Source organism: Carya illinoinensis, chromosome 2, assembly GCF_018687715.1.
Source record: "Carya illinoinensis cultivar Pawnee chromosome 2, C.illinoinensisPawnee_v1, whole genome shotgun sequence".
Lineage (NCBI taxonomy): Eukaryota > Viridiplantae > Streptophyta > Magnoliopsida > Fagales > Juglandaceae > Carya > Carya illinoinensis.
In genome coordinates this window covers 35,006,672-35,149,946 of record NC_056753.1, presented here as the reverse complement: position 1 = coordinate 35,149,946, position 143,275 = coordinate 35,006,672, and the positions used below count along the sequence as shown (strand labels likewise).

At 35.8% G+C, this 143,275-nt stretch overlaps 12 protein-coding genes, 1 non-coding gene and 1 pseudogene across 41 annotated transcripts; 11 read left to right on the top strand and 3 right to left on the bottom strand.

Moving 5' to 3' along the window:
* The first annotated feature begins 23,372 nt into the window (after positions 1-23,372).
* On the top strand, positions 23,373-27,757 carry LOC122301917 (zinc finger BED domain-containing protein RICESLEEPER 2-like). The gene is made up of 2 exons (XM_043113267.1): positions 23,373-25,451; positions 27,422-27,757. Exons 1-2 carry the CDS (start codon positions 23,373-23,375, stop codon positions 27,755-27,757), a joined length of 2,415 nt encoding a protein of 804 aa, XP_042969201.1.
* A 10,240-nt stretch (positions 27,758-37,997) lies between these two features.
* Positions 37,998-46,190, bottom strand: LOC122301321 (ataxin-10). 22 transcript variants are annotated; one of them, XM_043112577.1, is made up of 8 exons: positions 45,939-46,190; positions 44,731-44,767; positions 41,427-42,116; positions 39,832-41,295; positions 39,613-39,738; positions 39,093-39,189; positions 38,787-38,829; positions 37,998-38,671 (listed from the first exon to the last, which is right to left on the bottom strand). In XM_043112577.1, exons 3-4 carry the CDS (start codon positions 42,031-42,033, stop codon positions 40,418-40,420), a joined length of 1,485 nt encoding a protein of 494 aa, XP_042968511.1. In that variant the 5' UTR covers positions 42,034-42,116; positions 44,731-44,767; positions 45,939-46,190; the 3' UTR covers positions 37,998-38,671; positions 38,787-38,829; positions 39,093-39,189; positions 39,613-39,738; positions 39,832-40,417. The 22 variants fall into 22 exon arrangements, with proteins under 22 accessions (XP_042968511.1, XP_042968513.1, XP_042968520.1 ...); XM_043112579.1 differs by lacking the exon at positions 38,787-38,829 and having other exon boundaries at positions 39,832-40,115; positions 40,311-41,295; XM_043112586.1 differs by lacking the exon at positions 38,787-38,829 and having other exon boundaries at positions 39,832-39,944; positions 40,311-41,295.
* A 77-nt stretch (positions 46,191-46,267) lies between these two features.
* On the top strand, positions 46,268-49,078 carry LOC122301320 (elongation factor 1-alpha). Its single transcript, XM_043112572.1, has 3 exons — positions 46,268-46,423; positions 47,267-47,748; positions 47,892-49,078. The coding sequence occupies exons 2-3, from the start codon at positions 47,287-47,289 to the stop codon at positions 48,777-48,779; spliced, it is 1,350 nt and encodes a 449-aa protein (XP_042968506.1). The 5' UTR covers positions 46,268-46,423; positions 47,267-47,286; the 3' UTR covers positions 48,780-49,078.
* Positions 49,079-50,175: 1,097 nt separating this feature from the next.
* Positions 50,176-54,367, bottom strand: LOC122301319. Of its 2 annotated transcripts, none has more exons than XM_043112571.1 (2): positions 54,259-54,367; positions 50,176-51,038 (listed from the first exon to the last, which is right to left on the bottom strand). In XM_043112571.1, the coding sequence occupies exons 1-2, from the start codon at positions 54,335-54,337 to the stop codon at positions 50,392-50,394; spliced, it is 726 nt and encodes a 241-aa protein (XP_042968505.1). In that variant the 5' UTR covers positions 54,338-54,367; the 3' UTR covers positions 50,176-50,391. The 2 variants fall into 2 exon arrangements, with proteins under 2 accessions (XP_042968505.1, XP_042968504.1); XM_043112570.1 differs by lacking the exon at positions 54,259-54,367 and adding an exon at positions 51,981-52,179.
* Positions 54,368-54,438: 71 nt separating this feature from the next.
* On the top strand, positions 54,439-54,510 carry TRNAP-AGG. The gene has a single exon. It is a non-coding gene; the product is annotated as a tRNA-Pro (tRNA).
* Positions 54,511-55,441: 931 nt separating this feature from the next.
* Positions 55,442-61,724, top strand: LOC122301317 (transcription factor GTE1-like). Of its 2 annotated transcripts, none has more exons than XM_043112568.1 (9): positions 55,442-55,600; positions 56,024-56,158; positions 57,699-57,914; positions 58,439-58,516; positions 58,863-59,087; positions 59,183-59,281; positions 59,721-59,779; positions 61,225-61,375; positions 61,485-61,724. In XM_043112568.1, exons 2-9 carry the CDS (start codon positions 56,039-56,041, stop codon positions 61,665-61,667), a joined length of 1,131 nt encoding a protein of 376 aa, XP_042968502.1. In that variant the 5' UTR covers positions 55,442-55,600; positions 56,024-56,038; the 3' UTR covers positions 61,668-61,724. The 2 variants fall into 2 exon arrangements, with proteins under 2 accessions (XP_042968502.1, XP_042968503.1); XM_043112569.1 differs by having other exon boundaries at positions 55,455-55,616.
* Positions 61,725-62,434: 710 nt separating this feature from the next.
* On the top strand, positions 62,435-76,081 carry LOC122301316 (alpha-taxilin). 4 transcript variants are annotated; one of them, XM_043112566.1, is made up of 13 exons: positions 62,435-62,595; positions 62,958-63,184; positions 63,265-63,339; positions 63,979-64,067; positions 65,091-65,199; positions 65,905-65,972; positions 66,204-66,281; positions 72,874-72,938; positions 73,847-73,913; positions 74,002-74,184; positions 74,750-74,806; positions 74,935-75,030; positions 75,766-76,081. In XM_043112566.1, exons 2-13 carry the CDS (start codon positions 62,986-62,988, stop codon positions 75,886-75,888), a joined length of 1,209 nt encoding a protein of 402 aa, XP_042968500.1. In that variant the 5' UTR covers positions 62,435-62,595; positions 62,958-62,985; the 3' UTR covers positions 75,889-76,081. The 4 variants fall into 4 exon arrangements, 3 of the variants coding, with proteins under 3 accessions (XP_042968500.1, XP_042968501.1, XP_042968499.1); XM_043112565.1 differs by having other exon boundaries at positions 62,436-62,595; positions 62,958-63,382; XR_006240167.1 differs by lacking the exons at positions 74,935-75,030; positions 75,766-76,081 and adding an exon at positions 74,306-74,391 and having other exon boundaries at positions 62,958-63,382; positions 74,513-74,805.
* A 1,185-nt stretch (positions 76,082-77,266) lies between these two features.
* Positions 77,267-79,933, top strand: LOC122301315 (general transcription factor IIF subunit 2-like). The gene is made up of 6 exons (XM_043112564.1): positions 77,267-77,577; positions 78,621-78,735; positions 79,045-79,175; positions 79,273-79,323; positions 79,432-79,563; positions 79,751-79,933. Exons 1-6 carry the CDS (start codon positions 77,344-77,346, stop codon positions 79,856-79,858), a joined length of 771 nt encoding a protein of 256 aa, XP_042968498.1. The 5' UTR covers positions 77,267-77,343; the 3' UTR covers positions 79,859-79,933.
* Positions 79,934-80,474: 541 nt separating this feature from the next.
* LOC122301314 lies at positions 80,475-83,348 on the top strand. Its single transcript, XM_043112563.1, has 4 exons — positions 80,475-80,746; positions 81,493-81,649; positions 81,987-82,280; positions 82,535-83,348. The coding sequence occupies exons 2-4, from the start codon at positions 81,515-81,517 to the stop codon at positions 83,153-83,155; spliced, it is 1,050 nt and encodes a 349-aa protein (XP_042968497.1). The 5' UTR covers positions 80,475-80,746; positions 81,493-81,514; the 3' UTR covers positions 83,156-83,348.
* Positions 83,349-88,777: 5,429 nt separating this feature from the next.
* Positions 88,778-100,341, bottom strand: LOC122301313. Of its 2 annotated transcripts, none has more exons than XM_043112562.1 (4): positions 99,676-100,341; positions 98,396-99,250; positions 94,135-95,256; positions 88,778-92,106 (listed from the first exon to the last, which is right to left on the bottom strand). In XM_043112562.1, the coding sequence occupies exons 1-4, from the start codon at positions 99,839-99,841 to the stop codon at positions 89,045-89,047; spliced, it is 5,205 nt and encodes a 1,734-aa protein (XP_042968496.1). In that variant the 5' UTR covers positions 99,842-100,341; the 3' UTR covers positions 88,778-89,044. The 2 variants fall into 2 exon arrangements, with proteins under 2 accessions (XP_042968496.1, XP_042968495.1); XM_043112561.1 differs by having other exon boundaries at positions 88,778-92,109; positions 99,676-100,340.
* A 5,334-nt stretch (positions 100,342-105,675) lies between these two features.
* On the top strand, positions 105,676-111,406 carry LOC122301312 (serine carboxypeptidase-like 27). Its single transcript, XM_043112560.1, has 9 exons — positions 105,676-106,934; positions 107,025-107,120; positions 107,300-107,392; positions 107,488-107,573; positions 107,689-107,949; positions 109,284-109,411; positions 109,501-109,596; positions 110,475-110,580; positions 111,014-111,406. The coding sequence occupies exons 1-9, from the start codon at positions 106,571-106,573 to the stop codon at positions 111,152-111,154; spliced, it is 1,371 nt and encodes a 456-aa protein (XP_042968494.1). The 5' UTR covers positions 105,676-106,570; the 3' UTR covers positions 111,155-111,406.
* On the top strand, positions 111,381-114,950 carry LOC122301916 (annotated as a pseudogene).
* Positions 114,951-123,184: 8,234 nt separating this feature from the next.
* On the top strand, positions 123,185-128,285 carry LOC122301309 (MLO-like protein 6). Its single transcript, XM_043112558.1, has 15 exons — positions 123,185-123,536; positions 123,916-123,973; positions 124,107-124,348; positions 124,592-124,708; positions 124,814-124,874; positions 125,532-125,620; positions 125,809-125,883; positions 126,084-126,178; positions 126,327-126,376; positions 126,501-126,541; positions 126,679-126,852; positions 127,035-127,070; positions 127,206-127,273; positions 127,418-127,478; positions 127,688-128,285. The coding sequence occupies exons 1-15, from the start codon at positions 123,411-123,413 to the stop codon at positions 128,153-128,155; spliced, it is 1,761 nt and encodes a 586-aa protein (XP_042968492.1). The 5' UTR covers positions 123,185-123,410; the 3' UTR covers positions 128,156-128,285.
* Positions 128,286-134,980: 6,695 nt separating this feature from the next.
* LOC122301311 (MLO-like protein 6) lies at positions 134,981-140,468 on the top strand. 2 transcript variants are annotated; one of them, XR_006240166.1, is made up of 16 exons: positions 134,981-135,315; positions 135,695-135,752; positions 135,887-136,128; positions 136,379-136,495; positions 136,604-136,664; positions 137,302-137,390; positions 137,585-137,659; positions 137,864-137,958; positions 138,109-138,158; positions 138,283-138,323; positions 138,462-138,635; positions 138,807-138,842; positions 138,978-139,045; positions 139,194-139,254; positions 139,464-140,037; positions 140,309-140,468. XR_006240166.1 is itself a non-coding variant. In XM_043112559.1 (15 exons), exons 1-15 carry the CDS (start codon positions 135,190-135,192, stop codon positions 139,929-139,931), a joined length of 1,761 nt encoding a protein of 586 aa, XP_042968493.1. In that variant the 5' UTR covers positions 134,981-135,189; the 3' UTR covers positions 139,932-140,105. The 2 variants fall into 2 exon arrangements, 1 of the variants encoding a protein (XP_042968493.1); XM_043112559.1 differs by lacking the exon at positions 140,309-140,468 and having other exon boundaries at positions 139,464-140,105.
* The last annotated feature ends 2,807 nt before the right edge of the window (positions 140,469-143,275 follow it).

Here is a 143,275-nt window from a genome sequence, read left to right as displayed (position 1 = left end):
CCAGCATTGGCAATGGTCAAAGTCTAAAATTTGACTAAAAGTTGAAGTTTTGACTAAAGTTAAAATTAATAGAGATATTAATCTAAAACTATCCATATCAAAGTCAAAATAATAATATAATATTATATATTTTAATAATAATTTTTTTACATATATATATTTTGTAAATGCACTATATATATTAATTAATAATTTAAATTTTACTTAAAATTATTATTTTTTAACTATTTTTTTTCTCAACTTAATTATCCAACAAATACATTAAGAATAATTTTAAAATAAAATATTATTTTAGATATGAATAGCGGCTGGCCAAATTTAAAGAAATAAATAAATTTACGGTAACTCAAAAAGTGAGATTATTAAAATGAAATTATTAGTAAGGGGAAAAATAAACATAAAATTACAATTTTTATTTATTTTTTAATATCTTGGATTGAGGGACGTTGGTCTTTGTTTCGTGGTTCTGACCAAATTTAGCATGTTTCTTGCATGATTATCTGGGAATTATGACTTGCTCGAAATCTGGCAAAATATGAAGGTGTGTGGTCAAGATTGTGTTAAACATTGTTGCCCAGATGACTAACACAAGAAGGGGGGTGAATTGAGTTGTATAAAAAAAATAACAATTATAAATCAAATATATAATATAAAATATAAACAAAATATAAAATAACAATAAATATAAAGAGTAAGGGTAAGAGAGAAGCAAACTCAGTATGTTAACGAGGTTCGGCCCCACTGCCTACGTCCTCGCCTCAAGTTACCCCTTGAGGATTCCTAAATTCACTATTCAACCTCCTTCAGGTGGAGATAGAAACCTATTACACCTTTGAACAATACCGCTACAAAGGATCCGTGTAGAACACCCTCTACACTTGCAATCACCTTACACGTGGTGATTCAACTATTCCCCGTGTAGAATACTTTCTACACACACAAGAGTTATACACACCCTTTTTCTGATACAAGAGCTGATAGTGGGTAGGTTATCAGAAAACACTCCTCAATGAGTGAAATAAGAACAATACAGCGCAAACTATATCTCTCAAAATGAACAAGGATTGAAGCTCAATGCTTAGAGAAGAGAGAATGAAAGCTTTGAATGAATGTTGTATGCTCTTGGTGTTGTGAATGTGAAGCTCTCAATTGATCTATTTATAGGCATATGAGACTTCATATTCAAATTTAAAAAGATTCACATGTCAAAGACAACATCATTCACTTTTTCAAAAAATTCAAATAAAAGGTTCTTCTTTTTCAATTGTCAAAGACAACATCATTCACTTTTTCAAAGAATTCAAATAAAAGGTTCTTCTTTTTCAATTGTCAAAGACAACATCATTCACTTTTTCAAAAAAATCAAACCTAATCTTTTACTTTTGGCATATGACAAAATGAGCACACTTTCATTTTCAAAAAAAATTCAAACCTAATCTTTTACTTTTTGTATAAGTCTAAAAAAAGCATCAATCATTTTTGAAAAAATTCAAATAAAACATGCACATGTGAAAGATGACAATCAATCATCTTTAATATTTTCAAAGTTCAACCCTTTAATCAAGGCATGCACATGCAAAAGATGACAATCAATCATCTTTCAAAATTTTCAAATTTAATTTTCAAAAATATTCATGCACATGTGGAAAATGTATTTTAATGCTTTATGATAAAATATTAATTTTGAGCATTAATCCTAATTTCGAATTTTGAAGAGATTTACAACATTACTCTATAATTTTAATGTGAACTTGTTCCCTTCTTGCTCATGCTTGTTTCCTTGATGTGCTTGACTCCATTGTGTAGACAACTTGAGTTTGAGACTTCTTTATTCTTTGAATTCATTTGTTATCATCAAAATCCATGTGTAGATTTATAATCACATGAAACTTGAAACCTTGAGTTCAATAATCTCCCCCTTTTTGATGATGACGAATATTTGATAGAACTTGAAACCTGTATTAATACTTAAGCTCCCCCTGAAAATATGCGTTAGTTTTTCAAGCAAAAGTATAAATATAATTCCAAGCATATATAACAAGTTTAGCAATTTAAACAATGTTAATATTCTAGTCTAAAACTTCTCCCCCTTTTGGCATCATTAAAAAGGATCGGCAGCAAATAAATGAACTAAAGAAAACGATGCGTTTAATAATCACTGTAGATAGTTGAAAAATGGAGCCGTCCGTAACCCGACAAGTGCTGCAAAGCCTCGAGGCCTAACTCTATGAATTTAATACGGCTGAAGATTTAAACAATCGCCTGATGTTGTTGACAAACGGGATTGAAGGCTCCGAGTTTCTATAAAAAAATGATCATTTTCATCTATCGGATGCCAAAAAAAATAATCGCTTCTTGACCTGAGTTCTGTTTTTCCACAACGATAGAATGACTGAGCAATTCTCTTCCACTAATGTTCCAGACTTGAATCAGGAACCCTTGACGCATCAATCATCAATCTTCTCTCCTGAGGCCGTCAATACCATGATAAGAGGAGTGAACTGTTTTTCTAGTAAGGCTGATTCTGAGATTATTGCAGAATCAAGAATGCTCAGTAGTCAATATGCTGCCTCTGTTACGATCTTGTCTCGAAGGTTAATGGCGAGGGTGAGTGAGATTGATCATCTTAACATGCAAATATCTGAGTTACGATAGAAGTTTGCTAATAAGGATAGTGAGAATAAAAGGCTAAAGCAAGAAAACTAAGAGTTGAAAAAATTTACAGATTGGTATGCTCATGATCTGCAACCACGAATAGAGGAGCTGGAACAAGAAAGGGTTCAGATATAAGGTCAACATCGGCAGATAACAGCAGAGGTTCACCGTTTACTAGAAAAATAGGGACAATCTATTGTTAATCTCGCTGGGTTAGTAAGAAAACTTTTGACAATATGTGTCCAGCATATCTTGTATTTCTTTTGACTAAATAAGATTTGAAGAGAAAATAGTTTGTCTTATTCTTTATGCTATCTCTATAAAATCAGTCCTGAAATTCATCCAATCCGCATCAAGTTTTCATCCCATCTCTATAACTCATTTGCATTCCTTCAGCATTCTCGTTTTAAGCCTTCTATTTTTTTTCTCAATGGCTCATTCTTCTAACATTTCTCTAGATCCATCCATGAGGCATTCTGCATCTCAACCTCCTGTCCTTTCTGCAGCTGCCATTGGTGCCATGTTGCAGCAAGAAAATAATAATCTGACTAAAAAGTCAGATTCTGATGCTATTTATGACTTGGTGAGTCTTGGGACTCGCTACTCTTCCTCTATTGTTGCTTTTTCTCAGCGGCTACAAGCCAAAAATCATGAAGTTGAAAGGCTCAAAGAACAAATTGTTGTACTTCAACGAATTGTTCAAGAGTCTCATACAAGGGAAGGAATCATTCGGCAGAAGAATAAACAGTTAAAATCTTTATTAGATTCTTCATTCCACTTGCCGGTTCCCATGAATAAGAATGACATGATATTGTATGAAGAGAATGAGCATCTCAAACATGAGGCTAAGAATCTCAAGTTTATGTAAAAGTATTTAAAAAATCTATCTCTATTTTTATTGACTCTGGTCTATCTTTTAAGAGATATTCATAACATGCATCATACCTATTTCTCTTCTGATCATACATAATCTATCTTCTGGTAAAGGTTTTGTGAAAATATCTGTTAACTGATCGTGTGTATTTGTGAACTCTAATATTATATCGCCTTTTTGCACATGATCTCGAAGAAAATGATACCTTATTTCAATATGCTTAGTTCTAGAATGTTGTATTGGGTTCTTTGAAAGATTTATAGCACTTGTATTATCACATTTGATTGGAATGTGATTATACTTGAGTTTAAAATCTTCAAGTTGTTGCTTCATGTAAAGAACTTGAGCACAACAACTACCTGCAGCAACATATTCTGCCTCAGCAGTAGATAGTGCAACAGAATTTTGTTTTTTACTAAACCAGGAAACTAATGCATGACCTAAGAAATGGCATGCTCCACTAGTGCTTTTTCGATCTATTTTACAGCCAACATAATCTGCATCTGTGTAGCTGATTAGATCGAAATATGTGTGCTTAGGGTACCATAACCCTAGGTTAATTGTACCACTAAGATATCTAAGAATGCGCTTAACTGCAATTAAATGTGATTCTTTTGGAGATGATTGAAAACGTGCACATAAGCACACACTAAACATAATATCTGGTCTACTGGCTGTTAAATATAATAAGCTACCAATCATACCTCGATATATCTTCGAGTCAACTGGCTTACCGGATTCATCTTTATCAAGTTTAGTTGATGGGCTCATTGGTGTTCCAATTTCCTTAGCATTTTCCATCCCAAACTTCTTCAGTAATTCCTTAATATATTTTGATTGATTGATGAATGTCCCACTTTTTGCTTGCTTAATTTGCAATCCGAGAAAGAATGTAAGTTCACCCATCATGCTCATCTCAAATTCTTCCTGCATAGTCTTAGCAAAAACTTGACACATATTTTCATTAGTAGCACCGAATATTATATCATCAACATAAATCCGAATCAAAAGAATATCATCATTTTCATATTTAATGAAAAGAGTTGTGTCGATTTTTCCTCTTGAAAAACCTTTTTCAATCAAGAAACCACTGAGTCTCTCGTACCAAACTCTAAGAGCTTGTTTAAGTCCATATAGTGCTTTTGTGAGTTTGAAAACATGATTTGGGGAAATATGATTTTCAAAACCTGGAGGTTTTGAAAGATTTATAGCACTTGTATTATCACATTTGATTGGAATGTGATTATACTTGAGTTTAAAATCTTCAAGTTGTTGCTTCATGTAAAGAACTTGAGCACAACAACTACCTGCAGCAACATATTCTGCCTCAGCAGTAGATAGTGCAACAGAATTTTGTTTTTTACTAAACCAGGAAACTAATGCATGACCTAAGAAATGGCATGCTCCACTAGTGCTTTTTCGATCTATTTTACAGCCAACATAATCTGCATCTGTGTAGCTGATTAGATCGAAATATGTGTGCTTAGGGTACCATAACCCTAGGTTAATTGTACCACTAAGATATCTAAGAATGCGCTTAACTGCAATTAAATGTGATTCTTTTGGAGATGATTGAAAACGTGCACATAAGCACACACTAAACATAATATCTGGTCTACTGGCTGTTAAATATAATAAGCTACCAATCATACCTCGATATATCTTCGAGTCAACTGGCTTACCGGATTCATCTTTATCAAGTTTAGTTGATGGGCTCATTGGTGTTCCAATTTCCTTAGCATTTTCCATCCCAAACTTCTTCAGTAATTCCTTAATATATTTTGATTGATTGATGAATGTCCCACTTTTTGCTTGCTTAATTTGCAATCCGAGAAAGAATGTAAGTTCACCCATCATGCTCATCTCAAATTCTTCCTGCATAGTCTTAGCAAAAACTTGACACATATTTTCATTAGTAGCACCGAATATTATATCATCAACATAAATCCGAATCAAAAGAATATCATCATTTTCATATTTAATGAAAAGAGTTGTGTCGATTTTTCCTCTTGAAAAACCTTTTTCAATCAAGAAACCACTGAGTCTCTCGTACCAAACTCTAGGAGCTTGTTTAAGTCCATATAGTGCTTTTGTGAGTTTGAAAACATGATTTGGGGAAATATGATTTTCAAAACCTGGAGGTTGCTCAACATATACCTCTTCATTTATAAAACCATTTAAGAAAGCACTTTTAACATCCATTTGAAAAAGTTTGAAATCTTTATAACAAGCATATGCAAGTAGCATTCGAATAGCTTCTAATCTTGCGACAGGTGCATATGTCTCATCATAATCGATTCCTTCTTCTTGATTAAAACTTTGGGCTACAAGTCGAGCCTTATTTCTAGTAATGACTCCAGACTCATCTTTATTGTTTCTAAAAACCCATTTTGTTCCAATAATAGTATGATTTTTGGGTCTAGGAACAAGTGTTCAAACATTATTTCTTTCAAATTGATTCAACTCTTCTTGCATAGCTAGAATCCAAGATTTATCAAGAAGTGCGTCATCAATATTTTTGGGTTCAATTTGAGATAGAAAAGCAGTATGATTACAAATATTTCTAAGAGATGATTGAGTACTTACACCTTGTGAAGGTTCTCCCAAAATTTGTTCCACTGGATGATCTTTCACAAATTTCCACTGTTTGGTTGCATCTTGTATTAAATTTTGATGATCTTTCCTGATAGCTCCATGTTGAACTTCCTCTATTGCTTTCTCTTTGTTGAGATTGAGACTTTCTGTGTTATTTATACCTTTTGTTTCTTCATCAATAGATTTCTTGGAGAGTGAAGAATTAGATTCATCAAATACTACATGCATAGATTCTTGTACAGTCAAAGTCTTTTTGTTAAATACTCTATAAGCTTTACTATTAGTAGAATACCCGAGAAAGATACATTCATCAGATTTTGCATCAAACTTGCCTAAATTATCTCTGTCATTCAAAATAAAACATTTGCATCCAAATACATGAAAGTAACCAATGTTGGGCTTTTTCTCATTCCAAAGCTCATAAGGGGTTTTATCTAACTTAGACCTTAACATAACTCTATTTATAACATAACATACAGTACTTACCGCTTCGGCCCAAAAATAACTAGGCAAGTTATTCTCATTGAGCATTGTTCTTGCCATTTCTTGAAGAGATCTATTTTTCCTCTCTACTACCCCATTTTGTTGAGGAGTTCGAGGAGCAGAAAAATTATGTACAAAACTGTTTTCATCACAAAATGTTTCAATATTTTTATTAACAAACTCTTTTCCCCTATCACTTCGGATACTTGAAATAGTATAGCCCTTTTCATTTTGAATTCTCTTGCATAACTTGGTAAAGGCATTATGTGCCTCATCTTTATGAGCAAGAAAGATGACCCAAGTATATCTAGAGAAATCATCAACAATAACAAATGCATAATATTTTCCTCCTAGACTTGCAACTCTATTTGGTCCAAAAAGATCCATGTGTATCAGTTGCAATGGTCTAGTAGTGGAAATATGTTTCTTAGTTTTAAAAGAAGTTTTTGTTTGTTTACCAAATTGACATGCATCACAAATTTTGTCTTTAAGAAAATATGTTTTTGGTAAACCTCTCACAAGACCATTTTTTGAAAGTTTGGAAATAAGTTCCATGTTGGCATGACCTAATCTTCTATGCCATAACCAATTAGTTTCATTTTGAGCTGACAGGCAAATAGCATCTTGTGAGGTACTTTCTTCAAAATCAATTGTATAAACATTATTGTTTCTAAAAGCAATAAAACAAATATTACAATCATGATCATTCAAAATAATGCATTTATCCATTTTAAAAGTAACTGTAAATCCTTTATCACATAATTGACTTATGCTCAAAAGATTATGTTTTAAACCTTCAACAAGTAGAACATCTTCAATTATGAGAGAAGATTCATTACCAATTTTACCTATTCCCACGATCTTCCCTTTCGAGTTGTCTCCAAATGTCACGTGTCCTTCTTCTTTAGATCTAAGATCAAAGAACTTAGTCTTGTCTCCCGTCATGTGTCTTGAACATCCACTATCTAAAAACCACTTATTTTTGCTTGTGGATGACTTCATGCATACCTATAAAAACAATTAAAATGATTTTTCTTGGTACTCAAGTTCTTTGGGTCATTTATTTATTAGTATTAAAAGAAACAAGATTTTTAGGTACCCATATGGCCCTAATAGTCATTGTATGATTTCTTCTAATAGGACAAGTATGATAATTATGACCATTTCTATTACAAAAATTACAAATAGCATGTGACATATATGAAAAACTTGAATGATTATAATAATATCCTTTTTTGACAAAATTATTTTTATGAAAAGAATTTTGAATATTAGTCTTTGAGGTAGAATGATTATCAAAGAAATTTTTATAAGGTTTGTATTTTTGTTTTGGCATATATCCCAAACCTGCCTTGTCAAAAACACATCTTTGACTACCAAGAAGTTTTTCAAAATTTCTTTTTCCATTCGTAAAGTTTTCAACAATATTTTCTAAATCGATTTTCTTCTTATTCAATTCAAGATTTTCATCTTTCAAAATGATACTTTCTTTTCTTAAAATTTCAATTTCGTTTGTTAAAGAAGAATTTTTCTTTTTCAAAGCAGTATACTTGATACCCAATTTTTCAAATTCCTCATAAATCTCTTCTAAAACATTTTGCAATTCTTCATATGAAGGATTTTCAATATTATCAAGATTTGTTACCTCAATGTCATCTTTAGCCATAAGACAAAGATTTGCTGATTCTTCATTGCTTGCTTCACTATCTGAGCTACTTGAATCATCATCCCATGTAGCTTTCATTGCTTTCTTGCCCTTGTTTCGATCTTTCTTTAGCAGAGGACAATCTGGCTTGATATGACCAGGTTTATTGCATTTATAACAAATTAAAGTATCGTTTTTACTTGAATCTTTTTTGGAAAACTTTTTGAAAGATTTCCTCGGATGAGTTCTATTTTTCTTCAAGAACCTCTGAATTCTTCTTGTTATCATCGCAACTTCTTCATCTTTATCGTCATTTTCCTCATCTTCATCACTTTCACTTCATGAGGAACAGCTTTAAGTGCTAAGCTCTTCTTTGGCTTTCCTTCTTCTTCTCCTCTTTTCAATGTGTACTCATGGGTGATAAGTGACCCAATGAGTTCATTGACTTCGAGCTTCTTGAGGTCTCTAGCTTCAAGAATCGCTGTAACTTTTGATTCCCAACGTTTTGGTAAAGAGTTGAGAATTTTTCTTAGTATCTCCACCTTGGAATAAACTTTGCCAAGAGCTGTCAAGCTGTTTATGATGTTAGTAAAACGAGTGTGCATACTAGAAATAGATTCATCATCATTCATCTTAAACATTTCATATTCATGAGTAAGAATATAAATTTTTGATTCCTTTACTTGCGAAGTTCTTTCATAAATTACTTCCAAGTTATCCCAAATTTCTTTTGCCATAGCGCAATTCATTATTCTATTAAACTCATTTCCATTAAGAGCATTATATAATAAATTCATAACAGTTAAATTTAAAGTATAAAGTCTATCGTCTTCACGATCAAACTCTTCTTCTTCCTTTTTGACCTTTACTCCATCAACCACTTTTGTTGGAATATAAGGTCCATTTACAATACATTTTCAGATTTCTCTACCTTGAACTTGAAGAAATATTCTCATTCTAACTTTCCAGAATGAGTAATTATCTCTACAAAAGAGTGGAGGCCAACTGCTAGATTGACCTTCATCAAATGAAGCTGCAATGTTAGCCATAAGATCTTAACTCAAAAGATAGTTAATCTTATAATAGAGCTCTTAGCTCTGATACCAATTGTTGCCCAAATGACTAACATAAGAGGGGGGTGAATTGAGTTGTATAAAAAAAATAACAATTATAAATCAAATATATAATATAAAATATAAACAAAATATAAAATAACAATAAATATAAAGAGTAAGGGTAAGAGAGAAGCAAACTCAGTATGTTAACGAGGTTCGGCCCCACTGCCTACGTCCTCGCCTCAAGCTACTCCTTGAGGATTTCCAAATTCACTATTCAACCTCCTTCAGGTGGAGATAGAAACCTATTACACCTTTGAACAATACCGCTACAAAGGATCCGTGTAGAACACCCTCTACACTTGTAATCACCTTACACGTGGTGATTCAACTATTCCCCGTGTAGAATACTTTCTACACACACAAGGGTTATACACACCCTTTTTCTGATACAAGAGCTGATAGTGGGTAGGTTATCAGAAAACACTCCTCAATGAGTGAAATAAAAACAATACAGCGCAAACTATCTCTCAAAATAAACAAGGATTAAGGCTCAATGCTTAGAGAAGAGAGAATGAAAGCTTTGAATGAATGTTGTATGCTCTTGGTGTTGTGAATGTGAAGCTCTCAATTGATCTATTTATAGGCATATGAGACTTCATATTCAAATTTAAAAAGATTCACATGTCAAAGACAACATCATTCACTTTTTCAAAAAATTCAAATAAAAGGTTCTTCTTTTTCAATTGTCAAAGACAACATCATTCACTTTTTCAAAGAATTCAAATAAAAGGTTCTTCTTTTTCAATTGTCAAAGACAACATCATTCACTTTTTCAAAAAAATCAAACCTAATCTTTTACTTTTGGCATATGACAAAATGAGCACACTTTCATTTTCAAAAAAAATTCAAACCTAATCTTTTACTTTTTGTATAAGTCTAAAAAAAGCATCAATCACTTTTGAAAAAATTCAAATAAAACATGCACATGTGAAAGATGACAATCAATCATCTTTAATATTTTCAAAGTTCAACCCTTTAATCAAGGCATGCACATGCAAAAGATGACAATCAATCATCTTTCAAAATTTTCAAATTTAATTTTCAAAAATATTCATGCACATGTGGAAAATGTATTTTAATGCTTTATGATAAAATATTAATTTTGAGCATTAATCCTAATTTCGAATTTTGAAGAGATTTACAACATTACTCTATAATTTTAATGTGAACTTGTTCCCTTCTTGCTCATGCTTGTTTCCTTGATGTGCTTGACTCCATTGTGTAGACAACTTGAGCTTGAGACTTCTTTATTCTTTGAATTCATTTGTTATCATCAAAATTCATGTGTATATTTATAATCACATGAAACTTAAAACCTTGAGTTCAACAAACATTATCTGGAAGATTGTGGTATGATATATAGTTGTTGAATCGGATGCTTTTTGACAATTGCCTCATTTAACAATAAGCAATGCCTTATGTGTCGATGGATCTCTGGGAAAACATTATAGATAAATTTTGAACTTCAGCACATTAATAATAGAGAGAGGATTTTAGTTTCCAAATTGAGCGGTGCTATATACAATCTTCTAAGAAGACTGTATTGCAGTCCTCGTGTCTAAAATGAATAGATTGTCCACATTTTTAGGCTTGAAATTACTATTTTATCCCTCCTTCTTCTACAACCTAAAACTAAATGATAATATTTGAAGTTCTGCAATATGAATACTACTACGCCCAAACCAAATCTCCGTGGACGGGAAAACCATCTCTACCATCGACGGCGTCACATACTCAAGGTTTGTTTTCTTTTCATTTTCCTCCACCATCAACGGAACATGCTGTTTGTTTTCGTTCCATTTTCCTCTTTTATTTTTTGGGTCTCAAGCTCTACCTTACTCATTTATCTTTTCTTCTATTTTGGTAGTTTGCAATTCTTGTTTTCTAAGAAATGAGGAGGGAGATCGATTGCAAGGATAGTAGCCATCCTTTTGCAAATCACTTGTTCGAGTTTCACTCATATGTAGAAATAAATGAATACAATGTACTAATCAGTGGGACATTAAGAACTAGCAAGGAGATTTACCAGAGCCAAACACAAACACATTCTACATTTTTCATCTACATTTGAAGAAGAAAGGAAATTTACTCTTCTATGAGGAAGAGGATGACGACATAGCATACGATGGGGAGAGACGACGACCACAGCCACGACGATGGGGAGAGGGGGGGCGACTTCATCTAGGTATGGGGAGAGATTTCATCTGGGTGAGGGGGGCGATTTCATCTATGTATGGGGCGTTTTGGTTTCTTGTAATGAAACGCAACGTTTTATTTAATAATGAAACATTGCATTTCATTATGTTTGCAACACAGTCCCTGTTCAAGGACTATAATAAGAATTTCTCTTCCAAATTACCTATATTCAGTTTCCAATTTTTGCTCCAAGTGTTGTATGAGTTGGAGGGCCAATTTGGTATTTTAGCCCAATGAAAAAGGCTCTCTATTGACCAACCTAAATTAAAGAGTCCAAGTCCAATAAAGATCAACACACTACATGCCACCTTACATGGGAAGATAAGAATTTCATGCACTATGGGGTTGTTTCGGTTATTTAGTGATGATGTAAACTAATAAACACCACATAAGATAGGCATCACATTGAGGTGATCCTACGTAGTGTTAATCTAGTTTTAATTGTAAATCTATATATAGTAGGTAATCATTGACGGTAATAGATCTATCTATTTCTGAATTCTAAATTATTTGATAATCCATTTGACTAACTTAAGTATTGGAATATTTTCAAGTGAATCACGCCAGAATCTTTTTACATCATACGGGTGAACGGCTACGTTTGCGATGGTGGGACATGTCCTTAATAGAGTCATAACTTTTGCTCCGAGAACTTCAAACATTCTTGCTCTTTTCGTCTTGCAAAACTTGGAGCAAGAGTTATGACTCATGTCATACTATTCAGTTTCCAAATAGAATTGCTACGTACAACCGGCAAATGTAGTCACCGTGCAATCGACATCTAACGTGGTGTCCGTGTCAATTAAAAAGAAGAAAAAAGGGCAGCGTTTTACTACTTTTGTTTTCACTCTAGAAGATTAAAATTCCAGTTCCTAAGCAAATTTCCTCTCTCCCTCCCTCAGTTTTCTCAATTGCAAACCAATCAATAATGACATTTCCTCTCTTCCTCTCTCAGTTCACAAACCACATGTACTTTGGAAGTTATTTTTTCAATATTTATTCTTCACAAAACTATTTGATTCTCATAGAATTTTTTTTTAATTCTTTATTTTAAATTTTGAAATAGTGGCAGTCACATTTGTAAAATTTGTTGAAGATTCGCTTCGCTGGCTTTTCAAGAGGCAAGTCCGCTTCTAGCTTGACTCGAATGCAAAGATGAAAACATTATTGGGACTTCATGGAGAAGATGAAAAGTTAGACTTAGACGTTCGGAGAGAAAGGGAGGGAGGGAGGGGGAGAGGATGGAGAAGACAAAGACCAGGTTATGTGCTCTAAAGGGTTGGTGCGGGTTTTATTAACACACTCATCTGCAATGAAACAAAGAGGGATGAAACACGTGAACGACTTATGTCAGGATTCCGCGCCAGTTACAAAATGTTGATTGCAAGTAGAGTTTTTCATTTCCAAATTACCTATGTTCAAGTAATATTTTGTGTAATCGTTTTGAAAATTGATGAAATTTATTATTAAAAAAATAATTTTTTTATGCAGGTTTTATATTTATTATTTTGTTTAAAATAATTATATGGCACTTATACACTCACAACTATAAGTATTATTTTTTGTTAAAACTTTGAAAATGAAATTGCTCACTGTCTTTTAAAACCACTTTCTTAATGTTTATATTAATACTTAGAGTAACTGATGCGGCTACTATGCCGCCTATAGAGTATACTCAATTGTTTATTTTTCAATTAATTTTATATTTTTTTAATTATTAAGTAAAAAAACTTAGATCAATATATTTAAATTAATTTTTCTTGATTATTAAGTAAAAGATACCCAACAGTACATTGTAGCTATACAAGTGGTGCGGACATCAGCATTTTCACATTTGTATAATATTATTAAGTGGTTGAGGTTGATATATCAACGTCTGTCACGTTAATTATTTTTAAAAAATGTGAAGGCAAAGATGAGGCATTAAAAAAATATTAAATTTTTTTGCTTCCATACAAAAGTTGAACACAAGGGTAGCCTAGTCAAAATTGGACCCTTTGATGCTATGACCTTCACAGAATCACAAAGGCCTGTCCGCCTCAGGGCTCGGGCCATCGACGGTAGACAAGAACAACCAAGTCAATCCTGGCTGGTTCGGACTTGGCCATTCACGATAGGAAAAACATCCTGGCTTGTTCTGGCACACGTACGAGAGCACCAACCCCTTTCACACATGCGGGATGCAACCGAAGGAAGCCTTTACGACAGCGTTTGAATGCTGACTCTTCCTGCCTGACCCCAATCCAAAAACCCTCAGCAGCCTCCACAGCCCCTTCCCTCTGCTCCTATCCTCGTTGCCTTCGATCATTTCATCGCATTGAACCGAACGGAACATCGATGATTGGCATCTCATCCGACTCTGTCTCATCTTCATATCTCTCAGCTCCATCTCCGTTGGAAACCTCGTCATCCCAAACAAAAACAAATACCACCGGGACTTCGACTTAGATGCCAGCATCGACACCTTCCCTACTGAAAAATCGCAGTTACTAGTACCGTAAACATAACCTTTTGATGAAGGTAATGCCAAAGTTTTCAAATCTTTATCTTCTGGCAGCTTCGAGTATTTTGAGGAGCTCCTTATTTTGTTGAAAGAGAGTGATTTCCATTGAAGTAAACCCGTCTTCGCGTGATTTCGCTTCGTGTTGGTGATGCTTTCTTGGTTGTGTGTTTTTTCGGGTTCGGGTAGGTCTTTGCAGGGGATGAGTTTACCGCAGAAGATGATGTCCTTGTTCACTGTTGTAGCACAAGTAGAGGCGGTGAACTCCTCGCTTGAGAACTCGAAGAAGTCATTGTCATCGGACAAGCTTTGATCTTCTTTTGAGTAATCATCCCAGTTGGATGCGTCGCTGTAGATGGGAAGATCACAAAAAGAGAGTGTTTCTTCTGCCTCATATGAATCTTGCAAGTCGGTGTTTTCTTGATTTACTGGGTCTTGGTAAGGTTCCTGAACTGCCATGATGCAGGAACTCAAAGAGTGGCAGGAGAAGGAAATGGGTGATCAAAAGTGAGGAGGCTGAGCAATGGAGGAACAGTTTGTGCTCCAATCGCTTATCGGTCTAGTATCTTCTGGTTGGGTGATTGGGGGACCTGGAGAATTACCCATACATATACTATGAGGAGACCCTCGGGGCGGTTGACGGGGTGGGTGCTTGTGCCTTCTAGATGAAAAGAAAATTGGTGCTAATAAAGTAGTACTATTAAATTATGATTGGGCTTCTAGAAAAGCAGGCGCTGAAAGCAGGAGGAAACAAATTCGCGAGTTCTTTCTTGGCAATAGATCACTGCCCTACATCGCTATTTAAATAACAAGATTTAATTAGTAAAATTTAAATTTAATGTTTTTTATAAATTAAATTATGACATATAAATATTTTATTAAATATATTATCTATATTAATTTTTAAATAAATTTTTTTTGAAAAAATACATACCTAAAATATATCTGTAGAAAAAATATATATTTTTTATAAAATTAAGTATGTAATAAATACCATAGAATTCATACTATATATCTCTCATTTAAAAACTCCAAATTTGAAACAAAAACTCAAAATTTGATCAAGAACTCGGGGGACTTTTTCGTCATGGATGGACAGCCTTCCAGATGATTACTTTTCCGAGATTTGAGCATTTATATTTTGGCATTTATTTTGGGGATGAGGCCTGCACTATTTGTCTCCAAGTAGTTTTAAATTGTGACGGGCCACCGGGATTCCGGTGGGGAAGGAGGCTGCCGGCTGAGTTGATCAGCTAGCTTCTCGTGTCATTATCATGTGGGACTTCGTGGTGGATTCCCCAGTCTGACGGCACTCACTTTTGTTCAATTGGTAGACAGTTGGATGACATGGATGTGAGACGTGCCACTCCGCGTTGGACTTGTTCCTTGGCCCGTCCTTCGGTGCAGAAACGTATTAAAATTTCAATCCTTGTCCAGCTCTTCCTATTCAATCTTCAGAACATGAAATTGAGAAAACTACTCCTCCTGAATTTGTAATTTTTCTATCGAATTTTCTACCCTTTTTACAATTTTAATTTTATTTAATAGTTAAAAAATTGTTTTTAATAATTTTTTTTTAATTTTATTTTTTTAAAAAAATATTTAAAATGATTTAAAAAATATTTGAAGAAGAAAGAAAAAAAAATTGTGCATTCTTGGTACCCATTTTTGGGTGTGAGTACCAGTCTATGCTATTTACAGCAAACCAATATATAAGTGTAGTATATTTTTTTAAAATAATAAATATAAGATTCATATAAAAAAATTAAAATTGTAATGATAGTTATTATTATTATTATTTTTAAGTAGTGTCCAGATTTTATGAACAGAGATGGTAATACTAGAACTTCATCGTAGGGTGAGATTCTAGCCAGTCGTAAAAGTGATATTCAAAGATCAAGCCCCAGCTTTTGCATTGATTTCTCATTCAAAACCATGACTTTCTGCATAGAAAATACCTAACGTTACGCGTTAAACCTTAAAATTTTGATCAAGCTCAAGAACTTAAAACAGCTGAAAATCTTCCCAAACCGTCTAACAAGTCTCGAGGTTTGTTTACTAACTCCTGCCCTGTTTTTTTGTCTCTAGAACTTGGTTACTGTTTTTCAAATCCTGCATGGCACGGTCTTCCCTGGGAGGATATGAATCAAGAGGACAGAAGTAGAAAAGCTGGCTTTTCAAATCGATCAGTGCTCGATTAGCGAATATGTCATTTGGTTTTAGGTAAATGAATTTATTTGATTGGCTACATTTTTTTCTCTGAGAAAATACATTTTATTATTATTTGCAATGTATAAAAGCTAAATGGGGGCAGGCAAGAAGAAAATGATTGAATCTATAAATATTGAGAATTTAATGGCAAAATCAACAATATTTTGGGCTGAATGCCAAATGTTTCAACCTAATTAAAAGAAACATATTTTTTAGTAAAATGTGCGCTTTGTCAATAATCAGTTACCTTAATTTATTATAGGAAAAGTATAGTTACAAGTACAATTATGTATTAATCTGTGCATCAATATCATGTGATTGGTTAAAAAATAGATTTTATTGAAAACAATATTAATTTAAATTTTAAATATGAATAAATCAATATTGATACACAAATTAGTGCGCGACTATACTTATATATAACAAAACTCTTTATTATATCCATTTATGCGACCAGAGCAGCATTTCTTTATTAGCCGATCACCAACCAACAAGTAGTACCTTGCCACGTGGTATCTTCTAGAGTGATAGCGAATCCAATCCATACTCTCCGACCAGATATTCTTTTAGAAATTGTATTGTAATAAACTTCTTGGTTGGGAAATACTATTTCCACACAAACTTTCTATCGAAAGTTTTTATCGAAATGCATATTATTATTTTTTATTTTTTATTTTTTATTTTTGAAGGAATTTTTATTAAATGAATTTATGATTTTTTTTATTTTTTAAAAAATGTTTAAATACTTTAAAAAATATTGAAAAACAAAAGTTAAAAAAATAAAATAAAATTAAGCCTGATCGGTGAGGATGTGAGAATCCTCTGTGGTCCCTTCTTGGTTACAGTGAGTCCACGAGGTCTACTTTTCCGTTTTCCGGGTCATTCCATGCGGTCTACCGGTTGAAAATTAGATATACGTTGAACCTATTCTACAACTCTAGCCTAGAGCGTCCGTGAAAAGTCGAATAAAACGTAAGATCGTACAATCTTCTTCTTCTTCCTTTTTTTTCTTTAAATTTTTATTTTGTAAGAAATGAACACCCATAGTAGGTACCTCTTCATTTTCTCTTGGAGGTTATGAAGTGGTTTAAAAGCTACTTCATGAACCTTGATGGTTGACCCTTAATGGCCAGCCAGGAGTTACACTTAGAAGAGTTATGTATAGCCCCTTCCCCAAATTAGATGAGATATTTTTGAATCAACAAACTATCTCTCTCTCAAATAGCTCTCTCTAGTCCCGACATATAGGCTGTGGAATATATGGGTGTTGCTCTGATATATTATCACGTAGCACATTCCACTATTGATGGGATAATTTCAAACAATTAACGATGCTGGAAAATCCGTAGAACAACTACACTAGATTTAAGATATTTCCGACGAGGTAATATCACTTCCGTTGTATATTCTGATATAATTTTTTCTAACATTGGTATCAGAGCCAGGTTAGTTGTTCCCGATTTCATTTTTGGTCCCATTGTTTGCTTGATCAAATCTGTTTGAAATACACTGTACGTTGAGAATTCTTTTACCAAGTGCATGAAGTGATTCTGACCATTACACTGTGAGAGGTGGTTTGTGTAATGGTCTCCACGTAGATACCACAAATAGGGCTGTAAAATAAACAAGCTACTCGATAGGCAGCTCGAATTCGACTCGAATAAACTCGAAATCGGCTCGAATCGAATATTAAATGGGTCGTTCGTAAACACAGAAATAAACTCGATTATTAAACAATACAAACTCGTATAAAACTCGACCGACTCGATTAATATTCGTGAATATACTCGTATAAAGCTCGACTCGTATATATTTATACATATATAGTAAAATATAAAATATATATATAATAATCAATAATTATATATATTATTAATTATGTATATAGAATTATAGTGACTTATAGTTAAATATTTTCTTCTACATATACTATAGTCATAACTTATTGCCCTATAACATATCACTCATAAATCATAATTATATCATTCTATTTACAATATTTTATTAATCTATCATAACATAATTATTAAATACTTATCACCTATGATTCTTAGATTATATCATTATATATTCTATGAATTTGCAACACTACTTGCTAGTTTTAAAAATTAATTTATATAACAATTAACATGCATTATAATTTATAACTTATAATATTTTCTAAAATAGAATACTCTTTTTGGTTAATATACGGTATTAGCCTATAGTATTATTATATTATACTAATTAATATAACTATAAATTTATATTATGAGTACCAATTAGGAGTAGGGCTGGGCAACCGGGCCGGATTTTTTTCCGACCCAGTCCGGAACCCGGATAATCGGGTTCCGGTTACGGGCACCGGCCCGGAAAACACCCGGGCCGGTACCCAGTTTCTAAAACCCGGGTAAACCCGGATTTTTTAAAAACACAAACCCAGTGCCAAAACGACGCCGTTTTGGCACTGGGTTATATGCATCCCGATTCCCCCCCACCCCCAATCTCTCTCTCTCTCTCTCTCTCTCTCTCTCTCTCTCTCTCTCTCTCTCTCTCTCTCTCTCTCTCTCTCTCTCTCTCTCTCTCTCTCTCTCTCTCTCTCTCTCTCTCTCTCTCTCTCTCTCTCTCAACGAATTTTCCCGAAACCCTAGCCTCATCCCGTCGTCGCCGTCGTTGCCGTCATCCACTCATCCCGTCGTCACCGTCATCCTGTCGTCGGAATCAAAAACACAAATCAGGTTAGTTTTTGATAAACTCTTCTTCCATTTCGGTTCCATTTCGGTTCTTTAGTTTATGGTGTGGTTTGTTTAGTGGGTGTGATTTGTTTGGTGTGGTTTCTGATTTTAGGTGTGATTTGTTTTGGGTTTTTGATTTGGGTGTGATTTGTTCTTTCACAGTCGATTTATCTATTAGAGACAGAGTTGATTCATGCGTGCTTTTTTGGTTTAGGGATTTTTCATAATCCAACAAATTAATTTATCCGAACCCATAATTTCATCAAAATCCCTTACTAGATCTTAGGAGATCATCATATTACTTCGAAAAATACCTAGTATATATATATCTATTTCTGAAAAGAGAAATTTATAAATAGATTCTGCCAGAATAATTAAATAGAATGATATTCTTATAATAATTAATTCCCAGGCCAGGTTAGAAAAAAGCTAGGATACTAATTTTTCCATTTTTCCCTTTTAATGGGAAATGAAGCATGTCATAAATGGATGTTCAGGGTGCTATTAAAGTTGAGCTTGTTGACTGCACCATATTTATTGACTGAGATTTTCCAGACCAAAAAGAGGCAGATCTGCAAGCAAATAAACAATGACTAATAAGCACATACAAGGCTGATGTATGGCATGCTACTTCCTACCCCTGTCTTATCTCCTAGAATATGAGTGAAACACATCCCTACCATTAACATCACCTCTGTTTTTTTTTTTTTTTTGGTGAAACACATTAACATTCTATCGTAAATCATTGTCATCTCTTTAGGTTCTTTGGTTTTTTGTTTTCATATGCATCCAAGAACTTTAAACCACATGGCAATATAATTATGTGTAATATAATTATGTGTATTAACAGTCTTGTTTGTATTTTGCATGCACAGAATATAATTATGTGCTGTTGTTTATATATTTAACCATGTATTTGCAGGTTTTTTGCTTTTGCAAATGCTATTGCATGTGCCTTCTCTGTGCTGTCCTTGCTGTACTTGCATCTACTACTTGTTCTTACATAATTTGGTATGGTTGTCTACGGATCAAGATCTGGAAGTGGGGTTTGCATTGCTGGAAGTGGGGTTTGCATTGCTTTTTTTTATCATCAGGAATTATTGATCATTAGGAATGTTGTATTAATTTGATTTATCTTCTCATTTTCACTTTGTGTATGTTTTTGCACGAATTGGGATGAGTTTGTAATGTGGAATGTTGATCATCAGGATTTTTTTTTTTTTTTTTTGAATTGGATCATCAGGAATTTTTTTTTTTTTGAATTGGATCATCAGGAATTTTTTTTTTTTGAATTGGATCATCAGGAATTATTGATCATTTCCTAATGTTGTACTAATATGTAATGAGGAATGTTGATCTGAAAAAGAAAAAGAAAAAGAAATGTTATTTGCAAGATCTGAAAAGGAAAAATAAACGTTATGTGCCATAAAAAAAAAAAAAAACCGGGTAAAGGCCAGAACCCGGATTTCCGGGTTGTAAAAACCCAGATCAATCCGGGTTCCAACCCGGGTATATCCGGGCCGGACTCCGGCCCGGATTTGGAATCTGGGTTCCGGGCCGGGTATACCCGGATACCCGGTCCGGTACCCGGTTGCCCAGCCCTAATTAGGAGAATGTTTGATAAAATATAATGTTAGACAATTTTATAGTATAATTAATTATTATAAATAAATATAGTTTTTTTTACAACACTACAGTCACTACTTGCTAATTATAAAAATTATAATATAAAAAAATTAACATGTATTATAATTTATAATGCATAGACTATAGTATTTTTTTTAATAGAATAATATTTAAATATGCTTTTTTATGCTAGTATAAATTTAATTAAAGAGCCGAATCCAATTAAACCCTAGATTGATTTGAACCGTTGGATATGTGGTTACTTTTTCTAGGGACTTTGGAGCCGTTGGATTTGAATGGAGGCACATTTACCCTAGGTTACAACTTTCAATGCTTCCCGAGTCTTCATCTAGTTCTACTGCTGTGCCGTTTCACGTTTCACTTTCACCAAGTCACCTTTCACTCTCTTGGCCTTGTCGCTTCACTTTCTCTCCTCTCACAATCTGTTCCCATCGAGAAACCCTAGCTTATTCTCCTGTTATCCATTCTCTGAATCTCTTATGCTTACACGGTTACACCGATTACTATTTACTAGTTACCTCCTATATGCCATCTTAATCTATCATTCGATTTGTGTGGTGCATTTGGGCAGCATTTGTTGTCGAGGGGCTTCAGGCCGTCGAGTGAAAATGGCTGCTTCTGCAGTCTGCTAGAAACCCTAGCAGATGCAGTCGGCGGCCGTTTTAGAGGGGAACCCTAGCTGTAATCTCAGCCTCTGAGAAAGCAGCCTGTCCTCGACAAATGGGTCATTAAATGCATGCATTTATGACTCCCAACCACTACTTCCCTGATTTTGTGGCTTGTGGTTCTCTGGTTTGTCGATTCGTCCATCTACGAGTCGATTACCCAATTTAGTTTCCTTTTTCTACGCATTTGGTTGGGAATGTTGGCAGATTTGATTGATTTATCTAGTTATAGTTTTATGTAGCTATTTTCAATGCCCATTTCTGGTTCTATCTTAACTCTTTTTCATATTGTGATTTGTGGTATTGTGGGCACAATAGATCTACATGAAATCATTGTAGTACACTATCATTCATGAATCGTGATCATGAAGCAGTTGTATATGCTAATTTTGGTAACTGTGAGACACTGAGACTATGACTGTTTTGGTTGTCCATCACTTTGATTGTTAAGTTTATGTTTTAATTTTAATTTTTTCTTTTGATTTGTAATAGTTGAATATGCCCAATATTTGGTTATTTTGCTATTACTTACAATTTTAGAACTTGGCGTCTAACTTGAGCTTTCTGCTTTTATATCTGTCTTTGCTGCTTGGCTAATCATCTTGCCTACTGAGTTGTGCTCAAAGAAAAATTTATATCAGCCTTGTGAGTTCCCTCCGCCTCTCAAGTTAATTGTTATTTAATGATGTTTTATGTTCTTGCTTGAACTATTTAATAATGCTTTATTGTTCATGTTTGGGTTGATTAATCTGATCCTATGGTGATTTTGGCCTTAAGTAGTGGTGCATGTTTTAATGTTGCATGTTTTGGTTGTATTAAATTTACAATCTGTCTTGTAGTTGTGTAACTGTGTTGATGTTCTAATTTCAAGTATTTCAATATACTTTTTTGAATCTGTTTTGGTTGATTATAAAGGATCATATATGGTGATTGCTTCAAGTATTTAATGTTGTTATCTTTACCATGTGTTACTTGATTCATCTTAATTCTTATCCAATCTGTTTTTTGTTTATGTTCTAATTTCAAGTACTTAAATATGCATATGTAGAATCTGTTTTGAACAATGTATAAATGTTTATACATTGTTCTTGAGAAAGTATTTAATTATGCCATAAAATTGTGTTGCTTGATTAATCTGTTCTAATCTATTTTGTGTTTTTGTTCTAATTTCAAGTACTTAAATATGCATATGTAGAATCTGTTTTACTTGATTATAAATGTTTATACATTGTTCTTGCTTCAAGTATTGAATTATGCCATAAAATTGTGTTGCTTGATTAATCTGTTCCAATCTGTTTTGTGTTTCTGTTCTAATTACAAGTATGAAATGGCATTTGTGTTTTTCATGGTGATTGCTTCAAGTTTTATCTAGTTTCTTCTATGTTTAAATTGTTGAGGTGCCTTGCTTCTGGAGGCACATCGAGCCACTAAGGCAAGATTTAATTATGCTTTTTTAATATGATATGATTGATTAATCATATTCAACCTGTCCTCTGTTTATGTTCTTGCTTCAAGACTTAAAGTATGTTTGCTTGAATCTGTCCTCTGTTTATTTTAAATGATCATATATTGGCCTTTCTGCAACTATTTAATTATGTCATCTTTATCATGTCTTGCTTGCTTAATCTTATCCAATCTGTCTTGTGTTTATGTTCTTGCTTCAATTATGAAATGTACTAGTGTTTAATATGTTTTGGTTGATTAATTTTATCCAATTAGTTCTATGTTTATGTTGTTGAGGTGCCTTGCTTCTGGAGGCACATCGAGCCACTAAGGCAAGATTGTATACTAAAACTGTTTGAGTCAAATTAATTTGACTTTAACATCTGTTATAGTTGATATTAATCAACTATATTAACCTTTCCTTTTGGAGGCACATTGAGCCATCAAGGCAAGGCTATATAACAAAACTGTTGGAGTCATATTATTTTGACTTTAACATATTTTAGTATCCTTGCTTCTGGAGGCACCTTGAGCCACCAAGACAAGGAGACATTGATTTTTGGCCAATGTCTTTATGCTTATTGTATGTTTCTGGTTTTGTGTTTACCATGAATAGACCCTAGCAAATGGGTGATCTAGTGAATGAAGTTCATCCGGTAGAAGAGTATGAAAATGAAAACTCGATTGGGATTAGTTTAGTAGAGGTCATATCTGATAATGATGGAGATACTGCCTATACTCAGGCTCCTAATACTGTGTCTACTGAGAATGCTTCCATAGAATTGCAAACAGTAGCCTATAAAAGAAAAAAAAGAAAGAGGACTTCTGATGTATGGAATGATTTTGTCGAGGTTGATAGGGATGGGGTTAAACAGCCTCAATGTAAATGGTGTAAAACTTTGTTTAAAACTTCTCGATCAAGTTCTACGACTACTCTACGTAGGCACTTACTAACCTGTTTGCCATACATGGGGTCTAAGAAAAAACAAAAAGTCTTAACAGTTGAGTCTAAGAAGGCAGATGGAAACTGCACTGTCTCAAACTTTACCTATGATCGTGGTAGGGTCCGAGAGCTTGCTGCTCATATGATACTTTACCATGAATATCCATTCTCTATGATGGAGCATGTGGTATTTAATAAATTCGTGAGTGCAAACACTCCATATTGGAAAAAAATGTCACGGGCTCTTGCAAAGAAAGAATGTATGAGAACTTATGAGAATGAAAAGGCTAAGTTAAGGACTTTGCTTAAACATGTGAATAAAGTTCATATCACAACTGACATGTGGACTTCCTGTCAAAAACTTTCATATATGGTAGTGACAGTTCATTTTATAGATGCTGATTGGCATCTTCAGCGGCGTGTGTTGAACTTTTGTAATGTGCCACCTCCACATACTGGCCTTCTTATTGTTGATGCTTTAGAAAAGTGTTTCCAAACTTGGGGGATTGAGAATAAAATTAGTTCAATTACTGTTGACAATGTTAGTTCTAATGATGTTGCCATTCGGATCTTGAAAGATGATTTTAGGTTGAAGAGAACATTGACTGTAGGTGGGAAACTATTTCATGTACATTGTTGTGCACATATAACAAATTTACTTGTACAATATGGATTGGGGGAGATTATGGATATTGTTGATTGTGTAATAGATGGTATAAAATATTTGGTAGCATTAGAGAATAAGCTAAAACAGTTTAGTGAAATTGCAAAACAGTTGCAATTGCCTTTAAAGAAACACATTTTAGATGTGCCTACAAGATGGAACAGCACTTATTTAATGTTGGATGCTGCAATTCAGTTCAAAGAAGTTTTCCCTAGATATGGTGATAGAGATAGATGTTTTGAATGGGTTCCAACTGTTGAAGAGTGGGGGCAAGTTGAAAATGTTTGTCAACTATTAGCTATTTTCAATGAAGTCACCAATATTGTATCCGGAAGTGATTACCCAACAGCAAACTTATTTCTTTCTGAAGTTTGGAGAATGAAGGACATCTTAGGTAAGAAGAGTAGAGATGAGAATGAATACATGAAATCAATGGTAAGGCAAATGAGTGTTAAGTTTGACAAATATTGGGGGGAGTGTAATCTATTGATGTCAATTGCTGCAGTCTTAGACCCTAGATTCAAAATGGTCCTGATCCAGTTTTGTTTTCCTTTAATTTATCACATGCCGGATGCTGTTAAGAATATTGATCATGTCTCTCAAGTGTTGCATAAGTTATATGATGAGTATGTTCATGAATACAATTCAACTCTTGAGGCACAAAGAGAGCAGGATAATGCTAGAATGAATGTATCTGGTTCTTCCTCAAGTGTCGGGACTGGGAGAAGCATGCAGAGTGGCCAGTCATTATTTAAATCTTTTATTAGGAGTGTTGATACCGTGCAGCCTAGTAAATCAGAACTGGACAATTATTTAGAGGAGAGTATATATATCTGTGAAGAGGGTTCAGATGCAAGTTTCGATGCCTTGGATTGGTGGAAAACAAATAGTCTCAAATTTCGGACTTTGTCCAAATTGGCCCGAGATATATTAGCTACCCCAATTATCACAGTTAGCTCAGAATCAACATTCAGCGCAGGAGGCAGAGTCATTGATCCTCATCGAGCGTCATTGTCAACTGAAACTGTCCAGATGTTGTTATGTGGGTCTGATTGGGTTAGAGCATTATATGGGCTTAAAAGATCATCAAGCAATTCTGTAAGTGTAATTTATTTAATTTACACTGTCTATTGCTATTTTATTATTTTATACTTACTATTATTAATTTATTTACAACAATACTAACTACTTTTTTTTCTTGTCAATAGAAGGATGTTCCATAAGAAACTCAGATTCTCTTGCCATAGCCATAGGCCCATACAGACTCAGATTCTGTTTAAATTAAGCATGTTTAATCTATGGAGCTTTTGGGCAGTTTTCTAGTTTTATCTAGTCTGTTTTGGTTAATCTATATGATTTACTATTTGATATTTGGACAGTTTACTTTGTAATATTTGGACAGTTTGGCTTTTCTATCTAATATGATCACATGACAGTTCAGGTAATTTCTAAGTTCCAACTCTTCACCATCTAGATTTTCTAAATTTCTTTAAATGGCAAATTAAATTTTGCATTGCAAATATCCCTTGACAATATTACTAAGTTAAAAGTACTTGAGTAATTTTGCAAGGGAATAAATATTATATTAATGTTTTTTTTTTGGTTTATTAGTGTGTGCAGGTTGTCCTGTGGTGATTCTGTTCAAGTTTGGGAAATTGTTTACTTCTGTCATGGTGAACTCAAATATTGTATAAGTTTGGGCCCTTCTAGTCATTGTGATTTTGTTGGTAACTAGTTGGCATATTTGCTTTAACTTAAAGTATGAACTTTTGTTTTTGTATGCCTATTGCTACTGCAGCCTGCTGCTTTATATATGTTCTGTCATGTTGACTTTGTTTTGGTAACTGCATGAGGACTTTGATTAATTGATTAGTGTATGCCTTTTGTTTCTTGAGAATTTGTTTCTATGAAGAATTTCACATGCAACTCTAATGTATTTTGTTTCACTGTTAGTTACCTTGCCATGTTGATTGTATTGCTTGTTTGATTTCTGTTTTGTATAATTGCTGTGTAATTTGGACAATCTAGCTTGCCATTTCACTCTATATGTAATTTAAAATGCTGATGTGCTTTGTAAAATCAGTGAGCTTGCCATTTTCTTCTACTGCTCGTGAAATTCATGTTTTGTATACTTTATTGGGTTTGTTAGTTGTTGTGCGAGTTTGCCATTTGATTCCATTTTATTGCAGTTTGCTAATTCTAATTTCTAATGCTACTACCTGCTTCAACCTGTTTGAAATATGCCATTTATTTCGTGCAAATTAAGGTTTGCATTCCTGTTACAAATCCCTTGACAGTATACTAAGTTAACAGTACTTGAGCAAGGGATTAAAAATCTGTTAACAAATTTTTTTGTGTATTAGTTAGTGTATGCAGACAGCAGCGCAATAATGTATATGGTTCTGACTTCTGGGCTGCATTCGTGAAGATTGAGGACTTCACTGATTTCAAATTTAGTTCTCATTCTTTGTTTTGGAGTTTAATCTTCTAAGTTTCATTTCTTACTGTTGTAATTTGTAAATAAACTCTGTTTTCATTCACTAGTTCTATTTAGAAAGTAAATGTCAATAAATAGTCTCTAGAAGGCTTCATGATGTAAATTTAAATTTAAGTTGCTATTGCTATTATTCTCCATTAAAAAAAAATAATTTGTTATTATTTTGATGCAGAATATTTTTTGTATATTATATATTTTGCAAATAACATATATGTACTCGAGTCGATCTCGAGTCGAGCTTGGGCTCGGCTCGTTAACAAACCGAGCTCGAGTTTTGGTTAAATGTAAACGAGCCGAGCTCGAGCGTCAACTTCGGCTCGTCCAATAAACGAGCCAAGCTTGGGCTCGACTCGAGTTGTGAACGAGCCGAGTTCGCACAACCCACGCTCGCTCGAACTCGGCTCGTACACAGCCCTAACCACAAACAGTCACGACGAAAGAATTTTCTGTGCACTAGGTGCCGTGCAAAAATAACCGTTGCCCACCAAAGCAATAAAAGATCTGCCTCGCGCAGAGCGATGCACCATAGTGGTGCCGAAGGCTGATCTGCTGTGGGCAGATCCGTGTGTAGGGACGCACGCAGAGCTATGTGCTCTGCTGCAGGTTGCAGCACCCCACGGCTGAGAGCAGCGCACCACCAGTTAGGGGCAGCTCCGCTCATGGATTTGTGAGGCAACGACAGCGGAGCACGCTGCCACACGGGGCAGCGTTAGGGGGTGGCGTGCTCACAGAGGAGCATTGCTACTTCGCCCAGAGCGGCGCATCGGGCCGTTGCAATGGCTCTGCCACTCGTAGAGCCTTGCACCACGGTGGTGCACTGCTGCGGACAGATCCGCTGTTGGGCGCAACGTGCTCTGCTATAGGTGGTGGCACTGCACGATTGATGGCAACACACCACGCCGAGTAAGGACCCATCCACCTGCACCGTGATGCCAGTGGGAGGCGGAGAGAGGACGCACCGCCATGGTGCTGCGAGCACCCTGTGGTGCAGTCCGCAGCATGGTGCTGGGCTCACCACCTGCGCACCACAGTGGTGCTACGCGCACCATCTGCGCACTACAGTGGTGCTGCCCGCTCCACCTGTGCACCACAAAGGTGATGTGCGCACCACTGCTCCCCACGAAGGAGCCACCGAGGTGCATGCAGCAGTGCACCTGGTGCAGCGGCATGCACAAGGTGATGAGCACCTGTGACCAGCGGAAAAAAAAAAAAAAAAAAGGTGCACCAGTTAGGTGCTGCCCGCAGTGCAGGCGATGGAGGTTCACGCTGAGACCGAGTGAGGTAGCGCTGCTGTGATCTTCCGCAGCCGCTAGGAGCTACTTTGGTGCTGCTTGAAGGGTGGCGGGCAGTGGTGTTGAAAGGGTGGCGTCGGTTACAAATTTTTTTCCGTTACAAGCACTGTAACCGTTTGGTGCTTTGGGGAAGATGAACAGTAACCGTAGTGAGAAAGAGGATGAACAGTCATTTCTTGGGTGATATGTACGGATTATGGGCTTAAAATCTCTTTTGGACTCTTTAAATGTTTTTTGGTCTGGATTCAAAACAGATGGGCCGAAGATAATGTGCTTATTTTTTGGCTTGGGCCGGTTTTTTTCTAATGAAATGGACTTGGCCTTAAAGTTTTTTTAATAAAAAAGAAGGTCCACTTGGCTGTTTGGATCTTGGGCCCAGTAGGCACTGGCCTATTCTATAGCTGGGCGCCCAAGAAGGTGCGGCCCATGGCTGTTTTAAAATAAATAAATAAATAAAAATATTTATTTTGGGTGGTGATTTGAAATCAAGACCTCACACAAGGAGAATGGACTCAACCATTAGGCTAAAGCTTATTGTTGGTAAGTTTGCTGACTTTTTTTATTTATTCAACATGTTATTGTGGCATAGAATATTTATCTGAAATGTTTTTTGCATGTTATTATGGTTATTGAATACATGCATGCCATGATATTATGAAATGTTTTTTGTCACGTTTGTTAGGCGTTTTATTTTATGTTATAAATTGCCTAGATTATTATTTTTTGTGAATAATAATTATTTAGATGAAATGTGATGAATTTTGTACATGTATTGTGTTTACATGTAATTGCATGAGCTTGTTTTATCACATGTAAGAGATAGTCATTTTTTTTTAATGTGATAAAATAGAGGATTAAGTAGCCTGAGTTTTATTAGCACATGCTTATGATTGGCTTAAATTGATTTCTTCAATTTAGAAAGAAATTATTTTTGCATATAACTAACTCAGTAGATTGCTTATCCTAGTAGGAGTATGGTTGAGATTGATTTGGAATTAATCTCCTATATGATATAAATTTGCGCGAAAATTAAGTTAGAAATTAATAATTATACATTGAGGCGCAAGAGATGATTAGGAAGCATAGCGAATTTTGAATCTTGCGACGTGTATTAATTATTTTTGTTCTGATTTAGATTAACGCGGCAAATTTCCTAAATGTGTGTGCAATTAGATGCGCATAGGTTAGTAACTTTGAGATAACCAAAATATATCTAGAGGATCTAAGCTTCATCTTTTTTGGTTGAGTCCAAAAAATTACTTGTTTTTTTGGCGAGGGTGGGGTATTGTGTTTTTTTTTAAAAGAACGTTTCATTATGTTCCATTCCACATTACCTGGTACATTAATTTCTTTTTAGAAAAAGATCGCCGAAGATAGTGGGAGTAATTCAACAACTAGTGGGAGTATACCTTTGAGTTAATGTGTACCATTAGTGATAGTGACTCCTAAAATTTATAGAATATGAAGATCCTCATAAATAGCTTGGAAGCAATATATCAATATTATCTCGTCGTTTAGAGACTAGAAGAGAATATTTGTAATATGGCTCCGTTAAAGTTATAGAATTCACATAGTAGGAACATCAACATAGAATCTGAGATTCACTTTACTTATATGATCCAACCCGGAGTTGTTGATCGGTTTGACATAGAAAAAAAGGAGTTGATAAAGGTATAGATCCATCTCTTGGCACTAATCGAGTTACCTTTAGATAACCATTGATCAAACATTTATTGGAGTTTTTCTTGAAATAGTCAAATAGCTTATTCTCGTAGGAGAATTAGATGGTTAAGTTTTTGTGATGTTTAGGTGCAAGTACTGTGAGCACATGATTGTTGCTTGTATTGTTTTAGTACAAAAAGCAAATGAATGCTGCTAGTACTGTTTACATGCGACCTAAACGAACCATCTACTCAAAGATACCCAATATACTTAGTCGTTTTTTATTAACGACCTATTGAATAAAGTGGGGTTCTTTGAAAGCTGTTGACGGTCTTAGAAAAATGTCTCTACTAAGAGATGATGATCTGGTTGTCTTAGATTATTAATTGTCGTCTAATGAGAGGTTTTCCATACTACAAGGTGATGGATGTGGGTTTGTAAAAAGTAGTTAAGACTTTACGTCTTGTGAGACTTTGAATGAGAAAAATAGTTTCTAAGAGCTCTTGTTCAAAATCCATAGACAATTAATGAGATGGAAAATACTAAAGAATCTAGTTTTGCCTTGTATACAATTTGGTGTTTCCATTGTGGTTTGCTCATGGGAGTTAGAGGTTGAGATCTTGTTAGATGGTAACTATGGCTTACTTGATTAAGTGAGTTTGTGATGCGATTGTCGTTAAAAGTAATGACTAGACTATTGTGATTGTCTTTGTGGGCAAAGGCCCTAATCGCTTTACCCTTAAAAGAAAAATAAATTTTGGTTATCTCACATGTTTTTTTTATTGAGTACAAGAGATTCATATCAAAACCTTGAAATCACAAATTTAGTTTGCTGAATAACATTTGAGGTCACATTGAAGATTCTTAAAAGTCGCAGGTAGGACTTGCTGACTAGAATCAAAGATTTAAAATTGTGAGTTTGACCTCAATGAGATTCGCGATGAGTCTTCGCTGACTTCATAGTTGTGCTAATGACTTTTATACATAAAAGTAGAGTGTTTTGGAAGGTGCATGTTTTGGAAAGTTACTATACATGAGAATGCGCACAGAGAGAAATGGTCCTAAAACTTTACTTGAGAGTTGTGATTTGATTTTTTTTTAGTTGACTATGTGATTTCTCTCCGTCATCGTATTGCTCGTCATGCACGTGACACTGATGTGTTTTAGGATCACGTGGTATGGCTAGAAGCATTTTTGGCAAGCACACACATTCACCATAATTTTGGTAGTTATGGTGAAAAAGATATGTCGACAGTCTTAGATCGGCTCACTCACACCAGCGATCGCCTTTGGCGCTACAAATGGATAGTGAGCAAAGATGAGACAATGTGTCTTTTGGAACTTGTTTAGAGACACATAAAATATGTCTCCTTAGCGGGAGCAAAGATGAGGTCTAAGGACCATACATGGTTACCCACAATCCATGTAGCCTGTGGTTTAGCCATATGTGAGATCCTCTTTGGCTCTCTGGATAGCGAGCAAATGGAGGGATTCAGGTTAGGCGCTAAGATAGCAACTACACTAAGATCTGTACAGTGTATTGAGATAAGATATACGCTCTTTCTTTGGAAAGAGAATTTCACCGTAACATGTATTTCATACTACATGTGCTTTAGCGACCAATAGTAGAGGTGAGTGAATGGATCCATGTTTCCTCATCGTGTGAGTCTTGAAGGTCATAATTAATGACCTTAATTTATTTATGCCCTTAGGAGACTTTTGACTATGTCATAAGGTTGATGTTTTAGTGTCAGCTACTTTGGCATGTTATCTATGGCCATGAATGATGCGATCTAAAGAGACATTGTTGGGAAAGCGACTGAACTGAAACTGAATAACATGAGGGCGACGGGAAGACTATTTGGTAACACATCGATAATTGTGTGTACTTATTGCCGACAAGTTATGTTGCTTCTTAGGAGTTGCGATATAGCTGTAAGTACATTATGTTTTATGGAGATTGAGCATTACTCTGAGTTATTTGTACTCGAGAGGGATTAGGGATGCTTAGTCTGATGTGACCAAATGAGTTGGGACATAACAAGACACTTTAAGGGATGTTGCTATACTGGTCTTCTTTTGGAGAGATTTGGTATAGTGCTCCCAATTTTTCTTTTACAGCTGCGCTCGATGGTCGCACGGCTTATTTGCCAATTTGAACAAAATTGAGAACATATTGAGAGATGCAGACCTGGGGTATTGCCCACTATATGCGAGTGAGAGATGTAAGAAAGGGGCACCCATAGTAGGTACCTTTTCATTTTCTCTTGGGGGTTATGAAGTGGCTTAAAAGCTACTTCATGAGCCTTGATGGCTGGCCCTTAATGGCTAGCCAGGGGTTACACTTAGAATGGCTATGTATAGCCCCTTCCCTAAATTGGATGAGACATTTTTGAATCAACAAGCTATCACTCTCTCAAATGGTTCTCTCTAGTCCCGGCATATAGGCTGTGGAATATGTGGGTGTTGCTCTGGTATATTATCACGTAGCACATTCTACCATCGACTGGATGATTTCAAACGATTAACGATGCCGGAAAATCCGTGGAACAACTACACTAGATCTAAGATATTTCCGATGAGGTAATATCACTTCCGCTGTATATTCTGATATAATTTTTTCTAACATATTTTTTTAAGACTACTAGAAGCTATTTGTTTTAATCAATAATACTAATAATAATATTTGTGTCTATACCCAGTTGAAAATAAGGAGATTCAATAAGAAATTGGTAGTAGAGTTCTTTTACTCTGCCAAATAGAAAATCTTAATCGAGTACGAAGAGCCAGCCACCCCTCATCAATTTGTGTTGATTGTTGAGATGCAGTCACTATCGGTACATTTCAACGCTGCACATCATCGGTATGGTTTGGTAGTAAGATTGGAATTTTGAATTTTAAGATAAAATATTAAATTTTAATAGTATTATTGTTTTAAAATTTAAAAAAATTAAGAAAAAATTAAATTATTTATTATATTTTATACAAGAATTTGGAAAAGTTATAATGATGAGATAAAAATTTTAAATTTGAGATAAAAAATTTAAGGGACCAAACCGAACCTTAGCATTTCCCTTCAAATTTTAAAACCTAACATTGAATTACAATCTCCATTTCGTTAAAGCAGAAAGCTTGCGCCATTGACACCAGTTGATATATCTCAACACACCCACAAACATTAAACTCCAAGAAACAGATCAATAATTCAAAAGCTTGGCCTGCAAATTGCAATTGTAGAAAAAGTTACATTGCGGAAGCATCGGGACTAATATTTGTCTTCTGCCCCTACCGAATCACGAAGGTATGCGATGCAGCATCTGGATGACTGTTGTCCAATCCCTTGGCAGAATACCAAGGTTTTTGAATTCGCAAAGAGTTTTGCTATAGATCAGCCACTGTTTATGACTGATCTGTAGCACACTCTACGTGTCAATTTTTTTTTTTTTTTGGTAAAAAGTAAAAAATGCTCCTTTTACCCAAATAACCAATGCATTTCAAATTGGGAACCGCTTTAGAGTGGTCGGGCTAGTCCTCTAGCTTTAACAGCCTTCAATGATAATTTGCCACGTCAGTAATTCTACCTAAATCACAATGAACCTCATCACACTAGATCTTTCATGAATTGGAACCATTTTAATTTCTCACCCGATCAAAATCAAGCTCCAGCAGCCCTCTATTGTTCAAGCCTTCATCATCGCCGCAGGAGTTCACTTTAGCACCATCGTGCTCACCGTTGTCTATCACCGTCGTCTTTAGCCACTTACATGGTAAGCTTTGAATTTAAGTTTTTCCCAATGGGTCTTTTTTTTTTTTTTTTTTTATATGGGTCTGTTCTTTCCTAGTCTGGATTTATCTTCCACAGATGGTGTATCGGGCTTATTGGGCAACTTTCATGGCCGATCTTAGACACCTTATTCCCCTCAGCCACACCTCATCAATAAGAGATTTTTCTCATAACATTGTCCAAGTGAAGGTTGAGAAATTAAATTTAGAGATAACCTGAATTTTTCCCTTCTATCTAATTCTTTTATAAGTTTTTATCATATTATTCTGCATGCTAATAGTAGCAACTTGCGCCAGTAGTCGTGCATGTTCTTTTTGTGGACTGCTTGGCTTTGTAGTTTGCTTCCAAAAGCTATAACAATCCAGATAATTAGCCACCTTCTTCCGATATTAGAAGAGAAAGGTACCCAATATAGATAATGTTGCAAACAAAAAGGCATAAACCATCAAAGTTGTATGGAACGTACAATTAGGGGTGGCAATATGTCACACGACCCGTTAACCCAACACGAACACGACACGATAATAGCGGGTTAGGGTTTAGCCTTAATGAGTTCGGGTCAAAACGGGTTGACCCGTTAAGACACGATTGCTTAACGGGTTGATAACGGGTTAACCCGTTTTGACCCGTTATAACCCGTTATGACACGTTAAGAAAATTAAAGTTACAATTATACCCTTATATCTAAAAATAAAATTGTTAGAATTTCAATTTCGATATTTTTATTATTTGGATTGTAGTTTTGGACTTATAATTAGTTTTATAATTTTTATAGATATTGTAATTTTAACATTTATATAAAATTATGCTAAATTTAATCAGGTTAAAAAGGTTAATTTCAGGCCTATTCAACCTATTTATATAAATAGTTTAAAATGAGTTGTATTGTGTCGTATTAACCTATTTCGTAATATTTTCTTAATTTATTTGTTTACTTATAAAAAATATATATTTCGTAATATTTATTAATGGGTCAAAACGGGTTGACACGACACGACCCGTTATGTTAATGGGTCGTGTTAGGGTTTGAGATTTTGACACGATAAGCTTAACGGGTCGGGTTAGGGTTGACCTATATGACCCGTTAACACGATTTGACACGACACGAACACGACCCATTAACACGATTTGACAACCCTACGTACAATAGCTTAAATTATTGTTAAAAAGGAAAAGTAGCTAATTAGTTGTCACAAGCATATTTTTTTCTGCAAGTATTCCCACGCAGACCAAAGCCTGAGAGGAAGCTCGCCGATGAAGGTTCTGAGCGATGGTGGAGAGGTGGGCATCGGGCTAGGATGGGCTGCGAGGCTACAAATTTGAGAGGGAGGACCCAAGAGCTGGACAGAAGAAATCTGAGAGGGGGAGATCTGAGTGTGAGAGGTGTTTTTTCTGTACGGTGCAGTTCTATTGTAGTATAAATGGAAAGTGTACGTGTCATCAAATTATTGGAGGGCTATTTTTGGGTGGAGGTCAGCCCGACCGGTTATAAGATTATTCCTTTCGAATTTTAGGTTCATCCTGCGTCTACAGCACCCGTGTCGCTTGCCCAACGCCATCCGCAACAGTACTCCCTCTGCCCAATGCCACCACGCTTCGCCCCTCCCTCTATCCAGCGCTACCTCTCGTTCGCTGGTCGATCTGTCCAACACCGTGCCTTTGCTCGTGAGTTCATGAGCTCTATTTTTTTTAATGTTTTGTTCATTGTCGTCAAGAAAATATAGGCAACATAGTATTTTTTTCCTCTGTTATAGATTTTTCATTTGTGTTTATTTTGTCACTTTCGAGTTGAAGTCACTGGAAGCAGCGGTTCATCGAGCGCTATCTCTCATTGTGTTTATTTCTTCGCATCCAACGCTCACCCTCTCTCTCCTTGTTTACATTTATTTTTTTAATTTCATAGTATTATCTATTTGGTTGCTGAGAAATTGAAGAAAACCAAAATAAAATTAATATCTTGTTTATTCCACATTCTTAGATTGTTTTAGCCATCGTTTCTTATTCCACTTTCTATTTCTTCTTACCGAGTCATCTATTTTACTTCACCTATGATCAAATATTCGAATTGAATTTTTTTTTTTATTGTAATTTTGCAAGAATTAGGATTTGTAGACGGATGTATCCATAGATGCCTCTTTTTTTTAGGTTTTATATATATATACCCTCTTTTGCAATTTAGCACATATTATACTGTGTGGTGATATATTTTTAAATAATCTATAGGTTTTGAGATGAATGATTTATGCGAAATTGGTCAGTTTTGTGGTCTTTCAAGATGAGTGTGTTTGTATGTGGCAACATCCTAAGATATGGTGGAAACAAACTATTTTTGGAAATGAGAATGGTTAATATTAAGATGATGAGGATAAGCATGATCAAACTGCTTTTGACATCACAATTTTATTGTGATGAATACTGTGATATGATATGAACAAATGAAAAAATAATTTTGTTGTTTGACTAATTGTGAGCTAGCATTCAATGATTCACTTATACCAAACAGAACTGCTTGACTTGCAACATTTCGTTACATAAACTTGACAAGTCTTTTAAGACTTTTGATGCTTGTTTGTTTCAATTGTTGCATGATATTTTGTTCCTCAGCAAGTTCAACTTATTTTGGGAGGTTGATTGCAGTTTAATGCTTGTTGTTATTGAAGCTCCACTTACTTTTTTTTTTCTTTTAAACTTTAAATCCTCAAATTAATGTTCTCTGCTATTAATTTGCAATGGATTTAAATTTTCAAGTACCTCCTTACTATTTTAGCAAGAAGTCTTTCTTTTTGTTCTGTTTGTGCTCCATCTTGTGTGGAGTAACTTCTAGATAACTTTTTATTCTAAGCCAGTTGTTCATGAAATTCTTAAGATGGAAAACAATAGCTATTCTTTTTTATTTTTTTCATATTCTTTCTACTGGTGTTTAGTTTATTGTGCATTAGACTTTCTGTGTTGTATAGTTTCTTGTGCTTCAAAGTATCACAAGATATGCATCTTAATTTGCAAAATATTTCTACTTTTAGGAATTAGCTTTGAGGTCTTAAGTGTTCTCTTGACTATATTCTGTGATCAATCATTTCCATGTTTTCGGCTTGTTGAAAATTAATGAAAAGGATTGAAAAGAACAGCAGGAAGATCAAAATCCCCTGAAATTCTTACGGAAGCAAAACATTTATTTTGCTTACCATATTAATTTGTTTTTAATTTCTAGAACTAGTGGTTTTTTCTGTTCTTTTATTTTCTCCCGAAATGAGAATATTTGGAATTGATTCTATGCCAATTACATGCCAAATGAGAATAAGGGTATTATACCTTATTAAAATCGGAACAAGCTCTTTTACCAACACTAGTTTTGCTAGAGCTGCCATGACATGCCTATAAATAGGCTTAAAGACAGCTTCCCAGTTGGCAGCATGCCTGCGTGATGTCACTCTCTCATAACAAATTATTTAAATGTACAGGTCTTATATTTGCAGTGTTTACAGTACTTGTTTTAGGGTATGTGGTTGCCATTACACATAAAACAGATATATTTGCAATGTTCTTTTTTGTTTGTATTTGAGATTTTTTTACTTTCTGATTACGTAATTCTACTAAAAAAATTCAATGCATTAATTTTTATCTGCTCTTTACTTTAGAGCTTGTCGAAGAAAGCATGGCCAAGCATCATCCACATTTGATTATGTGCCCAAAGCAGTCGGGAATTGCTATTGGACACCTTTGTGAGAAATGTGATGGGAAGTGTGTAATCTGTGACACCTACGTGCGCCCTTGCATACTGGTTCAAGTTTGTGATGAATGCAACTATGGGTCGTTTCACTGTTATTTGTGGAGGAGTGGGAATTTCTTGTGGTTGCCATTGTAAGAAAACATAGAGACTATATATTTGGAAAACTCATATATTTAGTTATAATATAACTGGAATTTGGTATGTGGTTGCTAAGCATGCACTCATCTTTGTACATATTGAGATGAATATTGTAAGTTAATTCCACGGAAAATCTAGACATGTTTATGGTGATTCACCTCCATGACCAGATTTTTGTGGTACTAATTAATCTACAACGGGGATGAAAAGGCTCAATTTGCTTTGCATCCTTACTTCATTGTCTAAGATATGTTTTAGCATACAACGGCATGTATCTATATTCGGTGACTGTGTAAGTTTGAACCGATGCCTTTCTCTGGAAGTTCTCACTTTTCAATTACTCTCGTTGAATGTTTTTTTCTATAACATTTAGAAAATGCTTTCTTCACTCTGTAATCAGGATACATCATCCAAGTGCTACAAATCTTATATAATGGAAACTAGTTCTCATAATATGATGACCTGATACGGCTACATTCAATCACAGGACCATTTGCTTGAATGGAACTAAGAAAAGTTCAACTTTGTAATTGGTCATAGTGTCTTCTCAGCAAAATTATTTTATATCATCACCAATGTTCTCTACCTTGTCGAAGTTTCTACACCATGTTATAGTCAGAAGATACGTAAGAAAAAAGTACAATTTATCACAAGGAGCAAGGTAGGTGTTGCATAATTATATAGCAATTATAGAAAAAGCAGTCCCCTAGGCAATCACTTAGTGGGAAATACGTCTCTCTCTCCCCCCCCCCCCCCCCCCCCCCCCACCCCCCACCCAAAGGGCCCCTTCTGTTTCTTTTGTTCATTTCAGCTAAAAAGAGCAACAAGAGCGGCAACCTTATTATTCAATCCTTGGTGAATCATGCTTCATATGCTGATGCATCCTCCATTAAAAATTGAAAGACGTAGACATAAAGTTCTTTTGAGGAATATTTGACGGCTTCCCAGCATGAACTTGGTCCAGTTCAGTAACCTTCAGGAACCGTTCTGTGGCTGCCTCCCATGATAGTTCATGCCTCTGTGCATGCTCTTCGGCTAATGCCTTGTGTGTGGCTTCAATAAACCCGTTGCTGTCATCATAGGTCCAACAATTTGGGAACTGCTTTGAAGAATTCATTTGGGGGATGATTAGTATAAAACAATTTTGCCCATAGCCAGTGCTTTAGCTGTAGTGGTACAACCACATCCGTGGTGCTAGGATTCAGAAACACTTTAAAACTGAAATAGACATGAGTAGAAAAGAATTAATATGACGCAACACCAAATGGCTGACAATCTCTACAAAGAAATCTCATGAGGCTCTAGGCGTGGGGTGTGGTGGTGCAAACCATACCTGTGGTGCTTGGATTTAGAACCACCTTATTACTGAAAGAAAACTGGGGAAATAGGAATTTGATTCAACCACATTGAACATCTCAAAAGGAGATATCTCATTAGACTAGGAATGTACCAGATCAAGCGTAGCATGTGCTACAAAAATAAAACCATATGCTAAGTTTTTACTAAACTAAGTCCTAACTATAGAATGAGATGACAGAGCATAACTCAGAACATATAGAAAAATACCACTTTCTCAAAAATTGTCTTCCGCATTACATATCTGTCAAAATAATATAAAAGATGGCAACATAAAGCTCACCTGCCATATCAAGACCCACAACACTAATAGGCTTTGTTCCGAGCTTGGACATGCATTCAGCAACATTCCTTGCTACACCTCCAAGTACATAACGAACCTAAATAGCAGACTCGCTAAAGTCAAGTTTCTGGATAACACATACATTTGTGGATGTGTAAAAATATAGAAAAAAACTACTTTTCCTATCATTTTAACAGTTTGATGCACATGTTAAAGTTAGCTATAAATGAATCCACACCTATATTTGTATTTAGAGTGAAACCAACTCTTCGTCAATTAATAATATCTAATGGAAAGCTATAAAGAATAATAATGATGATAACAATAATAATAATAACTTGTATATGCGTTTATAATAAATGGTAAGTACCAACAGACATTTTGAACATTATTAAATTACTAAAAAAATATAATAAATAACTATACTCAAATGGGCTCTTTTCCATAAGAAATTGACATAATTGAAATACTTTTGAGCCAAGAATAAGGGGAAAACAGAAATTAAAATTAAAAATAATACCTTTGCAGAAGTGGTTGTTTTGGGATTTGCTGACATCGAAGGTGCGGCATGAATGTCGAACACCATACATCCTATGATCACAGGTTCAGCCTCACCATTTATTGGCTGACCACCCTTTAGTAAAATCTTAAAATCCAACATAAAGTCTAAATATCGTGCAACATATAGTAGATTACTAGGAAAAGAGGAGAAGGAAAAGAGTGAACGAAGTCATCTTACCGGAGAAAGAATGGGATTAGGTCGTGTCAGTAGGTGGTGACGAGAAATAGCCTCCACTCGCCTCTGAACACTGCTCTGAGACCAGGGGGAGGGGTTACAGCAGAGATGACATGCTGAAGAGAAGAGGGGGAGGATCAGGGAGTGAGTGGGGTTTAGGGCAAAATCAGTTCACTTCTTAGTGAACCCGGTCTAACACGTCATGTGTGCAACGGCTGCTCCCAAATAGTGGCTGATGCGAAGATTAATTCATTCGCAAAACACTTGGGGGTAGCGAGCAATAGTAACTGCAGTAAAATGCAAGCATAAATTTTGCGGCAACACCGCCAGAAACAAAGAATGATGAGATAATGGCAGTATCATTATATGTTATCAAAAGAATCTTGAGATAGCAAGCCATAACCACCAAAAAAGTTGATTTTATAGCTACTTAAAACAGAAAAATATATAGACTAGATCTTCTAATACCCTTTGAGACTAACATTTAAAGGAAATCTGCATACATACAAGCTCGAACCTGGTCCTATCGCATACCCTTTCACTTGAAAAAACAAGGCATCTAAAAACTCTTTTGCAGCTTGAAGCTTCATCACGGGACATTTACAAGCTTTGCACGTCGAGTTTTTGGATCCACCTCCACTCGGAGACCAAGTCCAGTTAATTCGGGCACATCAACAGAACCTTGAAGCTCCAATTCAGCTACCACTCGCTGATTTTCTGCATTCTGTTCCAATATATTCCTCACACACCAAATGCCCCATTCCCTCAAGAACGGATTATCTTCATCTGTAACGCACTGTTGTAAGAGCAGAGGAATCCCATTCTTATGCCTAATTCCATCTTGTACATGTTTCCTCCCATATGCACAATTGCCAATGACTGCAACAATGTCTCTCCTGAATCCCTGGTAAAGACAAGGCTTTGATGGATAAGAACTTGCTCTGTCTTGCTCCTTACCCAGTTTGAGGGATTTCCTTATCATCCCTGGGGGCTCAAGCTCACCAAGTAAGCATAAAAGCAATTCTACGAGTCCAGCGGATAGCAGCATATCAACAGCATCTACTGAATCCTCCTCCTTTAAGCCTCCCATACTTTTGGAGGCACAAATATCTCTCAAAATGGTTAGTGCGTATCCAAGAACATCTGTTGAAGCAGAGCCTGTTGGAAGACCAGACTTGCATCTTGAAATAGAATTAGTAAATCCAACAGATCTCTTGAATATCTCAAAAACGAACAAAACAAAATCATTAGGGATAAAAATCTCATCAAGCCGTTCATTCAATATCTCTGATACAATTCTAGAAAGAAATGCTTGTTCTGGCAAGAAAATATCATCTTTAAATTCAGTATCTTCACCAACATTAGCATCACCAACAAGGCTTAATTTGGAGAACAATCGAGGGTAGTGGGGTTCTTCTAAGCAGATCCTTGAAAGGATCAACTTCAACCAATCCTCTCCAAAACCAACTGTTAAGAAAACCAATGAAAAAGAACACAGAAATTTAGTTTAAAAAGATAACAAATAAACACAAACAAATGTAGATGAAAATAACAACTTATCAAAAAAAAATGTAGATGAAAATCCAACCCCAAATTACCTGCAGAAGTCGTCCGTACAATTTCTTCCACAATAGGCAATCCAAAGTCACTACAAAGCTCCTCGAACAGTCTCGTGCTTCCATCGCAACAAGTATAAAGAACCATACACAACGGATCACAAGTCTTTTGGCTTCGGACTCTCGTGAGGAGAACAAAGTCGTCCGGAAAGAAACAATTCCAAACAGCACACTGATGTTCTTCTCCAGCCAAACATACATTCGCCAATACCTGCAACCCCATTCGCACAGTCCCGTAATCTGGATTGGACAGAGTCACAGCAGACCTCAAAACTGTGGAAACAACATCAACTCCATTTTGTTCAATAAATGCGTCCTGATTAGCAATTTCACCAGCACACAGGTTTCTGAGGAGCTTTAAAGATGAAGTAAGAAGGTGACAACCAGAAGGGTAAGGGAGAGACTGACTGAGCTGAAGAACTGTCGACAGGATCTTCTTGGAAGCAAGGTCCTTGCGGCCAACATCGGTTCTAGAAGCTTTTATAAGATTTTCTAATGCTTCTTCCAAGGAATATGAGTTGGAAGCACTAAGTAATGGGGCGAGTATATATTGTGGGAGAGAGAACTCCAATGTCGCATCCTCACCCATTACTTCACAAAAGGCTATCTATTTTGATTTTCAAAGATACTAAAACAATGCCTTTTGGTGACTAAAGAACTCTATATTTTATCCTGAAAAGATAGGTTACATACAATCAAAGCACTTTCAAGAAAAATTTAAACATCCATGTGCAAGATTTCAATTAAAAAAAAAAAAAAACCCCAATTTATGTGTCTGGCAATCTGAATAGAGCAAAACCTAAGTTCAGTCATAATTAAACTTCAATTAGAATATATATTAACAGATGAGACAGCTCAGTCAGATTATGAACCAGTTCCAATCCAGTTATAAAATCACATGCACAACCATATGAGATAAGACATGGGCTTAATATTTCCTTCTCGAGATTCTACCCCAAGGCGATGTGTTGGAGGAATAGATGAGGATTTATTGGTGGTAAGTTGTAATATTATATTATCTTTCCAAACCAATCAAATATGACGGCATCGCCATTGGTTAATTATATATTAACCGATGAGCCAGGGTGCACACAGACTGTTGAGCACGGGCTGACTTGTCACTTCTATGTAAGTCCCGTGCAAGGAAAAATGTTACCCCTTTTTTTTCGGGCCGTCCTCCAACCCACTCAAAAACCTCCTACTCGTTTTGAGAAAAAGGATTTCAAATGGGGATTGTAATGCAAAATCCCATATTATACCAAGGCACGCAAAATATGTAGGACAAAAAACCGACTATTAAACAATTATATGGGGCATTCTATCAAACAGTTATTGGGCATTCTGTCAAAACCAGATGAACTTTATTCAAGGAAACTATATAAGATACAACCCAAACCCAAATACAAGCAGCCAAAATTCCCGTAATTTGCTACAAAAAAATGTCGCTTCATGATCTGAATAGCATATTAACATTCCACCAACTATCTAGAAAACTTAGGAACCCTAGAAATTTTTTTTTTGAGAGAAGTAATAATTGTATTAATCAAAGAATAGGCAAAAAGCCACGTTCAGTACAAAGAATGTCCTAAACTATGTAGGAACAGTAGAGATAAGGAAGTCATGTAAATTTTGGCCATTAAAGCTAACAGCAACAGCCCAAGTACAAAGATTTCTAAAAAAGAAAACTTTCAGCTCCTCCATTGATCTCTCTTTATCCTCAAAAGTCCGTTCATTGCGCTCCTGCCACACGCACCACATAATGCATATCGGAATCATCTTCCAAATTGCCTTGATCTGGTTGTTGCCTCTCAGACCTGTCCAGCTAGCAAGTACCGCCACTACTGTTTCCAGCATAACCCAACCCAAGTCTAATCGACAGAAAACCTCAATCCACAACCCTCGAGCAACCTCACAATGTAATAACAGGTGGTCTACGGATTCACCCCCCTTCCTACACATACAACACCAATCCATGATGATCACCCTTCGTTTTCTCAAATTATCCGTCGTGAGGATCTTACCCATAGAAGCGGTCCACACAAAAAAAGCCGCTTTGAGAGGCGCCTTGTGTTTCCACAACCTTTTCCAAGGAAAATGAGATGGTTGCTCTTGTCCTAGAGCCTTGTAAAAGTGTGGACCAAGAATAGAGCTTGGAGTGAGTTGTTGCTTGGACATCTGACAGTGACGGATTTAAAGGAAAGAGAGAGGTCCCAAGTGGACCGAAAAGGGGAGCCCAAAATGTAGAGACCGAAAATGGGGGAGAGAGATTTTGGGGGAAAGCTTTGGGGAGCAAGAGCGGGGGATAGAAAATGGGGGGTGAGATGTACTCTGCCACTGCAATGCAAACTAGTCCGTGCAGACCCCGTGCACGTATCATTTTTTCCAATTCTTTACTATGGGCACCTACTCCATTCTAATTAGGCCTGAACAACAGCCCGCCCAATCAAAGATTTGGCCCGACCCGTTGTGGCCCGCAACCCAGTACCATATGACCCGACCCGAATCATATGGTCCCTATATATTATGATCCATAGAAAATATTCCAGCCCTTTTAAATAAATTCATGAACTAGAAATAAACATGAATATAACATCCAGCCTTTCTCACAAATCCATTCATCTATCCACTACATTACATCTCATAGGCCATCCATAACATAAACAATAAACAAAATAGAATGTGTAGACCTGATTAATGATACAGGTCCCTAAAGCTGATGCTATTGGAAAATAGAACAGATTTGATCATTCATATTTTCTCTCACGTGTAGGTTTGGACACAGAGTAATGGCAGTGTGATTCTATGAAAGTTCTGACTTGAAATCACCATATAAGAGGTTCCTGCAGGAAATTTTTTATATAACTTGCCAAATCGGACTACACTCAAACAGAAACCACTATGTAATACCATAAACCAGCTATAATTAGAATCATATGGTACAAAGATTGCGAACATGGAATTCATTAGCCTATCACCTAAAGAACCTTCAAATCCACCAACAAATTACGAGTCAAAAAGAAAATGAAACGGTGATTTTAAATTTTGATCGTAACTGTTTGATGGATGATATAACCCAATAACAGCTTATAGCTGGCAAAGTAGTTTTTTCTCCTTTTTAATGTAAGTTATAGCTCGCAAGTAGTTTAAGATTTGTTCCGTATCCTCCCCTTCCCCCCCCCCCCCCCCCCCCCAAAAAAAAAAACCACCTTCCCAACAACAAAAAATAAAAGAACCTACAGCATTCTAACATAGATGCCACAGATATCATGTTGAATTTGAGGAATACCTTAATCTCAGCTTCAGTATATGGTGTTGTTCTGCACCTGTTGCAAAGAAAGCCAAGCACTGGGTTTATTTTATCTAATTAAAAGAATGGCTGTCCAATGCATTAGCTTTTCACACTATGGATTGATATGATTTCATAAGTGCATTAGCATGTCTAGAGTGAATTCTGATACATCAGCAACATTCTTGCAAACTCCCTAAAATTGAGAATACGATTCTAATCTACTCATGCATATGCCATTTTTACTGGAGGTTTCTTGTTAAAGTATTTGGGTCAACCACATGAAGAAAGATTGTATTATGGTCTTAGAAGTACTATGCGTCAAAAATTTTAGGCTTATGAACTTTGATGTACTCTCTTGTTGATGCAAGGTCACTGTACTTCTCACATACTAAGACAAAACGGGGGTAATGTGAACCTGTCAAGAGTGTCAATTGATCAGATTTAGTATGTTTTATCTCCAGCCACTACTAAAGATTACGCAACCCAATTGAACCCATACCTATCTAGATGGCCAAATAATAGAAGATAAACTAACTGCTACAGAACATTACTCCTTCCAAAGCAGCATATTTGACAAGATCTGTCTATAGCATGAAAAGAATTCCCAATGAGCCATAAGATGGATTGAAAAAACCCAACAATCCCCAAGTCTTCGATATAAACTCTACTTCTCAGTATCACTTATGGGCTAGCATTTTTCATTAAAGAGTTTTTTTTATAAAAAAAGTAAAAACAAGTTTTTAAGTTTTTCATTAAAGATGTTTCCATGAATCATGATGGTGTGATAAAATTTCAATAATTTTTGTTTTGGACAGCTTGATAGGCAGGGTATACTACCTTGATAAGAATAAAACAAAGAGAAGACAGTTTCTAGTACTCATCTTTTCCGCACAAACAAACACATTTGATTCGTGATATGCAAGAGATTGATCCGATTGTGTTAAATACATGCATGCAGGAGTTGATGGGCATATCATATTTTTTTTTTCGTTATAAAACTCTAGATCACTCCTCCATACTAAATAAGATTCCATTTAACATCCTTATAAGACAAAAGAGCTAGCATAAACCCACCCCATTTCAGTACCACCATAATATCATCAGCCACATGCCTCAAATCCGTAAGCAAAAAAATATTGCAGACTTGTAGTCAATCGATCTATTAACAGAAACAACATAGTGATCCAGGCAGAGAAGGAACATACCTCCTTCTTGGAGACCCACGCCGAAGCTGATCTTGGAGCTACGGCCGAAGAGAGAGAGAGAGACCCACGCAACCGTCTGTGTGAGTGAGAGAGAGAGAGAGAGCAAGAGAAAGAGAGATCACGTTGGTGAGAGAGAAGTCGAGAGAGAGAGGGAGGGGGGCTAGGGTTGAAGACGAAGGAGATGGGAATCTGACTGAGGGATACGGATTGCTTTCTTCAGCTGCGGTTTCGCCCGCATAACATTTCATATGACCCGCTTCAATTTTAACCCGAATTTTATCGGGTGGATCTGATCGGGTCAATCGGTTTATAAAGATTTATGCACACCCCATTCCTAATTCTCACCAAGGGTATTTACGTAAACTCCACACAAGCAGCTGTCGTATATCAGTTGCAGCGAACCCTACTCCCCCATTCTACTCTCGGTCTCGCGGAAGTTTTAAGCGCAACGCTCTCTCTCTCTCTCACTCTCACTCTCTCCTTAGGTTCGATCTCTTATCGATTATTACCTCTTCATCTTTGCCCCTATTAGATTATGTACGTCTGTTTAGATATATCTGTGTCATCCAGATTGCTCTTATTCGATGACTGTGAATGACGTGTGTTTAAAATCTTAATTTCGGCACTTTTTTTTTTAATAATATTGGGTTTGAGATTGAAAGTTTTTTATGCTGAATTCTGTCATTCGGATATATAAAATTTCTACGTCGTATAGTTGATTATCTAGATCTGGTATCATACTGACGAAGATATATTGATTAGCTTCATGATTACGGCGTCTTCTTCTGTGTTTGGTTAGGTTGTCCCCTTGTGGTGCCGTGGCGATTATCCGGATTTCTTAGCTCTTTGTTATTTGATCTTTATTATTGTTCTATATATTTTTGGTTCTCACTTTGACGCATTGCAAAATATATAAATTAAATCGGTTCTTAATATAGCGAACAATTGTTTTTGTTTATAGTTCTGGACTTTTCCCTGACTAGATTTATGATTTTTTACATGTTTAAATCGGTTCTAATCTGTAGCATGCTGTGTGTATTAAACTACGGGAAAAGTTGGCTTGAGGATCTGGATAACTCATATATTTTTTGTTTTTCATTTTTTCAAGTTTTATACATACCGTATATCTGAACCAATGCATTAAGGGTTTACTCTTCTAAAATTAATTTCTAGTGAATCCTTTGTCAGTGTGCAACAATTAATTGCATTTGGACATTTGATTTTATACTTGTCAAAATTTTTTATGTATTTATTAACGCCTTTATTGTTTTAGCAATTCCCTTAATGAAGAGGTAGCTTCCTCACATTATTTTGCACATTATTAACAGTCTCAAGCCAAGATTTAATAATGGGTAAGGAGAAGGTTCACATCAACATTGTGGTCATTGGTCACGTCGACTCAGGTAAGTCGACCACCACCGGCCACTTGATCTACAAGCTTGGAGGTATTGACAAGCGTGTTATTGAGAGGTTTGAGAAAGAAGCTGCTGAGATGAACAAGAGATCATTCAAGTATGCTTGGGTGCTTGACAAGCTCAAGGCAGAGCGTGAGCGTGGTATCACCATTGATATTGCCTTGTGGAAGTTTGAGACCACCAAATACTACTGCACAGTCATCGATGCCCCAGGACACCGCGACTTTATTAAGAACATGATTACTGGAACCTCCCAGGCTGATTGTGCCGTTCTTATTATTGACTCCACCACCGGTGGTTTTGAAGCTGGTATTTCCAAGGATGGGCAAACGCGTGAGCATGCTCTACTTGCCTTCACCCTTGGTGTCAAGCAAATGATTTGCTGTTGCAACAAGGTGTGATGATGCCAGCATATTCCAGATCCTACTTATTTTTTGTTGTGCACGATATGGTTGTTCTTAGATTGTGTTGTGCTATCTTAAACACCTGGATGTTTTTATGGTTGGGAGTGACGTATATCATACTTTTGTTTGAACAGATGGATGCCACAACTCCAAAATACTCAAAGGCAAGGTATGATGAAATTGTGAAGGAAGTCTCCTCCTACCTGAAGAAGGTTGGGTACAACCCTGATAAGATTCCTTTTGTCCCCATCTCTGGATTTGAGGGTGACAATATGATTGAGAGGTCCACGAACCTTGACTGGTATAAGGGCCCAACCCTGCTTGATGCCCTTGACTTGATCCTGGAGCCCAAGAGACCCTCGGACAAGCCCCTGCGTCTTCCACTTCAGGATGTCTACAAGATTGGAGGCATTGGAACTGTGCCTGTGGGTCGTGTTGAGACAGGTATTATCAAGCCTGGTATGGTGGTGACTTTTGGCCCCACTGGATTGACCACTGAAGTTAAGTCTGTTGAAATGCACCATGAGGCTCTCCAAGAGGCCCTTCCTGGTGACAATGTTGGCTTCAATGTGAAGAATGTTGCAGTCAAGGATCTCAAGCGTGGGTTTGTTGCCTCAAACTCCAAGGATGACCCGGCCAAGGAGGCAGCCAATTTCACCTCCCAAGTTATCATCATGAACCACCCTGGCCAGATTGGAAATGGCTATGCCCCAGTCCTTGATTGCCACACCTGCCACATTGCTGTCAAATTTGCCGAGCTCGTCACCAAGATTGACAGGCGTTCTGGTAAGGAGCTTGAGAAAGAGCCCAAGTTCTTGAAGAATGGTGATGCTGGATTTGTTAAGATGATTCCCACAAAGCCCATGGTGGTGGAAACATTCTCCGAGTATCCTCCACTTGGTCGTTTTGCTGTTAGGGACATGCGTCAAACCGTGGCTGTCGGTGTCATCAAGAGCGTAGAGAAGAAGGATCCTTCTGGAGCCAAGGTGACCAAGTCTGCAGCTAAGAAAGGTGGCAAGTGAGTTGTATGCTTCAGGGTTTCCGTAGATGAGGGCCATTATCATAGTTCCAATAAGGATTGAGTTCTTGCTAGTAATCCATCCATCAGAAACTTAAGATTTTGTGCTGTTGATTATAGCTTCAAGTCTCCACCATCATCCCGTACTTGCTGTTCACAGAACTGGGTGCTTGATCACCGGTGGCTGGGCTGCTCTCCTTGATCTGCTTTGTCTTTTGCTTATGGTATTGTCTTGCGAGACTTGTACTGCCGGGGATGCTTTCTATTTACATTCATAATGCATCTAGTTTTTGTGTGTGTGCATGTGGTGATTGCAGCTAGCTCGATCGACATTGTTATTTGCTGCGTCAAGTTTAGATTCCACGAATGCTTTAGTTTGCCGGCGTGGTTAGTCTCCAATGGCTGGAACTGTGCTATAGCAATGTTGGGGGTTAGATATATACTTTTTATGAGAAATACTTTAGCACAAAGGAGTTTTATAAAAATAATCTTACAAACTGACTTATCCTGACGTGGTTCATTAAATTGAAAAGTTATTTTTATTATTAAATATATCTAAAGAATTATACGAAGTCATTACAATTTGTGACATACTTTTAGACTCCTTTTATAGTTGTGGCACATCTTTACTTTTATTACTTTAATGTTGGATCATGCTATCTGGCCGCCTGGCGTGCATATCGCTAGTTATAATTTTTTTTTTCATTTATTTTGAAGTATTTTTTTAACATTCTTAATCATTAAGAAAAAAATTAAAAAAATATATAATTTTATTAATAATTATTTATTTAATCATTAAGTAAAAAAAAAATTTTATAATGCATAAATATTAAGATTGAACGGTAAGTTTGAAGGACATCACTAACATTTTCTTGAATGTTTACCATCTGAGCGAGTTGTACAAGAAGCAGATATTATCCTTTCCTCGGGAAGAAACAAGCAAATATCAATCTTTTCAAGTTTTGCCTCAAATATATAGTCTTTCATCCCAAAGCAATAAAAGATAGCTGATAGCATTAGATGAAGTAATACTTCTAACACCATGTGAAGTGGTGGGGAGGGACCGTTTCTGCTCAGCTCTACTTCCATCTCGAATTAACGGAGGAAAGAGACGGGCAACATATTACAGATGATGTAATGAACATACACAGGACCATTAATAAGACCATTTAAGCTAGGATATTTTACTGCTATGCAAGACGGATGTTTGGCACCGGAGTAGCCCTACGTGCCAAGAGGAAGAAGAAGCGAATGTAACGAGACTTCAATAAACTGAACAATGAACATTTAAAAGGAGGCTAAGGAGGGATTAGATGAGAAAAATTGTATTTAAACACATTATGATACAGTTGACATGATTTGCAAGAAAAAGTTTAAAATTAGCATCGACGCCAACTTGATTGTCTGTGGAAACTGGTAATCTCATTTAAGAAAACATCATGGACAAGGTAAATTTCCACGTCAAGACAACCGAAATTTCGCCTTCCCTTGGGAATAATGATCGATAACGCCCAGAGGTACAGAACCGCGGCTCATCAAAACATGTAAAATAACACAGTTCAGCCGTTCCAAAAGAAAAGCTTGTAAAAGACCTATAGTCAGTGTGTTGTTCAAAGTCACAAATTCTTAAAAGCTGACTCATGTTTCTGTGGAGTCAGCCTTGCCAGCAAAGCCTTGTTATGGCAGTGGTCCGAGTCAACAAAATAAAAACTCCCATTGGCTTTGAATGTCACAAAAGGCCTATTGGTCTCAGGAGGCCGAATATCAGAAAACTTAATCGTCCTGGGGATATATGTGGCAAGCCATGACATCATCTCCACCTCGAAGCTGTCTGAACCAGGCTGCCACCTGAGCTTGTGAACGTATGGGCTTACAAACCAATGGAGGGCAGCAGTGGTAGTAGCACTTAAAAATATCACAGATGATGCAACTGCACCCTTGAGGATCACATTCATGTCGGGAGATGTCATAAAGGTTATGACCGGACCCAGCGATACAGACAGGCAGCAGGTTGAAAGAGAAAGGAGCTTGACTTTCTTGACGGTGGTTGAGATCGGACCATAATAAACAACTCCAGTATCTTTGTCATCTTTCCCAGCTTCTTCCCCTCTCCGTGGTCCAATACTGATCTTGCTGTCATCTTCTTTAGTGGTAGCTGGAGATGCCCATCGTCTCTGGGCAGCAGCAGGCAGGATAGCAGGGTTGAAGATGGGTTTGGCATTCAGGCCATGTGCCCATGCCCCAGACCCAGAAGGATGATAACCTGAAGAACAGAGTATTAATATTCTGGTAATAATAATAACAACAAATGTCAAAATTGTGTATTAATAATAATAACAACAAATGTCAAAATTGTGTATTTCTCAATGGCCAGAAAATGGAACAGAAACCATAAAATAAAAGATCATGAACTTCGTTAAATTCATAAGAAGTATGTTGGTGGGGGTGAGGCTTCGCAATGGACAGGTACGTATAAACAGCAAACGAGTTTTAGAACAACCAGATATGGATCATCAAGATCCTTCTCCACTCCCCCTTCTCTTTCTCCAGTATATACACATACATAGACATATAATAAATATGCATTAAGTGGAAGAGTTGGATCGCTTTCCACCCTCAAATTGCTCAAATACTGCCTGGGTAAGAGTCAAGTCCCAATGTATAGAAGCTTGCTTCATGATCCATGACGATTAAAAAATTAACTTGCGTGAATGCAGCCGTACAAGAGGTTGGATGCAATTTAATAATTTCACAAAATAATTAACTCGCAGTGATCTTATAATTTGATATCCAACTGAGTGCAACGGGAGAGATTGTACAGGACGTAGAGTGATACAACAAGATGATCCATTTGTATCAAATGATGCACTAGCGTTAGAATATTCTTGTATCACAAAGAGGTCACTTTTTTTTTTGGGCGATGTCATTCGAGACGACTAAGAAAATTGGATGAAACCAGCGCAGGCAACACAGAATATAATATTGGTGAAGTGTTCCTTTTGAGATTTTAAGCAGAAATCCGTTTTTTTCTCAGGACCCTAAAGGTATTTAGGGAAAAGAAGTCTTCTGTGTTGAATAAAAGCAAGAAACGTACCTGCAAAGCTATAGATAAACAAACGCACGCAATCGGAACGACATGTTTATATGTTTGTACAGTTGAAATGAAAATGAAGAATTCGAGGAGGGGAGAGGCAGAAAGAAGAACCTGATGAAGGGAAGTAGCTTCTGTAGGAGAGCTGCTTAGACTGCGAGCGGAGCAAGCGAAGGAGAGCAGTGCTGGCCATTTCTCGAATTCTAATTCCAGGGCCAAGTGACTGTCACGCGCCGATTCGTGCTAAGGGGTTTGGGGGAGGTCTCAGGAAGGCGGAAGACAGAAGTGAGGTAGGGTTAGATAGTTTGCAGCTCAGTCTGAGTTAAGTCCCCCGTGGGCTTGGGCTTGAGTCTGGTTTGTAATAAGGGTTGGGTTTGTCTTAACCTTTAGTCTATCGGACCTTTACGTTAGTTGTATGTTGTGTCGGGCCTCAGTCCTCTTAGCCCATTCGATTATGTTTTCTTTAGGATCTAATTCATCATTCATGTAATGGCCTCTGGTCCACCAGTTTCGTAGGGGATGTCAATCCTAATATTTCTATTCTATCAAAATAAGTAACTATTTAACTACTACAATAATTTTTTTATTAAATTTTATTATTTTTTCATTAAGTCTATTACTTTTTTGGTTTTAGAGATACAATTATTTTTTATCCATCTCTCTCTCTCATTCCTGATTCTCTTTCTATTCTTATCTCGAAACCTCTCTCATATTTTTCAATGTTTGTCTCTCTACCTACCTCTCAAAATTTATCAAAATCTATTAGTTTCAATTATTATTATTATTATTATATAGTTTGTGATGGTGTGATGGGCCCGAAGTGTGAAAACAAAACAAACATAAGGTCATTTTAATATGTGTATAAATGTTCAGATCGGTAAGGAAAAAAAAAATAAAGACCAATAAGTACAAAAAATAAAAAATAAAACTCCATAAAGAAAAACGCTCAGATTTGAACAAGATCTGTTTAAATATATCGAGATTAAAAAAAATTATATCAAAACACATGATTTGAATTTATTGTCTAATATCCTAAAACAATTTTAAATCTTATACGTTCTTTGAATATGGTGGTAATATTTATTGTGGTCGTGACGATACTATTTTTATTTATCTATGTTATTATAATATATTTTGACTTTAATTTTAAAATAATCTTTTTATTTTCTAATATATTTAAATACATAATTATTATATTTATGACTTATCATTATTCAAAATATTTGCTAAAATTTATCTTTTTTGTCTCTATACATTTAATTATTCCCTAATCAAGTTTTTTTTTCCTTTCTAAAAACTATATTATTTTTATAAAAAACCTGTTAAACCTAATTAAGTAAACGTACTTTGCACGTGCTCTAGCTTAAGTGCATGTTTAGAATTGCGGTAGGAAATATAACTTATAACTTTAAGACTTATAACTTATAACTTAAATAATAAACTTTACTATTAAAAAATCATTTACTGTTTAGTAACCATGTCACTAAAGTACTTTTAAAGTTAATTATATTAATTTTTTTAAAATATACAATTATCTGTATGAGTTTTTCAATAAAAATTTCAATTTAATATTTTTTTAAAAGTAGAATTTTAGTTTTTTTAGGTAATTAAAACACTTTTTTATAAATTTATCAAATATATCATTTTCTCTATAAAATTTTTTTTAAATAATTAAAAGTACCTTTAAGCTTTTAAAGTCAGTCCCAAACATGCTCTAATATGATTAAATGGGACTTGGTCGCCGTTCGTTGCACGTCCCACGAGTCGCCGGAATAAACCGGCATGAACTTAACCTTGTTCACGACAGTCGCATTTACTTTGCATCTACGGAGTAAGGGCCAAGGGGTTGAAGAACAACTTCATGGTAATCCTATCAAGACCACGCCGCTGGGTTCAAGTACTCCATTCTCGACAGCCGAAAGATCTTTTATAGTCACTTCACCAAAACCCAAATACGCTGCAACGGGAGAGATTGTACAGGCCGTAGAGTTATACAGCAAGATGAGCCATTTGAATTGAGTTTTAAAACAATCAAACGATACACTAGCGGGAGAATCTTCTTGTATCCCAAAGAGATCACTTTTCTTTTTATTTGGCAATTTCATTCGAGACGACTGACAAAATTAGATGAAACCAGGGCAGGCAACAGCGAATATAACATTGATGAAGCGTTCCTTTTTAATATTTTTGGCGGAAATCCGTATTTCTCTCAGGACCCGAAAGGTATTTGAGAAAAACAAGTATTATTTGTGTTGAAGAAAAGCAAGAAAGGTACTCAGCAAAGCTATAGGTAAACAAACAAGCGCAATAGGGAACGACATGTTTAAATGTTTATACAGTTGAAATGAAAATGAAGAATCAGAGAAGGGGAGGGAGAGGCAGAAGGAAAAACCTGATGAAGGGAAGCAGTTTCTGGAGGAGAGCTGCTTCGACTGCGAACGGAGCAAGCGAAGGAGAGCAGTGCTGGCCATTGCCCAAGTTTTTCGAATTCTGATTCCAGGGCAAAAGAGTGAACGAAACACAGAAATAGAGGACAAAAGAATTTTTAATACTTCTCTTATTGCCAAAAACAGGGCATTTGGTCTAGTGGTATGATTCTCGCTTAGGGTGCGAGAGGTCCCGAGTTCAATTCTCGGAATGCCCCCAAACCTCTACACATTTTCCATCGACCGGGACACACGGCTTAGGCCCACATACTATTTTTATTTGTTGGGGCGTATTACGGCCCATTGGATATTGGCTTATTGCTGTTTCCCAAAGACGGTCATCCAATGGTTAAATTTTTAATTTTATCATCAAGAATACACAAATTAGGTCCGATCTGAATAAGTGTTTTATTTGATTATTATTATAATTTTTTTTATAAAATATAATAAATAATTTAAATTTTTTAAATCTTAAAATAATAATAATAATATTCTAAAAATATTTTATTCAATCTTTATTTTAACTCACTGTCCAAACAATACCTTAATAACATCTTAAATTATTTTTTATTTTTTTGAAAGCACATTGATTTTTATTTTAAATTTATAAATGTTGTCGTTGTCTCGCTCTTATACCATTATGCTTGATGTGATGTTATTCATAATAGCTAATATTATTATTTTTAAATAATTAATAGACAACATGGTGTAGCATAGCTCTATAAATACTAAAGTTAACATTAATGCACGTATGAGAAATTTTCATGGCTAGATCTACCCACGGATTGTTGATTATTTATTCAATTATTGTATTGATCTTAGGCTATAGACATTTGCTAATTTTTTTAGTTTACTATTTTGTGTTGGTGTTTCTTAAATTGAAAGTTAAATTCGTGAAGGTCTAAGATTAATTATCATAATATATATTTATTGAAATTGCTTGAATTGATTCTTTTGTAACGCACCGTCAATTTGATTAGTTCGCGAGGAAAGGACGTGTTAAATGGGACTTGGTCGCTGTTGTAAGTCCCACCAGTCGCCGGAATAAACCGGCATGAACTTAACCTTGTTCACGACAGTCGCATTTACCATAGGCTTACGGAATGCGAACGACTGTCGTTGAAATCGCACAGAAATTGGAAAGAAAAGGAAGCAAGGGCCAAGGGGTTGGAAAAGGAACCACGCCGCTGGCGCTGGGTTCAAGCACTCCATTCTCAAAGGCCGAAAGATCTTTTAGAGTCACTTCCCTGAAACCCAAATAAGCCGCAGAATTCGTCTCCGAAACACGATCTTGGGTCTTTGTAGCCGGTACCAATCTCTCCTTGTATGCATACATTTATTGATTACTCATGTATATGTTTACGGATATATGTTTTATATTTACGTTTGCATATTTATAGTTATATACTTATATTAAATGTGCGTGCGGTATACACGTATACGTATGAACGCATGCCCGGGATTCAATTGTTGTATTTTCTAGCAAGGTTGATTCGATTTCTCAACGTTTTCTGGTACATAGTAATTAATACATGGTAAATTTAAGAGCTTTTAGAGCTCAATTGAACCAAATAATTGTGCTAAAGCTTAGTTAAGTGCAGGTTTTTGTTTCCTCTTGTCTGTAACAAGGGACGTTCGAGCTCTATTTTGTTTCCATGCTTTGTTAACAGTAAAAGATTCAGACGCCCTCGCTCGGCCCTCCCACTGATCGATCATGTTATTGTATTGCAGTGTCAGATATATCCAATGGAAGCACTGACTTTGGATTCAGGGAATATAGGAATTGGAAGTATTGCTAACGATACTGCTGCAGATATCGAGGGTTTCGGACATCACGTCGACGAGATTTTCGGGAAGGTTGATAAGGTAGGAATATACTTAATAACTACTAACCAGGTGCCTTTCTATGTGTTTATTTCTTGCATTCTAGTGATTACTTTCTTGCTAGTTTTAAACTTTAAACGACAGCGTCGTTACAGTGGGTTTTTGTTTTGGTTTATTATCATGTTCAATCAATCAATCTTACTTTAAAAAAAAAAAAAAAAAAAAAAAAGATGTTCAATCAATCAGCATGTTTCAGCATCATGCTTGTATAATTATTATTTTGCGAACTCAAACTTGAAATTACTAGAAATTCCTTAAAAGAAAGGTAAACGGATTTTTCCCCGTTATAATAACCTGACCGACATGTTGAACAGAAAATGGACAATCGATATCGACTTATCGTTGACTGCCATCAAACACTGCTGGAGTTGTCTATATAGATATATTTTTACTTTCAAGAGATCTAAAATGGTTCTGAATTCTTCAGATTATAGCTAATTGCAAGGATTTTCTGATGCTGCCATGTCCTGAATATTTTGTTTTTAAGTATATGCTGTAAAATAAGTACAGCATATTTTGTGATCTGAAACAGTTTGTCTCAGCTTGGGCTTTTTCCCCTATGTTTATTGGCTTTTAACAATTGTCTCTTGATTGACTGCTGATTTTAATCACCAAATAGCTGTGCAAACCTATATGTGCTTGAGATTTTGAAACCGCATTTTGGCCCCTTTATATGGGATTAGAGTTTGTGGGAAGGCGATGATGAGCAGGTTGTACCTTTTCATTGTTTTCTTCAAGGTCTGCTCCCTTGTATAATATGTAGTATTTTTTTACCTATACAGTGCAAAGAAAAAGAAAATTCATGCTATGTTTGATTATTTATTTATTTGTAATATCTATTCAGGGGCTCACTTGTTCACGTTTATATCCTTTACTCAAACATTTTATGTTATTTGATTTGTTATGATCAAGTTTTTCCTGATAAGTTAAAGAACATTTTCTACAGTTGCCGATATGCTCATCCAAAAATAAATACAAAAAGTATTAACCTTTTCATATTGAGCGAATGCTGATATAATTTTGTGAATTATGTTTTCCTTAGAATGATATCCTTTATGGTTGATGATAATGCAGTTTTTTCTTCTTATTATCATGTTGGGTCATTTTTAAAGGCATGTTTGGGTAATGAGATGAGATGGAAAATCTGTGAATAGTAGTGAAATGATTTGAGAAAAGATGTTTTATTGAGTTTTGGAAAAGGAGAGAAAAAATTGAATAAAAATATCATAAAGTTAATAAATTGTTTTCAGTATTATTTTTTAATATTATTTTTATTTTGAAATCTGAAAATCTTGTCTTGTTTTTTGTGTTTTGTTTGGAATTTTGGAAAAATTGTAATGTTTATGTAATGATTAGATAAAAGAGTTGAAGATTTGAAATTGAAAAGTGTTTTGTATTTCAATGATGTTTGAGAGGGAAATTATGAGAAGTTTTGAGATGAGATTTATGTTCCCAAACAACCCTACATATCAATGCCTGTACATTTATAAATTGATTGTCATTATTTCATTGTACCTTACAGCTTGAGCAGAGAACAAATGAGATAGAACAGTTCTACTTAAGCACAAGTAAAAAGCAACCCGGCACATCCAAAGGTAGCTTGATGGTGAAGGACAAAGATAAGGATAAACATATTCCAAGTATTAAGAAGCAGCAGCAAGATGCATCATGTCGAGAAGCAGCTGCTGCAAAGAGAATGCAAGAGCTCATCCGCCAATTTGGCACAATATTGTGCCAGGTTAAAACAGCTTAATAGCCATCCTGTCACATATCACTGCTTAGACATTTTTATGTGTTTTTAACTTATATGCCTAGATGTTTGATGCATCTTGTGTTTGTACGCTTGAATGTGCGTCTGCATGTGTGCAAAGTTTATTTACTGTTCCGTTGTGGGAACTTGAGTGGATTTGTTTTTCTTGTTTAATTTAGTTGGATAATTGATCTCATATGTGCTCTGTAACCTTGTTCCACATCAGAAAAGTGAATAACTCATTTAGAGTGGGTAGGTTATAAATGCAATCACTGATGTTAATTTTCATATTGGCCACTTATTGGGTGAAACTAAGCTTTATGAAGTGATTCTAGGGAAGCTTCAAAATGATTTTTTTTTTTTTTTTGGGGGGGGGGGGGGGGGGGGGGGGGTTATAGTGCAAATTGACTAACGATTTCCCTGGGTTGTTACATATAGTATTTGCTGTAAGATTGAAAATGATAGTGCATGTTATTTCATATTTCTTGATGTGTATTTGTGTTGGTTGTCAGATCATGCAACACAAGTGGGCACGGCCTTTTTTGGAACCTGTCGATGTAGAAGGTCTTAACCTACATGACTACTATGAGGTAAAGTTCCTTGTTTTTAATTTTCCAAATATGTCACTGCATATGATAATAATCATGTGACATTGCATTCCTATTCACGAGTTGTTATCTGGGTAGAGGTGAATTTGCTTCTATAACTGAATTTTTGTATATCTGCTTGTCATCTCTGGGCATGCCATGTAGTGCCATCTTGATATTAGTGCTGGGTAATTATAATTGTTGGAAGATTGTCCCAAATACTTTGGCTTTGCCATTGGATATGCCGTTGGTTCATGTTTGGCAGTCTGTCCTCAGTTGCCTTGCCATCAGGTCCTGGATTTCTTCTGCATGTGCATTTGACTAATTCATTCTAGATGATGTATAATAGGTAATTGACAAGCCCATGGATTTCAGTACGATAAAAAATCAAATGGAGGCCAAGGATGGTACGGGATATAAGAATGTTCGGGAAATATGTGCTGACGTGAGGTTGGTTTTCAAGAATGCAATGAAATATAATGATGATAGAAGTGATGTTCATGTTATGGCCAAAACTTTACTGAAAAAATTTGAGGAGAAGTGGCTGCAACTTCTACCTAAAGTTACTGAAGAGGTAACTTCTTTCCCAACATCAACAGCCCATTCTTGTATTAATCCCGGTAAATGTTCTTTTGATGATTTATAATGTTAGAAGCAATTTACTTGCAGGAAAAAAGACAAGAAGAGGAGGAAGCAGAGGCACAGTTGGATATGCAGCTTGCTCAGGAGGCTGCTCAGGCCAAAATGGCAAGAGATATAAGTAATGAGGTATGTTACAATTTTTCAACATTTTCTTTGATTGGCACCGGGTGTCTAGGAATAACGTTCCGACTAATCCCGGGAGTGCACAGGCCCTCGGTAAGGAGTTTTCCGCAAGTGCACCTCGGGTAATTCAAGAAGAAAATCTCCCAATCCGACGGCCCTTAAAAATTGTTTGCACCCAAGGGGATTTGAACGTTAGACCTGGGGGGAACATACCCCCAAGCCCAAGGCCTTACTTGAGCCAACCCCTAGGGGTTAAATTTTTCAACATTCTTATGAGGATATGTTTGATACAAAATAAGCTATATGAGATAACTCATAGATTTCTTTAAGCATCTTCAAGCATGTTGAAGGTGTTTTCTAGTTTCCTTATTCTAGTCTGATTTCATATACTGGGAATCTGATGAGGACCTTGTTCAAATGTGCGATGATGAATTCTTTTAAGCTGTATGAGCTTGACGTGCATCTGGAAGATCTCCGAGAGATGGTTGTTCAAAAGTGCAGGTTTGTTCCATGACATCATTATCTAACACTGGAAAATACAGCTTTATTTAGCTTGTATGATGTAATCCCCCATCCTCCCCCCCCCCCGCGCCCCCGCGGGCGCGCGTGGCAAACAAAACCTTGGCTAAATTTGGATTTGATTGTTGATATCGATTGGGCAGGTGCACATGGATTAGATTTATCTTTCTGGTTTTAATTTAAATTCCGCGAGTTCTTTTGCCTTAATTGAATTTTTCCCACAACTGGAGGTTATGTCATCAAATTAAGGAAATGGAAATGACTGTTCAGGCTTGATGGGTTCTAGATCAGATTGAGTGAAGAATTATTTTGATTAAATGAAGAATCAATTTGTATGTTGGTCTCTTTCTTGGTGCGAGTTACGTAAATTATGTAACATCCCTAGCCTTAAGAGGAAGAGGGGGAGGGGGAAACCCGGGGGGGGGGTGGGGTGCAGATTGTTTGGTATTTCCTGTCTAATATGCTTGTTATGTTCTTGTATAATTCCAATGCAACTGTTCTACTTGGACTGTCTATGATTACGAAGAGCGATTGCTGTTCGTTAAACTGTTCCTCTTGCTTGGAGCAGGAACAGTGGTAGCTAAACACACTTTAAAGGCATCTACTTAAATCTGTACCAAAGGGTTTTGGTCACAGACACATTGCCAAACATACTGGTTCAAGGATCCATAGCAAGTAGATGTGTGCATGTTTATAACCAACTTAAAATTTCCAAACTACAAGGCAATCTTTATGGAAGTGACTTGTTGTAGTGACTTGTTGTGGTATTCTGTCATTACCTAGCGAATAGTATACAGAACTCTATTTTCTACGCAGTTTAATGCATACAATAAGTTGCATGGTGGGGGAAAGATGTGAAGCTTTGCAAGTAAATTCAAATTATCTTAAAAAAACCTTAATAGTGTATAGATGCTTATAATGTTTTCAAAGTTAATTAGAAAGCTTATGTTATGGAGTCACACTATAAGTCAATTTAAGTTTGGTAGCATCTTAAGGATGGTTGTCTTTGGAATTGGAGGAATGCATTAGAAACAATCTTTTCATATTGTGCAGACTGAAGCCTCACGTCACATGCTAATGTGTATCAAGCAGGCCCACCTCTTGTGTTTTTTTTTTTTTTGTTGGCTTGCAGAAGGTGTATCTAATACGACACACAAATTTATGAAATGGTTTTGTATTAACATTTTGACCAGTGGTACACTTGGATAACTGAAAGAGAGAGTACTTAAATATTGTAGAATCCAGTTTTCCGACATTATTTGTTATGCTGCCTTCAATAACATGATTGATTTGCGGTTTTCAAATCAAATATTTGATTACTTAAAAAGAAATGACATTATTGTTGTAGTGGTAGTGGTATGTACACATAAGTAATTTTGCATCACTGTGAAGGCGATTAAAGTTAACGTTGAGAACATGATTTTCAGAAAAACTTCTACTGAAGAGAAGAGAAAGCTTGGGGCAGCATTTACCAAATTATCTGCTGAAGATCTAACCAAGGCATTGGAGATTGTTGCCCAAAATAATCCATGCTTCCAAGCAGCTGGTGAAGAGGTGGACCTGGACATTGACGCTCAGGTCATCATTAAGATTTCCTGACTAGTGCTGGCCAGTATTTTCATCTTCTACATTCCTGCACACGATTGCTCGGTTACAAAATGAATAATGTATTGTGCTTCTTATGCAGAGTGAATCCACGTTATGGAGGTTGAAGTTTTTTGTGAAGGATGCTTTGGAAGTTCCAGGCAAGAGTTCTGCAATTGCAGGTGGCGTTAACAACACCACCAATGACAACAACAACATCAGTAACAATAAACGGAAAAGAGAGATTTGTGATGCTATTGCGAAAACTGCCAAGAAAAAGAAGTAAAATACCATCAATCATAACAATGTCTTGCAGTTGGAGGGTGCAGTTGGATTGTATATTTGGCAGTAATTAAAGCATTATTAATTATAGTTCCAAGAATTATTCTAAAAAAAAAAAAAATATTCTATGAAAATCTCGTGATTATAGGGAACAGGTTCCACTAATTTAGACCTTTAAAAGAACAGGTTCCATTAAACGGCTTCCGAAGGACAAAAAAGTAGTGTTCTTGCCAAACAACTTGCAAAGATCTTGAAATCAAAGATGATTATATATTCCAACATGTATACGAGGAGAAAGTTTATCCGATTCATCATCATATCATAAAACATCGACATCCTTAGCATAGATAAATGGTATTTGTAATCTTAGGACATGCAAGTAATACATTTTTTTTTTTTAAAGTTCACATATTCTAAAATTATATTTAGTAAAATATAGGCGATAAAAATTTTCTTTTCTAATAACAAACCTCATTTTTCTTAAAAAGAAGTACCCAATCCTTGTATGCCTTAATATTGGAAGTAGAATTACTCTTTGCCCAAGATTACTAAAAGAGTGGGACTTGACATGCGCATACGATCACTAAGTAACGAAAGCTATTTGAATAATGTTATTTAGCACCATTTTTTTCTCCCTCAAATTATTATTAATGTATTTAATTTTTTTTAAATGATTAAAAATATTATTATTAGTGTATTTATATATATTTTTCTTTAATATTTAGAAAAATAGAAATAAAAAATACACAAAAACATCAATTTGAACTAATAACTCTAAAGAAGTAAAATGGTGGTATTTTCCTTTTCTTCCATAAGATTAATAAGAATAAATACCTGCCCATTTCCCTTAAAACGTACGACGACGACGACCACTGCTACACCTGGGATTACTCTCTTGCTCTGCCGAACAATTTCATCGATACATCTGCCCGGTAATTTCTCTACTTTTTTTTTTAAAAATTTTTTATAGTATTTTTCTTTTGGCCGACGCACTCTATCTCGGTTCGTAGTTCCTGATCAATCCCTGTCTACAACTCAGATCGCTTAATTTCCCTCCATATAGACATACATGTATCTATTAATTATATAGAAATTTATTTGTTCATGCACACACAAGTGAGGTAGTGCCTATCTTGTTACAATTATAAAAGTTTAGATTGGAAGTGTAAGGGAATTGTAGAACCGATCTGAAACTAGGGTTTTGATTTGTGCTCTCTTCCATCTCTGGCATTTCGGCTTCTCATGGTCGGATGTTATGTTTTGTACGCACCTTTACCTTGAATTGTTTCCCCAGGAATATTTTGGCAAGCAACTGGGGTAAGATGGTGAATTCAGATGCAAACCAGCTTCCTGAAGTGGATTCATTGCCAGATGGATTTGTTGAGGGCTCCACAGAACCACTGGCTCCTCCAACTCCAACAGTTGAACAAGAGAAACCACGTGGAGATTACAAGGAGGGTAGTTTCTCAGAAATTGATCATTCGGATGAGTTGGCTGCAAATGAGTTTCAAACAAGCCCAGGTAGTGAAGAGAAGACCCAGAAACTTCGGACTTTTCCAGTTCCGTTGTCTGAAACAGATAGTTTTGATGTTTCCGAGCAGACACAAGGTTCACAGGGCTCTCAAGACGCATCTACTGTTCCCGAGGCATCAGATGGGGTAGTCAGATGCAGCAAGGTAAAAGAACAAGTTCAAGCAGATTGTCAAAGTTCGGAGAGATGTAATTATCTTTACTTTGTCATTTTCCTTTTTCTTTTTTCCCTTCTTAGCAATGAATTGATTTTTTCGTGTGGTGAATTGCATAGAACACTTCTCTTATGATAGGTGTACAGTAATAACATTCTTTGCTGAAAGAACTCGATCGATTATAAAGAAATATTGGTGTGAAGCCTGTTGGAAGGATGGAATTCTGTTTTTTTTTTTTGGGGGGGGGGGGGGGGGGGGGGGGGGGGGGTTAGATATTTTGCATGTGAACGAAGTGAATGAAGGTGAAGAATGAACCATTACGCGCTCTTTCTCTCTCATACACACACATACAAATATTTAACTTGAAAATATGCCATCTACACATTTATCTCAGAAAAAGAACTGCTAGTATAATTGGAGAGACGTTCTCCCAGAAATTAAATAACAGAATAAATAATTGTAGAGTTGCGATTGTACTGGTGTTTTTTGCGAGTTCTTTCCATAAAGACAATGGAATAGAAGTCAACTGAAGATGTGTGTCTCTGTGTGTGATGTTGTTGAAACGTGTGTGGAATCATTTGCTGGTTCTTTTGGTTTTGGCCTTTTGATATTACTCTTTCTTTGTTACAGCTACTGAGGGGAGCTCAGAAGCATCAGCAACCCATTTGAAGGATATATCTTCACGAGAGAGTGCTGATACTGCGAAAAATAGAAAACCAGTTAGTAATATCATATTGCTCAATTAATATTTTTAATACATTCAGTGGTAAAAGCAATTAGCTTTTTTATTTACTTATTTTACCTTTTTTGTTCTCTCTCTCTCTCTCTCTCATATATATATATATATATATATATATTCTGATTAGTTCTTTGAACTTTTTTTTTACAAGCTGAAGTAACTTAAATTTAGCTTCCATGGACTAAGCTGATTGTTGTAGGTGGCATACCCATTCTCTGGTATACAAGAATTTTCTGCAAATTAGTGCTATTTGCATAATATGTTTTTCTTTTAGCAGATTACAATGTCTATGGTAAATTCGTGTTAAGTCATCTGAGGAAGAATATAGTATCAAAGTTTATTATAAAACTAGCCAGTTCACCTGTGCATTCTTCGTGTTGAACTTTGATGGTTTATTCAATTTTTTTTACTTGTTTGTTGCGATCTCTTTTTAGGTGACTTCTAACTTAAAATTTTCTTCTTCAATACTCTACTCCTAGCGGCTGCCTCTATAAATTTTAATGTGTTGAGTTTCATGATTTCCTTATTTTTTATTTTTTCTAATTTGGTATCTCTCTTGTAAGCATCCTATGTACTTGAATTATATCTTTTGCATTTTTTAATGAAGTTTTCAATTACATGTAAAAAAGTGAGTTTGACAATTTCTACCCAAGTGGGGATCATACCCGTATGTCATTATGCTAAGGTCTAAGAGTCATTATAAAATGCCACAACAATTGTGTGAGGAAGATGCTAGAAATAAGAGCCATTACGCAAAAAACTCTCTATTGCTGGATTCAGCTAATAATAGTCCTAAATTTTCCAGGCCCTCAATTATACCTTCTTTGTTTATTTATCAAAAAAAAAAAATAGTCCTAAATTTTCCAATTATCTAGAATTGATTTCTTGTTGCATTACTTTTTCTCCATTAGTGGGTGCTTTCTCTTGTATACCTTGTGTACATCCGGTTGCATCCCTTTGCGTCTTAGTGTAATTGCTTTACTTATAAAAAAATTTGCCCCAGGAAACCACTGGAGCGAAATGTAGGAGTGCAAAGCGGACGTTCAAATCAGAAAAGGAGTTTTTAGAGTTCACTCTGAAGTATCAGCAAGTTCTAGCGGAAAAAGATGCTGGTAAGTTGAATTGATTCCACTAATGTTTAGGCCAGCTTATAAAAAGGCTTAAATGTCTTAAGATTCTTCTGCGCGGCAGCACAGGTAGGCTGCACTTACTTGGTATAAAACTAAGAAGTAAAAGAATTATAATTCCATAAATTTAATCAAAATTAGTTAAAGTGACCCTTGGAAAGATGTAACATATCATGTAAGAGAAGTTGACTATGTCTCCCCTTTCTAGTGGAGTTTACCACAATACAGCTATAGTAAACAATATGATTTCATATTAGGTCCATCTGTAATTTGTTAAAAGAAATCCTCAGTTTTCTTTAGGCTGTGGAACCAGCAGTCTTTGCTTTGGAAAGGGTGCTGAATTTTACTTTTCTGAAGACATTTTGAATCAGAGGGTATGTAGGCATTGCTAACAGATATCATAAGTGGAAGCTTTTTCAATAACTTCAAAATCTACCTTCAAACTTTATGAGCGGCTCAAAACAAATAGATATTGATACCCACTGTGTACATTAGAGTAACAGTCTTGTGCATTATTTCTTTTTTCATTTTAAAAATGATATTTTTGTTGGCATATGCATTACTATGACATCCTTAATTATATCTGTACATGCCTATCAAGAATATATATATATATATATATGTACATGTCATCTAATAACGATCCGTGTACACTGATATTCTTCCATTTACTTCCCCTTGTTCATGTAGCCATTACTGTGCGAGATAAGCTTGAATCACTATGTAGGGAATTACAGCGCCAGAACAAAATGCTAATGGTATACTTTCGTTCAGACACTGTATCTAATATATTCATGTTATCTATTTTATACACAATTAGATAGCCAATGTTTTTATGTGTAAGTTCTTATATTGTGGTGTGTACTTCAATACTTATGTTGATCCTCTTACAAATTGCTTTGGAAAGTTTTGTAGTTGATTCCTTTTGTACTTCAAGTTATAGCATTTGTCTTCCTGGAAAGAGTGACGGCTTCCTGATTTTATTGCAGGATGAATGCAAACGGGCATCCATGGAAGGGCAAAACCTGAGATTAGATTTATCAGCCAAGTTCCAAGATGCGATAAAGGTTCAATTAATTTTTTCTTTATTTGATTGAGAATCTGTGACTTATCTTGACATAAAGTTAGCTCAGTAGGTTATGTGGGATATGCTTGCTTTTTCCCTAATTTTTTGTAGAAAGACCATAAAATGTAGCTGTGGTAATTGTTTTTTTTTTTTGAGAGAAGTTAAAGAGTATATTAATAAAAGAATAGGCAAAATACCACGTTCAGTACAAAGAATGTCCTAGATTATGTAGGATCCACAGACGTAAGAAAATCATGTAGGCTTTGGCCATTAAAACTAATAGCAATAGCCCAAGTACAAAGAGTTCTAAAAAAGAAAACTTTCAGCTCCTCCATTGATCTCTCTTTGTCCTCGAAAGTCCGTTCGTTGCGTTCCTTCCATATGCACCACATAATGCATATCGGGATCATCTTCCAAATCGCCTTTATCTGGTTATTGCCTCTCAAACCTGTCCAGCTAGCAATAGCCGCCACCACTGAATCTAGCATAACCTAGCCCAAGTCGAGTTTACGAAAAACCTCATCCCATAACCCTCTAGCTACCTTATAATGTAATAATAGATGGTCTACGGATTCACCCCCCTTCCTGCACATACAACACCAATCTATAATGATAACCCTCCGTTTTCTCAAATCATCCGTTGTGAGGATCTTACCCAGAGAAGCGGTCCACATGAAAAACGCAGCTTTGAGAGGCGCCTTGTGTTTCCAAAATTTTTTCCACGGGAACTGAGAGGGTTGCCCTTGTATTAGGGCCTTATAGAAAGCACGGACTGAAAACAGTCCTTTTCCCGATGGTATCCACCACAATGAATCTATAAGCTGATTACTTGGTTTGGTTGAATACAAAAGACTGAAAAAGGCTTCAAAAGTGTCCATTTCCCAATCTTGTGCCGCCCTGCTGAAACTGACGTTCCACTGGATATGCTCCCCCACTACCACCATGACTTCCGCCACTGATTTATCTTTGTCACTTGCCACTGCAAATAGTGTTGGAAATAAATCTTTAAGTGCACGATTACCACACCAAGTGTCATACCAAAAATTAATCCTGTTTCCTTCTCCTAGACTAAACCTAGTGTATTGAGAGAAAACCCCCCATCCTTGTCTGGTATATTTCCACACTCCCACGCCATACGCCCCTCGCACTTCCTTAGTGCACCACCCACCCCATAAACCCCCGTACTTACTTTCAATCACCACCTTCCAAAGAGCATCTGGTTCTCTATGATATCTCCACAGCCACTTGCCAAGTAGCGCCTGATTAAAGGTTTTTAGCTTTCTAATGCCCAACCCGCCACTCGAGATGGGTCTACAAACCTACTCCCACCTGACAAGATGATATTTGAACTCCTCCCCTATTCCGCCCCACAGGAAGTCACGTTGTAATTTCTCAATGTGGAGTGCTACCCTTGCTGGAATGGGAAACAAAGATAGGAAATAGGTTGGGAGGTTAGAAAGAGTACTCTTTATTAGCGTGATCCGGCCCCCTTTAGAAAGGTACATTCTCTTCCACCCTGCTAAGCGTTGCTCGACTTTCTCAATCACTGTGTCCCAGAGCGTAATAGCTCTCGATGGAGCCCCCAACGGGAGACTAAGATATGTCATGGGAAGAGTAGCAATCTTACACCCTAGAGTATTAGCCAACTGTCTTAAGTGCTGAACCCCACCCACCAGCACCATCTCTGATTTGTCCAGATTCACTTTTAAACCTGAAACTACCTCAAAGCATAGAAGAAGTGCCTTCAGTACTCGAACCTGTGATTGATTCGCCTCACAAAAAATTAGGGTGTCATCTACAAACAACAGATGAGAAATGTTAATACTACCCCCTCCTGGGGTTCCAATCGAATAACCAGTCATCTTTCCATTTGCCATCAGTGCTACTATCATTCTGCTCAAAGCCTCCATCACAATAACAAAAAGTAATGGAGACAGCGGATCTCCTTGTCTTAGGCCTCGAGTACTGTTGAAAAAACCAGTAGGGCTTCCATTTATAAGAACTGAAAATTTTACCGTAGATATGCACCAACGGATCCATGCTCGCTATCTCTCCCCGAAGCCACACTTCCCCAAAATGTCAATAAGAAAATCCCAATTAACATGATCATATACTTTCTCCATGTCTAACTTGCATATAATCCCTGGTATGCCAGCCTTCAATCTAGTGTCCAGGCATTCATTAGCGATGAGCACAGCGTCTAGAATTGTCTATCCTTTACAAAAGCATTTTGGGGCTTAGAAATTATCTTCCCTACAGCCTCGCTAAGTCGGTTTGCCAGTACCTTGGATAGAATCTTATAGACCCCATTGACTAGGCTAATGGGCCTATACTCCTTAATATCCTTTGCCCCCACCCTTTTTGGAATCAAGGCTAGAAAAGTTGCATTTAAGCTTTTCTCGAACTTTCCATACGAATGAAACTCCTAGAACACCTTCATAAGATCATCCTTTAGAATCTCCCAACAAGTTTGAAAAAATCCCATGGAGAAACCATCAAGACCCGGGGCCTTGTCTTTAGTCATTTTCCTTACCACTTCTAATATCTCTGGTTCTTCAAACGGCCTCTCCATACGACTAACATCAATTGGCCCAATGGATTCGAACGCCATACCCTCTAGCTTTGGTCTCCACCCCTCCTGTTCAGTGAGAAGTTGTTCAAAAAAATGAACCACGTGATTGTTGATCACCTGCTCATCCCTACACTCTGCCCCATCAATCTTCAGCATCTCAATGTTGTTGGATCTCCTGTGAGAATTAGCTACTCTGTGGAAAAACTTAGTGCTACGATCACCTTCTTTCAACCATAGCGCTCTAGACTTTTGCCTCCACGAGATCTCTTCTAATAGGATAAGCCTCTCAAGCTCTACAACCAAAGCTAGCTTTTGGGCTACTTCCTCCGGATTCAAAGGCCTTGACTCTTGAACCCTTTCTAGATCTTGTATCTCCCTTAGCTTTATCTTCTTGAGTTCCCCGACATTACCAAAAGACTGCAAATTCCATAGCTTTAAATCTTGCTTTAAAGCCTTTAGTTTTCCAGCAAAAATGAAACTAAGGGTACCCTGGATCTGGTATGAAGACCACCACTGTCCGACCCTATCCACAAAACCTTCTGATTTCAGCCACACGTTTTCAAACTTGAAGTGCTGCCTCCTTCTTTGAATCCCCCCACAATCTAACATGATAGGCCAATGATCCGAGCACAAACGAGGCAGTCTCTTTTGCCACACCTCAGGAAAGTGGATTTCCCACTCTGGGGAAATTAAAAATCTATCTAATCTAGACCAAGTCTGATTATTAGCCCACGTATATAAACCACCTGCCAGTGGTATATCCACGAGGTTCAGCTCAAAAATGCATTCCGAAAATTCAGACATTGCAGGGCGCATTCTTCTATTTCCAAAACACTCACTTGTGAATCTTATAGCATTAAAGTCACCACCAATACACCGCGGAAGGTCCCACCAACTATGTAGACCAGCTAGTTCATCCCACAATAGTCTACGGTCCCTGTCTATGTTAGGACCATAGACACCTGCAAAAGCCCACTTGAACCCGTCACTCACACTTCTAAAGGAGCATGCTACTATGAACAAACCCACGGCCACCTCCATTTTCTCCACCACCCGTTGGTCCCACATCAATAACACACCTCCCGAGGCCCCATTAGCTGCCAAAAATGCCCAATCAATATAAACACAGCTCCATATACTCCGTATAATGTTCGTAGTAACCGTTTTCAACTTCGTCTCCTGTAAACACACAATGTCCGCATTCCATCCCCGCAATAAGTTTCTTACTTGAAGGCGCTTACCGGCATCATTTAGACCACGGACATTCCAAGAAATGATTTTTGGTTTCATTTATTGGAAGAAGCTAGCCCTTTCCCTTTTGATCTCTCCCTGCTTGAGCTACCTTCAAAATTCATCGACCAAGTTAGCCTATTGAGTTCTCGCTGTTTCTTGGACCCCGTTTTCCGTTGTTGTTGATGACTCACTTCAATGGCGGTAAGTAACGCTATGAATTGCTCTTCATAACCTTCACACTTTAATCCCACCATGTCCTTAATGTCATTTGCTGTCTGGAACACCCAATCTGTTACGCTTGCTGAATCTAGGTACGTACACTTTAGGGGAATTGGATTCTGCACCCTAAAGTCCCTCTGTCCCTCTATGTTCAGGTCACCCGTCACTAAGCCAAGCTCCTCTCCATGATCATTTGATCCCTGTAATAACCTCTGTGAACTCTCTTCATCTGATAAGAACAATTCACTAGCCGAATCTTCTGCTTCACCATTCTCACTATTTTCCACCTCCACGATGGCACTGTTCATCCCTGAAATTCTCGGCTGGCCTCCACCCTTTTCCCCTTGTCCTGTCGGCATGAGCTGTACCATCTCCACAGTATGACAGCCTCCCGATATTAGCACCAAAGGATCTGAATCCCCTTGTCCCGTCGGCAAGCTCTGACTCCCCAAGTGCACTGCGTCGTTTTCCCCTCCCGTCGGCAGTTTCACCGGTGTTTGTTGAAAGGCCGACAGGTTCTGATCAGTCGCCATAGGTGGACCACCACTTGGAGGTGGAGGGAGCACCACCACAGGTTCTGGAGCAGGGTCTGCCGATAACAACTGGGTGAGTGGATCGACTTCGACGTCATCGCCGACCTCGGATCTGTTGCCTTCCGCTTCCGGTGACTTCGTCGGCGCCGTCTGTTGGTCGGACGGCCCTTGCTGCCGTTGCTAAGAAGTTTCTGGGTCGGGTACGTGCCCTTCGTACCCGGGTACCGGGTCTTTACCCCTAACCCATGCCTTCCATGCCTGGTGGGCCGGGCTCTTCTTATGATAAGGCCCAGGCCCAGGCCCAGCCCTAAAGGCTGGCCTTCCCACTCTATCCCTGCCCGAATGATAGCTATGGGCCATGGGCTTTGGCCTACAGCCAGCCCAACCCACTGCCCCTCCGTCCCACCTTAAGTGCTTTTGGTCATTATAAAAACTATGCCTTAAACGCATCGTTTCATCCCCTTCCTTATATGCCTCGACCACCTTTCTAACCCAGGACACTTCCTCCTGTAATTTCCTCACTTGGACCTGCAAATCACGTACAGCAACCAGCGTCTCCCTCACGTCTCTTCCATCCTCTCTCTCTCTAGACACGGCATCCTCTCTGAGACCAGCATACGTCTCATACGTTCCTTCCATTGTAACTGCTTCCTTGTAAGACTTCACCATCTTACCCCCTGGTTTCTTCTGGGCATCTACAGACTTGCCATGGCTGTTGCTTGCCACCTGAAGACTTTCCCGCAACACCTCATGCAGTTTTCTCCACCCCCAACCACCCTCTTCCTCAGGAATAAAGATGGCAATGTTTCGTCCCCCTTCCCCATAAACTGCCACCTTCACGTAACGGCCCCGACTGTTTGAGGACCTTTGTACAATGAAACTCCAGTAGCCTTCCCTCTTTGCCAAATAAAAATCTTCCCTTTTATCTGACGCACATCCCTCCAAAGCTCCCCCTAGCCATTGCACAGTTCCCAGTCCGAGAAGTAGCTCTTGTTTGAACCTCCTTCCTCTCTCTGAGATACAGATCAAGCCGCCCTCTCTTTTTACAGAAAATAACTTAGTTTCAATCACAAACTCTTTAATAAAACTCATCACGTAATACCGTCGACGTATAGATCACTAAGAAACCATCTTCGATGATGAAACTAACGTAGAAAGTTTTTTCACACTCGTACGGAGAGAAAATATTTCACGCTCAACTCACGTTTAATTCTAAACTATTTCATATGATGTCTTGTCTACACATCAATACTCAGCGCTGTGGTAATTGTTATGTAATATTTTTTAAGCCTTGCCAAGTCAGTTCCAACGTGAGATTTGCAAAATATATTTATGTGGTTGGAAGTTAAATCACTTTGCACATCTTTAGTGTCTCTTGTTAAGACATGCACACTTAGGCCCCGTTTGGCAACGCAACATATGTCAAGTATTCTCAGATTTTTCCTTCCCAAACATCACTCAATCACAAAGTACTTTTCAATTTCAAATATTCAACTTTTTCATCTAATCATTACAACTTTCCCAAACTCCTAAAGAAAACACAAAAAACAATGCTATTTTTTCAAATTTCAAAACGAAAATAATATTAAAAATTATATTCAAACAATTTTGCAACTTTATAATATTTTTATTCAACCTTTTCGATCTCCTTTCTTAAGGCCCAATAAAATATTTTAACTCAAACCATTTAACTACTTTCACAAATATACTGGGATATTCTAAATATCCAAACGGGCTTTTATTGCACGGGACTTGGTTTAGCAGGGAACAAATTGAGCTGTAACACAGTATTCATCAGTTTCAAACTGTGTGTTTGACATCACAGAATAATGCTCAAATAGGAGATTCCTTGAATAGATTTTTTTCCCCTTTCTCAATTTCTCAACTTAAAAGTTCCATTTCTTCTCATGTGATGTGATAGTGTTTTTTTCTTAGAGATTCATGTCAATTTATTGGGCCTTGTTATTATGTATTTAATTGTATGTATTCATCAAAAAAAAAATGTATTTAATTGTATGTATTCATTTCGGTTATAGGATGTGAGCAATAAGCTAGAAGAGCAAAAGGATGAAAGTCTCTCTCAGCTAAAGGAGAATGAGATGTAAGATGAAAGTCTCTCTCAGTAAATTTACAAGAAACTGTTGCATTGTTAATATATAATATACATTCACAAGAGACTGTTGCATGTTTTTGAGTTTCATTTACTTATTTAAAAAACAAGAGACTGTTGCATTATTAGTGAATGTCACATTATCAACTTGTGATGGTCCTTACAAAGATCTTTGTTAGGAATGATGAGAATGTACTGAATCTATTTCTGTTTTAGTTTTCCTGTTTTCTAGGGTGTAGTAGGTATTTCCTTTGTATACTTCTTGTGTACTTGGGCTATGCCTATTCGTGATGATAAAATTCTTATTAATTATCAAAAAAAATTATTAAGTTGTGATGGTCATTCATGCAGCATCACTAACATGTTCGTTTTTAAGGTACTTATAGAACTGAATCTTGAAAATGTAACCAAAAACTGAATGTTGCCCACGGAGTAATTCGTGTTCAGATGTTCCCAAAGATCTGATTATTTGCTGCGTTGGTTTTTTTATTTTGGTGGAATTTGTGCTTTTTTTGGGTAGCGGAAAACTTGAGTGGTATTGCTGGTGGCTATTTTTTGATGGCTTTGGCTGAGAGCAAAATGTAATGTAGTAAACCCCATTAGTGGGCTGCCAGAGATAAACTCGAGTATAAGAACAAGTTTTTCGGTGGGTTAAGGTTTGGTGGTGACATTTCCTGACAACTCAGAGACAGCATAAGTGTCTTGTTTCATTGTGGAAAATCTTTTATCCCGAGAACTCACCTTGTTGTACTACTGATGTTTTATCCGCATGTTGTACTAATTGATTGCTTGCCAACAAATAGAATATGATTTTCATCCATCGATGCCATATTTAATAGGTTGTTATAATTGTTTCTTTCATTTAATTCAAAATTATTGAGTACATTCTTCATATTCAGGCTAAGAAATAAGCTAAAAGAGCTAGTTGATCAGTACACTATTTCAGAGCAGCACTTTTCACAGAAGGTAAAACGTATCCTTTTCTTGTAGAAATGGGGTTCTTATTTACTTTACCATTTAACTTGATTTAGTTCTTGGAAATTTGAATCCACAGATAAAGCAGAAAACACTGGAACTTCAGATTGCTGATCTGAAAATTAAGCAACATGAGGAGAAATTGGTCCAGGAACAGTCCCGGATGAAGTTATATGCAGAACAGGTGTCACAATTATTGGCTACTGAAAAGAATTTGCGCTCACAGTTGACAGCTGATGGAGAAAAATTCCAACAATTTCAGGTATATTTCATTCCATGTTGTTTATTGCCTTGTGGTCAGCTGTCAATCTTAATATTACGAATTAATATTAAATTGGTTCCCAGTCTAAGAATCATTAATATATTCATTCTCATGGTTTTAGCCAGGACTATTCTCAACCTAGTGTGCCAGTGTCGTTTTCTTTTCTAACCCCAAAGCTATTGGCAACTTGTGGTTCTTTTCCCGACGGTATCCTTTATTTCATAATATATATATATGTATATATTTGACTGAAGAACTGTTGGGTGTACCATCCCAGCATTACTAAAGAAGAGCCAAGCTCATTCATGTTAACTTTCAAATTGATCAGTTGTTGTGAATAGCGAACCAGCCACTTGTCTTTGCATTGCAGCCTTCTTGTAGATGTGCTTAGACCATTCTCTTCCTCTTATGTTGGCCTCACTTAACATTCCCCCTTTTGTCATATAGACCTGTGAGGTACATGTTTGATCATCACACCGATAGTTCCTCCTGAGATTTTTGCCATGTATGTATGAAAATGCCCTGTCAATTTTGCCAGATCTAAATTGCTAAATTGATTTGGCAGGACGCTTTGTTAAAGAGCAATGAGGTTTTTGAAACATTTAAACAGGAGATTGAGAAGGTAATGATCACACTTTTCTTCAGTATTACATTTCACTAAGATGCATCTTTCCTGGCTGTTTTTTGTTTACAATGTCACCTGAATGATGTGTTCTGTTAAATCCATCTTTCAATGTCTGTAACAACTAGATGGAAAAATCAATCAAGGAACTCAGTAAGGAAAATTCATTCCTGAAGAGCAAAAGTGAGAAATCTGACGTTATTCTTACAGAACTTGTTGATGAGGTATGGTTTTCCTGCATCTTTGGCTTGCCTTCTGCACCCACACCTGGATGGCTTTGGCTTGAACTTACTTTCAAGTTTCATACCATGTACAGGATCTTTTGGCAGTTTGACCTTGTTAGCTTTCTAAGTTCACAATTCCTCATGCGTCTCCCATACTGTGCACTCAACTTTCTTCTGTTCAAAAATATGTTTTAAACCTTTTGTCTGCCATTGTCATTATCGGATGTAGGTACTATGCATTGGCTATAATATCATAGGTTTGACAGTAGCATTGCCTTGGTTCTATCCTTCCATTCTATTTTTTTCGCATGCTTGAATAATAAGGCTTCAAATTGTATGTTGCAGTCATACTGTAGCCTATGTCGGTGCCAAATCCCCTGGGAATGATTCTATGTGGGATGGGCATCTGTACCGGCTTGATGCAGTGTTGGCTTAGCTATTACCCGGCTTTAAATTGGTGATGCCTAAGAATTGCTAAAACTTGGATCAGTGATGTGAACAAATGATAGCTGCAAGCAGAAGGGCTTGTGTGGCGGGCCTGAAGTCTGTCGATAGATTTAATATTTCTTGTCCCTAGGAACTAGTGAGATCGCTTGCATTAGATGAATGCCATAGTGATGATAAATTGGTAGTTCCCAGAGGGGAATTTCTCCAATTTTTTAATGTTTTTTCATGTAAGTTGTATCGTTTCCTCTTCATAACCAAAAAGCTAAAAAATTTCTATTGTGTGATCAGCGGGAGCGCATGAAACAACAGTTGGAGAAAACGAAGAATCAGAAAGAAAAGCTGGAATCACTGTGCCGATCACTTCAAGCAGAAAGGAAACAGAGTTCCATTGAGGTCAAAAGTTCAGAATGAATTCGAGTATGAATGCCAAAAAGTTGAACTAAGAGGTTCAGAAATTATTTGGGAACGACTATTTATAATTTCACACCCATGTTTTGTTTAAGCTGTGGCTCCTTGTCAAAGAACAGCATAAAAAGATGAGAGTTATCTTCTGAGTGTAACTGTACGGAATTCTTTTATTAAAAAAAAAAAAACTGTTACATTACTCTTGAGTTCTAATTGTATTGGCCTTGCTATGTAGCCTTACATATATGAACTTCAAAGTTGAGTTAGAAAATCAATATTGGTTACAAAAATGTTATGTGCAATTACTTTTATCTACTCTTTTATACACTTTATTAATGTGATTGACTGCGTTACTCTTTTTAATATAAAAAAATTATTTTGATCAATCACATCAGTTGAGTGCGTAAAGATTATACAAAAGTAACTGCATGTAGCAAAATTATTATCTTTTTCTTACTTATCCAGTGGAACAACCAATTGATACGTCCATCCAATAGACAGCATACATGTTTTTGAGCCACCGAGGAAGATGCAAAAATATCTCATCTATCCCAATAAATATGGATCTAGCAATAGCTTTTCCGGCCAATTAATATTTGAATAATGTTAGGTATAAGGTTCAAATAAATTAATTATATGCAGTTAGTTTTTTAAAAATTAGATTTCACTAAAAAAAATGATAATTTTTTTACACTTTTTCAAAATGAAGTATACTTTAAAAGTTAAAACTCCTCTGGGTCTGGGTCTTTATCCAGCCAAACTCGTCTTGCAGTTCGAATAGAAATAAACAAAATGCTTAAATCTGACATTATTTAATATTAAAGTCTAATTTTTAAAAAATAACATCTAGTATTATAGAATTCGGGAATCTTTTTCTATCTGGGTTCGAAAGGTAAAAGATATTTATGATAAAATATTATTAAAAAAATATATATTGGTCTAAACTCTAAAGAGTGGTGATCATGATAATTGGATTATGTCTGTCTTAAGTTTAGGTGATAATTTTGTTGGAAAATTAAAAGTAAAATAGACAGATAGAATCCAGGTAGGTATACTTGTCATAAAAAAGAAAAAAAGAAGATAATAATCCAGGTACGTAGGCAGAATAAGAATTTCGTGGGAGTTTCACTAGATACAAGTATAGTTACGCATTAATCTGTGTGCTAATACTAATTTATTCATATTTAAAATTTAAATTAATATTATTTTTAATAAAATTTATTTTTTAACCAATTATATCATATTAATGTATAGATTAGTAGGTGATTATATTTGTAACTATATTTCTCCGTCTTGTGGCCCGCTCGGGCCGTTGTGTGTGTATATGTGAATATTGAATATACACACACAACGGATATGTGAATATTGATCGTTTGTTCTGTTTCTCCACAATTGCAGAATCTTGAAAATCCATTGCATATTTCGTTCTCTCTCTCTCCCTCTCTCTCTCACAGTGGCGCCATGGACGAGAAAGAAGACAGCTCCGCAACTGGCCAGAAAGAAGGCGACAATGGCATCGATGACTTGTTGGACACAAGCAAAGCGGAGAGAGCAACGTGGCTCTTGAAATGCCCTCACCTCATCTATACCTCTCTTCAGTCTCCACCCGATGACTCCGACCCTTCTCGCCCCGTTGCCAAAGTTCTCCTCTCCGTCGACCCCCTCCACTCCAACGACGACAACTCCGCCACTGAGGTACTCCACAAAGTACACTTACGTTGTCTACATACTAAATGTAAGTATGTATGCATGCATGTATGTGCTGGATTTCTAGTGTTCCATGGTTTATCTCTATGCATGCATGTCGGTTTTGTATTTGGATTTTTATTTTCTCTTGCATTAATAGGTGAGTTTTAAAGTTGTGTTTCAGTGTTTGTCTCCGGCCATTCATTTGATACAATTTGAAATTGGTTATTCTTTATTTTTTGGTTTTGAGAATATTGATACGGATCTTTAGGATTAGGAACAATGTTTTAAATTTGCATGGATTTTTGTTGCTATAATTTAAATTTTACACTTTCTCAGCATTCAACGTGGTTGTGTTTCTACATTTCGCCCTTCTTCTTTCTCTTTCTTTGGATGGATTCTCGCTGATGCTCGAGAATCTTGATCCTTGCCACTCTCTTTCTTCCAAAATGGGAATTTTATTTGGTTTTCTCAGTATCTGTTTGAACAGATTTGCTTCTGAATCAGAATTTTCAGTTGTCTGGTTCGGATTATACTGAAGTTCTCTATAACAGTTTCTGCTCAGTTTGGATTATTGGTTTGAATTTTCTTAAAAAAAAAAAAAACAAAGGTTTTCAAATCTTTAAAGAAAGATTACTTCTTGAGTTGAGCAAAATTTTGTAGATATTACATATAACAGGGCCGATCATCCACAATAAAAGTCCGCTTCAGGCTTTCCATGCATCCCTCTTGAGTACTCCTTTGGATATGCTCTCCTTCCAAGTGCCTTAATTTTTTTCCACTAACTAGAAAAAATAAATAGGTTTTTTTTTTTTTTTTTTTTGGGGGGGGGGGGGGGGGGGGGGGGGGGGGTGTAAATATATAGAAATCCTTGATGTTTCTTTTTGATTGTCTATATATCTTTGGGGATATTATTTCCTTTTGTTGATCACTATTTACCATGAAATAAATATTCACGTTCAAGGAGAAGCTAGCATTGGGTCCTGTTCATTGTATATCGATCCTGATCTTCTTCCCTTTGTCTTTACCCGCGTTGCTTAAATGATGCTCAGTTCACAATGGAATTAATGGCTGGCACTGAACCTGGAAATTTACCCAAGTCTTACTCTATGGATATGTCGTCTGAAGACTTGGTTCCAATGTTGGTGTTTTCTGAGTCATCACAAGGTAGTTCTGAAACTCAATTTGCAAGAATGGATTGCTTTGTGATATTTAATTTTCAGTTTGATATGTAACTAGATCACATTTATTGACACTGCCCTATTCAGCTAAAATTTGACCTACCACGTGTAGTTCATGCAAATAATTCATGCTTTCAGAGCCCCATAAGCTACTTTTTCCATTATTATGATCAATTTTAGATGTATTTTGGCTTGTTTTTTTAACATCTCTAATTGTTCTTTGAGAACTGTACGATCGTGAGTTTGGCAGACCCAGTACTCATGAACTGAGCAAATTCCTGGCTTGGTATTGTAGGGAAGTGTTGTGTGGAAGGAAAAATACTGAACAAACTTGGCGTGAAGCCCCATGACAAGGATATTGACAACTATGGGAAACTCTTCCGCGAAAGGTTGAATAAATATAAGGCCAAGAGTAGACAGATACAGGTCTCCTTTTTATACTTCACACGATACATATGATATTCTTAACACAGATCATATATAGTTTAATCACGTTTTGTATTATTTCATCAACTTCCTCCAGGTGATCAGCAACGAGGATGCACGTATGACTCCAATGCCAGGGATGTTTGGTGTAAATACTGCTCCTTTCTTTTTGCGTATAATATAGTACTTATCTTAAATTATTTTGGGCACTTACTTTGTTCAGCCACTGCATATATATATATATATATATATATAGGATAACAAGATAATGGCAGCTAAAAGATGTAGAAGGGATCGCAGTGAAATGGAAGAAATTATGTTTAAGCTGTTTGAAAGGCAACCAAATTGGACTTTAAGACAGCTTATCCAGGAGACAGACCAACCTAAAGTAGGTTTCTTCTATCCAACAGAACCCACTTTTTTATTTGCTTGCTTCCTTAATTATATATATATATATATATATATATATATATATTGTTCTAATTATTTATTATAATCTGTGTTGGTTGGGTTGAGGGATCGAGTTTCTCATTTGATCATTTATTACTGAATATTTGTCATGTTTCTGCATGCAGCCATTCCTGAGAGACCTGCTTAAAGACCTATGTGTCTTCAATTACAAGGGATCTAATAAAGGATCTTATGAGCTGAAACCACAATACAAAGTAAACAAATTGGAGTAATGTTACGTGCAAGTTCCAATCTACAAGGCTTTCGTAAAAATGTGTATCCCATAAAATAAAAAGAGAGTTTTTTCACATTTTTCCATGATGAGATCCACTTTTTTTATATAAATCTTGTACGAGGCATGTGAATTTGAGGTTTGTGTATATCATTTCTCCGCAGTCACAGAATATTTTGGTCTGATTACAAGTTTATAATCATCCAGAATTAAAATGCTTTCATCATCAATGCAAGGATGATATGATGATGGGCTAATTCACTTTCTCGACTTCATACTTATATGTTCGGATAATAAAATTTAAATGATTTAATTAAAAATAAAAAATTGAGATTGGATTAGTTAAATAGCTTGGCCCGTACTCAAAAGCCCAGCCCATGATACAATGCCACGGCCCATTATATTGATTTGAACGGGACAATGCAACTTAAGATTAGCCCATGAATTACCGCTTAATGTACAAATTCTGAGTTTCCAACACAAATTCCATTCCTCATGATTTTCGGTGCATGATCTATGTTGGCAACGTGTCAGAGTTTCATTTGTTTAGCAGATTACAAATATGTACGCACGACTTTTAGATTCGGCAAGCCTCCTCAACAACTGGGGCGTGTGTTGACCTTCTCCACCATCCCAAAAAATAAGTAAGATATAACTTTTCCAACTTGGTGTCCTCTGCTCTCTCTCTCTCTCTCTCTCTCTCTCTCTGTGTCTGGCCTCAACCTCAACAAAGTGCGTGTGTCTACCACAACACCATTTACTCTCTCTCTTTCTCAACCTCTTTCATCCTTTACTCCTACTGCTCTCCGATTCCTTTCTTCTCTCGTCTCTCTTCTTTCTTGCTTTCGGTCTAGGATTTGTGCCCCTTTCCCTTTCCAAGCCTCTCCAGGTAAATTATATATGCATATGTGTGTGTGTGTGTGTATGCGCGCGCGCATAAATGTGTGCTTCTATACTTGTATTGATTCCTGATATATATATATATATATATATTATGTAATTTTAGCTCAGTCGCCTGTCGATTCAGTTTGCATGATGTCTTATATTGAAATTTAATCTGATCTAAATTAAATGACTCTGAAAATAGATTGATAATTAGGAGATTTGGGTCTGTTACATAAATCAATAGTCTTTGAAAGTAAGAACGCCCGATGGCTTTAGGAATGCTAGACGGGTTTTGAATTGGTTTTCAAAAAAATGCGTTACATGACTAATTTTGGTGATACAGAAGGGATTTGGGGATCTTTAGTTGAAATTTAGCCTTTTGCGGCACAAATAATTTGAGATTTCATTTGGATTGGGTTAGCTACTGCAACTAATCCTTCCTTCTCTGTTTCTCAACTTGATTTTTTCCCCTTTCTAATGATCATTCAAGCTTTTAACACCAGTTCTTTAGTTAATATCATGTGGCTGGATGGCGATCTTAGATGGAATACTCGCAACAGACATTACTTTCTTTAGTTAATATAAAAGTCACTCCCGGTTACAATTTCACTTCTTTATCACATGCCTCATCTTTTAGCTTTCCTGAATAGACTCTTTACGCTGGTTGATCTTGGTTTTGGAATTTCCAGTCTATTGTAGCACTGTGGGTCTGTGATTATGACATTGTTTATGCACTTTCCTGATGTGCAGGATACTTTGCTCTTCAATAGATATGGAATTTTTCTTCAGAGATCTAAATGAAGAATCTAAGCCTTCTCAGCTGGACATGCCTAGATGTCCATTCTTAAGGAACATTAACGAACCAACTAACTTCTCCTTTTCATCATCCCTGGCTTTCCCTATGCCTGTGAGTTACCTCTTTTGAATGGCTTGTTCTTGGTTATGAAATGATTTCTATTTGTTGCTATAGAATACATCTTATATATGGGCCCTGGCCTCACTTAGTGTATTAGATTGAAAGGAATTCCCATCTTATCTTTCTTTGTATAATTTTATTATCTGAACATTGAGCCCAGAAAATCATGTCTTCTTGAATAGCTAAAGCTACAAACTATCCTCCTGCTTAATATTTCAAACCCATGGCATGCATGTCTTGGGCTGGCATCGTGCTTCTATTGAGATTTTCCATGCCCACCTGGTGCTTAACTTAAATTTTTATGTGTTTTGTAAATTGTCCTGCTCAGGTACGTGCAGCCAAAGGTCCCATTTTTGAAGATGGTCCCAATTTTGATATGGCATTCAGACTTTTCCATGGGCATGATGGAGTAGTCCCCCTCTCTGCTAGATCATTTGTGAGTTTTGAGAAAGTAGAGCCTGAACCAGCCCCAGCCCACTTCAATCCTTTAGCTGCTAAGGCAGCCACTATTAGCCTGTCGTCCTTTGGACCTGGAGGGCCCTTCAGTTTCGATTCATTTTCTGAGAAATGGAAGAATCAGAAAAGGAAATCAAACTCATCCAAGAAAGAGTCTTCTTCACAGGTAATGTATCATCATTTGTTCAAACTATGATTTTCATATTTTGATTCTTCTATATGTATTCAACGTGAAGTCTAAATTATTAATTGGGAACTATTTTATGAACAACTAAGAATCTCATCAGTATACCGAATATTGTGGATTGAATTATCGAAGCTGACCAAGTGACTGGATTAGTTGCTATTCATTGAACTTCTATCATTATTCATCTTTCTCCTTTACTTATCTCTTGATAGTTTGTATGGTTACTCTTTTAGGGAGGAAGTTCAAAGCATGAGGCATTGAGCAACGAGTGGCTGCAAACGGGAAACTGCCCCATTGCAAAGTCCTACCAAGCAGTTAGCAAAGTTGTTCCCCTAGTTGCTAAGGCACTTCAGCCCCCTCCAGGCATGATATTTAAGTGCCCACCTGCGATAATTGCAGCCCGGGCAGCTCTAGCCAAAACTGCATTTGCAAAGAACCTCCGTCCACAACCCTTGCCTGCAAAAGTATTTGTGATTGGGTTACTGGGCATGGCAGCAAACGTTCCTTTAGGGATATGGAGAGAACACACTGAGAAATTCTCACCATCCTGGTTCGCTGCAGTTCATGCTGCCGTTCCATTCATAGCCATGCTGAGGAAGTCTGTGTTGATGCCCAAGACAGCTATGGCTTTTACCATCGCAGCATCAATTTTAGGACAGGTCATTGGATCGAGAGCAGAACGTCACCGAATGAAGGCAATAGCTGCAGATAAATTGGCTCTCAGAGCACCTGTTTCATCTAATCAGCTACATTTAGTGAAATCAAAAGGGGGACATTGTGGTGATATTGTGAGTTGGGATTCAGTTTCCCTTGAGGTGTCTGGGCCTTCTTCTCCAGCAGATGTTTATTGCTAAGGTTTTTGTTTTCAAGTTATGTTATCGTATATTATGTATATCCTTGTGTTGTACAAGGTGTTGTTATTCTTTGTATTCAACAAATCATGTGTGCTTTTTTCAAAGTCTTGGCTCTTTGTACCCTTCTCATTGAGGAAACTTTTCTGCTAATGAAGGAATAAAAGAAATAATATGGAAATGATTTCCTTGTCCATGTACTGTACTTTTCATGAGTGGAATTATTCAAGTTCGTTGCAAATGGTATTATGTGTGGTCAAGAAAGAAAGGAGGGTGGGGGAGAAGTAGGTACTACGTCAACCTCCACGGAATTTTCAAAAGAGACAGCTCCACAACTGCCGGATAAATTATGATACTTGGACAGCCCATTTAAGTTGGCTAGAAAAAAAAAAAAAGTTGGCTAGCTGTTCAGCTAATGCATTTTTTTCTACCAAATGTATTCAATTTGACTTGGTCCTTGTGTCGAACCGTCCACGTGGTCTCCGTTTTTCAATGCAAAGACAGACGAAGTAAGAGACGGGTGAAGGCCGCCTACCATGCTTTTGGAAAATGGTATTATTATTATTATTATTTATAAAAATAAATAAATAAAAATTCAGAAATTGGAGATCTTTCACGCTGTCCATCAGTACAGACGATTTAGTCTGACATTCCATTCCACCTTATGGGATTAGTATTAGATAAGCTTAATGAAGAGGACTGAATCTCTCCTTCATAAATGATATTGGTGAGTTATTGTACCGTCCAGAATATAAGGTTTCTCCCTGATTGCTCTCCTCTAGGTTGCTGCAACAGTGGCTTGTTCATCTTGAATTCAATCTCGAAATTATGTCAGTTTTCTGGGGATCGGATTCGGTAAGTACCACCAAAGTCCCTGATCTTATTGTTCTAAAACACTGTTTACTACTTTAGGGATCATGATATAAAGAACAGACTCAGACTCAGACTCAGACTCAGACTCGTATTGTAAAATTTGCCTCCTCCCCCTTTGTTGAAGAAACGGTTGGGTGCTACATAGAATTCAGTCGGTTGCTCTGGAAGTATAATAAGCTTTATGTCTTCAGGGACAAAGGTTTTGTCTTTTACTAGCAGTACACCTTTGTCCCCTAGACATGGATGGAACTTTTGACATCCGAAAATCCTAGAGATTGATTTAGGGAGATACTTTCGAGTATAGTGGGACAAAAGACAGCGTAAATGTCAACTCGCTTTCATCTGAAATATATGATTTCCGACCAAGCGATCTTCTTTATTATTTAATTTTCACGTTCCTCGCCCCTCAGCATCAAAAATTTGTTTGACCAAATCGCATCATCATGAGTAGTATATTTGGGCTGATTGGTTATCAGTATCAGAATCAAGAATTTAAAGGAGTCTAATCCAATTGCTACTCGAGCTTCTGCTATCGAAGATCAGTCACAAGTTCTGCTATATCACTGAGAAAGAACTTCTGCCATCGAACAGAGGAAGCCCAAGTGAACAGCATCAATTTGCCGTAGCAGTATTCGACATGCTGCCATCAGACGACTGGCACGTCATCACAGGATACTTTACAGCCAATGCTAACATTCCACAGTTTGGACTCCTTGCACCATTCAAACGACCAATGCATCATATGATCCCCGATTTATTTATATGTTTGCCATATCTATATACCATACTACCATCTCCACTTTCATCCCATATACCACATCTTATATAATGAGATAAAAGTAAGATGTCATGTAGTATATAGCATTACTATTTTTATCTTTATCTGTGTAATCTAATGGAGAAACGTTGGGGATGATAGCATTTTAAACTAAATTAATTAATATACCCGCACTTCTTCTACACAGATTTACCAACCAGCATTAAATGCAAACTTCAATATCACCAACCACACTGGGACCTGATTTTAGGTCAAAAAAATGAACTCTAGATTATATTGGCCCCCGCGCAGCCTCCGGTAAAACTCAGAGTCAGGCGTACGAAGTTTACCTTCAATCAGACCACCTACGCAAAATGAACAAAAGCGACAATTAAGGAAATGGAAAAAAATTAAATAAAATCTTGAAACACATATGTGACACCTCCAAATTCTGTTTGGGATCGGACGGACATTTGAAACGTCGACACATGCAACACAAGGTTACCTGCCCCCATTCATGACATATAAGATGTAATGTTCCTAATATGCATCTAACATTATGCAATATTCGCAGCGGATAGTTTTTTTTATTTAGCAATACTATGCACCAAATTGAAAAGATTCTAAATGCTTAAAACATACTTCATACATAAAGACTCATTGAGTAGATCACAACACTAGTCCAAAATGGTTATGATCCAAAAAGTACTAAAGATGCAACTCCATTGTACAAGTAGTAATTTATGTTAACTACTATATTAACATTGACGTTGCACCGTCGCTTAGTCAACTGTGTCTAGTTGATCAGCTCCTGATTCTCCTTCAGGTCCTGTAACAAGATCTACCATTCGGGGGGAATGGTAGTTGGGACTACCAAAGTGAGATTTGATTACAAATCTCAGTAAGTTAACAAAAAACTTCCACACAAGCTAATGATGCATGCATGATAGTAAAAACATAAATGCATAATCAAATTCATAAGTAATTAAAGCATAACTTGACGTACAACATAGCATAATTGACATAACTTAAAGTGAAATATGAACTGAACTTAACTTGACATGAACTTGATCTGAAACTTGACTTAACATGAAAAATACATACTCCACAGTTGTTGTGGCCCCATGTATTCTACGTGTAAATACATACTCCACAGTTGTTGTGGCCCCATGTATTCTACACAAACTTGACTTAACATGAAAAATACATACTCCATAGTTGTTGTGGCCCCATGTATTCTACGTGTAAATACATACTCCACAGTTGTTGTGGCCCCATGTATTCTACACAAACTTGACTTAACATGAAAAATACATACTCCACAGTTGTTGTGGCCCCATGTATTTTACGTGTCACAATTGCTGTGTCTCACGTAGTGTATGCGTCACAATTGCTGTGACCCCATACATAAGTAATCAAGATGAAACGTGACTGGAATACGAAATGATTGAAACCCTGATGTAACATAACGTGACTTGAATATAACTTGAAATACATGACCAACTTGAGATAGAAATATTTCGTAACATTGCATAACATATAATAGACAACATATTTAACATGACATACTTGCAACAGTGAATATTACATGACTTGACATACATGTAATAGATGGCATACTTAGCATTACGTACTTGTAAGGTACAGTAATACATGACAGAATATATTATGTAACAGATAAAAATTGACGACAGAATAAATTCTGTATAATAGACAATTACGTGATAACTTGGCATGGCATGACATATATGATAACACACATATATATACTGTAGTTCCTTTACTTAGCACACATACACAGTAGACTGCTAGTAAGTTAAAAACTAACTTACCTCAATCTCCGCGTTTCTTATAAAACTTCAAGTGCAACCACGAGGAACTGCAATTAGTGATTCTAAAAGTTAGAACTAAATCACTAATAATTTGAAATATGAAAAATACTAACTTAAAGAGTAAAATTTTCATTTTACTCTCTACATGTGGGAAAATGACCGTTTTACCCATAACTTAAGGATTTTGCATACTAACTCCAAAAGTTTCCAAAATTTACATTTCTCATGTAAATTTTGTCCTAAACTTAAATATCAACTCAGAAAAATTTAAAACAAAACACAACGATGAAGAACACACTATGGCCGAAATATCCATAGGTCATTTCCCTTGATTTTTGTTGCAATTCCTTCCAACTTCAAAACTCATGCTTAAACCAAAATTTTGCAACAAATATCTTCCAATCCTAAGTTCAAAACCATACTTAAAACATCCATTTAGAAAAAGCTAATAATTAACACCAAACTTTTTGTAAAAAAATCTAAGCACTTGAATCACAAGTTTTGACCTTAAATCAAAACATCTCCAAGAATTTCAAAAATCAAATCTTACTTCTAACATATTCATAATATCATCCTAACATCAACCATGCTTTAAATCATCAAACTAAAGTCACCAAAATCACAAAATAACATTTGGAGTTTTTGGTTTTATACTTAGTCTAAAAACAGAAACTTTTTCCTCAACTAGTTTTGATAAATCTCTTGATCTATGACTTATAAATATATGATCTTCAAACCAAACCATCACATGGTTTAAAAAGATGTCTTAAAACATATATAAGCTTCTAATTCAAGATCACATGGTTAAAAATTAACCAACACATAAATTTAGCCAAGAATATCCACACTTTGGCTTATTTGAATATCTCTTTGCATAAAATTTCATATCTTTGAAACTAACATCAAATATCTTCAAAATAATAATATAATATATATATAAGATACTTAGGATCCTCCAATAAAATTATTAAAGTCATTAGAATAGGTTTAGACCACCAGAGAGTTAAACTTTCTCAAAACAGAAACTGTTTTTCTTCTTTCAGTTTCTAAGTTTCTAAATTTAAGAAAATCTTTCATCAAAACCTTTAATCATGCAAAAATCCTCAACCAATAGTCACATATACATGTTAACAATACTCCATAAAAATTTCGGATCAATATCTATCCATTAGCTTGGTCAAAAACTCCAAACTATAACATATTCTCCAGTTTATTTTCCAGAATGACCTTTTTATAGTTTACATAATATTTGACTGACCAAATGATCTTCAAATGAGGCAAATAAGATATCCATATAAACTAGACTAAAAAAGGAACAACTTATATGAAGGAGATTTTATGATAAAACACTTACAAAAGCTTCGAAATACGTGTGCAAAAAACCTCCTAAAAGCTGACCGAGAGAGAATGTTTGATATTCTTTCAATAGAAAGTGTAAATGAAGATAATTTCGTGGGGAGAGGTGGCTGGAGATACTTATGGATGAGATATGAAAGAGATGAGGCTGGAGTTAAGAGTTGAATGTAGTTTTCTCTTATCCAAAATATCTATAAAAGATTATCTCATAATATTCTATCCAATAGTATCTACAAAAAATCAACTTAAGATATTTTTATCTAATAATATATATAAAAATCAACTCAAAATATTTTTACCCAATAATATTTATGAAAATTACCTCAAGATATTTCTTTTTATCCAATAATATCTACAGTTTTGAATAGACGTTTTGTCCGAAAATATAAAAAAATGTTATTACGCCATAAGACTTTAAATAACCCTCCGAGTCTAATGGCACAAATCATAATACATTTTGACACTTCTAACTATCTCCAATAATCAAAAACACACTTCTGATACTATAGTAAATAATAACACTAACTATGTAGTTAGATAAAAACTTATATGATTAATGGATTCGTGAAAACTTATGGAGTTTTCACAAGGTTCCTAAAGTTAATAAAAATTTCACAATTAAATTTTTAACGAGCTGTTACAACATCTCTGCAGTTCTGACTAAAAGACGAGCAATTGAGCGTTAGGTATTTATCCACGGGTGAGAACTTCGAAAGGAATCACAAAAGCACCGGAAGAAAACAAATGTCGAGCACCCAATAAAGCATAAAGGGTCAAATGCAAGATTGAGGCTGGCACCAGAAAGGATTGCATAAGGAATTGGAACAGGAACTGCCCCTCCCAACTTTCACAGATTATTTCTGTATTTCCATGAAGTACAACAAATTAAAGCTGCTACACCATTACAGGCACCTAAAATACTTTACCAAAAAGACGGACTTGGCGAACCTATCATTTAATTGAATAATACAAAAACTATTTTACAGCGTGCGGCAAAGAACCGCCGAGGGCCTCTTCAAGGATCGTCTGCCTGCCTATTTTACAGGAGGTGAAGAGGCCCCCGGAGCACATCTGCTACCTGCCTATGCCCCCCTTACCTCTCCAAGGTTCTTCCTCCCTAACGATGCTTCCAGTCTTCCCCCCATACTGGTCACTTTTGGCGTAGTGCATTTTAATGGCTGCGACCGGATCAGAAACACCAGTGCAGGGTCCCCCAACAAGTAATCCTCCCCTTCCTACTACATCCATTCCAACCACCCCCATTGCCTGTGGCTGTAAACTTGAGACTGCTTCAAGCCCATTTCTTCTTTGCATTTCAGAAAGAATGTCTTGCCGCTGTTTCATATCTACAGCGAAAGGCTGCATTTTAGAGCTCTCTCGATTCCCATATACCTGATAATCAACCACTCCATCGTTGCTACTTATTTCCCTCATTGGAAAAACTGATACACCGTTTGAGTTTCGTTCATTATTATTCACAACTGCCTGCAATGGTGGCGGCTCAATCTTGGAAGACAGTGTAGGACAATTACCAAAAGCACCAGGATATTTGGCCAGCAAGACAGCAGAATCAGGAAAAGACGAAAACCCATTCTGTATCCTATTCCCATCCCAGTAGCCATAACTCATTGCAACATTCTCAAGGCCCAAGTAATTGCGATCAAACTTCAGGAGATTCCCATCCACATGGTGGTGGCCAGGAAATTTTAGATTAGACAATTTGCCGCTTAACTTAGAATCTTGGATCCCCCTTTCCCCATTCTCATGAGTACCAGAATTTGATTTCTGCATAGAGGATGGGTGAGTGAGTATCTGGCCAAACAGTTTCACATCACCATTCCTGCATGGTTTATCTGTATCTGACAAACTTCGTGAACGAGATCTAGAATGAAAACTATCTTGTTCAATCTTTTGGGACAGAAGTGGAAGTTCAGCCACTGAGCTGTGAGGCTTTGAACTACTGCATTTCTGAAGAGGGCAATCCTTTGCTACAAATCGAGAGGAGATAGTCTTGCCTGACTGTGAAAGGGTTTGAGCTTCAGAAAGCTTTCTGCAACTAATATCCCCATTCATTTCTTTCTTGTTTGAGACGTGTAAAGGATAGCCCCTGAGAATCTGGGAGGATTCAACGTGATTCAAAATACGATGGCCAGACAAATGCTGGTGAAAGTCCTCTCTACTAATAGATCTAGGAGACTGCTTGTCCCTGTTCCCATGAAAATCAAGTGTCGATGACGATCTGTCTTGATTAAGTGTTTTATCACACAGAATGGATGCAAAATCTTGAGACAACAAAGTTGCAGTAGCAAGAGAATTCTGCTGCGGCAAGGGGATAACGGGAGGCTTTTCCAGAGAATCCAATTCCAAGGAAAATTTATGCTGGTACTCGGGGTTGAGACAGAAACCAGAAGAACTATCGGCAGCCAGATGAGAAACATTTCCTGCTGTGCTTGAATCTTGTATCGAGCTCGCAAAGCCAGTTGCATCTCCATCACTTTCTTCATGTTGTTTATCATTCAAACTACTTTCTGGCAACAGCAATCGTTGTCCCTCTAATTCATTTTCATATCCCACAGAAGTAACAGCTTTATTCTCCACCAAAACTCCTGAACTCAACGGAACAGGGTTGATTCCTTCTCGATTGGATACTGATTCTGCAATCGAAATACCCTGTTCAATCACTTCATCACCCCTGGATTCTGAATTGGCCAAGAAAACTGCACTTCTCAGAGCATTCACTGAATCAGACTGGTTTTTAGCGGTATCCACAACATTGTTATCACCCTGAACAACCAGCTCAGCACTATTATCTGCCTGACATGCATCAGAAACCAAAGTTTCTACAGCCTCAAAATCTTCTTCTTCCATATGTCCCATCCCATTGTTTTGCTCTGATCTGTTCAAGTCAGATTGCAAGTTCACGATCTTAGCAGGATCGGATTCATCATGGTTTGTGTTCATGGTGGTCAAAGGCAAATCATCATCCAGTTTACAGCCCAACTTTTTGCCACAGATAACCGAGCCACTCGCCGTCTCTACAACACAAGCATCTTCTGTGTCACTTCCACCTCCATTAGGATCATCACTCACTGGGGCTCCTACATTTCTAGGCCCAGGATGCATCAAATCCAGTCCAAGGCACTTCCGAGCCTTACTAAAGAAAGCCTTGCACTGGTCCCGTGATCTTGTTCTCACACACCGTGAGATCATCACAAAATCCTTGCCATAAGTTGACACCGCCTGTATAAAAATAGATTTCTCCTCGTCTGTCCAATCAGAAGGATCCATTTCCCCACAGCTCTCATCGGAACAAGTCTCATCATCAACATTCTGCGTAACATCAGGTGTCAAAGGCCGTTTTATTCGAGAGTCCACTTTTTGGCACTTCCATTCCCTGTTGCTCTCTCCAGGATCAACAGAGCTTGTGATGCAAGAACTCATAGCCTCTGATGAAAGGGAACCACACATACCAGTTAAGGCATCAGCAATAACTGTATCACTTTCATTCCCAATAATACCGAGACTACTAGACCTATCTAAAATGCCATCATCATTCCATGATGGTTTAGAATCACCATAGCCACCCAAAAAGAGTCGTCCGGCACTCGAATGTTGGCTCCTCACATGGTCATCAGCACAGGCTACCATCATTGAAGGTTTACCAAGCTTATCAAGTGAAGCAGCATTAATCTCACGAATCCTCTTTTTCTCTGACGTCACCAGATAGGTATCAGTAGAGAAGGCCTTCATTTGCTTACTGCAATCTTGCTTCTTTGATTTCTCAAAACAATCGGATTTGTGATTTTTGTAGTAGAACTCCACACAATCTGCTGTTGTCTTGTGGTCGAGAAAAGAAGCAATCTTTCTGAAGTCTTTCCCACAGATGGAAAGCTTCTGCATGAAAATTTCTCTCTCAATAGGCATCCAGGGATTGATCATAGCCCTTTCTTTCTCAACAGCACAAGGATCTTCAACTAATCCATTACTGGAGATAAACCTTGACATCATTTTTTCATTTTTGTCCAAAATTAAGGATGGCATCTTCAAAGTGTTCCTGAAAATCTTGACTTGGGAATCTGAAAGCAGCTTCCTGGTAAAATTGATCATCTCTGTCGTAGGGACAAGGTTAAGATTTCCTGCTGTAAGAACAGATAAAAAATTTATCATATAAAAAAACGATAATAAAGTAATTCAAAAAAGAACTAAGATAATATTTTTGATAGGCAGTACAAATTGTATTACGATATAAGAAATATAAATTTCTTATAATGAAAAAAGAGTGTACCACAGTACACAGGACTAACATGACAATTAAATGTTTCATCACTTTCGACCTAGCATCATTAAAATATAGTATGCCTACAAAAGAAAAACTGCATCTGGCATAAATATGCTTAGGTGTTTACAACTACGCAATCCACCCTTTTTTTAAATTAGTAAGAATTTACACACAAGGACGAACGGGGTTCCAAAGCATGGGGAATAACATGTTCTTTTTTATCGGCAAATAAGATTTTATTGATCATAAGAATAGGCAAAAGCCCATTACACAGGTCATATTCAAATCCCATGTTTTTTACCTGTTCTCGGATACCTGGTGCTAATTAAAAAAAATAAAAATTACTTCTCAAAAAAAGTCATCCATATGCTTTACTGAAAGGTTTTTTACAACTTCAGAGGCGACCGTCCAGAACCAAGTGGCATCAAATCATATCAACTCATAGAATTAGGAAATTGCTCTAACCAGGCCTAAGTGACATCAGATGAAGTAACCACTGTCATACTTGAAATCCTACCATTCTCGCATCAGATCCAACTAACACAGATCACACCCATTCTCTTGCATCATAAATCACTTAACTCAGGAAAAGAGGGATGTAGAGTTTCAATCATTGTTTTGAATTCTGTTCCGTTCTGGCCAGAATGATCTGAATTTACTGTACAGGTGTAGTAACCAGCACATTTTACACCCCATTATTCCATTTCGCTTCAAATACCAGTCCATTCTGGACAGAATTTACATTCAGGTATGATATGTATTTAGTGGCATTTTTCGTTAATTTCTTGAATTGTAATGGCAATTTCATAATTATGCACCAGTGGCAATTCCATAATTTTATGGCATGATGGCATTTTTGTAATTTCAATTCAAACCCTTTTCAGATGTCATCTCACTTTCCTAATTATTTCCTCCTCTTAAATCTCGCATATACTAGTTTACCCCCTTAGTTTCTTACTCTCAAGTTTCAAATCTAAGATATAATTTTTTTCTTAATTTTTATCATATCTTTTATTTTCAATCTATGTTATCTATGATTAATCTCTCATATATTTTAACTCTAATCATTCTAATTTTTTCTCAAATATTGGGTCATTCTATTACTTATTTTTTGTTAATTGATGTGGTAATATGCTCGAGCCCAAAATAGTGAGGGTCATTTTTTACCAATCCCTCTATTGTTGTTTAAGAATTTAATCATGAGTGTATCTTGCTTTAGGAAAGCAATTCACAATGGATAATCACCATACTTAAGATGAAATTAATCATAGAAATAATATAATTAACATCAATAGAAAATGATTGCCAAAATATTTTTAAAGATATTACCTAGATTTTTTTTCATCGGTAAAGATATTATTAGTTATAAATAATGACAAAAAGTTTCAATGTTAAAAATATAAAGATCATATCTACTTGTGTGTATACACGTTTAAACAAACAAACATAAATACATACATACATACATAAAAAAATTTTATTCCAATACCTAAACCCGTATGGTTATTAGAACAGAATTCAAAACTTTGGTTTCAATCACCTCTATATAACGCCTACCTATGTCGATGCATTTGCCAAAAAAAAAAAAGCCCCAAATAACTATTGAATAAAACTAATGGTCTGTCTCAATTACTATGGCAGTCCCTGAAGTACCATAAAAAATTAGAAAAATCACAAGGAACTAAATTTGTGAGGGAATGAAGCCAAATTCTAAGGAAAGGATATCAAATTCACTATCCCAGCAAAATCAAATAGAATTTAGAATTAAAAACTACACTGAATTACAGATAAAAGAGAACCAAGTAGTTCAAATTTAGCCAGATGAAAAAAAATTCAGAGAACAATAAAATATTATAATGAGCAGCATATGATAAAAGTTTCTTACCAGGTGAAGAACAACGAGAACGAATGGAGGATCGATGCTTCTGATTCCCATTAAGAGCTGTCCGGAAGCTCAAATCAAATTTTTTCTGAGATCTTGAGCGCTGTTTCCTCACAGAAAGCAATCGTGCATCTTCCTTCCAAAGGTGTTGAGAGACTTTAAACTTAATTGTTAAAACTCTCTCCTTAAATCTTAAAAACTGCTTCCTCATTGCAAATTTTTCTTTCATCAAAGCACTAATCTGGCAAGACGAGAAATGAACAGTGCGAGAAACATCGGTCACATGTTGATCTCTTGGTAATAGATTACCAAAAACCCCACAGGCTCTATTTGCACACTCTCTGTTGGAAGCCAATATTGAATCACACAATCTATCTTCTTGATCAGTATGTGTCACCTCACTGGAAACAGGTGTACCAGTTTTTTCCCCAACAGAACCAGGCACCACAACCATATTTTCAGACTCAATTTGAATTTCATCCAAGTTACCAGAACAATCACCATGCTCCAACTTATCAGATAAAGAGTCTGCTTTCACCAAAGAAAGTGGTTCAACAAACTTAGATGTTGCAGTTCCAGGACTATCCACATCCTCATCCTTAATAGCTCCATGAATGTCTTCCAAGGCACCATTACAGAGAGGCATCTTCTGCATAACAGTGTTCACAGAAGAAATTTGCAATTGCTCGGGTCTGGGGAAAAGATTGGAAACGCCATCTTGTCCTTTACAGGGCGTTGCATTCTTCTCCATTGGCAAGGAGCTGGATCCAGCCGGACAAGGCTCGCCATTTTCAGCTTCAGATTTCAATAATTTAAGTTCATTTTCAAGCAAATCAATTTCAGACTCAGTCACCTCCAGTGCCTTCGAAAGTTCACCTTTACATAATAGCAACTTATTCATAGCAGTTGATCTCACAAAACTAGAATCCACTGAGCTTGAGTCATCAGATTGCAACAACTCATTGAGTGAAGAGCCCAAATTCGCAATCAAATTCATATCTAACTTCTCTAAACTAAAGGGAAACCCCTCGGGAAGATATATAGAACCCGCACTAGGTGAAACACATAAATTACTAATATCATTGTCAATATTCATTGCCTTGCCAAATGACTTCTCTTCCACACCTGTTACATCGATTGCCATAATATACATTAGAAAAGGTGAAAAAATATTACATGAAATTCTAACTCACTAGGGAAAATCTAAGAAAGTGCAGATATTTATTGGCAAACCATTGTTCCATTTTCGTCATTTATTTTTTTTATAATTACCATTTTCGTCGCATCATAAGAAAAAGCTTGTAAAAATTAGCTTTTTCACACCTATTACCGATCAAAAAAAATATCCACAAAAATCTCTGGCATATAGTAATTACATTAGAAGGAAAAATATATTTTTATCCGCATTTAAGGAAAAATATCTTAAAATAGCTTTTAAGGTACATAGACTATACTATTCTATTTAAAGTTAATATTTTATTTAATGGCTTTCAAAGCACATATTCTAGACTATACACATGCAGTAGACATACACACATGCAGCATGTAGCTCTAACAGTGTGTTAACAATAGTTGAGAACTTCAATACTTAACTCCATTGGTTGATTGTAATAGATTTTCATGGCATGACCTTCCATGAATTCCTTGTATCACTAAACTAGCACGCTTAGGAGTTGCTCTTGTATATGTCCCGTATACTTGGGATTTTGCCTACTCTTTTGATCAACAAAAATTTGTTTACTGATCAAAAAAAAAAAAAAAAAAAGAAACAGTCTCACCATGAGTCATATTTGCTATTTCTTTTCCTCAACAATGAGAAAAAAGTCAAGATGCATGATGTTACTTTATAAGTGGAAGACTGAGCATAGAAAATTTAAGTCAGTCAAATTACTAGGATACTACAAGAGTGCGCAAAGGGAGAAAGAAACAGGCACGTGCATGGTCAAATTACCAGATCTCTCTGGGAAAAATGGGAAAAGCATCATATCAATTTCTATCGATATAGGCAGCCCCTGGTACAGATCAGAGTCATCAGACAGTAACCAACCTTACAAGACAGAATAACCTTGATCATCCATCCCTCTGCATAGCAGAGGATGAATGTAATGACAGCCTTTATGAACCATCATCAAATCATACTTTGGGCTATGCCTATTGTTCTATTCAAAAACTTATGATTATTTATTAAAAAAAAATAATAATCAAATCATACTTTGTGTGACACAATAGATATTTCACTTCCGATTTTCTTTTTGACTTCTGTAATTCTTAATTGAGAAGAAAGAATCTTGGGATCTTAGAGAGAAACTTCATGAAGCAACAAAAATAAAAATATATATAAAAAAAATTTACAATTTGTTTTACAGGTAATCGAGAGGTTTTACTTATAATAGAAGGCAAAGCCCAAGTACACAGGATGTATACATGAGAAGTACCTAACTAAGGTTTAATCAAAAGTAGAAAATCATGGACATTTAGTCCATTAAAGTCAATGAACCCTGCCTATAAGAACAATGTTTTAAAAAAGAAAACTTTAAGCTCATCTATTGTTCTCTTGTGATCCTCAAAGCTTCTATCATTTCTCTCCCGCCAAATGCACCAGCACATACATATGGATTCCATTCTCCAGATTGCTGCCACTTGTGGGCTACCTTAGAGGCCTCCCTCGCTTGCTAGGAAATCTACCAATCCAAAAAAGCTTGCTAGGAAATCCATCAGCCGAAGAGGCATGACCCATGATACTCCGATTCCCGCAAAAAAGCCATTCCACATGGTTCTAGGCACCTGGCAATGTAAAAGCAGATGATCTCTACTGATTCACCATTCTTCTTACACATGCAACACCAGCCCATCTTTTTTACGTCTTCCCGTTTTCCCTCTCTTTCCTAGTCAAGTGCTTTCTCCAATATACACTATGTGTACTTGGATTGTGCTTTTTACGTTTTCAATCCAAAAAATAAAAAGAAATAGTTCCATAATTTTATGGTGAAAAATTCTATTCTCAATCCGGTATGTAGAACATACCTATTAAAATTCTTATATGACATGATTTGATTTGGAATATAAATTTTAAATTTTGAATCTTACAAATCAAAACTTATCATCTAAGTGATGCAGATCGTGTGCTCTACACACCGGCTTAAGAATGGAATAACTATTTTATAGTACTTAAAATTCTATCAAATATCCGAAAAATAAATCATTTTAATTAATCACTCAAATAAAAAAATATTTTTTAAATGTTAAATAAGCAAAAACTTCAACTTAAGCACCATCCTTGTCTACCACCATCTCCCAAGGTCTTCTCTCACCGAGAGATTACCAACTACATAGGCCATCTTGTGATACCTAGCCATTGATGATCTTATTTGGGTGAAATAACAACAAAATTTTGATTTGATTATAGAGCAAAGTGGACAACACTGACAATGGGAAGGTGATAGTGTTGGCATATGCCAGTGATGAATGATGATTATGGTGTTGGTTTGAATACAAGGAACCCTCATAAAGGAGCTTAGATTACTTTTTGACAGGACTTTATATCTATGGGCCAAAGCTGTAGATTTCAATGGTATTGATTTTCATTATTTTCTTGTTTCCATTTCTTCTTCCTAGATAGGTGTTACCTCTTGTATACCATCTTGTGTACTTAGACTATGCTTATTCTTATTAATATAATCATTTACTTATCAAAAAAATGAATCATGATTATAGTAGCTGGCAGTTGTGTTTTTGAATCACAACTCTATTCTAATATCCGATTAGTCATTGCTAGCATACTTAGGATAAAAAGCTAGAAATACAAAAGGAAAATTGACGAAACAAGTCATGTTTGTAGCATATACCAAAAGAAATGAATAAAATTTGCCCCTCAAAGCAAAGGGCATGTCTCCCAAGTCTAGTGACATTCTTTCGTACTTATTGACAAGTAATTTAACAAGTAACGCCAACAGAATACTAAAGATAAGCTGAGGTTCAGATATCTTGTTATTTCATTCCCTTTCACTTGATACTCTCACTCAAAGGCACCACAAGCCATGTTGTGCCCCCTAAAATAAACAACTCCATTTCATTTCAGCTAATTCAAACACCATTCTTGGTAGAGAAAATCAAATGCTACCATTTTAAACTTATAGATGGCAAGTATATCATTGATTCAAAGAGGCATCTGAAAGTATAATTTCCTTACATAAAGAGTGAAATAGACAAAGTAGATGCTTGGAAATAACTTGCAGAGAAATGAAAAAAAATATATATATCTGACCTGGTGAGGAACTGCAAGCAACTGAGGATGGAGTTGCCGGTGATGCACAATCTGAAAAACCCGCAACCCTGGGACTTTTGTCAGCCATGTTTGAAATGAAAGAATGGGTGGGTTCTGCATTACAAGCAGAAACAACAGCCCCATCTTTGTTCACGGTAACATCAGGACCCTCAACTTTCTTTTTCTCATATTTTGCCAGTCCCTCACCCCATCCAAGTCGTGGCTTCTTCTTGGAGGTAGTTTCCTCAGAAAGTGCAGCAGATGTCACACAAGCAGCTGCGTCTCCCGAAAGGGACTGGACAGGAGTTGAATTCTTCAGCTGTACATCAGCCTTCATGTCATTGGAATCCGTACCCCCCATGCTCTTCGAGCTACTTGAATGGCTGAAACCAGAACCCCGTGAAGACAGGCTTCCAGAACGGCTCCACTTAAGAGGTTTCCAGTCAGTCGAGCTTACAGAGTTCTCTGCATCGCACCTCTGGCCTGGACCCAACCCACTGACAACACCCATCTTATCATGTTGGTCTTTCAACTGAAGCTGATCCCATGTTTTCACAAAGTCAGGAGGAGATAGGCAAGTTATGGTATCATCCACAGACCTCGGATCATTATTACTCACATCAAGCAGCTTCCCAGACGTAATTGGAGACCCATTGCTTGTTTCCCAGGAATGACCTTTCCAATCTCTCTGACTAAATCTATTTTCCCTAATGCTCCTGCCGTATTTCCCATCTCCACGCAAAATAGATGGCCGGCAGCTGTCATCTTCCAGCATCTTGTCACCAGACCGAGAAGGCGCATAACCATGACCAGAATCTTCCGAAAACAGGTGCCAACCACCCTGCTTACCATGACCTTCAGAGAATATTTAACAAAAAAAGCTCAATATATCAACACAAGCAACGTATATATTCTTGCAAAAAACATAATATGTGCCCCAAACAAATGACGCACGTTATTTTCCAGATAAGATTCGTAAACCCGGATCCTCAATAACCCATGAGGCAAGTTAATCATAGATCTAAACAATAAGCATGAAACAAAATCCGAACCCCTACAGGATTATCATATACAGGAAATCCGATACCAATCCGCTTATAAAAAGTCCTTAAGATGGAATTTGTTTTATCGATAAAAACCTAAACGCTGTAAAAGACTATAAAATTATTTAAACCAAAAAAAATCATAATCATGGAAGCCCTAGATTTGGGTATTCTTAATCAGACAAACTGAAAGAGACAAGGGGCTCTGGAGGGAAGGCATGAATCGAAAGAAATCACCTGGTGGTCTGCGAAAATCGGTGGATCCCCAGCGATTGAACTCGCGGGTTCCTTGATGGAATGAATCCTTCCATCTGGCTACGGACCCTAGCGACTCCGACGACCTTTCGTGCTTCCTCTCCTTGAAGAAGTCCTTCCGGTCCCAAGGCAATGGTTCTGGCGGCATGAAAACCGACCCAATCGCATGGGCTGCCAAAACACCTAACCGCAGTCACCGCGAGGAAGAGAAAATCAAACAAAACAAGTCACCCGGAGAAGCAACTCCCAGGGGTAAAGCCAGATCGTACGGGCAGCCACGCACGAACCGTGTTCACCCCCCACAATCACCAAATCAAAAGATTGCAACCGAAAGAATCAAAATAACGACACAGAGCTGAACCCGTCGATTGCAGATCGAACGCCAACCCTAGGCGGCACCCCTTACAAGTAGTACAAACCGCGCCGTCCTAATTTGGAAGAGAGCAGATTAGATAGAAGAAGAAACTATGCCCAGAATCCAAAGTAATGGATTCGGATTATCTTCTTCGTTCTAGGGCTTGATATTGTGATATCTTCCCCTTTCTCTCTCTTTCTTGGCTGGCTGGTTGGTGGTAAACGAAAATCTGCCTTGTGGAGCGAGAGGAGTGAGAAAACGTGAGCCGATATGGGACAAAGTCACAAAGGAGAGAGCCTTCATGGAGAGAGACAGAAAAGGAAACAGAGAATCTGGCATCCGGATCTCAACCGCACTATTAAACCACTATTCAATCTAACTTCGCGTCCGCAATTAAAATTAACATTTTTTAATTTTTGTAATTTGATTTTTTAATTTTTAATATATAATTTTTCTTTCCTTTTATTTTTAATATATATTTTTTCTCTCCATCTTTTTGACCTTTTTCAATCCACTTTTCCTTTTTCCTTTGTCCCTCCTGTGTTCCCCGTCGAATTCCGGAAAATGCCCCTGGATTTAGGAATAGCGACTATTTGCTGGAGGTTCCGGTGTTGTGCACGCGCCAGATAAGTCCTCTTTTCGGCAATACCGGGTTTAGCCTTGGCCAATACTCAAAATGACAGAGCCTTCGTGTCAGCTCCTAGCCATGGTTTTTAAATTTGAATAATAAAAATTAGAAAAATCATATTTATATACTCTACAAAGTTTGAAGTTTTTTTTTTTTTAAGATCTCGAGACATATTCTTATTCAATTTCTTGAAAACACATAGAAAAATACAAGATTTTTGGATAAAAATTGATTAAAATATATTTTATTTAATGTTTGTGAGAATTGATAAGTAGATTTGAAAATTTTTGTGGATAAAATTTTTGTGAATTTCTTTTCAGAGTTTTTATAAAACTTTTTTTGTTTTGGTAAAATATTTTTTTCCCCACAAATCCTAAGCTCGCAATTAGAAGACCTTTTAAAAAGATACAGATAAAAAAATATATTTAGATGTCATTTTGATAATGAAGTGAGATGAGATGGTTTTAGATTAAAGTTAAAAGTTAAAAAAAAATATTATTAAAATATTATTTTTTGATATTATAATTATTTTAATACTTGAAAATGTTGAATTATTTATTATATTTTATATACAAATTTAAAAAATTATAATAATGAGATAATATGAGTTAATAGTATTTCTCAATCTAAATAATCTCTTTAAATTCAATTTTTTAGTACTAAACTTGATGTCTATTTGATTGAAATTATGATCTAATAATTTGGAATAAAAATATATATATTATGTTATCATTTTATTTTTATCTTATTATAATGAGATAATATTAACTTATCAATTTTTATTTTTCTATAAAAAAATTAAAAAATAAAATATTAATATAATATATAACATTATTCAAAATTATAGAAAAATATAAAATAAAATAGCCACGCATAGACAGATAAGTTGAGGTAAGAAAATAGACCTCTGTTTTTTTTCTTTTTTTCTTTTTTCTTTTTTATTTTGTGTCCCGTTTGCTCTCAATTTTGTTACTGAAATGCCATTGTAATTTGTAGAATGCCAAGCATGCCCCGGTAGACGCAATCATTGTTACAGGCCAAAAAGTGTACATGAACGAAGGCACACTGGCTATTAATATTATATTGTCTAGACATTTTGCAACTCGTTAAATATTCCACCGGCTAAATTCCAAATACCTTTTTCTTTTTCCTAAGCAAATTCCAAATACTTTTAGATTGCAGAATGAGTATTTCATAAAAATAATAATAATAATTTTTTCAAATTGGAATTTAAAATAAATTATTTATATTATTAAATAATAAAATTTAATTTATAAAATTTATATTATAAATTAAATTATGACATATAAATACTACATGGTGTATAAATCTTAAAATAACAGTACTCTTCCATAAAAAATAAGAGTGCATATTTTTATTTTATTTTTTTGTGTTGAAGAATGTAAGAAGATTTTGAGAAATATTTAAATCTTACATTTACTTTTAATTTTCTGAAATGAGATAACTATCCTTGTTCCCATGTAATGGCCGCCAATAGTGATAGTCAGCCACTTAAGTCTATGTTTGGGTATTGAGGTATTCTCAACACTTTTTACTATTATTCATTATTTTATTATTACTATTCACTTACTTATATTACTATTCTTTATTTTTTACCTACTATTTAGTACTATTCATTACTTTATTATTACTTTTCACTTATTTTTTATTACTATTCATAATTCTTCTCGACATTTCTCAACACCCAAACCCAGTAAACAGGTTGAGGTGCTAAAAAATCTTTTTAATTTTTAATTAATTGAATTATTCTACTTATTATTTAAGTATTACATATTTATTTAAATAAATAAAAAAAGATGTAGCGTGTGGGATACTAAATAAAATTATTTTGAATTTTTTAAAGCTTTGTCATTCCAATATCTATAAGAATAAAATCTTGTTGGAATAGCACTTATTCATATCGTAGACTAGTTATTTATAAATATAATCACTCCCCCATTGAAATGAGTTAATAAATAATTTATAAATAAAATTTACAAACTCATATGATTTAACGTATATAGCAATGAGATGAGAATTATGTAAATATTAATTAAATTGCTTGTAGATAATAGTAAAATTATTTGAGTTAAAAAATTTATTGAGTTTTAAAAGCAGATAGGTAAAAAGTTTAATAAAATATTATAAAGTAAAAAAAATTATTTGAATATTATTTTTTATTTTGAAATTTTAAAAAAATTTGTATTATTTGTTATATTTTGTTTTGAAATTTAAAAAAATTGTAATGGTTAGACAAAAAAGTTAAAAATTTAAAATTAATAAGTGTCTTGTGTTTGAACGATGTCTATGAATGAAATTTTGAGATAAGACATGAATCACATCTAAGTTTCCAAACAACTCCTTAATGCGGTTCATTAATACATTAACTATAAAGCTCTTATTTTAAGAAAGACTTAAAATATCACATCAAATGACGTTAATTTATTTGATTCTCTAAATGAATATTTGGAAATTATTTTTATCTTATCTCATATATTCTATTTTATTCACAAGTATCACTTAAACAAAAACACTTTTAAAATAATCATTACAACTTTCTCAAATTTTCAAATGAAAAATTAAAAAACAATTCAACTTTTTCAAATTATAAAATTATATTATAACAATATTTTTTATTCAATTTGTTTTTTTCAGAACCTAATAAATATTTAACTCAAATTACCTCACTAATATTTACAAATTATCTCATTACTATTCGTAAAATTCTCACATCATCTCATTATTGAGTGTCCCAATTCAATTGTCTGTTTGAATTCTATATTACATCAAGTCACATAGTTTATGGGTCTATTTTTATATGATATTTTTATTTATAAGTAATTTCTAATTTTTTTTTCAAAATCTTGAATTTAATGTCATAATTAATTCAAAATATAAGGGATGATTGGGGATGGGATGAAATGAGAAATCTATTAATAATAGTGAAATGATTTGTAAATGGTAGTAAAATGTTTTAAGTTAAGATGTTTTATTAGATTTTGAGAAATTAAAGAAAAAAAAGTTGAATAAACATATTATGAAGTTAAAATATTATTATAATATAATTTTTATTTTGGAGATTTGAAAATTTTACATTTTGTGTTTTGTTTGAAAGTTAGGCAAAATTATAATAATTAGATAATGATTGAATAACAAATTAAAAAATATTAATAATTAAGTGATGCTTGTGAAAAAAGATGAGATCATCAATTTTGAAAAAATTATACACATCATCTCTACATTATAAATCACACGTATTTATTTATTTTTGTTAAATTTATAGTATATGGATGATAAGTAGAATAATTTATTTAGTTTTAAAAAATACATACAATGTATGATATATAAATGATAAACAGAATGAATTGGAATTTTAAGATGAAATGAAATAAAACAATTCACAAACAATCCATAAATCTAAATTCAGAATTTTCTTTCCAAACATAGATTAAAGTGTATTTATGGCCAAAGGAAAGGGGACATTTATGTCATAACGGCCGAAACGCGATAACATTTTCGTAATCTCAGCTTTCCCGCCCTAGAATTTTCTCCTATTATTATTTAATTCTGTTTTCCGCTCAGCTCGCACTGAGACGAGGTCAAACAACGAAAGAACTAATTGCATACGTCAGCCACGACACGTGTGGACCGGCATATACGACTCACTTGGCGTTTTCCTCGGGACGCAACCAAAACGGGCCCTAGTGCTCACTTTCGAAGCTTCATACACGGCACGCTCCCTTTAATTTTAGCAGTCTTGACTCTTGATGTACTGGCTGTACACGAGTGCTCTCTTCTTCAAAGACCAAAATTACATTTGACTCCCTTTAGAATTTAAATGGCATGAAACAAAAGTCCTATAACAATTGTCGGCCGATTTGCCAGCTGATGTCCTGAGCAGGTCAACTAGATATTAGAAATGTAACATGAATATGTAGTAGTTTCTCACTTTTTTATACTATTTATTATTTTATTATTATTTTTTACTTATTTTATATTATTTTATATGACTATTTATTATTATTTAATATTATTTAATTACTTTTTTATCACTATTCACAAAATATTTAAGGTCATCTCACTACCTAAACACAATCTTAAAACATTCTCATTGGCTTGACTAAAGCTTAAAGATGCCTAAAATGTAATTAATATGTGTCAAAAAAACCCCACATTAAATTAGTTATTGATAAAAGAATTTGAATGTTAGCTATAGTCATACCAAACAAAAAAGATTGTAATAATTTTGACAAATATTAAAATAATATTTGCTCACTTCAAGCAAATAAATTAAATTATACTTTTTTAATATTAAATTAATTAAAATATAATTATTATTAAAATTTAATTAAATTAGTATATTTATAAAATTTAATTAAAAATTAAATTTAAATAGAATAGAAAAATACAAATTTATGTCACATACGTGTGATCGAAGCAGTCGACCAGGCTACGGTGTGAATCGAGCTGGGTAGGGAGGGAGGGAGGCCCAAAGGAAAAAAAGCCTGCTCCCTGAGGAGTAGGTCATAATCCTTCAATCACGGACCCAAACTAAAGTTCCGACTGTTCTTTATCTCGTCGTTAAGCTTGAGTTCATCCTTCTAAAAAAAATATGGAATTATGTTTTTCTTAAGTAAGTAAGATGAAATCATGTTTTGGACAGACTCCGCGTATTTCAAAGTTCAGATTCGGGACTTTAGAAAAAAAAAAAAAGGTAGTTCTTCCAAATTCTAGCACCATCCAACTAAACTTTATGGTCCACTTGGAATGGAACAGTTATTCTTATAAAATGGTTATTTTATAGTTTGGTGTGAACGTATCAGCGACAGAATCATCTATTTTGTTGGCCTTCCAACATCAATCATCCTTACAAACGGTTAAAAAAAAAAAAAAAATTCACTGCAAAATTTGTACATTCATTTTAAAAAGATCCAGCTATTGGTAAACCTGTTTACAATTGAAGGGGCCACCAGGCAGCAGCACCGTCAGTCGGTCACAGTACAAAGATAGAGACTAGAGTAGTCAATAACGAATGGCACTCGCTATGAGTGAGCCGTGAGCGAGAGGGAGCGTGCCTTTTTGCCTTTTGCTTCTATTTTAGAGATTTTTTCATTGCTGCTGTGACCGATTAGATTAGACAGACTACTTATTGTGAGAGTCAGCTACCGCCTTTTTCTGTTACGTTCTTAAGATTCATTCCATAAAACAGATCTTAACCTTTTTGTGCGTTTCTTCAAATGTTAGCCAGTAGCCTTTGCGGAGAAGTTTTGATTCTTGAATATTCAGAATCAGAACGGGGCAAGCAACCAGCCCCCACGTGCGCCTGTTACCTATTCGGCCAATTGTCTGTTAGAAACAAACGCAATAAGAGAGAAGACAATTCAAGGTTCTGAATAAAAAGGCAGAAAAAACACAAACAAATGCCTTGTTTCAAATTGTTCATACGTCATTACAGCTCATCGCAATTATATTCATATGATTCGAATCCTCGCCGTCTATCTCTCTGTGCTTTTTAGATAAAAATTGGTTGGAAACCCGGAAATACTTTTTGGGATCTAGTTTTTTTGGCTTTGTCTGCTTCAGTCATTCAATGCTCTCAGGCTCAGGTTTTAATGCTCTGTAACCTGTAGGCGATTATCCGGAAGGAAACCCCGGATTGTTTAGTGATCTGTGCCCCTATCATTATTCATTTACGTATGCTATGCTTCCAGTGAGTGCTTGTGCTTCATTGGTCGGACCGTGTCTTTCTTTCCGTCTATCTCTCTGCTGTCTGGTTCTGTCCACTTCCTTTGATTTAGAAATCAAAAGCCAACTTCCTTGAAAACCCGGAAACGATTTCGGGATTTGCGCGTCTGGATTTGGTTCAGTTTCGTTAGCTTTTGACTTTTTTATTCATGGGTCATTGTTTATTCTCTGTTATTTGCATCTTGTTCCTTCTTGTGGGAACTTGTTTTTCTTCTCCTATTAGAGATCAGCTGAGAGATAGGATCACCGAGTTGCCAGGACAGCCAGGGAATGTGGAGTTTGCTCAGTTTTCAGGTTACGTGACTGTGAATGATCAAGCTGGAAGAGCATTGTTTTACTGGTTGGTTGAGTCATTGGCAAGTCGTGGAGCTAAGTCAAGACCACTTGTGCTGTGGCTCAACGGTGGTCCTGGTTGCTCATCAGTTGCTTATGGAGCAGCTGAGGAGATCGGACCTTTTCGTATTAGGCCCGATGGGAAGACTCTTTACTCGAATCCTTATGCTTGGAACAATTGTATGTATAAACCTGTCAAATCAATATTCATGTACTGTGTTAATGATGAAGCCTAACCTAATTTCGAAACATTTGCCGACTTTCGGACAGTGGCGAATTTGTTGTTCCTCGAATCTCCTGCTGGTGTTGGTTTTTCGTATTCGAACACAACTTCAGACTTGTACACAGCGGGTGATCAGAGAACAGGTAGCGTATTAGTTTAATTGTAATTTTTAAACAATTTTGTCATGGATGATAACGTTATACTTTATTTCGCATGCTGAGGTGTGTGGATGATTGTCAAATAACAAGTAATGCAAATTGTCAAAGTGCGTTGAATTTGACATCCTAATATTTTTTGGTGCATGGGTGCTATGCATTTGTAGCCGAAGATGCATATACATTTCTTATCCATTGGTTCGAAAGGTTTCCACAGTACAAGCACAGGGATTTCTACATTGCTGGAGAAAGTTACGCAGGTCCTGAATTACTTTATTTTTTATTTTGAATTTCAGTTTTACAAATTTTCATGGTGACTTGATCGAATCAGCTAACTTGTACCATTCTGTTTCAGGCCATTACGTTCCTCAGCTGTCTCAAATTGTTTACCAAAGAAACAAAGGAATCCAGAACCCAGTTATTAATTTCAAGGGGTTTTTGGTGAGTATAATTTTATTAGATTTAAGCCGATGTACTTTCAGTACCCAACTGGCTCATTGTAAATAACGGTCATCGTATGCATGATTTTTGTTTCTTCTTTTCTAATTTCTATCAGGTGGGAAATGCCGTTACCGACGATTACCATGATTACATTGGCACGTTTGAATACTGGTGGACCCATGGTTTGATCTCTGATTCCACCTATCGGATGTTAAGAGTTACCTGCGACTTTGGATCATCTCAGCACCCCTCACTGGAATGCATGAAGGCTCTTAAAGTTGCAGAGGTGGAGCAGGGAAACATTGATCCATATAGCATTTTCACACGGCCTTGTAATAATACTGAATCATTGAGGCGCAACTTAAGGGGTCATTATGTAAGTTCTCGTCAATTGTTTCTTTTAAATATCAACACAGATAGTAGCTCCTTTTGACTGTCAAAAGGGTAGAGAACACAAATTTTTTTTTTTTACTTAAAACATGGCTGTTACTGCCTAATGTTGTTTCTCCAAGATGTGAGGTGATGGTGCTATTTATGCTTAACATAGATATTTGAAATTTTTGTATTGCTACCTGGAACTTTGACGGTAATGGTGGAAAAGTGTTCATAGAGGTTACCCAAATGCTGCATTAGCTTCTTCCAGCACAGGTTAACAAAATGCGTAGTGATTGGCGAATTGTCAAAGGAAACTTAAAGGACGCATTTTATCTTTTTCAAATCTGAGAAATGTGTTCTCACAGTTACTGCCTTCTGAGTATTTGAGAGAGCTGTTGTATGTTGAGCTTAAACTTTAAAGCTTCTAGGGTCCCGCAGTGCTATTATGTTCTCCATAATTTTGCAAGCTGGGGGGTTGGTCTTGGGTCTCCTGGCCTCAGCACATGCTCATTCCAGCTCGTATAATTCCTTTTCCCCCTTCTCTAAGCCCATGACCTGCCCAATCATTCTAAAATTTTGTAGGAGCTTTAGCTGACATCTGATGATTAATTAGAAGCTCCAGTCAACAGCTGCTGACTAACTCTCCTTTTAAAGTTATTGCAGTTGATCATAATTATGAAACAGCACAAACACTATGTGAGCACGGTCTCTTATAGAGGTTATATAAGATTGGGTTAATGGGATCAACATTTTCTTCTATGGTTGAGTTTGGGACTTGGAAAAAAATATAACGAATAATTAATTTCAAGTTTGTGCTAATTCGACCATCATTGATGTTGGGCATTTGTTACTTTTTTGTTTTGGGCCTTGGCTTAGGAATCGTGCCTTATATTTATGGAGCTTTCAGCAGCAAAACTATGCTAAAGCTGTATTACATACATATAAAAACATACATGTATTTTTCATATGTTTTAAGTATGTGCAAATATTAAGACCTTAATAATTTTAAGATGGCAATATATGTTTTGAAACTTGCATTGCATTTCCATCCACTAAAATTTGCCTCTCTTTCTGGTATCTGTCATCACTTATGTTTCCCTATCAATTTTTTCTATCCGACTCTTGATTCAATATTGCACAAAGTAAATTCTTGTTCTGAGTTTCGTCACTACTTGTATGGGCGGGTTAAAAATGCCACCCCTTATTGTTCTGCATACTTGTCCACATCAATATCTTCTTCTTGGTGGTCGACAAATGGCTTAATACTAATTTCACCCATTAAAAGTAATCTCAAGGTTTGTTTTAGCTCATCTGTCTCTTTACTTTCGAAATCAGCCATGGATGTCCCGAGCATATGATCCCTGCTCTGAGAGGTACTCTCAAATGTACTTCAATCTCCCAGAAGTTCAGAAGGCACTCCATGCCAATACAACTATGATTTCTTATCAATGGAAAACATGCAGGTAACTGGGTAAAATTTTAGTTTCGGATACATGATAGGATTTCATTGCACATGTTGTGATGGCATCGTTGGCATATTCTTTTCTTTCAGTGACATTGTTGGTAACTACTGGGCAGATTCCCCACTCTCTATGCTTCCTCTTTATTCTGAACTCATTGCTGCTGGCCTCAGGATATGGGTGTTCAGGTCTGCCTCTCTCTCCCTATGTGTGGGTGTATGTGTGTTCCCCACTTCTCCGATTTTTCTGTGAAATTATTGAAGGTTTCAAAGCAATTTGGGGATTTAACATTACAATACTAGTAGTGGAAATAGTGCATGTCACCATATGACTTGTGAAAGTGAACTACTTGGAAATCTTTATAAAGTCCAGTTATGCTTTCTACGCAACCAATGTCAAACCTAGCACATGCATGCCCTCACAGTCCACCCATTCAACATAAGACATAACGCAACACCTTTACAATCTGGGTATCACTGAGGGCTTGCTTCACACTACAGTGCCTCAGCCACATGGTGTTATTAAGGTGGCTCTGATATCATTTATCATGACCAAAGGAAACGTTAGTCATATTTGCGCTAGAAGACTAGTCAAAGTTAAACTTATAGTTGGAGCTCATTGGAATTACAAATAAAGACCAGTTTCATTTCGTACTAAAACAAAAATGGGACTTAACACATGCACTTCGTCGCAACCCATACACTCATTATGAGACTTAACGCAACATTTTCACTCTCCTGCTTATCTTAATATTTGAAGGTCTAGAGACTGAAGTTGGAGAGAAGTCCTTTTCAATTGTGAACATGGGATCCGGAAATAAAACAACTTTATCATGTTTCTGAACTCAGCTAGGTTATAGGTGTTGACCATAGTTGTTGTTGATGTTTACCTGAGCATTTTCCTGCTGTTGGTGTTGACTGGATTGTGATTTGGCATCCTTAATTTTGTATTGGGTCTTTTATGTGTCCTGTTACCCTGTATCCAAATATTTTGATGAACTTGTGCTGACAAACTATATCTGTCGTTGTTATGTCCTGTATCCTCATTTTATGAACTCATATTTCAGTGGAGACACTGATGCAGTGGTTCCTGTGACTGCAACTCGATATTCCATTGATGCCCTGAAGCTGCCAACTATTACCAACTGGTACCCATGGTATGACAATGGAAAGGTTAGTGCTCAGAAACATAATTCTTTCCTGCCAGAAACTTGGGTACCGATTTTTAGGGAGCCATTTATTTTTCTTTGGTAGAAGTAATGTTACGATTATTCATTATGAGATGAGGTGGCCTTTATTGCTGTTATGACAATTACATGTACCGGTAACTCGAATAAACACTTGGTACTTTTTAAGTTTTGGTTGGCATGTGCTACTAAAACATCATTTGTGAGATTGGATACTAATTTATAATCAACACATGCAAAAGCAATGATTGAAATGTTATTGCTGTTAATAGAGCCATCACTTTCCCCCCCTTTGATATCTGTATGTTTTGGTTCCATAACATACATAACAATCTGAAGGTGTCTAGACGTTTGATAAACATTTTGCTATAAAATTGATGATTTATGTCCTCACAAGCTCTCTTACGTTTGTGACATAGGTTGGCGGGTGGAGCCAGGTATACAAAGGACTGACATTTGTGACAGTGACCGGAGCAGGACATGAGGTTCCACTGCATCGACCTCGTCAAGCTTTCATTCTTTTCAGATCATTTTTGGAGAACAAGCCCATGCCACGCTAAAGCCATTTCAATCCTATTCTTGACAAATAAGCACAAAGTATTATTACCGTTTATATGCAGCAGGGGGCTAGGTAAAGATAAAATAAAAGCAGCATTCCACTCGAGTGCCCCTCCATTCTTGCCCCAAGTGATGCCATTTCATAATTTTAAGTTTGCAACCATTGTTTAACTGGATTTTTTTCTACGAAAGACAATAATCATTGAAGAAAATGCCCTATTATAGTAAATGGAAATGGAATTTGTAAAGGAAAATGCTGCTGAGCCACCCGGGCGGTACTGTTCAAGTGTACTGCTTGGGAAAAAATTTTATTTTTTTATTTTTTATTTTTACTTAATGAATAAAGAAATGATTTTAAGTATATTAATATATTTTTTTATTTTTAAAAAATATTTAAATCTATTAAAAATATGAAAAGAAAAGAAAATTACAATTGGTGACACCAGTGGTAAATGCTGGCGGCATATTGGCGTTGCCCATTTGTAAATATTTAGGGTTTGTATATGAATTTTACTTAATTTTTACTGGATTCCATATTATTCTTCCGTTGTTTTGAGCTCTGGACAGTTTCGAAGAGTCAAGATCACATGGGCCACTTGGGGTTTCGACTCTGGGATAACGCACTCCTCCATTAATTCCATCGAACAAAGTCAAAAGAAGACGGTCTGACCCATCCTGTGGCTCATTATGATCCACCTCATTGTGATCCACATCGATAACTGCAAGTCAACACTTACTGCACGTTTTTGAAAAGCGGACCGCCACTGAGACTGATGTATAACCGAAGAAATTGACTGTATTTAAAAAAAAATATATTTCTTTATATATTTTTTTAAAATTAAAAAAATACCAATTTACTAATAATTATTTTTTTAATTATTAAATAAAAATATAAAAAGTAGAAAATAAAAAATGAAAAATTCAATTGGTCATTTTTATTGATTTAACTAGTTTTTTTTTTTTTTTGAAAGGAAAATGATATGCATTGATCAATTATCTAAATTTAAATAAATTTTATAAGACTTATTTCAGGCTTTATCTAAATTCAATAAAAAATTAGCACAGGATTCTACTTATTTGATCTGCACCCAATTTTTTTTAAGACGTCTTGATCGAACAAATTTGTCCATTGAAATAGCAAACGGTTTGAATTTATGGCTAATTTTAAGTTGAGTTTTGCTATATACAAGTACAATCGAGTATTAATCTGTGTATCAATACTAATTTATTCATATTTAAAATTTAAATTAATATTATTTTTAATAAAATTTACTTTTTGGTCAATCACATCATATTAGTACATAATGTTAATTTAAATTTTAAGTATGAATAAATTAGTATTGATACACAGATTAGTGCGTGACTGTACTTGTATGTAACAAAACTCTTCTAAGTTATATTCCAACCAAGTGTTCTAATTTTTAAAAATTTTTGCGATTGATCTAATCAAAATGAGTGATTATATCATATAAAAAAGAAATGATATACCGAGGCTTTACACCACACAAATCCATTTAACAAATATGTAATTTTTTTTATTTTTTATTTAAATATACATATATTTAAGCATTAATATATAATAATAAAAATGATAAATTACATGTTAATTTGATTGACTTTACTTGGTGCAGAGGTAAATTTGCTTTTGCTTGATTCCCCAGCAGGAGTAAGATTTTTCTATTCAGATAATTTGTCCGACGTATACACTGCTGGTGGCCGAAGAACAGGTCACTCTTCCACAATTTTGTTCCCTATTTTTTTGCCCAATTTTAATTGTTGAAGTTCATCACTTCCCCTTATCTAGCTTTTCATTGCTTTTGCAAGTACTGCAGCAAAAGATTCCTATACATTTATCATTAAATGATTTGAGAGGTTTGTTCACTACAAGTATAGGCCATTCTACATTGCGGGAGAAAGCTATGCAGGTTAATTTTTTTGCTCACCAAACACATTTTCCTGACTAATAATCATTTTAAACTTTTTAAAGTGGAGAACTTGCCTTAAGTACTTTGCATAAATGTGCGTTCATCAGGTCATTACATTCCTGAACTTTCTCATATTATAGTGCGGGCCAACAAGTGAATTAAGAATCCAGTCATTAATTTCAAGAGAAATGATATTTTCAGCCGTGGTTATGCAAGTGCCGCGCAGTCTTTTGAAAAAGTGAATTAATCTGGGACCTATATAAAAAAAAAAAACTAACTTTTTAATCGTAAACTCCACTCTTTTTCAAAGCGATTGCGTGACATTTACACATTCTACGACTGTAGGTAACATTACTCTAATTTCAAAGGGTTGGTAAGTCATTCGTGAAGAATCAATAAATCCCCTGCCAAAAGTTCAAATTTGGCTATTTTAAAAAAAGCAAATTCAACTCAATTCATCCTTTTATTTTTGTCATAAATTTGGAGCAGTTGGAAAATCCACTCATTGATGATTATAATGATAATATTGGTACGTTCGAGTATTGGTGGAACCATGGTTTGATATCTGATTCCTCATATGATCTACTCAACAAGTTTTGCCGAAATGTCATGATTCTATTCACTCGGAAAATATGCCACGCTGCTCGTTCTCGAGCTTCCATGGAGTTTGTAGGCATCAATCCCTATAGCATGTACAGCAGGCCTTGCTATGACGATAGGGGCGCTGCAAGGCAGAATTTAAAGCGTCCACACGAGTTGGTCAGCTCTCGTCAGCATTAATCTGGTCTCCAAGTCCTAAGTCTAGGCCGTGCACGTGCTATATATATATATATATATGGGAAAATCTTATTATGTGTGTATATATATGTGCATGTTGTCTCCGTAGGCGTAGGGTGTATTAGTTTCATGAAAAATCTTAATTACTTTAAGAAAAAAGGAATGATATTTGAGAGTTAATTTCAGGCATGGAGATTTGGAGGCAGAAATGATTGTGCCGTGATGCACACAAGAAAATACATGAACGATACAAGGGTGCAGATGGCTTTTCATGTTTACATTGCTCGGGTTCCTCGTCTTTGGAGAACTTGCAAGTACGGATATTTACATATTTATATAGAATACTCCTTTAATATTTAAGTTTGTTTCAGTATATACTGCATGCAGTGTACACACATATAGCAGCAGCAGCAGTACTAAATGGTTCATTAATGCTCCCTCCCCATTGATCTATTTGCAGTGATATTGTTAGAACTTGGTGGAGTGATTCTCCAAAATCCATGCTTCCTATCTGTAAAGAATTTAAAGAGGCTGGTATCAGGATTTGGGTCTTCAGGTAATCTTTTTAATTTATACACAAGGCCAGCTGCGTGTGTAGATAAAACATCTACAACTTTTCAAATAAGTAATGATTCATGAGTACTTCAGAATTAACTGAGTACAGCAACTCTAAAAACAGTGGTGACACGGATGCCGTTGTGCCACTGACTGCAACTCGATATTCCATTAAAGCTCTAGGGCTCAAGACCATCACCGACTGGTATCCTTGGTGAGACGACAAGCAACAGGTTTGCCATTACTCTAACCAAAATGGGAATTATTCGTTTAGTTTATACATGTTGTTCTTGTGGCTAAATCGAGAATATATATATATAAATAGTACTAAGTACTAAAAAAGCTGAATGAATAATAATATTTTGGGGTTTCCTATTTTATATTTTATGTGATTTAGGTTGGTTGGTGGAGCCAAGTATACAAGGGTCTGACCTATGTGAAGGGAGCAGGGCATGAAGTTCCTTTCAGTCAACCCCGACTCGATTTGATACTGTTTAGTCATTTTTTGAAAAACAAGCCCCCGTGGGAATATCAACATTAATATTGCTGGCCTGGTACGTGAGGGAATGCTCAATTGGGATTATTTAATTAATAGTAGACTCGACTGTTTTTAAAAAGAAATATTCGAGACTTTTTCTTTCCTTTATTATATATATTTTTGTTGGTATATGCAACTAAATGGTTGTTTAATTAGCTGTTGTCGGACCTTCGAGCCCGCAGAATATTGATCATCGTGAGAGGACGGTCATGCACTGACTGTGTCCAAATTATTCAGTAGTATTGATCAATTACTATTAATTGGCCAGGGACGTGTCTGGTTTATTTCTTTCACGACGAGGCCATGGTACATGTTAGACAGATCAACCAAAGCTCAACCACTTCCGAAGATCACTCACTGCAAGCTCAGGAATTCTCTCATACACCAGCAGCAACCCAACGATTGTCTACCACAACAACTCCATCTGTTATCCGTTATCCTTCCTAATATACAGGAATGTTTGTATTGTATATATCCGCTACTTGTAATTCAAAATACAAAACCCATTCATTGTAAATCTATATAAACAGAGCAATACACACGGCTGTGGCACTTAAGCTAGCTTATTCATTTAAACATTTTCATGGTATCATAGCCTTCTGCTCACGCAAATATTGATCCAATATCATTCGGTTCAATGACTTCCTCTAATTCCACTGTTGCCTTTATTGCTCCAAATCTCAACCAACTAGTCTCAGCCAAACTAGATGGGTCAAACTATCTCATTTGGTTGTCTCAAATGGTTCTCATACTAAAGAGTAATGATTTGATGGGTTTTATGGATGGTTCCGAACTTCCGAGCCGTGCCCATTGCAATTTCTCCTTGATGATCAAGAGAAATTCACTATTGAACTCAATCCCCAGTACATTCTTTGGCACAAAAAGGATTAGTTTGTGCTAGGACGGATTAATGCCACTTTGTCTAAAAATGCGGCTCCCTTAGTTTTTGGCATCACCTTTGCCAGGCATGCTTGGAATGCATTGGAAAAGAAATTTGTCTCCAATTCCAAATCTCGTGTTAGCCATCTCAAGCGCAAACTCCAAGCTCTAACTCAAGGTTCCTGCAAATGTTCTGCTTACCTTGATGAGGCCAAGGATATCAGTTGAGCTAAGTGCTGCTGGTAAGATTGTTGATGACGATGACTTGATCACATATTTTACTCATGTCCTAAATCCTACCTACCTGCCCTTCATGACTTCGCTGTCTCTGGCCACCAGAGATCACCCTTTGTCCTTTGATGATTTTCAAACCAAACTCCTGTCTAATGAACTTCTTTTGGAATCACAGTACAAATCTATTCCCCCGGACACAAACAATTTTGCCTTGTTTGCACCCAAGCATAATCAACAATAATTTAACTGTAAACCAAAATATTCCCCCAGGCCTAATCCAACCTTTCGTTTTTCGACATCAACCCTCCCACTCCTCTTCCTACTGCAGCAAACCATCAGCAAATACAACTCCACCCCAACAAAGATACAACTCTCCCAAACCTTTTCTCCTTGCCAGATCTATGGCTGATCTAATCATCGTGCACTTGACTGCTTTCATCGCATGGATTATGCCAATCAGGGGAGACATCCTCCTGCCCAACTAGTAGCAATGGTGGCTCACACCAATTCTGAGCATGAGAATGAAACATGGTTTGTAGATAGTGGGGCAAATCAGCATATCATAGGCAACCTTGAGCAACTCACTCTTTCACAACCATACACAGGTCAAAAGCATGTAGTAGTTGGTAATGGTCAGGGTTTAAATATTGCACGTATTGGTAATGTAAATATTCATACGCATACTCATCAATTCCAACTCAACCATGTCTTAGATTGCTGCTAATCTCCTTTCCATTAATCAATTCTGCATAGATAACAATTACTTTTTTATTCTAACCGACTCTCATTTTTTTGTGAAGGACCCATTGATGGGGAAGATACTACTAGAAGGCAGAAGTGAAGGTGGTCTCTATCCAGTTCCTATGCAGTCAATTTCTCTCAATAAATCACGTGCCTTAGCTTTTGTAGCTGGAGTGAAAGCATCTCTTGCCATTTGGCACTCTAGATTAGGCTATGCATCTATTTCTATTGTATCCCAATTATTGAATAAATACAAGTCACTTGTTCGAGGTTTAGCTAGCAAATGAAATTTTGTGATTCATGTCAACTCGGCAAAGGGAAACAACTTCCTTTCTCTACGTTGAGTCGTGTCTCTCATTTTCCCTTAAAATTAATTCACTCCAACAACTGGTCTTGCTCTACTAAACCCATTAGTGGTTGCAAATACTATGTATGCTTCATTGACGATTACTCGAGATTTACTTGGCTTTATCCTCTACAAAATAAATATGATGTTTATACATGTTTTGTCAAATTCAAAGTGTTAGTTGAAAATCAATTCTTTCACAAAAATAAAACAATTTCAATCCAATGGTGGAGGGGAATATAACTCACACCACTTTCAATCCTATCTCACAAACAATTGTATCCTTCATCGTATAAATTGTCGCTATACACCTCGACAAAATGGGGTGTCCAAACATAAACAGCATCATGTTGTAGAAATGGGATTATCCCTCTTAGCCAAGTCTCACTTGTCATCAACCTTTTGGGTCGATGTGTTTCTCACTTCAATCATCAATCGTCTCCCTACTCCAATTCTAGAAAATCAAAGTTCATACCTTAAACTCTATGGCAAACTCCCAGATTACAATTATCTTTGCACTTTTGGATGTACATACTTCCCTCTTCTTCGACCTTATAACTCTCACAAATTAATGTTCCGTTTTAAACAATGCATCTTTTTGGGCTATAGTGCGAATCACCTAGGTTACAGATGCATGGATCCTGTCACTCAAAATGTCTTTATCTTTAGGCATGTTGTATTTGATGAGAGCTCATTCCCTACTAAGAATGGATTGCAACCACCCGAGCCTCTGCTAGTGGTCTCTTCTCTAGGTATGATCCTTTCTCCTCCCTCATTTGCCATTCCTACTTCCTTTCCTCAAGGCCAACAATCCAATACATCATCCTCGTATCCAGATCTACCCTCCCTTGACAAATCACCACCTCCATCCAACCAAGTCAACTCTCCCATGACTCCAGTTCTTCTATCCATCTTACCCCTTACAGAAGATCACTCCAATACTGCCCCAAATATTCCTATCTCCAATACACCTCTACCCTCCCATCATATGGTAACCCGCTCTCAAACAAATTCTCTAAAGCCCCAAAATTTTTTTGATTATCATCTTTATTCTACCAAATATCCACTACATGTGTTATCTAGTATTGCAATTCCACTTGAACCTTGCTCTTATCGACAGGCTACTCTCTTACCTAAATGGTGTGGTACCATGAAAGAGGAATACGATGCTCTTATGGCCAACAATACATGGACATTCTATCTTAGGCCTAAAAACCATAATGTAGTTGGAAATAAATGGGTTTATAAGACCATACAAACCTCCTCAAGTGAGATAGAATGCCTTAAGGCTTGATTAGTCACATTGGGATATAATCAAGAGGAAGGGGTTGATTTTATAGAAACCTTTAGCCCGGTGATCAAATCTGCCACAGTTCGAGTCATTCTTTCTCTTGCTATACAGTTTGATTGGAACATTACACAACTAGATGTATCTAATGCCTTTTTTCATGGCATTCTTGAGGAAGAGGTGTTCATGGAACAACCCAAAGGCTTTATTGATTCTAAATATCCAAACTACGTGTACAAACTCAATAAATCACTCTATGGCCTTAAACAGGCACCAAGAGCGTGGTTTATGCATTTGTCAACTGCTCTTCTTGAGTTTGGATTTACTTCATCTCCCATAGACACTTATTTTGTGGTCTATCATGATGGAAACTCTCATATTTTTCTTTTCATATATGTTGATGACATCCTTGTAACAAGCACAGATTCTTCATTGATTTAATCACTTATTAGCAAACTTCAAGCTGAGTTCAAGTTAAAGAATCTTGCTCCCATTGGCTACTTTCTTGGTATTCAAGCTACAAGAGACACCACTGGACTCCATCTTCGACAGTCCAAGTATGTCTTAGACTTGCTCCATCGGACCAAGATGGTAGGTACCAAACCTGTCCCATCTCCTTGCACCATGGGTCAGAAACTATCTTCACATAAAGGCGAGCCACTCACCTCTTCTCAAATAACAGAGTATCGACAAATAGTAGGGGCCCTTCAGTACTGTACATTGATCAGGCCTGACATTACATTTTCCATGAACCAACTCTGCCAACACATGCACAATCCTAACTCCTCACATTGGACTGCAGCAAAACGAATCCTTCGATATTTAAAGGGCACCATTGATATCGGGTTATGGTACTCCAAAGGTGACTGTTATCTTCAAGCATTTTGTGACTCAGACTGGGTTGGCGATCCTAATGACCACCGCTCTACTACAGGCTATGCTATCTTTCTTGGCTCATTGCTCATTTCCTGGTCTGTGAAGAAGCAATCAATGGTTGCCAAGTCTAGTACCGAAGCTGAGTATTGGGCTTTGGCAATGGTTACAGCAGAACTTGATTAGGTCTGCATGTTAATTAAGCATCTACATATTACAATTCCCACTGCTCCTACTATTTGGTGTGATAACAGTGGAGCAATTGCACTTGCTTTCAACCCTATCTTCGATGCTCAAACTAAACACATTGAGGTCGACTTTCACTTCATCCGAGAGAAAATAGCAAACAAAGATGTCTCACTATAGTTTCTTGGTTCCTCTTACCAGCTGGCAGACGTGTTCACTAAAGGTTTGAGTTCAATGCACTTTTATATGCTGAGATCCAAGCTTATGGTGACAACTATCCCCATTAGCTTGCGAGGGGATGTTAGATAGATAAGCCAAAGCTCAACCACTTCTAAAGATCACTCACTGCAAGCTCAAGAATTATCTCATATACCAGCAGCAACCCCACGATTATCTACTACAACAACTCCATCTATTATCTGTTATCCTTCCTAATATATAGGAATGTTTGTATTGTATATATCCACTACTTGTAATTCAAAATACAAAACTCATCCATTGTAAATCTATATAAACAGAGCAATACAAACGGCTGTGGCACTTAGGCCAGTCTATTCATTTAAACATTTCAGTACTTGCGTGCAGGGTTTGAAATTGGGACAGCTAGCGGCAAAAAGAGGTTTAGGGCAGGACATGACATGCCTAGCTAGCTAGAAAATCGAAACAAAGATATATACTGAGAGTACCTATATATAATACTCAACTGAGCATGTGAGTTTCTGATCCAGATCGAGGAAAGTCGACATTGGTGTTTCCTGATGATCAATAAGCTGATCGAGTCATCCAAACACGTCTATTCGTCGTCAAACGAATTCATTATGGGTAGCTAGCTAGTTGCATAAAAGGCCTAGTTGCAGAACGTTGCTGACCCTAAATTCGTACTCTGTGGGTGGTCTAAACATAGACCCGAACAAGGTAGGGATTAAAAAAAGTAAATTATTTTTCATTTGAAGTATTTTCATTGATTTGACAGTGAAAAAAGAAGATATTTAAATATTTTAAAGAAATATTATGTCTACATATTATAAACTATATTTTTTTTATTTTTTATTTTTATCAAATAATGAATAGAAAAATTTAATTAATTTAAAAAAATAAATTTAAAAAAAAATAATTTTCATAATTGAAAATCAGGGTGCATGGAAAGCTAGCTAGCGTTCGTTCTTTTCCAGGAAAATGATAACGAATTAGATATAAGCAGCCACCAACAAGGTGGCTAGCAACACCGAAGTTTCTGATAAACTCCCAAATTTTCTCATCTAAAACCAAACGATAATAAATAGCTGATAGCCTTATGAACATGTACATCAAGCACTAGCAGACTTTTAAGCCCAATTAATGGACGATTTTGGCTACTGATAGAGAACGTTAATGCAATTTGCGAATTACTTTTTATTCTAGTCTTGCTGCAGTCAAATTGATATGCCTTTATGCCCTTACAAATAAATGTCCAAGTCGACGAAAAACGCCATTACGGACACGACTTTTCTATATAATACGTGAATATATAATATATCATGTGCCCGCGCGCCGTGCAATATGCCACTTGAACGTACGTTGTCGGTTGTCCAGTTTGGAACGGTCACGAAATTTCTTATACATGACTTATGATCTGATTAGTTCAGTTATCGATCGATGACCTTTTCAATTGAACATTACTTATTAGAAAATTATCAATCATTTGATTTGTTGGCAAAAAAATAATTAAAAAAATATCTTAATATATATTATCATCGTCAAACACATGAACGTTAACTGCATATAATAATATACCTTTGAGGATTTTCCGCAGCTGAAACTTATATAATTGAAAAATAATAGTTATAGTCGTGAATGTATAAGTATTGTACAATTAATTTGAAAAAAAATAAATAAATATGAGATTTATATAAAAAATATTTAATTTTTTAATAGTAAACCTCCATCTTTTTCAAATGGATCGTATGGTTCTTACGCATTTTACGATTGTATGTACATAGTATTACTTTTTTAAAATTTGAATCGAATTTTAGTATTTAGTTAATATGGATGGGCAAACTAGAATTTAAGAATCAAGTAAACTACACGATTACTTTTACTTATTTTTTATGCATTTCATTTATGTAATTGATTAAAATAATTATTTTATATTAAAAAAATAATACAGTCAATCATATTAATAGAATATATAAAAAATATATAAAAATAATTATACATAAAATTTGTATTTAATTATATACGTGTTATCTGTTTATGGGGGGCGAAAAATGGATATATATTATACATGTTAATGACAATTTGGAGAGGTTGGTGGTGATGATAAACATCATCCGATATTCTCCTTTCCAAAAAGTACAAAACAGAAGGTACTCAGGGTATTTTTTTGGGAGTTTATGGAGTGTCAATCACTCATGTTGCGTGCCATTGCTAGCCGATGTCATTAATCATTACGTAAAATCATCAAGCTCAGTTTTTTAAAAAACTAAAAAAACTACACAAAAATAAAAAAAATCTCAAACAAGCTAGGCGTTCATATATATATATATATATAGTTGTATTTATTTGACCAACAATGTCCAACATCTTCGTTCTTCCCTTTTTAGTAAGGAGTATAATTCACGTACGGCACTGCTCACTCGATCGGCTGCCCAAATCATGATCGAGTAGTGACCGATTTTCAAATTTTGGATTTTTTAAGATAAAAAATCAGGTAATAACAATATTTTTTAATCAAAGAAAAATCTAAAATTGGAGAAAAATAAATAATAAAAAAATATTTATTATCTTGATGTAATAAATTTGAAGCTTGAGACTCCGTCATAATTAAAAATCATGAATTTGAGAAAATAAAGTTGGCCTTTTATTTTTTAAAGGTATTTACCAATTAAGCTGGAGAAGGGTCTTTAATTAATGAAAATTTTTTCTCATTATCTACATAATATACATAATTTTTTAATTTTTAATTTTTTTCTTATAAAATTTGTGATATATGGATAATAAATAGAAGAATTCAATCAATTTAAGCTGATTAAAAATATAAAAAAATTAATAAAATGAATAAAAATAAAAATAAAAATGATACATACATACATATATATATATATATATAATGTGTAGAAATGATGAATAATAAAACTATCAATTAATTTCCCCACACGAATGACATATATTCCTTGAAAATGCTGAATAATTAATAAGTTTTGCTACATATAAATACAGTCGCGCACTAATCTGTATATTAATACTGATTTATTCATATTTAAAATTTAAATTAATATTATTTTTAATAAAATTTATTTTTTAACTAATTATATTATATTAATATATAAATTAATACATAATTATGTTTACAATTATATTTTTACGTAATTAATTGCCTGCTTTTTTTTAAAAAGTTTTCGTCCAAACCACGCTTATAGCAACTATTCACACGCGTACGTGGAATTTTTTTTTTTTGGTTACCGTTTAGGGAATGGACGTCAATTATCCGTTTAGCTAGCCAATGGAATTGCGTGTGAAGAATAATTTCTTGATATATAATAATAATTTTGAGTGCAACTCTGTCTCGTTCTCGCTTACACGGTTACCACCAGGCACCACATAAGACTGACATGATCTAGCTTTGAATATGTCAAAGTATTCTATCAAGGAACTCATCTTCTCGGTGGACCTCCACTCAGACTTTCATATATATATATATATATATCGATCCTGTATACAAATAACAACAACTCGATCTCCTCCCTCACACGTCTTATTTCTAGAGAAAAACTTACAGACCCGAGCCGCAATCCTTTTTGGTGGGGAACTTGTAAAGGTTGCCCACATCATCATCTCTGTACGTAATCTCTTTCATTATTGTTTCTTCGACGTTTGTTGTCAAACTTTCTCAGAGTTCTACATCGTCCAAAGGATCAGTACTAGTACTGATCTGATCATGGCCTCCAAACAAGAGTATGAGCGGACGATGGAGGAAACGCCTACATGGGCTGTGGCTGCGGTGTGCTTCGTGTTGATTGTTATTTCAATCTTTATCGAGTATATTCTTCATGTTATTGGACATGTAAGCTTTATCTCTTTTTGTAATTAATTAGAATCCCACTAAACTGGAAAAAAAGAAAAAGAAAAAGAATACTTGTTTCAGTAGAGTTTCAAGGCGATGCTTAAAATTTCTCAACATAATCATCTAATTTTCGTCTGCATCCATTGTTCATGTAACAGACTTCTAGAATATCGAAGTTTTGTTGGTTTGAGCTAACTATGTTCGTACTTTTAGCTTTTAACCATAACTCGAAAAAAGAAAAAAGAAAATTCCTATCCGAAGTTTCATTAAATCTGCTTCTTTCTTGAAGACGTTTCTGATGGCCGACTAATTTTGTTAATTCCCTCTTTTTGTCTGTATTATTTGTCTTGATTGCTGAAATTCTTGCATCCTTTTACAGTGGCTGAAAAAGAAACACAAGCGAGCTCTTTACGAATCACTTGAAAAGATCAAAGCAGGTAATTCACATTCAGATGATGATCATTGCCTTTCCTTGAAACAGGTCATGCAAGTCTGTTTATGATAAATATAGCAGCCTAGCTAATTAACCATTTTTCATTTCTTGTGTTTTTTTTTTTTTCTTTCTGTCAGAGCTTATGCTGCTGGGATTCATATCCTTGCTTCTAACAGTGTTTCAAGACTATATTTCTGATATATGTATATCAAAGAGTGTCGGAGCCACCTGGCATCCCTGTAAAAATGGGTCGAAGAGTGAGTCGAAGGAGGAAGTTTCTGATGAGATAAGTGGCCGTAAACTACTTCAATTTCTGGAATCTGGCTTCGGTGCACGGCGACGATTAGCTACAAAAGGATATGACAAATGCGCAGAAAATGTAAGCTCCACAATTCTCAGTTTAGTCGACGTTTACTCTTTTGTTGCAAACGGTACTGCCAGTTTAGCTAGCTTTCATTGCAAATGGCCGTATTCTTTTTGTCTGATCCCTTGGCTGGAATACAAACAAATTAATCTATCACATATTTAAAGATAAGAAATTACCACTTGTCTTAGAGGTTTAAACAGAAAAGAGACGATTAAAAGTTGTAGATCATGGTGATGAACTATTTGAATTTGGCAGGGTAAAGTCGCTTTGATGTCGGCGTATGCGATTCACCAGCTCCACATATTCATCTTTGTGTTGGCTGTTTTCCATGTGCTTTACTGTATCATCACCTTGGCTTTGGGCAGAACCAAGGTACGTAATTTAGTTAATACACGATCATCATCATCATCATCAGCACCTAATTATTGACACTGGATCGATCTCCAAATTACAAATTCTTGTTCGATCGGATTGCAGATGAGAAAATGGAAGGTTTGGGAGGATGAAACAAGAACACTTGAATACCAGTACTCTAATGGTAATTAAAGTCTTTCAAACTTTCAAATTTAATTGTCTCCCGTGATTTTTGGAGTACTCTGTAGTATATTTTGTTTGAAAGCTACTGTATGCAGCATGCGCCAAACTAGGCCGCTTGCTAAAGTCTAAACCGGCCAACCAATGATCTCTCTCTCTCTCTCTCTCTCTCTCTCTCTCTCTCTCTCTCTCTCTCTCTCACATATTTTATTTTTTTTAATTTTGTCACGAATAAAATAATAAAGTATTATTTGCTGTCATGGAAGTCAATATCATTGATTTTCCTTTTTTTTACTTAAATTATAATAAACAAAGTGTAAAATTAATTAGATGTCGCTCATGTATAATGGACTTGGTCATATGAGTACTTGCTCCGATCCACATGAAGTCATGCATGATTGTACTTCTCTTTCTTTGATAATGCTATTAAAACAACGAATGCATGCAAGCAGTCAAATGTCATGAATTATTCATTGGATCCGTTTAAATACATATGAATTATATTAGATCATGACTGCTTTATTTTTTTACTGATCGATCGGAGGATAATTAGGATTCTTTTAATTATAAGAAAATCTTCCATCAGAGAATTTTATATTTATTTTTATGTTGATGATGATGATCTGCTTATCAAATCATATATGACTTCTTTATAACGCAGATCCAGATAGGTTTAGGTTTGCGAGGGATACATCATTTGGACGAAGACATTTGAGCTTCTGGAGCAAGTCAACGGTTTCCCTTTGGATAGTAAGTAGTAGTGCTGCATGCATGGATTAATATTATATACATATATACGTTTCTATATGCTTAAAATTACTTGATTGAATACTAGAAAAGGGTCACCAGTACTAATCATCTTCTGACTGACTCCTCTATAAATATATATATTATATACAGCTCATGTTTAATTAAAGGCTATTTTCCTTCTATTTTAGGTGTGTTTTTTCAGACAATTCTTCAGGTCAGTTACCAAGGTTGATTACCTCACACTGAGACATGGGTTTGTCATGGTAAGTTTAACATGATATAATTAATTAAACAGATTTATTTACACCAAATATATATATATATATATATATGCATGCTGGCTAGCTTTTCTGTACATCCATTTGTTAATATTCCCGATGATCGTAAGGGATTCCATGTTCACATTAATGATAAATATTAATGTTATGTATAGCTTATATATATCATGTCATGACTTCATCAGGCACATTTGGCACCCGAAAGTGAAACGAGATTTGATTTTCAGAAATACATCAAGAGATCACTTGAAGAGGATTTTAAAGTAGTGGTGGAGATCAGGTTGGTAGTATATATATAATATAAATAGTACTGTTCCTGAAAATAAATTAATCGTTTGCATCTTTGTCTGATTTTCAATTATCTTGCGCGCATGCATATATGCATGAATTAATCATGCTAACCTTAATTACTTTTCATGCGCATGCAGTCCTATCATATGGTTCTTTGCGGTGTTATTCCTCCTCTCCAACACTTACGGTAAGCTATATATATACATTGTAGTTAATCTTTTTAAGCGATTATGATCATGATTTTGACAATTAACAACTATATACTCATCATGACTAAGAAACTAATGTTTCTAATTTGTATATATGGACAGGATGGTTTTCTTATCTATGGCTACCTTTTGTCCCATTGATTGTAAGCCACAAAATCAGATGCACATTCTTAATTCTTAGTTTCGAGCCCTTTTGCTTGCACATTTTTTGGGTCCTCGACATACATACGTTGATGAAAAATCATGAATTAAGTGCTTAATTTGTTTGTGAATTTTACAGATAATCCTGTTAGTGGGGACAAAGTTACTTGTGGTCATTACAAAAATGGGGCTAAGAATACAAGACAGAGGGGATGTGGTTAGGGGTGCACTTGTGGTGCAACTAGGCGATGACCTCTTCTGGTTTGGACGGCCTCGCTTAATGCTCTTCCTCATTCACTTTGTTCTCTTTCAGGTATTAATATATTAATATATATATATATATATATTAATTTGATCTCATATATCCCAAACTAATATATAATTACTTACATATCATGTACTTATAAATTAGTCTATATGTATTAAACTAGCATGATCGTGATCATTTTGCTTTTGGTACATATACAATTAATTTGTGATTTCTTTTAATTGCAGAATGCATTTCAACTGGCCTTCTTTGCATGGAGTGTGGTAAGCTAGCTGCCTTGATTTGATTTCCATATATTCCAAAGTGCTCTGTAAAATTGCCTCAAATATTCAAAGTCCCAGGCCGTATCTATGATTTAATTTCATGTCGTATGCATTTTTCTTAATCTCTTTGATCAGTATGCATTCGGCGTGAACAATTGCTTCCATAAGCGCACTGAAGACATTGTCATCAGAATCTCAATGGGGTGAGTACGTTTCATGTCGCCCGCACAAATACAGACTATTGAAATCCCCTTAACTTGTCTATCATTAATTACCGGTCGAGTTGATTAGGGATATAATATTGCTAATTTAACTCTGAACGATCATGTCATTTTCTTGATCTTCAGGGTCATCATACAAGTTGTATGCAGCTATGTGACTTTGCCTCTCTATGCTCTAGTTACTCAGGTGAGAAAATGAAATCAAGCAACAATCTCCATCCATCCTTTTGCTCTCATCAACTTCTTGATATATATTTATATATACACAACTATTCAATTCAGAAGAAAACTTCAGTTTGCCATTAATATAATTATTAGTACCATGCATGCAGCGAATTACGACCATAAATATATATATATATATTATAGTTTTTATGACTGATATTATTAATGCAGATGGGTTCCACCATGAAATCCACCATTTTCGATGATCGAGTGGCAACAGCATTGAAAAGCTGGCACCACAAGGCCAAAATGAACACGAAGCAAAGCCATCATTCTGAGATGAATTCACCAGTTTCAAGTAGGCCTGCAACTCCCACACACGGGATGTCCCCAGTTCACCTCCTGCATAATTATCACCATAGCAGCCTTGACAGCTTGCATGCATCCCCGAGAAGGACGACCAATGTTGTTGAAAATGATCACTGGGACATAGAAGAGATCCCATCAACAAGGAACCGAAGTGATGGAGTTGGTGATCATTCTGATCAGTCGTCGAGTAGGCACTCGGATCAGCAAACTCAGAGGCCAATTCAGGAGCCAATAATAATTAGCAGCTCATCGCAATTGCCTCCAGGACCAGGAGCCATTCGTACTCAGCATGAAATCGAAATGAATACTTCTGATTTCACATTTCGTTAATTTTAAGGAGATTGGATCATATATAGGAGATTTATAATGTTGATAACGTACGTGTACCATTGTGTACATTTTTCTGTAAATGAGAGCAGCAACAATGGCATGTATGGTAATTGATTCAAGCATTTTGCAACGCTTCTGATCCCTTATCTTAACCTAAATTTTCTTTTCAAGATTTGACTGTTCCATTAAACATTGTCGTTGAACATTTAATTAAGTGGCGATCCCGCTGCCAGCACATGATTTGATCTGACTTACAGCGTTGAAATTCTCCCTACAAAACTTGCATTTATTTGGCCGACCAAAATAAAAGGCCGCATATATTGACCTAATTGCAATTATATGTATCTAACTCATAATTTTTTTTTTGAAAAATTAGGCATACTTGGGGAGGCCCCGTGCACGTACGGCGTCCAGGGTGTTTTACTGTAACGAAGCGTTTCATGATCAATCCCTCAATCACGTTCTTCACCAACACAACTTCATGAAACGGTGCATTTCAATGAGGAAAAAAAAAAAAAGGGGCCTAGCCCTATGATAATGACTCAAGTACTAGAAGACCTTTTCACCATCACCCTCTTCCTATTTTAATATTATATTGTGATTATTATTACTATCTATAATTTTATTCATTATTAGTATGATTATAATTTAAAATATAGTACTTTAGTCATTATCTTTATCAGATAGGGTTAAATTTTATTTAAATTAGACCGAACTGGACTGATTACACCCCTAATTCCAACTCAACAATCATCATTTTCCCCTACATTTTTCTTTTAGAAATTCTATATAGAAACTTTATACTACATGGCACTTCTACTTAATCTTATCTAATCAATATATGATTTGTTATTTTTATTAACTTCTGCTTATTTTTTTATTTTTTAGTTATTTTTTTCTTTTACTAAATGTTTAGAATATGGATAATATAAGTAGAAGAATTTAATAATTTAAGAATAATAAATCTAAAAAAATTATAGAAAAAAAAAGTATAGTGTGTGATATGTAGAGCTAGATGATGAATAGCAAAACTCATCGGAATAGGGAAACTTAAGTACTAGCATCTATATGTGCTGCTGTGAGTCACTGAAAACTTAAACGCAGATCATGCAGGCCGGAAAGCCAATTCACTGAATACCAGTACTCAATAAAACGTACTTCTGTAAGTAGAATTGTCTCGCTCCAGAAACATGTTTTTACAAGTATGCATGCCAAATGGTCAACACAACAATTGAAAAGAATGCGTACGTAAGAACATAAGGTGACACTTCTTTGGTATCCCTACCTATATCTCGTCCAAGAAACAGACGATTCAAGGGCATTTTGTACCATGAGAATTATAATCCAAGGCAAAAATATGTACAGTTGAACCTTCTTCCAGAATCCACGCAATTAAACATTTTCTATAGAGTCTTTTCATGCCCCTTCTGCACTGCTTGCAGTGGCCAACCAGTCAACTGCCAGTCGTTCTTCAAGTGCTCGAGCTCTCCTTTCTCTACCAAGCATAATTTCAAGCCAAATTATATAACATGATCACTGCTCATGCATGCAATCTAAGCACTTTTATTTACATCATACAACAATGAATATTACCTCCTTCGAGATGCCTCAATGGGATCAGAACCTGGTAACGAGGCACCACCCAGCGTGTAACCCTGGGCTTCATTAGAAGCTTCAGTTCTCCCATAGAGCATTTGATGAAATATAGATGCAATGGGATCGATGACCGGTCTGCATTCCAATCTTAGAGAGATTGGCTTTATCCTCATTGATGATTACTCGAGATTCACTTGGCTTTATCCTCTACAAAATAAATATGATGTTTATACATGTTTTGTCAAATTCAAAGTGTTAGTTGAAAATCAATTCTTTCGCAAAATAAAACAATTTCAATCCAATGGTGAAGGGGAATATAACTCACACCACTTTCAATCCTATCTCACAAACAATGGTATCCTTCATCGTATAAGTTGTCCCTATACACCTCAACAAAATGGGGTGTCCAAACATAAACACCATCATGTTGTAGAAATGGGATTATCCCTCTTAGCCGAGTCTCACTTGTCATCAACATTTTGGGTCGATTTGTTTCTCACTTCAATTTTTCTCATCAATCGTCTCCCTACTCCAATTCTAGAAAATCAAAGTCCATACCTCAAACTCTATGGAAAACTCCTAGATTACAATTATCTTCGCACTTTTGGATGTACGTGCTTCCCTCTTCTTCGACCTTATAACTCTCACAAATTAATGTTCCGTTTTAAACAATGCATCTTTTTGGGCTATAGTGCGAATCACCTAGGTTACAGATGCATGGATCCTGTCACTCAAAAGGTCTTTATCTCCATGCATGTTGTATTTGATGAGAGTTCATTCCCTACTAAGAATGGATTGCAACCACCCGAGCCTCTGCTAGTGGTCTCTTCTCCAGGTATGATCCTTTCTCCTCCCTCATTTGCCATTCCTACTTCCTTTCCTCAAGGCCAACAATCCAATACATCATCCTCGTATCCAGATCTGCCCTCCCTTGACACATCACCACCTCCATCCAACCAAGTCAACTCTCCCATGACTCTAGTTGTTCCATCCATCTTACCCCTTATAGAAGATCACTCCAATACTACCCTAAATATTCCTATCTCCAATGCACATCTACCCTCCCATCATATGGTCACCCGCTCTCAAACAGGTTCTCTAATGCCCTAAAACTTTTCTGATTATCATCTTTATTCTACCAAATATCCACTACATGCGTTATCTAGTATTGCAATTGTGATGCCCCCAAATTTCGTTTGGGATCAGAAGGACATTTGAAGCTTCGAAACATGCAACACAAGGTTACCTGCCCCCGTTCATGACATATAAGATGCAATATTCCTAGATGCAATATTCCTAACATGCATCTAACATTATGCAATATTCGCAGCGGATAATTTTTTTTTTTTTTTAGCAATATTATGCACCAAACTGAAAATATCCCAAATACTTAAAACATACTTCATATATAAAGATCCATTGAATAACTAAGATCACAGCACTAGTCCAAAATAGTTATAATCCAAAAGTACTGGAGATGCAACTCCATCGTACAAGTAGTAATTTAACTACTATATTAACATTAACGACGCACCGTCGTTCAGTCAACTGTATCTTGTTGGTCAGCTCCTGATCCTCCTTCAGGTCCTGTAACAAGATCTATCATTCGGGAGAATGGTAGTTGAGACTACCGCAGTGAGATTTGATTACAAATCTCAGTAAGTTAACAAAACAAACTTCCACACAGGCTAATGATGCATGGATGACAATAAAAATATAAATACATAATCAAATTCATAAGTAATTGAAACATATCTTCACGTACAAACGGATGTCGCACTAAAGCCAGCCTATTCCTTTAAACATTTTCAGTACGTACGTGCGTGGTTTGAAATTGGGACAGCTAGCGCCAAAAAAGGGTTTAGGGCAGGATATGACATGCCTAGCTAGCTAGAAAATCGAACTAAAGATATATACTGACAGTACCTATATATAATACTCAACTGATCATGTGAGTTTCTGATCCAGATCGAGGATAGTCGACATTGGTGTTCCCTGATGATCAATAAGCTGATCGAGTCATCCAAACACGTCTATTCGTCGTCAAACGAATTCATTATCGGTATCTAGCTAGTTGCATAAAAGGCCAAGTTGCAGAACGTCGTTGCTGACCCTAACTTAGTAATCTGTGGGTGGTCCATACATAAATAACTAATAAATCCACCCGTTACGCGTGCGACAATGAACATGTTGACATTATATGAGATGTCGGGGTCAAGTTGATCAAGACCCTAACAAGGTAGGGATTAAAAAAAGTAAATTATTTTCCATCTTAATTATTTTTTTTTTATTTGACAGCCGAAAAAAAAGATATTTAAAAATTTTAAAGAAATATTTTAAACATATGACTACATATCACACATTATATTTTTTTATTTTTTATTTTTATTAAATAATTAATAGAAGAATTCAATTAATTTAAGAAGAATAAATTAAAAAAAACAAGATTTTCATAACTAAAAATCAGGGGTGCATGCGAAGCTAGCTAGCTAGCGTAGATTCTTTCCCAGGAAAATGATAACAAATTAGATATAAGAGCACTAGCAATGATTTATCTATCTTTATTTTTATTCTCAAATTTGAATAAATTTTCCTTAAAATCATCTACATTAACTTATCTATATCTATAATTTTGAATAACTATGAATATTCATTATTTATCTTTGAAGATGTCATTTTCCTTTTTCAAATATTAGTTTTATTATTTTTCTTTGTCCAAGTTATGAATTTGTATGAAATTAGACCACACATAGAATATGCGTAGATTTTTTTATGTTGCTGAGTATATGGTAGATTAAATTTATTGGACTTAGATATTGAATTTGACTTGAATTTATTGGACTATCTAGATTTTAGAGAAAAAAAATATAATAATATTTTATTATTATTTAGTCAAAAAATATATAATCCAATATAAAAAATTTTTTTCATTTTTAAAATTAATCTTTAAAAGATATAATTTTAAAAATAAAAATACATAAACTATTGCTAGTGACCTAATTAAGTAACCACCAACATGGTGGCTAGGACCACCGAAGTTTCGGAGAAACTCCCAAATTTCTTCATCTAAAACCAAACGATAATAAATAGCTGATGGCAGACTTTTAAGCCCAAATGGACGATTTTGGCCCCTGATAGAGAACGTTAGTGCAATTTGCGAATGAGTTTTTCTCGTAGTCTTGCTACAGTCAAATTGTGCGCCTTATGCCCTTGTAAATAAAAGTCCAAGTCAACGAAAAACACCATTTGGACACGACTTTTCTATATAATACGTGAATATATAATATATCATGTGCCCGCGCGCCGTGCAATATGCCATTTCGTGTCCAGTTTGGAACGGTCACGAAATTTCTTAGACATGACTTATGATCTGATTAGTTCAGTTATCGATCGATGACCTTTTCAATTGAAGATTACTTGTTAGAAAATTATCAATCACTCGATTTGTTGGCAACAAAAATAATTAAAAAATTAATCTTAATATATATTAGAGCATTGCTACTCATAAACCTCATACACCACACACTTTAATTTTTTTATTTTTAAAATTTAAATTTTTTTTTTAAATTTATTCTTTTTAAACTAATTCAATTTTTCTATTCATTATTCATATAACAAACATTTGATAAAAAAAAATTAAAAAAATTAAAAAAAATAGATGGCGTGTGATATATAGGCTTATGTTTAGAATTTTTCAATATATTATCATCATCAAACACATGAACGTTAATTGCATATAATATACCTTTGAGGATTTTCCACAGGTGAAATTTATATAATTGAAAAATAATACTTGTAGTCATGAATGTGTAAATATTGCATAATTATTTTGAAAATAAATATAAGATTCATATAAAAAAATTAATTTTTTAATAATGAATCTCACTCTTTTTCAAAAGGATCGCATGACTCTTGCTCATTTCACGACTATATATACATAACATTACTCTTTTAAAATTTGAATTGAATTTTACTATTTAATTAATATGGATGGGCGAGCTAGAATTTAAGAATCAAGTAAACTATACAGTTACTTATACGTATTTTTTGTACATTTTATTGATGTGATTGATTAAAATAATTATTTTATATTAAAAGAAAATAATACAGTCAATCATATTAGTAGAGTACGCAAAGATTATGTACATAAAATTTTTATTTAATTATATACATGTTATCCGTATATGGGTGCGAAAAATAGGTAGATATTATACATGTTCATGACCTTTGAATCTGAAGAGGTTGGTGGTGATGATAGTCATCATCATCCAATATTCTTCTTGCCAAAAAGTACAAAACAGGAGGTACTCTTGGTATTTTTTTGGGAGTTTATGGAGTGTCAATCACTCTTGTTGAGTGTCATTGCTAGCCGATGTCATTAATCATTACGTAAAATTATGAAGCTCAGTTTTTTATAAAACTGAAAAAATTACACAAAAAAAAAATCTCAAACAAGCTATGCGTCCATATATATATATATATAGTTGTATTTATTTGACCTAGTACATCTTCGTTATGCCCTTTCTAGTAAGGAGTATAATTCACGGACGGCACCACTCACTCGATTGGCTGCCCAAATCATGATCGAGCAGTGACCGATTCTCAAATTTTGGATTTTTTAAGATAAAAAATCAGGTAATAACAATTTTTTTTAATCAAAGAAAAATCTAAAATTGGAGAAAAATAAATAATAAAAAAAATTTATTCTCTGGATGTAATAAAATTAAAGCTTCAGACTCCATCATAATTAAAGATCATGAATTTGAGAAAATAAAGTTGGCCTTTTATTTTTTAAAGGTATTTGGTAAATAATTAAGCTGGAGAAGAATCTTTACATAATAAAAAATTCTTCTCATTATCCGTGCAGTTTACATAATTTTTTAATTTTTAATTTTTAATTTTTTTCTTATTTTAAATATATAATATATAATAATAGAAAAATTTAATTAATTTAAGATAGCAACTATTTACATGCGTACGTGGTTTTTTTTTTAGTTATTGTTTTGGGAATGGACGTCAATTATCCGTTTAGCTAGCCAATGGAATTGCGTGTGAAGAATAATTTCTTGATATATAATAATAATTTTGAATGCAACTCTGTCACCACATAAGACTGACATGATCTAGCTTTGAATATGTCAAACAGTCAAAGTATCCTATCAAGTAACTCATCTTCTCGGTGGACCTCCACTCAGACTTTCATATATCGATCCTGTATATAAATAGCAACAACTCGATCTCCTCCCTCAAACGTCTTATTTCTAGAGAAAAACTCACAGACCCGAGCTGCAATCCTTTTTTGTGGGGAACTTTTAAAGGTTGCCCACATCATCATCTCTGTACGTAATCTCTTTAATTATTGTTTCTTCGACGTTTGTTGTCAAACTTTCTCAGAGTTCTGCATCGACCGAAGGATCAGTACTAGTACTGATCTGATCATGGCCTCCGAACAAGAGTATGAGCGGACAATGGAGGAAACGCCTACATGGGCTGTGGCTGCGGTGTGCTTCGTGTTGATTGCTATTTCAATCTTTATCGAGTATATTCTTCATGTTATTGGACATGTAAGCTTTATCTCTTTTTGTAATTAATTAGAATCCCACTAAACTGGAAAAAAAGAAAAAGAAAAAGAATACTTGTTTCAGTAGAGTTTCAACGCGATGCTTAAAATTTTTCAACATAATCATCTAATTTTCGTCTGCATCCATTGTTCATGTAACAGACTTCTAGAATATCGAAGTTTTGTTGGTTTGAGCTAACTATGTCTTTACTTCGAGCTTTTAACCATAACTCGAAAAAAGAAAAAAGAAAATTCCTATCCGAAGTTTCATTAAATCTGCTTCTTTCTTGAAGACGTTTCTGATGGCCGACTAATTTTGTTAATTCCCTCTTTTTGTCTGTATCATTTGTCTTGATTGCTGAAATTCTTGCATCCTTTTACAGTGGCTGAAAAAGAAACACAAGCGAGCTCTTTACGAATCCCTTGAAAAGATCAAAGCAGGTAATTTACATTCAGATGATGATCATTGCGTTTCCTTGAAACAGGTCATGCAAGTCTGTTTATGATCAATATAGCAGCCCAGCTAATTAACCATTTTTATTTCTTGTGTTTTTTTTTTTTTTTCTTTCTGTCAGAGCTTATGCTGCTGGGATTCATATCCTTGCTTCTAACAGTGTTTCAAAACTACATTTCTGATATATGTATATCAAAGAGTGTCGGAGCCACCTGGCATCCATGTAAAAATGGGTCGAAGAGTAAGTCGAAGGAGGAAGTTTCTGATGAGATAAGTGGCCGTAAACTACTTCAATTTCTGGAATCTGACTTCGGTGCACGGCGAAGATTAGCTACAAAAGGATATGACAAATGCGCAGAAAAAGTAAGCTCCATGGACCATAATTCTCAGTTTAGTCGACGTTTACTCTTTTGTTGCAAACGGTACTGCCAGTTTAGCTAGTTTTCATTGCAAATGGCCGTATTCTTTTCTGTCTGATCTCTTGGCTGGAATACAAACAAGTTATCTATCACAGATTTAAAGATAAGAAATTACCACTTGTCTTAAAGGTTTAAACAGAAAAGAAACGATTAAAAGTTGTAGATTATGGTGATGAACTATTTGAATTTGGCAGGGAAAAGTCGCTTTGATGTCGGCGTATGCGATTCACCAGCTCCACATATTCATCTTTGTGTTGGCTGTTTTTCATGTGCTTTACTGCATCATCACCTTGGCTTTGGGCAGAACCAAGGTACGTAATTTAGTTAATACACGATCATCATCATCATCATCATCACCACCTAATTATTGGCTCCGGATCGATCTCCAAATTACATATTCTTGTTCGATCGGATTGCAGATGAGAAAATGGAAGGTTTGGGAGGATGAAACAAGAACACTTGAATACCAGTACACTAATGGTAATTAAAGTCTTTCAAACTTTCAAATTTAATTTTGTCTCCCGTGATTTATGGCGTACTCTGTAGTATATTTTGTTTGAAAGCTACTGTATGCAGCATGCGCCACACTAGGCCGCTTGCTAAAGTCTAAACCGGCCAACTAATGATCTCTCTCTCTCTCTCTCTCTCTCTCTCTCACATATTTTATTTTTTTTAATTTTGTCACGAATAAAATAATAAAGTATTATTTGCTGTCATGGAAGTCAATATCATTGATTTTCCTTTTTTTTACTTAAATTATAATAAACAAAGTGTAAAATTAATTAGATGTCGCTCGTGTATAATGGACTTGGTCATATGAGTACTTGCTCCGATCCACATGAAGTCATGCATGATTGTACTTCTCTTTCTTTGATAATGCTATTAAAACAACGAATGCATGCAAGCAGTCAAATGTCATGAATTATTCATTGGATCCGTTTAAATACATATGAATTATATTAGATCATGACTGCTTTATTTTTTTATTGATCGATCGGAGGATAATTAGGATTCTTTTAATTATAAGAAAATCTTCCATCAGAGAATTTTATATTTATTTTTATGTTGATGATGATGATCTGCTTATCAAATCATATATGACTTCTTTATAACGCAGATCCAGATAGGTTTAGGTTTGCGAGGGATACATCATTTGGACGAAGACATTTGAGCTTCTGGAGCAAGTCAACGGTTTCCCTTTGGATAGTAAGTAGTAGTGCTGCATGCATGGATTAATATTATATACATATATACGTTTCTATATGCTTAAAATTACTTGATTGAATACTAGAAAAGGGTCACCAGTACTAATCATCTTCTGACTGACTCCTCTATATATATATATATATATATTATATACAGCTCATGTTTAATTAAAGGCTAATTTCCTTCTATTTTAGGTGTGTTTTTTCAGACAATTCTTCAGGTCAGTTACCAAGGTTGATTACCTCACACTGAGACATGGGTTTGTCATGGTAAGTTTAACATGATATAATTAATTAAACAGATTTATTTACACCAAATATATATATATATATATATATATGCATGCTGGCTAGCTTTTCTGTACATCCATTTGTTAATATTCCCGATGATCTTAAGGGATTCCATATTCACGTTAATGATAAATATTAATGTTATGTACAGCTTATATGTATATGTCATGACTTGATCATCAGGCACATTTGGCACCCGAAAGTGAAACGAGATTTGATTTTCAGAAATACATCAAGAGATCACTTGAAGAGGATTTTAAAGTAGTGGTGGAGATCAGGTTGGTAGTATATATATAATATATAGTACTGTTAATGAAAATAAATTAATCGTTTGCATCTTTGGCTGATTTTCAATTATCTTGCGCGCAGGCATATATATATGCATGGATTAATCATGCTAACCTTAATTACTTTTCATGCGCATGCAGTCCTATCATATGGTTCTTTGCGGTGTTATTCCTCCTCTCCAACACTTACGGTAAGCTATATATATACATTGTAGTTAATCTTTTTAAGCGATTATGATGATGATTTTGATAATTAACAACTATATACTCATCATGACTAAGAAATTAATGTTTCTAATTTGTATATATGGACAGGATGGTTTTCTTATCTATGGCTACCGTTTGTCCCATTGATTGTAAGCCACAAAATCAGAAACACATTCTTAATTCTTAGTTTCAAGCCCTTTTGCTTGCACATTTTTTGGGTCCTCGACATACATACGTTTGATGAAAAATCATGAATTAAGTGCTTAATTTGTTTGTGAATTTTACAGATAATCCTGTTGGTGGGGACAAAGTTACTTGTGATCATTACAAAAATGGGGCTAAGAATACAAGACAGAGGCCATGTGGTTAGGGGTGCACCTGTGGTGCAACTAGGCGATGACCTCTTCTGGTTTGGACGCCCTCGCTTCATTCTCTTCCTCATTCACTTTGTTCTATTTCAGGTATTAATATATATATATATATATATATTAATTTCTCATATATCCCAAACTAATATATAATTACTTGCATATCATGTACTTATAAATTAGTCTATATGTATTAAACTAGCATGATCGTGATCATTTTGCTTTTGGTACATAATTATAATTTGTGATTTCTTTTAATTGCAGAATGCATTTCAACTGGCCTTCTTTGCATGGGGTGTGGTAAGCTAGCTGCCTTGATTTGATTTCCATATATTCCAAAGTGCTCTGTAAAATTGCTTCAAATATTCAAAGTCCCAGGCCATATATATGATTTAATTTCATGTCGTATGCATTTTTCTTAATCTCTTTGATCAGTATGCATTTGGCGCGAACAATTGCTTCCATAAGCGCACTGAAGGCATTGTCATCAGAATCTCAATGGGGTGAGTACGTTTCATGTCGCCCGCACAAATATGTACAGACTATTGAAATCCCCTTAACTCGTCTATCATTAATTACCGATCGAGTTGATTAGGGATATAATATTGCTAATTTAACTCTAAACGATCATGTCATTTTCTTGATCTTCAGGGTCATCATACAAGTTGTATGCAGCTATGTGACTTTGCCTCTCTATGCTCTAGTTACTCAGGTGAGAAAATGAAATCAAGCAACAATCTCCATCCATCCTTTTGATCTCATCAACTTCTTGATATATATTTATATATACTGAACTATTCAATTCAGAAGAAAACTTCAGTTTGCCATTAATATAATTATTAGTACCATGCATGCAGCGAATTACGACCATATATATATATATATATATTATAGTTTTTATGACTGATATTATTAATGCAGATGGGTTCCACCATGAAATCCACCATTTTCGATGATCGAGTGGCAACAGCATTGAAAAGCTGGCACCACAAGGCCAAAAAGAACGCGAAGCAAAGCCATCATTCTGAGATGAATTCACCATTTTCAAGTAGGCCTGCAACTCCCACACACGGGATGTCCCCAGTTCACCTCCTGCATAATTATCACCATAGCAGCCTTGACAGCTTGCATGCATCCCCGAGAAGGACGACCAATGTTGTTGAAAATGATCACTGGGACATAGAAGAGATCCCATCAACAAGGAACCGAAGTGATGGGGTTGATGATCATTCTGATCAGTCGTCGAGTAGGCACTCGGATCAGCAAGCTCAGAGGCCAATTCAGGAGCCAATAATAATTAGCAGCTCATCGCAATTGCCTCCAGGACCAGGAGCCATTCGTACTCAGCATGAAATCGAAATGAATACTTCTGATTTCACATTTCGTTAATTTTAAGGAGATTGGATCATATATAGGAGATTTATAATGTTGATAACGTACGCGTACCATTGTGTACATTTTTCTGTAAATGAGAGCAGCAACAATGGCATGTATGGTAATTGATTCAAGCATTTTGCAACGCTTCTGATCCCTTATCTTAACCTAAATTTTCTTTTCAAGATTTGACTGTTCCATTAAACATTGTCGTTGAACATTTAATTTAGTGGCGATCCCGCCGCCAGCACATGATTTGATCTGACTTACAGCGTTGAAATTCTCCCTACAAAACTTGCATTTATTTGGCCGACCAAAATAAAAGGCCGCATATATTGACCTAATTGCAATTATATGTATCTAACTCATATTTTTTTTTTTTGAAAAATTAGGCATACTTGGGGAGGCCCCGTGCACGTACGGCGTCCAGGGTGTTTTACTGAAACGAAACGTTTCATGGATCAATCCCTCAATCACGTTCTTCACCAACACAACTTCATGAAACGGTGCATTTCAATGAGGATGAAAAAAGGGGCTAGCCCTATGATAATGACTCAAGTAGAAGACCTTTTCACCATCACCCTCTTCCTATTTTAATATTATATTGTGATTATTATTACTATCTATAATTTTATTCATTATTAGTATGATTATAATTTAAAATATAGTACTTTAGTCATTATACTTTAATAGATAGGGTTAAATTTTATCTAAAATTAGACCGAACTGGACTTATTACACCCCTAATTCCAACTCAACAATAATCATTTTTCCCTCCATTTTTCTTTTAGAAATTCTATATAGAAACTTTATACTACATGGCACTTCTACTTAATCCTATCTAATCAATATATGATTTGTTATTTTTATTAACTTCTACTTATTTTTTTATTTTTTAGTTATTTTGTTCTTTTACCAAATGTTTAGAATACGGATAATATAAGTAGAAGAATTTAATAATTTAAGAATAATAAATCTAAAAAAAATTATAAAAAAAAAAAATATAGTGTGTGATATGTAGAGATGATAAATAGCAAAACTCATCGGAATAGGGAAACTTAGTACTAGCATCTATATGTGCCGCTGTGAGTCACTGAAAACTTAACCGCAGATCATGCAGGCCGGAAAGCCAATTCACTGAATACCAGTACTCAATAAAACGTACTTCTGTAAGTAGAATTGTCTCGTTCCAGAAACATGTTTTTACAAGTATGCATGCCAAATGGTCAACACAACAATTGAAAAGAATGCGTAAGAACACGCGGTGACACTTCTTTGGTATCCCTACCTATATCTCGTGCAAGAAAACAGACGATTCAAGGGCATTTTGTACCATGAGAATTATAATCCAAGGCAAAAATATGTACGGTTGAACCTTCTTCCAGAATCCACGCAATTAAACATTTTCTATAGTCTTTTCGTGCCCCTTCTGCACTGCTTGCAGTGGCCAACCAGTCAGCTGCCAGTCGTTCTTCAAGTGCTCGAGCTCCCCTTTCTCTGCCAAGCATAATTGCAAGCCAAATTATATAACATGATCACTGCTCATGCATGCACTCTAAGCACTTTTATTTACATCATACAACAATGAATATTACCTCCTTCGAGATGCCTCAATGGGATCAGAACCTGGTAACGAGGCACCACCCAGCGTGTTACCCTGGGCTTCATTAGAAGCTTCAGTTCTCCCATAGAGCATTTGATGAAATATAGATGCAATGGGATCAATGACCGGTCTGCATTCCAATCTTAGAGAGAGAGGGTGTGTCATGAAAGCACTTTTGAGAACCTTCATATCGTGAGCTAAATAGATGCTAAACAAAAGAAAATGCTATATTACCTCAAAAAGTTCAGGGAAAAACGTCGAGAATGAAAAATCATCACTCAGATCGCCCTTAAGATTTTTTTCGGGTTTTCTCTGCCAGTATCTGAGGTAAATCCAGCTCATATATGTGCCAAATATTAAGGTTGGAAGATATCTCATAGACTCAAGTGTGAAGAAGCTAACAGCAATAGAGAACAACAGGGTAAGAGATGGTAACCACTGCAGAAATTTATATTGAATGATTTTTTAACGTGTGGTCCTATTTAAGGAGCATTTGTATAAAAGGATCAGACCTCAACTTTTATCTTCAACAGCGGCAGCTCTTCGTCGGGAATTATCTGCTTGATGCCAACCAAGAACCTTGAAAGAATCCCATGGAATACAGAAAGTGGCATGTAACTAGCACAAGAAAAAATTGAAAAAAAATGAGAAATTGCCAAGGATGAGACAGAATTGATTAAAAGGTGTGAAACACAGAGACAAGCATAAGACAAGATCCAATAGATGAACTAATGAGGGGATTGGTGGTTGCACACCAGTCCAATTCAATCCAAGTGCAATTCACTATTAAATTGTAATTCAAATATACATTTTGTTTTCTGTAATAGTAACTTAAATATACTGATAGCACAATTTAGCTGCCAATAAGTCAATAGGGAAGGAGAAAACGCTATTGAAGATTCAATATGATTTTTTCTTCAATCAGAAACCAATGGTGTGTTAAAGAACGATGGAAGGTGAGGACTGAAAAGTGAGGGAAGTTGACCAAATAGGAAGAGGGTAAAGACAAGCAGATGCACAAAGATTTTTAAGTACTTTTAGGTAATTTTCCTGCGTTCTAAGGTAGTACAAGGTGATAGCAGTAATGAAAACGCATACAGAAGTCAGAAAGTTAACTACAAAGATGAACTTCAAGAATTCCCGAGAACCCCATATGGGCTCAAGTAACTTCCCAATGAAAAGGAGTCCAAGTGTGCTGGCAACCACCTACAAAACAAGTGTGACCTGATTTATTACTTTATACATAAGGGAACTTAAGGTAATATGATTAGTACACTATGAAGAAACTGTCAATAGCAACATAAGTGCAAACCCCATGCAGTGATTGTTCAACATAACCGGCTGTTATGAGGTTCCAAACGAAGGGAATTGTCCTGAAAAAGAGAAGTTAAGGCAGAAGCAAAGATTCTGAACAAGCTTAAGTCAAATCATGCAACATAAAGCATTGGGCCTAAATTTGCTACGACCAGAATGGCAAAATCAATTTATCACATATGATGCATTCAAAGGCAATGGCCATTTATAATCCTTATAAGTTCTTCTTTATTCTGTTTCCCTGAAGACATTAGATTTCCATTTAGAGACTTCTCCTGTGATAGCTGCCCATTGTACAGGCAGAGAGTTTCCTGCCTGTTTATGTTTCTTCAAACAAGGCACATCTCTAAATGGGCAGGCCTGAATCTCTTAACAACTTTTTTATGAGTAAGATATATTGATAAGCATCAATAACAAACACGCATCAATTAGGCACAAGAAG

Coding starts and splice junctions, on each gene's coding strand:
- LOC122301314 (XM_043112563.1), top strand. CDS start 81,515: ATGGAATTTTTCTTCAGAGATCTAAATGAAGAATCTAAGCCTTCTCAG. Junction 81,650..81,986: donor CCCTGGCTTTCCCTATGCCT/GTGAGTTACCTC, acceptor TGTCCTGCTCAG/GTACGTGCAGCCAAAGGTCC. Junction 82,281..82,534: donor AGAAAGAGTCTTCTTCACAG/GTAATGTATCAT, acceptor TTACTCTTTTAG/GGAGGAAGTTCAAAGCATGA.
- LOC122301312 (XM_043112560.1), top strand. CDS start 106,571: ATGGGTCATTGTTTATTCTCTGTTATTTGCATCTTGTTCCTTCTTGTG. Junction 107,574..107,688: donor TTAATTTCAAGGGGTTTTTG/GTGAGTATAATT, acceptor AATTTCTATCAG/GTGGGAAATGCCGTTACCGA. Junction 107,950..109,283: donor GCAACTTAAGGGGTCATTAT/GTAAGTTCTCGT, acceptor TTTCGAAATCAG/CCATGGATGTCCCGAGCATA.
- LOC122301321 (XM_043112576.1), bottom strand. CDS start 42,033: ATGGGTGAGGATGCGACATTGGAGTTCTCTCTCCCACAATATATACTC. Junction 41,296..41,426: donor TGTACGGACGACTTCTGCAG/GTAATTTGGGGT, acceptor TTTTCTTAACAG/TTGGTTTTGGAGAGGATTGG.
- LOC122301316 (XM_043112565.1), top strand. CDS start 62,986: ATGGTGAATTCAGATGCAAACCAGCTTCCTGAAGTGGATTCATTGCCA. Junction 65,200..65,904: donor TCTAGCGGAAAAAGATGCTG/GTAAGTTGAATT, acceptor TTGTTCATGTAG/CCATTACTGTGCGAGATAAG. Junction 73,914..74,001: donor AGCAGCACTTTTCACAGAAG/GTAAAACGTATC, acceptor TTGAATCCACAG/ATAAAGCAGAAAACACTGGA.
- LOC122301320 (XM_043112572.1), top strand. CDS start 47,287: ATGGGTAAGGAGAAGGTTCACATCAACATTGTGGTCATTGGTCACGTC. Junction 47,749..47,891: donor TGATTTGCTGTTGCAACAAG/GTGTGATGATGC, acceptor TTGTTTGAACAG/ATGGATGCCACAACTCCAAA.
- LOC122301319 (XM_043112571.1), bottom strand. CDS start 54,337: ATGGCCAGCACTGCTCTCCTTCGCTTGCTCCGTTCGCAGTCGAAGCAG. Junction 51,039..54,258: donor AAACTGCTTCCCTTCATCAG/GTTTTTCCTTCT, acceptor TCTGTTCTTCAG/GTTATCATCCTTCTGGGTCT.
- LOC122301313 (XM_043112561.1), bottom strand. CDS start 99,841: ATGCCGCCAGAACCATTGCCTTGGGACCGGAAGGACTTCTTCAAGGAG. Junction 95,257..98,395: donor TGCTTGCAGTTCCTCACCAG/GTCAGATATATA, acceptor TCGATGTAACAG/GTGTGGAAGAGAAGTCATTT. Junction 92,110..94,134: donor TTCTCGTTGTTCTTCACCTG/GTAAGAAACTTT, acceptor CTGTTCTTACAG/CAGGAAATCTTAACCTTGTC.
- LOC122301315 (XM_043112564.1), top strand. CDS start 77,344: ATGGACGAGAAAGAAGACAGCTCCGCAACTGGCCAGAAAGAAGGCGAC. Junction 78,736..79,044: donor GTTTTCTGAGTCATCACAAG/GTAGTTCTGAAA, acceptor TTGGTATTGTAG/GGAAGTGTTGTGTGGAAGGA. Junction 79,176..79,272: donor CCAAGAGTAGACAGATACAG/GTCTCCTTTTTA, acceptor AACTTCCTCCAG/GTGATCAGCAACGAGGATGC.
- LOC122301311 (XM_043112559.1), top strand. CDS start 135,190: ATGGCCTCCGAACAAGAGTATGAGCGGACAATGGAGGAAACGCCTACA. Junction 137,660..137,863: donor TGAGACATGGGTTTGTCATG/GTAAGTTTAACA, acceptor CTTGATCATCAG/GCACATTTGGCACCCGAAAG. Junction 138,843..138,977: donor CCTTCTTTGCATGGGGTGTG/GTAAGCTAGCTG, acceptor CTCTTTGATCAG/TATGCATTTGGCGCGAACAA.
- LOC122301317 (XM_043112568.1), top strand. CDS start 56,039: ATGGAAGCACTGACTTTGGATTCAGGGAATATAGGAATTGGAAGTATT. Junction 58,517..58,862: donor ACCTACATGACTACTATGAG/GTAAAGTTCCTT, acceptor GATGTATAATAG/GTAATTGACAAGCCCATGGA. Junction 59,282..59,720: donor CAAGAGATATAAGTAATGAG/GTATGTTACAAT, acceptor AATTCTTTTAAG/CTGTATGAGCTTGACGTGCA.
- LOC122301917 (XM_043113267.1), top strand. CDS start 23,373: ATGGGTGATCTAGTGAATGAAGTTCATCCGGTAGAAGAGTATGAAAAT. Junction 25,452..27,421: donor AAAGATCATCAAGCAATTCT/GTAAGTGTAATT, acceptor ATCCGTGTGTAG/GGACGCACGCAGAGCTATGT.
- LOC122301309 (XM_043112558.1), top strand. CDS start 123,411: ATGGCCTCCAAACAAGAGTATGAGCGGACGATGGAGGAAACGCCTACA. Junction 127,071..127,205: donor CCTTCTTTGCATGGAGTGTG/GTAAGCTAGCTG, acceptor CTCTTTGATCAG/TATGCATTCGGCGTGAACAA. Junction 127,274..127,417: donor GTCATCAGAATCTCAATGGG/GTGAGTACGTTT, acceptor CTTGATCTTCAG/GGTCATCATACAAGTTGTAT.